The sequence below is a fragment of the Tachysurus vachellii genome, chromosome 4 (assembly GCF_030014155.1).
Source record: "Tachysurus vachellii isolate PV-2020 chromosome 4, HZAU_Pvac_v1, whole genome shotgun sequence".
NCBI lineage: Eukaryota > Metazoa > Chordata > Actinopteri > Siluriformes > Bagridae > Tachysurus > Tachysurus vachellii.
In genome coordinates this window covers 26,798,396-26,942,574 of record NC_083463.1, presented here as the reverse complement: position 1 = coordinate 26,942,574, position 144,179 = coordinate 26,798,396, and the positions used below count along the sequence as shown (strand labels likewise).

At 38.2% G+C, this 144,179-nt stretch overlaps 5 protein-coding genes and 1 long non-coding RNA gene across 8 annotated transcripts in view; 2 read left to right on the top strand and 4 right to left on the bottom strand.

The window, feature by feature from the left end:
* The window catches only part of fmnl2b (formin-like 2b), a 22,778-nt gene extending 12,151 nt beyond the window's left edge, over nt 1-10,627 (bottom strand). For all 3 annotated transcript variants that reach the window (XM_060868636.1, XM_060868637.1, XM_060868638.1), the window contains exons 1-8: nt 10,057-10,627; nt 6,546-6,629; nt 3,703-3,783; nt 2,471-2,547; nt 965-1,048; nt 708-857; nt 514-622; nt 342-418 (exon numbers count right to left, since the gene is read on the bottom strand). In XM_060868636.1, coding sequence (XP_060724619.1) covers nt 342-418; nt 514-622; nt 708-857; nt 965-1,048; nt 2,471-2,547; nt 3,703-3,783; nt 6,546-6,629; nt 10,057-10,173 — 779 coding nt within the window. In that variant the 5' untranslated portion in view covers nt 10,174-10,627. The remainder of the gene's footprint in view (nt 1-341; nt 419-513; nt 623-707; nt 858-964; nt 1,049-2,470; nt 2,548-3,702; nt 3,784-6,545; nt 6,630-10,056) is intronic.
* A 6,546-nt stretch (nt 10,628-17,173) lies between these two features.
* On the bottom strand, nt 17,174-29,622 carry mylkb (myosin light chain kinase b). Its single transcript, XM_060868635.1, has 17 exons — nt 28,667-29,622; nt 27,815-27,931; nt 27,574-27,639; nt 26,250-26,300; nt 25,957-26,084; nt 25,212-25,368; nt 23,857-24,162; nt 23,698-23,739; nt 23,455-23,545; nt 23,158-23,361; nt 22,061-22,278; nt 21,695-21,818; nt 21,297-21,449; nt 20,975-21,098; nt 20,777-20,867; nt 20,533-20,667; nt 17,174-18,593 (listed from the first exon to the last, which is right to left on the bottom strand). Exons 1-17 carry the CDS (start codon nt 29,364-29,366, stop codon nt 18,325-18,327), a joined length of 2,976 nt encoding a protein of 991 aa, XP_060724618.1. The 5' UTR covers nt 29,367-29,622; the 3' UTR covers nt 17,174-18,324.
* Nucleotides 29,623-36,539: 6,917 nt separating this feature from the next.
* Nucleotides 36,540-43,389, top strand: gmppab (GDP-mannose pyrophosphorylase Ab). The gene is made up of 12 exons (XM_060868634.1): nt 36,540-36,798; nt 37,584-37,681; nt 37,830-37,933; nt 38,530-38,722; nt 38,816-38,875; nt 39,579-39,709; nt 40,256-40,390; nt 40,471-40,568; nt 40,678-40,724; nt 40,817-40,909; nt 41,133-41,301; nt 42,592-43,389. The coding sequence occupies exons 1-12, from the start codon at nt 36,756-36,758 to the stop codon at nt 42,690-42,692; spliced, it is 1,272 nt and encodes a 423-aa protein (XP_060724617.1). The 5' UTR covers nt 36,540-36,755; the 3' UTR covers nt 42,693-43,389.
* Nucleotides 43,390-87,868: 44,479 nt separating this feature from the next.
* Nucleotides 87,869-124,374, top strand: asic4b (acid-sensing (proton-gated) ion channel family member 4b). Its single transcript, XM_060868633.1, has 10 exons — nt 87,869-88,863; nt 114,250-114,394; nt 117,352-117,479; nt 118,404-118,557; nt 119,120-119,173; nt 119,399-119,552; nt 120,462-120,553; nt 120,821-120,900; nt 122,213-122,380; nt 123,818-124,374. Exons 1-10 carry the CDS (start codon nt 88,285-88,287, stop codon nt 123,920-123,922), a joined length of 1,659 nt encoding a protein of 552 aa, XP_060724616.1. The 5' UTR covers nt 87,869-88,284; the 3' UTR covers nt 123,923-124,374.
* Nucleotides 117,102-118,802, bottom strand: LOC132844812 (uncharacterized). Its single transcript, XR_009648367.1, has 3 exons — nt 118,655-118,802; nt 118,413-118,534; nt 117,102-117,514 (listed from the first exon to the last, which is right to left on the bottom strand). It is a non-coding gene; the product is annotated as an uncharacterized LOC132844812 (long non-coding RNA).
* A 1,256-nt stretch (nt 124,375-125,630) lies between the features above and the next one.
* chpfb (chondroitin polymerizing factor b) lies at nt 125,631-138,809 on the bottom strand. Its single transcript, XM_060868632.1, has 4 exons — nt 138,338-138,809; nt 136,851-137,418; nt 132,385-132,567; nt 125,631-129,634 (listed from the first exon to the last, which is right to left on the bottom strand). The coding sequence occupies exons 1-4, from the start codon at nt 138,625-138,627 to the stop codon at nt 128,372-128,374; spliced, it is 2,304 nt and encodes a 767-aa protein (XP_060724615.1). The 5' UTR covers nt 138,628-138,809; the 3' UTR covers nt 125,631-128,371.
* Between the last annotated feature and the right edge of the window lie 5,370 nt (nt 138,810-144,179).

Sequence of the window (144,179 nt, the reverse complement as noted above, 5' to 3'; positions counted from 1 at the left end):
ACATACAACATAAAGCACAATAATCATACCTGCTCCAGCATTTATTTTTTTTGTAACAGACTTCAATATTTTATATCTTCTGTACATTATATAATATTGTGAATTGTGTAATTTAAACAACTTTGACTCAGACAAGGATACTGAAGGTGAATAAATGACTGTAAAACCCATTTCACACCAGACCATATTACAACCAATATTTTCCCATATTGGACCCTCTACTTCCACTGAAATGTTTAAAAAGGTCATATGTGTCTTTGAAACTTTCAATACAGAAATAAACATATATGTATATATATATATTAAATGTAATTCAGCCTATTAGGCCTAGTGTGGATTACCTGGGATTTTTGATGTTGAGGCTCAAAGCAATTTCATTTACTGCATGTGGATGTGACATAACCATGTTGAAGCCATACTATAGACAAAGAAAATGTGAGGGAAAGGATTAAATTTGTAATAGAATCTGTCTGTTTTTCACCAAAGTTTCATAGTTCTTTCTAATCCACATACCTGGTAGTTCATAATGGCTCTGAGACACATGATACAGACGTGCACATCATCTTTCTTACAAACCAGACGGGAATTTTTGAGAGTCCTTCGGCTAGGAAGAGTGTTGGACCTGTAAAACAAAGTATGATTAAGTTCCTAATCAAAATGGTAAAAATATTAGGAATTAAAAGAACAATTTAATGTGGCTGGTTTACCTTAAGGAGTGTCGTGTGGAGCGCTGAATACTGCTGCTGCTGACTGGTGAGGACAGACTGGTGTCTCCGTGTAGATCTTCTATAGATCTGCTCCACGGGGTCTCTACAGATGCCTCTCCACTAGCGCTTTCTGCTGCATCTCCATCAAAGCTGGAGAAGGGAAACGATGATGTAAAAAATACAGATTAATCCTAATATCCAAGCTAATAGATGAAGAGCATGATACATGAAAATATGATATGGAGAAAAAGACTCACGTAACAGCATATTGTGCGAAGGATAGGTACTCCACCAACACGTCCAAGCCTTGATTCTCTTCATTCAGAAACTCTCTCACCCACCTGTGAGCACAGGAAGAAAAGAATCTTAGTGAAAGAACTTGTTTAGTTTAAAAAACTGTGTATTAATTTCAAAAGTGAAGTAAGAAAATGGTTGAAAAATAAATCACACAAAATGGGCTAATTTAAGACATTTGTGAGAAGTCTTGTCCCCAAGAGTGTCTTCGGCCATGCTAAAAAAATTCTCATACAGTCAACACTTTATATCTACTTGTCTTCCACTACATATGCAAATCTGTGACCTCTGAATGCATGAAGTGTCCAATATTCCTCCTTTTTTTTTCCTGGTTAAATAAGTGCATCATCCATGTGAACAAGCTCCAAAACTGAACTGAGATAGATCAAAATGCTGTTAAAGCCACAATTTTAATTGGTCAGAAGATTAATTTACAACTTTATAGACCTATAGTGATTTTGTTATAGTGGCAACTAACACAAAAACTTTAATGATATATGCTCCTCATAAACAGATTATTTATATTATGGTGACATTTTCTGCGAGTAGATGTTTATTTTGCATACTTGAAAGGAGCCACCAGTATCAACTCTATTTTAAAGTCAGAGGTAAAGCTATAACTGTATGTTTTTCATTGGATAGATGGGTTTGTGATTTTCAGAACACTTGAAATGGCATTTTTTGTCATATAAATGTCTAGAGATGCTGGCGATGGAATACAGCTGCTATAACAAACACAAGTTGGCTGAATGTTTGCATACACCTGACCATCACCCTCATATAATTTAGATTTAGTTATAATCATTTCGTTATTGGTTTTATTATTATTTATTTTTACTCATTCAGCCACAAGATCAGTAATGTGTTACAGTCTGTGTTCCAGTTCATCCCAAACTTGCTCAGTGGGGTTGAGATCAGGGCTCTGTACAGGCCACTTTATTCCTTCCTGTCCAACTTTGGCAAAGCGTCTTCATGGAAATTGCTATAAACTATATAAACTATAAACAGATGAAAAGTATTAAATGACATTAATTTGGTTATCAAAACTGCTACAGTTTGAGGAATAAAACACTCTGGAATGTCTTGCTATTAGAAAATAATCAGCTTCGGGTTCGTAACAATAAGATACTTAGAATGAACATGATTAGCAAGTGATTTATTCCTTACTTATTCTTGGTCATATTTTGTAAACCACTGTTTAATGGTTCTATGGAATTAAAAATAAAACTGCAGCAGCAGGATCCTGCAGCCCGGGTTCGATTCCTGGGCATGGAGCTAACCTAGCCACTGAAGATTGTTAGTCTAAAAGTGCATCCAGCATATAACCTATGCGGACCACGTGATCCACTGTGGCGACCATGGACAGGGAGCTGCTGAAAGAACAACAACAATCCTCTGCGATCTTTAAACCAATCCTTTGCTTTTTAAAAGAACTCCTAAGTAAGACTGTCTGACAACACGTAACTCACCCAATATGATTAGTTCGGAGTGAGATTTCCAGCTCACGGAGCACCTGGGTGGATTCCTGAACTCTCCTCCTGAATTTCTGCAGGAAAGGTTTATAATTTTAGCAAATTGATGCAAACAATACCAGGCATCACACAAATGCATATTTGCTGAACAAGGAGCTCAAGTGGGAGGCCTCACTTCCATGCGCTAAATAAACTGAATAATGTACGAGCTCTGCACAAAGAAGAGCACAAATATTATCCACGCACATTTACAGCATTTAGCAGACGCCCTTATTGAGAGCGACTTACATTTTATCTCATTTTTATACAACTAAGCAATTGAGGGTTAAGGGCCTTGCTCAGGGGCCCAGCAGTGGCAGCTTGGTGGACATAGGAATCGAACTCACAACCTTCCGATTGGTAGCCCAACGCCTTAACCACTAGGATACCACATACCACTACGCTACACACACACACACACACACACACACACATTGTTATATCACGTGTAATGTACATGCTAACTCTCTTACACGCATGATAAAGTATATCTCAGAATTGAAAGGTCACAACATTCGTCACCATAGAAAATGACAACTTCAGACTCACTATAACAATGATAAATCCATGGTTCTTTGGTTTCCTCAGTTGGAAATGTTAAATGCTGATATCAGCACAGTGTTACAGCACAGCAAGCCACAACAATTCTGCATTGGAGCATACTGTATATTTCTGTGCTTTTCTTGTATTAAAAAAATAAGGCATGTCTCAGGCTTGGGTCCATTTTTCTCGCATGATATCAGCTAAAGCATTGTGAACAATTGTGAAGTCAAGGGTCAGTAAAGGTTGGACCTGAATGTATGTTTTGGGCTGTAAATATAATAAAACTTGTATAAAAAGGTGATATATTATGATGTGAAATATAATAAAATGGAATATGTAAAATGATTGCAAGAACCCTCTGTGTTTACAACCCTCTATTTTAGCACAATGTCCTGTAAACATACATAATGCTTGCACTGTCTATTGACTTGACTTGATATGCTGGATCAAGTGCTTTTTTAAGCTGTGTGTTTACTTGTGTCTGAATATGAAGACCCTTCCTTGTGTATAAATGTTGATGTATTGACTGTAACTTGACTGTGTGTGTGACTGCATAAGTATCACATGTTGTTTAGAGCCGGTATTAAAGGTATCAGCGATGAACATTGCCATATCAAGAGTAATATTATCATTTAGTTAAAACCTACCTTTCTTGTGACAGCAGGATCGAGAAATCCTCTTAGCTTCTGGATATACGTGTGAGGAGGATTCTTCACCTGGAATCGCTCCTGTTGCATACAAACACACAGATTTAAGTTATACTAATCACAAAAACACAAGAATTGGCCTTGCTGTTTAAATATACTTGGAGGGACTTTATACATACATACATACATATAGTATACATATAGTATCTATCTATCTATCTATCTATCTATCTATCTATCTATCTATCTATCTATCTATCTATCTATCTGTCTGTCTGTCTGTCTGTCTGTCTGTCTATCTATCTGTCTGTCTGTATATCTATCTGTCTGTCTGTCTGTCTATCTATCTGTCTGTCTGTCTGTATATCTATCTGTCTGTCTGTCTGTCCATCCGTCCGTCCGTCCGTCCGTCTATCTGTCTGTCTGTCTGTCTGTCTATCTGTCTAAAAATGACCCAAGAAACCACTTTTGACATAAGAGACAATTAAGGTTAAGAGAAAAAAGCTTGTTACTCCAAATATTGGCTTTATGTTGTTTATTACTGTTTACTTTTATTTGTCTTTTAAGTAGAATGATCATTTAAAAAAATCTTTAGGATTTTTGCACAGCACTACATACAGTGGAAATTCATTATTGTATATATGTATTGTTACATTGCATATATATCATAGTATATACTAAAAATGTTTGTTTTTTTCTGATATGAAATGATATTTGTGGCTTGGTGTGGCCTTTTAACTTGCCATGATGTAAATTATTCAGCTGAAGGAAGCTCATCCAGAAAGGGAACCATTTCCCACACACATTTTTCTTCTCTTATTTCATTCACGCTCTCTAGTCTGATTAGAGATGTGACTAAATGGCGTGTTACAAAGCTTGATTACAAAAAACAGAACGTTTAAAGATGAATAAACAAAGAAAGTGTCTTTATATCAGCTCAAATCGGATCTCGTCTGTGTCCGGGGGGTTAATCAGTAGTGATAATAAGAATGATAAAAACACATAAGCCTTATTTTCTATATATTTATATACTATATTTATATTATTTTAAACATACTTAATATTAAAAGGCTTCTGCTAATTGTTTATTTAATTTAAATATTACCATTTCATTTTAATATTTGTTTTTTATTTATCTTTTGTTCTATGTTTATGTTCTGTAAAGCTGCTTTGTGACAATGTCCATTGTAAAAAGCGCTATACAAATAAACTTGAATCGAATTTTAAACGTAGTCATATGCAGTAGGTATCATCTGAGTAAAATCTATATGAATGTCTGATGTTGGTACTGGACTTTTAAACCGTACACTATATTACCCAGGCAGCATCCACCAATTTTATTTTCCTCCTTCCAGCATCATCCTGCATGTCTCATGAGAGAAATATGATCATGCATTATTAATATCTCATTCGTTCAGTCGTCTCAGCAAACACATCCAGGAAGAAGAAAGAAAAAAAAGTCGACCATGCTCTCGCTGGCACACATTAGTGTAACCATGGCAACATCACATGCGTATGCAAATGCAGTAGGTGTGTATTTGTTCCTAGTGTGAGTTCCAATCAGTGTGGGGAAGTGAGGGAATTTGGAGAGAAGTAGAAACACAAAGACTCACTTTTAAAGCAGAATATATAAATAGTATAGTTCCTAAGCATATTATTGCACATTTCTCTATTCTGATGGTTGGAATAACTGAAAAAAAGAAATACATCCAAGTTAGACATCATGCTTCAGGCTTGACTATGTGCTTTGATTGCTGTTAACCATTACACATTTTATAATAACGCTTTTTAAATAAAGAATTTTTATATGTAGTTGGCCAGCAGAATGTAAACTGTGTCAGCAAACACCAGGTTCACTTACCTTTATTGGTTCATCAAATATCTAAGCGATCATATTCTAAAACTATTCGTGATTAAGGGCTTTGACCCTTGTGCTATTTTTAAGTATGTTTTTGTTTGTGTAAAAGCGTTTATTAACTGAGGTCTAATTAAAACTCACTGTACATAACAAGCATACAGTATATTCTAGCTATAGTGCATTAGTTTTTGCAGAAGGACGTTTTTTTATTTGTCAGTTTCTCCGGTAGTTTTGCTGTGATGCTTGTGGCCACAAGTGCTTGATTTTGAAGTGACTTCATTTCAAAATTTGTGATGCAACATTCACATTAAATTATGTTAGATAGACTTACTCATTTTAGATAGAGTCATGCCAGTTTCACATCCTATACCAGTCTATAAAATGTTAATAAAGTAACAAATGGATGCAGCTTAAATGTTTGTTTGGGGCTTTTGCTGAATGTGCGCTGTGACAATGTCATTGACTCGTCTTGGCCCAAACCCGTGGTAAATCTGTGCTAATTTGGAAAAATTCGCAAAATAATCGCACTTCTAGATCAATTTAGAGAGTTAAACTGTTTTTATCCTAATTTCAAAATTGAAGCGGTTTGTCCATACTGTTAACACTTCTGCTGCTCATACTAAAAATGATAATGGTAAGAAGAATGATAGTGATCCAAGTATTTTCAACAAAATATTGTCACATCATAAACCATGCTTGAAAATGAACCAGTGATCATATCTCAAGACCCTCAGCTCACTTTGTACTACATTTATGCTCTGCTTTTATATAGTACAAATGCAATAAAACACATATTAACTCAAGATATCTCTCACGCACAATATTATTTCTGCTCCAGTATCATCTCTGCTTTTTTTTCTCCCCTTTTCCACTGACATTTTTTTCGGTTTTGAATTAATAAACCGTTTCCAGCCAGTCTGATGGACAGGCGTTATGCTCGTGCAGTGATGTTTAGCAGCATTAAGAAATTGATCGTGTCACTCACCTGATCGCAGATGAGCTCCCACTTCTTCTCGTTATCGTACTGCCGTAGAAGCCTCACCTTGTCTGGTGGAAGGTTCATAGAGTTCTGCAAGATACAGAGACCATCATCTGTCACTCACGTGTCTGTTTTAGTCATGCTTTGACTAGACATTGTGAACATGCCAAGACTCACACCCACTTATTGAGTTTGTCCAGATGGATTGACCAGATTTGAAATAATTGAGATTAAGCACCTGCTAATCTCATGATCAACATATGGCAGGGCCACATGTAAGGAATAAATCCAATAGGAAATACTATTACACTATTGAACATGAAGCAGAGTAGCATGGTAGCATGCTGGAATTGATTGATTTTCAATAACTGCATCCCAATGTGTTTTATTATTCTTAAAACACAGCAAAGAATCATTCGAATTTAGCATTTGTTGCCATGAAACAAGTTAGTTCCTATTATTTTATAGCAGCTTTAAGCAATTGTTTTCCCCATTTGCATGTGTTGCTTTCTCTTTCTTGAAGCTAAACAAACACAAATCAGCAATGAAGAATTTCCCATAAGTAAAAATAAAATCTACAGGAACCCCAACAGGTTTACTGCTGACTGTTATAAATCACTGACATATTTAGACTCTTTCCAAAAATATTAAATTATTAAATGTCCAACCCAAGCCAACCCTCACCCACATAAAAACCTTTACTTTCACTATCGTTATAAATCAAATACTATACTAGCATATGTTCTTACTGAGTGCAGTATTGCGAGTATTTATGCAAACTTTGTTTTTCTTTTCTAAACTGCACTTGGGCATGAGGAAGTCATTATACAAATAAAAGCCATGATAATAACCGATCCCTGGATTTAATCAGGTTCAAAACAGATTGTACTGTTGGAGGTTTGTACACATTTGCATAGATTTCTTTGGAAAAACACTGAACTAAAATGACTTAAAGTCAGTGACTATTACACATTATAAAAGAAGTGTTTTGATACGGTTAAAGATTTCTGTGAGGAGATTTTATTTTTGGAAGGTGTCTTCGTGTCAGGGAAGTTTTCAAGACATAGGATGAGGAATAAGGTATAGTTTATTACAGTAACGAGTTTGTTTCTTTACATAACGCATCAACTGAAATGACTAAGAAGCGATAAAACATCAGCACATAAATTAGAAAGTCCGAGGATACATACGCTTCATACTATTTTATCCCAGGACATGGAGAAAGCAATCTAACAAGCATCATAGTGAGCACTAAGCACAGACCGTTCTGAATGTAAGCACTGATGCATTCCTACTCTCTTGGGAACAAGAGGCGGGTGCACAGATGATTAAATGATTAATTGGTTAAAACAGAACAACTGTGCTTCTTATTTAATAGAGTTCAAAGAGCATTCGACTCTATAGTCAGTCTTAGTGGGGTAGAGTTTATGATGCAAAGTTTTGGCATTGAGGTTGGATTTGTATTCCCTCCATTTTATACACCCTCAAAAATAACACTTATAAACAGCATTTATGGATTGCAGGTCTGAGTTCAGTTCCTAGAAGATCTGATTTAATCTTCTCTGCTCTGAACCTGTCCAAGAGAAATTCTTTATGCTAATTACACCAGATTAATCAGTTCATGAGATCTATCAGATCTATCAGGACACCCCAAAAACTTGTCACAAGGGCACTCTGTACTTTGAGTCACAAACAGCCGGAAACAAATTCCTTGTGTGTGTCAACACACTTGGCCAATAAACCTGATTCTGATTCTAATCTGATTCTGATGTCTGTTCATTAATTTGTTATCTAAACTGGATTTCTTATAATCGTTCAGAAGAGCATCACCAACGTGAATAAAAACGGTTCTACCAAGCACAAAGTGATTTAGTTTTGTGGTTAAAAATCAGTTTAGCAGTTTTGAATTACTATTTAATTGTACTGTTCATTATATATTGTCTAACATTGTCTGTATTGTCTTGTATAGTCTGTTTTGTCTTGCCTTGTATAGTCCAAGCTAAATGTATAGTATAGTGTTATTTTTACCCCAAAAACTTGTCACAAGGGCACTCTGTACTTTGAGTCACAAACAGCTGGAACCAAATTCCTTGTGTGTGTCAACACACAATAAACCTGATTCTGATTCTGATTATTTAGGATATATCTATACAATTTTTTTTTATATTATTCCCACCCTATACCAGTCGATAAAATAGCAATACATAAAAAAATTTATAAATTAGTTTTTGATTGTGGTATTTTGGGTGCAGCTTAAAGGAGCATAGGGTCCATTGTAAATTCATTCATTCATTCATTCATTCATCTTCTACCGCTTATCCGAACTACCTCGGGTTACGGGGAGCCTGTGCCTCCATTGTAAATTATTTGTCAAAAATTAACAATAATTATATGAATTTTATCTATTTTTACTTCATGCTGTTTTGACAAAACTACATAGTGATTTACGAACATATTATGAATTACTATATATATATATATATACAATTTGGAACATCAGTACAATATAGGGTTTTGATTCTATGCAATTTGTCTGAAAAGGGAAATGGTTTGTTAGGTTATAGATACGAAGTCTGAACTTACACTTTCCCTTTGTTTGCCTTAGACTATGGTGAGGGAACTTATTAGATTTAATCCTCATTATTTGCTTTAAAAACAGATCTGTCCGCAAACTTTTTTTTCTACATTATCCCAAACCGGCACACCTACTTTTTCCACCCTCAGTATACATACAGATAGACATGATTTAGTACAGTATTGCTTCTTAACTTCTGTATAGTAATAATTGTCTTGCCATATTCTGAAATACAGTAATAGCTGTTTGCATGTATTATTGTGTCACCATATAATTTTGGCATCCAATTTCTACTGTAAATAAATAATGAGTACAATAGTATACAGTTGTGTAATACATCTGTATTATGATTCATTTGCAATTAGGGTATGTTGTCTATTTTTAAATTCGATATACAAATAGAAAAACGAGATTAAATTATTACAAGTGGTTTAGTTACATACTATTTATGCAATATTATGGCATGTACAGTAAGAGTACTTAACAATTCTTCCTTTTTTGACACATTAATAAGTGTTCACAGCGTTTCCTGTTATACTGTACTTTGTAGTGTAAAAGGTGAATATCTAATATTGTGATAAAAAGCAATATGATCAGCAGAACAACTGGTATAGACGGGCACAGGTAGGTGAGGGGTGGCAGGATTGCGCACAGGTTTCTCCGTGTACACAGTTACGCAGACGCTAAAATACCCGTTCTAAGTAGCTATTGTGCAGCCGCAAACATCACATATCCATCCAGCCAAGCTGCACACAATAGACGCGCGCGTGTGTGTGCGTGTGTGTGTGTGTGTGTGCTGCTTTCACAAGCGATCTGGCCAAAAGGAGAGGGGAGGGGAAGGGGGTCTGCCGTCTAGAAATCCCCACTGTGCCACTGTTACTATTAGGTATTTCTATTACTGATTCCTAACCCAAATTACAGGATTGTACAAGCAGACATTACCAAAGCGATGGAGAACCTCTCCTCAAGCTCGGCGGGGTCAGGCATGGGCAGTTTGGGTGGCTTGTTCCTCGCCCTGAAGTCTGTGAGCTGCGCGTCCACGCTCTCTGCGTTGCCCATGGCTGTGTTTCTCTGTTTGACGAAGATGATGGTGATGAGGATGAGACTGAGAATGGCTCATACACCAGAGGATAAACTGGTTGGTGTTTCTTTTCAATCGAAAATGAATTCTGGTGCTGCACAATACAGTATTCAAAGATGCGCAGATCCTGATTTTTCCCCCCTCACAGGTCACTACACGTTTCCATCGATGGACCAGACGCGCTGTAAATCCGCTACATTGTTAATCCGTGCTTTTAGAAATTCTTTATCCACGGTTCGGCCTCGCAGCGCATCTTCTTGCATATTAAAGCAACGATCATAGACACAGACACCGTCTCAGTGGGACATCGTTATCCGCATCAAGCGCCGTTAATGTCTCATTCTCCGTTAGAGGCTCGTCTGCGCGCATGGCTCTGTCTCCATGGAAGTTGCTGTCCCGTTAATCCTGAGGCTCTGACGATAACACACGGAGTCCGAGCAACATTCAGTCCCCGACACAATGAACCCTTTCAACATAAGAAACCCCGCTGAGGCGTGACGAGAGTCGAGGGGGTGGAGGTGGGGGCAGGGGCGGCAATGTTTTGTTCTGTTGCATTCTGGGACGCGTAGTTTGTAGAATGATTTGGATTCGGATTCAGAATCAGAATCAGGTTTATTGGCCGAGTGTGTTGACACACACACAAGGTATTTGGTTCCAGCTGTTTGTGACTCTCAAGAGTACAGACGTAAATAACACTATACTATACAAGACAATGCAGATGTGAGAGACAGAACGAGAATTAAATAGGAATACAGAATATGTATATGACTGATCAGTTATGTACATAAAGTGTGAGAAGTGAATGGTAGTGCAAATAACAGTATTGTGCAATATTATGCTTTTTGTACAATATGCAGCAGCAGTAGTGTGTAACGTATACAGATGATATACAGTGATGACTGACAGTTCTGATAATGCAGTACTTATAGATATGAAGCAGGGAATATAATTATGGTGAGTTGTTGATCAGGGTGATTGCCTGGGGAAAGAAACTGCTCCTGTGTCTGGCAGTTTTAGTAAGCAAAGTTCTGTAGCGCCTGAGAGAAGGGAAGAGCTGAAAGAGGTTGTGTCCAGGGTTCGAAGGGTCAGTAGTGTTTTTTTTCTGCCCGGTTTCTGGTTCTTGTGTCATACAAGTCCTGGGGAGTGGGCAGGGGGGCACCAATTATTTTTTCTGCTGTTTTTACTGTGCGTTGCAGTCTATTCCTCTACATTTTTTTGCTGTTCCAAACCAGATCTTGATGGATGTATGTGCACAGTACAGATTCAATGACTATAGTGTTGAACTGCATCAACAGCTCCTGTGGCAGACCATACTTCTTTAATTGAGGTAGAAAGTACATCCTCTGCTGGGCCTTTTTGATGATGGAGTTTATGTTGCACTCCCTTTTCAGGTCTTGAGAAATGGTAGTGCCCAGAAACTTGAAGGACTCCACAGATGACACAGAGCTGTTGGATATTTTGAGGGGGAGTAGTGTTGAGGGGTCTTTCCTAAAGTCCACTATCATCTCCACAGTTTTGAGGGTGTTTAGCTCTAGACTGTTCTAGACTGTTCACCATAGCCGCTTCACCTTCTGCTGATATGCAGACTCGTCGCCATCTAAAATTTCAGGAGTTTAACAGTTGGGTCACTTGAAGTGCAGTCATTGGTATGGAGCGAGAATAGCAGTGGGGAGAGGACACATCCCTGAGGAACACCAGTGCTAATTGTGTGAATACTGGCGGTAAAACCTCCCAGTCTCACCTGTTTTTTCCTGACTCTCAGGAAGCTTGTGATCCACTGACAGATAGCAGGGGGTATAGAGAGTTTTAGGAGTTTGGAGTGGAGAAATGTAATATCAAGTGCTATTATCATGCTATAAGCGCAACTATCATTCCAATTTAAAAAAATTGCCGATAAAATGAATAATTTTGGAGGGAGAGGGTTTAAGTCTATAATTCACAAGTGTATGTGCATTATGTGCCACAGATCATGTGCGATTTACTGTCTTCACTTCCAATGGTAGTTGCTGCATCAAGTCACTCTATTTTTGCATAATGTTCAACATTGCTCAACTTTGTTGCGTCGCTGGACACGCCCACTTCTGGATGCCGACGGTTGCTGTTGCTCTTGTTGACAGAAGAAAATGAATGATTTCCAGTTGCTTTGTGTCTGTGAGTAGCTGTATGTGTGAACGTAGCCTAAGCCTCACACTCATTTTGAACAACCTTTAATCACACTAAGGACTGAATTAGTTTGTAAAAAAAAAAAATAGTAATGATTAGCACATAACCACACTCCACTGCTTTGGTCCTGCACTGTGGACCACACTAATTTGCATAAGGACACCAAAATTACCATAAGCGGTAAACAAGTTGCTTAAAAGAGACCAGTAGACTGTCTACTGGACTGAGATTCTGTGAGCCCCTAGATGATAATTAGACCAAGGGCCCTCAACACAACACATAATCAACATAATTGCTTAGAACACGACATAATTCTTTCTTTCAGAACGTAAGAGCTTTAAAGAATAGGAACTGCAAAGAAAAGAATTTGCTAATATATTTTTTAAACAATAACATTAAAAATCTGTAGATGTATGTTCTTAAAATGAGGAACATCATTGTTTACCTATAAAATGTCAAACCTAAAATATGGCAAAAAGAAATCATTCATTCGTGCATTTTCTGTACCATTTATCATACACAAGATCATGTGAAACGTGGAACTTTTACCCAGGAATTCATGGTAAAAGGCAGGGGACATTCACATACTCATTCACACATGTCAATTTAGAGATACCAAAACATCCAACAGAACAGCCACCTTTACTATGGAGAATATTGGAGTACCCAAAGGAAACCCCCAAAGAAACTTCCCAAAGTGGAGAAAATGACAGGGATCAAACCCCCACCCCAGAGGTGTGAGGCAAATGTTGTAACATTTCACTGTGCCCCCGATGAAAAACCAAAAGCATTAAATAAATATTATAGTTGACAATGTAAAAAACACAACACTGATTATAATATGAAAAGATAAGGGATGTATGCAAGTATTTCAGTCTTTCAAGACTCTAGATTTGGCTGCGGTTTCTTCAAATATCTTTGATTAGATTGGTTAGATTCACAAAAGTATTTGAAATAAAACATTTGACTTTTTATTGAAACTGAAAACAAAAGATTTATATGTTTAACAGTTTTGCATAGTCATTGTCAAAATCTGTGTTGCTGGATCTGATCTTAAAGTATCTTCTAATTACAGAAAGACTGTCACTTTTATCAGTATACAACTGAGAGGTTAAGGATTCATTTCAGGTATAGTAAGTTATTTTCCTTTTACAGGGCAATTCTACAGGAAGCATAAACAACAACAACAACAACAACAAAAAAAAAAAACAGAAAATTGCATGCAGACAAAAAAGAAAAATCACAAAAACCTTGAGTACTTACTCCTGCAAACTGTTAGCACTATATAAAATCACAATTCTCTTGAAAATGTTCACAGACTAATTGACTAGTTCTCCAGTCCAGTTATCACCCACAAATATCCATAAATGGTCAGTGTAAATTACTTCATACATTTTCCATTGTGGGGTGTCTAATTCAATGTAAACTGATGCAACGACACAAAGAAAAGTAAAAAAATAAGTGGAATTTTGGAGGTTTTTATGTTGGAGATTGCGGTTATGAAAACTATGTTAATTGGTGGTATAAGTAATGGTATCACCAACAAACACAAGTATATTACGTGGTAGAGTGTAGCTGCAGCAGTTAATAATGTTAAGGCCACAAACCTCAAGGTTGTAGAAATAATAAAGGCAAGTGGCTTGACATGAAAATCTATACAAAGGAGTGACTTTCTTCGCAGCGTTTAAGCGTACCCAATGGGGGGAGCTCACACTTTCACCCTAACCATTAGATGTAAGAATGGCTTTGATTACTGGGCAATTCCTCTTGTGTGGCTACACAAAAGGATTGAGACACTGATGTGGCTGATGAGCCATACACCGGAGACTAAGGCAAGTGGCTTAATTATTTAAAGATATGAGAACCACACAAACATTGTAGCCTACAATTGCTAAATGAACTTATCCAGTCACTGTTTTACATTCTTTGGTGTGAGACTTTCTGATTGTGCGTCCAATGGTATATTGGGTCCCACGCGTGCCTCGATTTTTTGGCCATGTGTTAAAATATACTATGTTACAAGACACAATTTTGACTCTTGACAAATGGAATAAATGAAAGATATTGTGTCAGGAATATGCAGTGATGTGAAAAGGACTTTTCTGTGTGATTATTTACATTTACATTTACATTTACAGCATTTGGCAGACGCCCTTATCCAGAGCAACGTACACAAGTGCTTAAATCACTAACATTGAATCATTAATGCTGGCTCACTAGGTTAACTACTTAAGATACCATGAGTTTAAAACATTTGTTCAAAGTTACAATGAAAAAGTGTCAAAGGTGTTTTTTTTTTTTTAAATGCAAAAGATAAGGAAAGAAGTGCTAGTTGAAGTGTTTCCTGAATAAGTAGGTCTTAATAAGTAGGTGATTATGTTGTTGGTTTGAGGAGATGTGCAGAGGTATCCACTCTATATACTGTACATTTTTTAGCATTTTTATAGCAGTTTCCCACCACACACATACAGACAATACCAACAAATTTTAAGGAGGATTGTGATGTGCTCTACACCTGAACACAACAGAAATGTCTCTTGATATGCTTTGTGGGTTAGGCAATGGAGTAAGAGCCATCGCCTGAGGCAATAGCCGTTACCATCTGCAGGACTGCTGCAGAGTTTCAGGTGTATGTGATATGCTAAGCATTGTGATATGTGTTTTGATAATGTATTAGTTAAGTCGTGTGCATAAATTATCCAAATAACTTACAGGTATAATTGTTTATTATAGGTACTGTATACATTCTTCTGAAAGGATTTTTCTATTTTGTTATTTTTCGCCTGAAATTGTTTTTGTTGCTATTTCACAATAGAAATAGGAAAATATGGTGTATGGGTATTTTTTCCACAATAAATTGCTATTTTAACAGGGGAATGTATACGTTTTGTATCCATTGTAATTCTTTCTGGAAAAATAGATTAACAGGAATCTAAGGGTCATAAAGACATTCTGATTTCACAACACTGGTCTTTGTAAACCTGATGGCCGACTTGTGCATATTGTAATTCGAAGATAATGGCTCCTGGAAATCTAAATTAGCCCATTAGCCAGTCATCATAGTTGCCAAAAAATCTTTCTCTAAAACATGTTCTCACTTTGTTTGTCAGATGGTGTGGTATTCTAACAACGCAACATTCTATAGCATATTTATAGTTACGTGAATATATGAAATTTTTCTCAGACCATTTTTTCAGCCTGTAACTACTCACAATTATTAACAGCCTATAATGAATTATTCGTTTGTTTCAGGGTGGAATGAGACAAATTATTTGAAGCAAAACATATTTAAAAATACATAAAAACAGGATAACTGAGTAGTCTACAGAAATAATCTCATGATTATGATCTCCTGATCCTGAAGCCTAGGTGCAGTTATAATGAAGCTCAATTTTAATTTCAAATAATTATAATATACATATAATATAAATATAATTTATATATAATATAAATAATTTCATAAGTGTTGTGCGCCTAGCTGTAATTCCATACTTATCCACAAGATGTCGCAGATGGGTCTAAAATTTTGCATGTAGATTTAAACTTTGTAGAAAACTTACACCAGGAACACAATTAACATCCTGTGATGATTTCTTTTAGATTAGATTAGTTTTTACACGTTTTTACAAGATTTAAATAAGTTAAATAAAGTGGTAATATTGAAGTATTTTACTTTACCTGACTTTTCTGCATTTATTGACGTTTTGGCACTTAGTGAAACAAACCAAGAGCACAAAAGACACACCACTTTGAAGCAAATTCATGAGCCTTTGTAAAAAAAACAAATCCTAAGTATTTCAAAAAGAAATTTTTACAGGGATTCTAACAAGGATTTCTAGCATATATCGTCTATCATATATTTCTATCACATATTCCCAGCAGGAATTGTCTTGTCAGGGCAGGAAATAAATATACTGTAAAACCACATGTACAAAGATTTTTGTACATAATTAGGAGAGATACTCAATAGCATTCTCTGCCCACCTACAAAATACCTGCAGTTAAAAAAAGGTAAAGTAATAAGATTTGCTGGATCAAGTGTTGTTTCAAAAGATGCAAAATATTGAGGATTCGTTCTTCGGTCTTTATTTTGAAGCTCTAAATGTTACTGAAAAAAATTGTCTTGGATGTTTCTACTGCTTAATTTCAACAAAGAAAATCATCCATTTACAGCAAGTGAGTAACACATCTTGAAAGGATATCAATTTTGATTGAATGATTGAATGAAGGCCCTTTGATGCCTGAAGAAACCTCAAACAAAAGGAAGCTATAGAAGAAAAACTATTTCAGATATTTGAAACTATTCCTTTGACCCTGTCTAGAGTAATTCAATTAAAATCCATCAGTTCTTATAATTCTTATATAAATCCTATATAAATATAAATAGAAGTCCAAGAAATCTTTGATACATGGATTGGTTGGACAGCTGTATGGACAAGCTGTATGGACAAGACAAAAAAACATAAAACCAAACATTAGAATATCTACTCTTCCCTACTAAGATATTACTGCAGTAAGCCTTCTGGATTGGTTATAATATAAATAACAATTGTAAAAAATGATTATAAATAAGGAAATAAACTTAAATCTTAGTGACATTTTAATAATGCAAATTTATATTTGCCTTAAGTGTTGTTTGAGAATGCATGGCTTAGGGAAGCTTAGTGAAAAGCCTGCTTTTTAATTATTTTATATGTATTGTCACACTTTAATCTGTGCGTTCATGGCCACTATTTATCTCCCAAATAATATTTCTATGAAAATCGATGTTACTTTTTCAAAATTGCACAGAAACTAAGTGAAAGACACACGCACTACGAGAGGGAAACACTTTTATTTATTTGGCCACTCCAATTTGGATGCAAACCAATGACACTGATCACAGCAACACATTTATAAGTAAATAATTGTTGACCCACCTTATGATTGTATCTTTGCTTCTGAATGTTCTTTTGTGTGATATCAATTTTACTCACTCACTATTTCTGTCAAATTATGTGAAACCCTCCATAGCTAGGTTTAGGTCCTATTATAATAGTTTTAACTAATTTATTCTCTGAGATGACTCAGAAACCCACAGCATGGTGACAATCGTCTGTACAAAGACATAAATAAAGAATGAGGGCTTCAGTGGGACCTTCTAAATCACGTTCACCTCAATAAGCAAAGATGCTTTGTCATGCAAGTTGACTAAAATAATAGCGAGAAGCGTTAGAACCGATAAAGAACAGGCAAACTTCCTAAAGTTTGGCAGAAAGATTTAAAGAGTTTCAGAGCACAGTGATCATTTGTTAAATAGACTAAAAATGCCAAATCAACCCAAGTAAAAAATGTTGCTATTGCTGATGTCTTCAGTTTCAAACATGAGTCAGATTGTCTGATTATAAATAATGTTTATACAGACAGGTCTTTATAATTGTTTCAGTATCAGTTGTCTAGAATACAAATATCTAGAGTGTTTAAACACATTAAATGTCTTTTTTCACCACTTGACTGTGCTAGAGTGTAAGCAGAACCGTGAAACATGCACCAAAAAAAAAAAAATACACTGGGAAAGCCAAAGTAACGTGACCCGTCTTCTAAAATAAGTGCTGCTGCTCTGGAGAATCAACAATAAGAGTGGATTAAAAGTCCAAATGTAGGCACCGAAAAGGTTTGTTCAGCAAGGCATGCAGTTCTGACACTTGTCCATTTTTGGCCAAACAGATCTCTGCGGCTGACGATTCTCCAAAACCAAGCACAGGATTGGAATGTCTTTGATCTACTCATATATTTTCCATTGCTCTTTAAAGACAAGTGCATGAAGGTTTGCATGGGTGTAAGACTTGACATTGTGTGTTCACAACCAAAGCAGCAGAGAAATGAATGTAAGCTTTAAGAGATGCAAAGCTCCCACATTATCCCAAACATCCACCCAGTCTTCAATTCATCTCTTCTTGTCAGCATTCCCTCATCCACCGTGTTCCTCACTCCTCTTCTTCTTCCTCCTCCTCTTCTTCCTCTTCCTCATTATCTCCTTCTTCCTCCTGCATGAACTCCACCATCAGTTCGGCCGTGCAGCTGGCTTCTCCGAGGCTGTTCACCGCTTTGCAGGTGTATTTTGCGTCGTCATCAGGACACACCTCAGATATTACCAGGCTGCAGTGGCCGTCCTCTTCGTAGTCAATCTGGAAATGACGTGTCTCCTTGATAGGCTGGTCGTCTTTGTACCATACTACCTCAGGATCTGGGTAGCCTGAAGGAAATGCACACAGCACTTTCTTTTTAACATTTTCTTTTATCTCATGTTTTTTTATTTGGTCAGGAAATACACACACACACACACACACACACACACACACACACACACACACACACACACACACACACACACACACACACACACACACATATATATATATATATATATATATATATATATATATATATATATATATATATAAAGATAATAAGAATAAAAATAAATAATGACATAAATAAAGATAAATAAATGAATGAATACATTTCAAGTTAAAATAATAAATATGTATTTAATTAAAATAGAATTTAATATTTTTTTTATATTATCTTTATATTTAAACTAGTATATATCTATAACATCTATCCCTAATGAACAAGCCGGAGAAACCTTGAGAGGAACCAGGCGCAGAACGAAACAAGCGACATTTGGGTGACACTGGACAGTAAATAATGTCAATATAAATAATGTCATAGGACAAGATAAAGAAAAAAAAAGCCTTGTTTTTCTCGTTGCTGTGATAACTTTATCTTAGCTTTATCTTAAAGAAGTACTTTGTAGGTAAAACTATTGTAGTCATTTCAGTACAAATAAGACAAACTTTGTCAATACATTGACTGGACTTACAGTATTTAAAACTTCTGTAAGTTGCTCTAGATAAGAGAATGTGTTAATTAATGTCAAAATAAAATGTAAATGTGATAAGCCACAACTAGCTCCCTGAGCAAGACCTTCAACATCTTATTTGTATCCTATCTCAGCTGAAAAATATAAACAGTATAATCAGATACTCATTATCTCAATTAGAATGACTAGAAATAAACTTATTATATTTTTTTATTATACTTTTGTATTTCATATTTCTATAAAATATTCCGGCTTGTTTTTTTCTGTAAAGATTCCCTGAAGATTTCTGTGCTATGAAACATTTTTTTTTTATAGCAGTCGAGCATATGACATTTCTGAATTACTCATTAATTACTTTACCTTTGAGTTCAAAACTAAAACCATCCTATAAACAGAATAGAAGAATAAATAATATCCTACTTATTTTTCTTAGATATCAGCCTCAGAGTGGAACTGTTTGGAGTGAAAAATAAATGACTAGGTCTAAATAAATCATTAAATAAGAGTGATTGAATGAAGTTTGGGGGGGCACAGTGGCTTAGTGGTTAGCACGTTCGCCTCACACCTCCAGGGTCGGGGTTCGATTCCCGCCTCCACCTTGTGTGTGTGGAGTTTGCATGTTCTCCCCGTGCCTCGGGGGTTTCCTCCGGGTACTCTGGTTTCCTCCCCCTGGTCCAAAGACATGCATGGTAGGTTGATTGGCATCTCTGGAAAATTGTCCCTAGTGTGTGATTGTGTGAGTGAATGAGAGAGTGTGTGTGTGTGTGTGTGTGTGTGCCCTGCGATGGGTTGGCGCTCCATCCAGGGTGTATCCTGCCTTGATGCCTGATGACGCCTGAGATAGGCACAGGCTCCCCATGACCCGAGGTAGTTCGGATAAGCGGTAGAAGATGAATGAATGAATGAATGAAGTTTGTTTGCCATTACTATTAAGGTCCCAGTCCACTGAAACTTAATTTTATGTTGAAATCTAACAATTAAATGACTTAAATTAAAGTTTAATCCAAATTTTTTATTTACTAATGCTTAAGAAAAAGACCCTTGATCTGGCAACTCATTCAAGTGCAAACCTTTACAAAGAAACCTTAAATGAAACGAGATATTATTACATGTGAGTGGATTTTTAAATTATAAAATTTCAACTTAAAGTAAATTCTGAAAAGTGTTAAGAGTAAATCAATAGATTTAAGATGATTTTAAGGGCTACATGGCACCTCAACTCTGAAATCAGCCATGTAAGTAATTAAACAGAAACAATTCCTAGTAAACTCAGATCTTTGGAGAATATTATTGGCTGAGTTTTAATTACCCTCGATCTTGCAGTCGAAGCGGGCGGCGCTACCTTCCACCACCTCCACATCCTGGAAGACGAGGGAGAAGCTGGGAGGAACAGGGGTATGGCTTTCTTCTTCTGTAGTCTCTAGCAATGGTGCAGGTGGCGCTTCTGATAGCACACACACACACATATAGTAACATGCTCCCGGTTATTGGCTTGATATTTTCACTCATAGTTCTTAGACAGTTTAAACCCTGGAGGATTTGTTAGCTATTACCTTCAGTTGGTGAGTTTTTCTTTAGCCCGATTCCTCCTAACATTCCCATGGAGCTGAATCTAGAGATGGCTCGCACTGCATTTCCTGTTTTCTGTAGAACAGAGGTACAACTGTGTGTATTACTTGAGCACAAGCCAAACAAAACACACTATCTCTGTGTCAAGACAAAAGCAGCATGAGAGAACTGAGACTCCTAACCTGCCATCGGCGTCTCAGGATATACTTCTTCATGCGTTCTTTGGAGAGCTGTTTGGCTTCCATGTTCTTGGTGTCTTGTTTTAGCCATTGGTGTTCCAGACACTGTGCACAGGTCAATCTGGCCCTGCAGGATAAAAGCTAGTTTGATCAGCCTGCTTTTATATTCTGCACTCTCTTGTAACAAATGCAAAAAGCGATTTTTGTTAAAATACTCAGACAGCATATACTGTAGTATGTCAGCATTATGAAACCAGATGATTAAAAGAATTCTGTGCCAGGATTACAGCATGTTTAAGTCAAGAGCTTAGCTTTTTGACTTTACTTCATATTTTTTTTCAGTAGGTTGCTGATGAAGTCCTTGGCCTGCTCGGAGATCTCATCAAAAGCCTCATCCTCAAAGTCCCACGTCGCTGAGGTAACATTTGCAAGTGTTTCATTATCGTTGTCCCCCATGAACGGAGAGAGCCCACTCAGGCTAAGGATAAAATAAAGAAAGAGAGGGATGAGTCCATGTAGAAGTTTTAGAACTTTCAATATCTTCACCGTACACCTAATACTTAGTGAGCAGAAATATTGGAACAAACAAAAAGCAATCTACTAGATGGCCGAATGTCTAGTAGATTGGAATCGTTGCCACTTAACCCCTTTCAGTACACAGCTTACAGCTTCTTTATAGTATATAAACATAGTTCCAAAGACATAAAAAGGTGTATCACGTACAGGATGTAGCAGATCACCCCGATGCTCCACATATCTGTTGCATAGCCAATTTCTTCATAGTTAATAACCTCAGGGGCTACAAACTCAGGGGTTCCAAAAAGAACCTTCAGGGAACCAGAGTCCACTGTGGAGAGAAAACCATCGTAATCAGTTCATCTCGAATGACAAGTGAGAAAAAAGTTAATTATCATACATTGCAGATGTTTAACAATTTATTCCTATGCTATCCTATGCTAAATATGCTATTCACATATTCTGAGCCTGACTGAAGCATTTAAATAGCAATCCCATTAATCTAATTCCACACTATATCTGTTTATTATCAGAGATGTCACATTTGCACTGAGTTAGAAAGCAGACGAATACCTAGCCTTCGTGCGAGGCCGAAGTCGATGAGTTTTATCTTGCTGCCCGTCTTGTTGACGCACATGATGTTCTCTGGCTTGAGATCCAGGTGCACAATGTCCTGTTTGTGGATGAACTGAACACCATCAATAATCTGGAGCATATACTTAATGACCTCACGTTCGGACAGCTCAAAATCTTCATCGACGATTCGCTCAAACAGCTCGCCACCGGAGATCCTGCAATCGACAGGGACAAGAGAGGTATTATCAACCAGAGAACACCAATAGCATCAGAGAAAGTGGAAGACACTCCACAGGACCTAATCAGCATTAATGCATTTTATTGGCATGTTCCATTAAACAAGCAAGACTTATTTCTGCTTATGGTACGGTAACAAATCCCACACTTAAACCCAGATTCAAATCTGGGCCTTTTTTCCATCATGGATGCCAAGCTAAGGCTGTGGATATTGTGCTTTTACTCCTCCCTCACTCAGTCACGTTAACACTATATAAGGACAAGTGACAAGCACTTCTCCAATCACACACTACTGTCTCTGCTGCTCTCTCCATAAAAAGTGTTGGGGAGAGAGAGAAAAAGCCTATCAAACATGCTAGTGATTTCAGAAGTGCCTGAGATGAGAACACTATGAAAGCCAGGAGTGACTCTTGACCCCAGTTTGTAGTGAGTCAGAACAGCAATAATACCGGCAGAGCAATTTCAAAAATTAAGTCTAAAGTCTATAACACTTAAGAGTAATCATATAAGATGAGGAGCCTTGGGCATAAAGTATCTCAGGGGACTTTTTTAAGGGACTGAATTTTAGGGAATACCATGACAGGGATGCCAACCCTTTGCAGAGTACACACACACACACACACACACACACACACACAAACACACACTGGGCAATTTAGAGATGCCAGTCAGTCTACAACATGTATCTTTAGACTCAGGGGCAAAAATAAGAGTAGCCAGAGTACCCACCCCTTTTCAATATGTCTTACAATAAAAACACACACTCATATATTAAGCTTTGTTATTTATAAATCTTAAACTTTCTACAACCCAACATACTTGAGAACCCATGTTTTACAGTGTACTGGTGTACTTACATTTCCAAAACCATCACAATGTCTGATTTGCCCTCGAAGGCATCCACACACTGCACAAGTTTAGGATGGTGGAGGCTGTTCATGATGCTGATCTCCTGTCGCACGTTCTCCTTCTCTTTCTGCGAGAAGGCTTTGATGAACTTCCCAGCCCAAACCTTTTTGCTCGACTTCTCCACCAGTTTGAAGACCTGACCAAATTTGCCACTGGTAGAGATGAGGAAGAGAGATGATGTTGATAGTGCAGAGATTATATGATTAGAGAAACTTTTTTTTTGGAGGTGTGCAATAATGTCTTACGTGCCCAAGCGATCCTCAACGTCATAGAAATCTTTAACAGTGTTGTCTTTCTTTATGAGCACATCCCTGTACTCAGGCTCTTTATCTGAATCTGAACACACACAAAGAGAGAGAGAGAGAGAGAGAGTTTAATTAATTAATAAATTCAAGTGTTAAGCAAATTCATGGGTAGGAAGTATATATGTAAGGAGAGACACGTTTACTGAAAATAAATTGAAGGGCTGCCAAGACTGGATTACACACCATCATCAGAAGCTGCAGCCTCTGCTTCTTCTTCTTTTTTTTCTATAAAAAAAATTTACTTTAGCACAAATTCAATTTCCCCTTGTTATGAATTTGCCTTTCAACACTAATAATTAATTAAATACTTAATTAAACATATTAGCAGTCTCTCCCTCTCACCTGGCACCTCTGGTTCTCCCACACTGACGAGTTCCGACTCAGCGCTGGGTTCACCAATGCCATACATGTTAACTGCACGCACACGGAATTTGTACTGACGGTCAGGGAGCAGCTGCTGGACATGGTAAGAGGTGCTGTTGCAGGAAGTAAGGTCACTCCATGCGTTGTCCACGGAGTTCCAGATCTCCAAGTTGTACGACTTGACAATACTGCCACCATCATATGTGGGTCCATACCAGGAGAGGGTGAGCGAGGAATGGCGGATGTCTGATGCAGCCGGGACGCCAGCTGGTGGATCAGGCTTGTCTATCACAGAGGTTATAAACATGTTTATGAGGTTGTGAAGGAGATATGACTTTCAACAAGCATTTCATACAAAATTTATAGTGAATTTTGTGTTTCTTGGGAGAACATCCACCATGATATCCATGGTATAGACCATGTGGCTAAAGCAAGTTACCTAAGTTACCTATCTATCTATCTATCTATCTATCTATCTATCTATCTATCTATCTATCTGTCTGTCTGTCTGTCTGTCTGTCTGTCTGTCTGTCTGTCTGTCTGTCTGTCTGTCATATTCATGAAAGTCACTTTAATTCTTGTTTCCTACACATACCCTTACTTATTTGTCTTATCTCAAATACTGTTAGAGGTGTACTATTTCATTATGAATTTGCTTTGCTGACCTCTGCTAATAGTGCCCCAGGCAATGTTAGCAAAAAACATTCTTCCATTTGTGTTACCATGGGAAAAAGAATCATACAAATTATGGATTTTGCGTGGGATGTAATGTTTAGTGCGTAATTGGTGCGTCATCATACTCACAAGTTATTTCTGTTACATAGACCAAATTACAGGAATCTAAAACTGTATCAAGTTTAAAAGGCTGTTTGTCTTACTCTAGATTCAGTGACAAGTAAGAGACAATTCTTAATAATGACCAATTATGTTCTTAACATACAATGTAAGAGCAACACATTTATAACAGGTTTCTAAATGCTGTTCTTTCAACATTATTGACTTGCATTATTCTGATCCGGGTCACAGTGGACCCAAAACAGAGGACCCAAAATCTTGAGAACACCGGGTGTGAAGTCGGAATACAACCTGAATGGGATGCACCATCTCTTCTTATTGGCTTGTTTTTAAGAGGAGATTCTGGAGACCCTGGATGAATACCTACACAATAGCATCAATATCCCTAGCTGATATATGGTAGATTTACTACAAAGTATGATTCAGATTATTTTCCAATTCCGTTTATTTTAGTTTACAGTCTGTAGGACATAGAGAATCTCATTCAGCTCCTCAGCTCTCTGTCCTCCTTCAGCCTCACACACAGCTGAGTGTCATACCTACGACAGTAAGGTTGAGCGAGGCTTGCTTGGTGCCGTATTTGTTCTGCAGCTCCAGCGTGTAGCAGCCACAGTGGTCCTGGTCGCTCGCTGCAATTGTCAACTGACTTCTGTTCTCAGAGGTCTCTATAGTGATGCCTCCACTTCCAGTCTGTATCTAGAGTGATAGAAAGTGGCCAGACTCAAGAGATGAAACAACAGTGTATTAGTATTTTCAAACTGCTATTGTGTGCAACTATTAATCATGCAAAAATCTGTAGGAAGTTACTACAGTGAGCGATGATCCACTGTAACTGGATATACCTAAATACTTGTTAGGAAATGGCAAATTGTTAAATCTTTTTTGTTAGATCAGGACTGCTAGATAAAAAGGGCCAATTCTTGTAATAGTGGAAATGTCTCAGTATCGAACCCACAGCACTCATTTTCATATTTATCTTCGTCTCTCCTTTAAGCAGAAGAAGTCTATAAATGTCACATATACAGTACATTACAACACTGTAAGATTCTTGTTGACTTGTTCATGATGTGGCTCACATAGACAGTCCTGATACAGTACACCTGGAGCAAAGTGGGTTAAGGGCCTTGCTCAAGGGCCCAGCAGTGGAAGTTTGGTGGTGCTGGGGCTCGAACCCCTGACCAGCAGATCAGTTACCCAGAACCGTAACCATTTAACCACCACAACTTAAAATTGGCCCTTTTCATGCTCATTCTTTTCTCCTTAACTTTATCTACTTCTTCTCACCGGCTTTTTGAACTTCAGCCAGTTGCAGGTAATGGGTGTTGTGCCTCCAAAGTTACACAGTAGCTCTACTTTCTCTCCTGCTCTGATCTTGAGATCCCCAGGGAACTGAACAACCTGGGGAGGAGAACCTGCACAGGTGGGGAGGAATGGGGCACTGCATTAAATTCAACCCAACCTTATCTGAGCATGCTTTGTTTATACACGTCCACTTTACGGGTCTGAATCTGGTATATCGTAATGTGCTACTTTATATTTTGCATGTGTCTCATTCCGTGAAATGTGTTGGATTTTACCTTGTTTGGTGGGAGACTTCGGTGCTGGTTTCTTCTTTATCCTAGCTTCATCTGGATAATAGACACAATGTAAAGTCAGGCAGACTAAGTGCTACAAATGATCACTTTGGTTTATTTAAATATGCGAGTATCATCTCGCAACATGCAGCCAGTCAATTGGTTTAAAGGCAAGAGGAAAAAAAAATCATCCATCAAGCAGACATCAACAGAAAATATCACATAGAAACATCCTTTAGAAAGGGGTCCTCTGCTTCTAAACAGGGTGCACTAATGGAAAACTCTTGCCATTCTGGAGGTCATATTGGAGCATGTATACTTGTTCTGTATATGTACTAGTCAGCATTTATTCTTGAGTGCTTGGGAGAGTGTGCGGGAGTTCCGCAGAAGGCTTGCCTCAACCGCTTAGCATCCCACAGAGAAGGCTTGCCTTAAGTATACTGCCTGCTGGAATTCTCCTTTTATGGGAATGCTAAAAATAGGGGCCCCTGGATCCAGGAAATGGGGCTGGCTCTCCCCAATATTTATTCTAGCTTTGATAGCCATCAAGAAACAATGCAACATATAAACCTCACTAATGCTTAGGCGCAGTGTGAAGACATAGACAGAGGAAGCATTTAAAGGGGCCATGAGCACAACAGAAAATTGCTCTAAACCATTTTAGGAATTTTTTTTCTGCTTGCATCGTATGCTTCTTTTTTTGTTTAAAGCATTCCTCACATTCCCCTATTATCATTTTAAATATAATCCATTTACTGTGTTGTGACAGGCACTACTTGCTGTGCTCGTGAAATCCTAGATGCTTCGAAGGCTTGTAAACTATATAACTGATGGGCAAACTTTCCAATCAAATTTGCTTCTTATATTTCTAAAGTGAGATTCCCCTTGTGGTTATTATCACGTTTATATTGATCTAAGACCAGCACTGATTTAACTGTTATTAATCATTATTATTAGATCAGGACTGTGTGGGAAGAAGAAGTTGGATAAATGTAGCCTGACTTTGTTTCTATTAACCTTACATTTACGAACACTCGATACAGACAAATTCCTTCTTCCAATGCCTTCTATGTACGAAGAATCAAATAGAATATGCATTAAAATTCATTTTTTTTATATTTATGTTTCTTCTGCTTCATGAGAATTCCCAAAATGGAGGAGCATCAAGTGTACTATATAGTGTAATTTCTTGATCTGTGACCATAAAGCTTCGTATGGTCATGGTCATATCCCATGTTTGGATTCTGTCATGAAAGCTGTCATAACTGAAAACTCTCACACTGACAAATTAGACACACCAATAAAAACAACAGTGTTTTTGACCTACTCTCTGTTGTAGGTAATGAAGATGAGCTTTTCTTGTTTTTCTTTTCTGCTGATGGATCTGAAGGATCTATAAAAAGACATACAATCAATGAAAGTTAATATATCTGACAGGGATGGTGCAGCAGCTGTAAAATTAATGGCACTAATTTATACACAATCAGACTAAATGCTTGTTAATTGGCTAATTTGATCAAAAATAAAAGCAAATAAGAAAAAAGCAGGAATATTTTTAAGACACTGACCATCCACATGTACCATGCAAGAGCATTCGGCCTTTCCTTCTGCATTTTCCACTTTGCACAAATAGCGTCCCTCATCCTCAGGAAGCGCTTTGTCTATGGTAAGTGAACACTTGCCCCCTAATGTAAAAACAAAATAAATCAAAACATTTTTAATTTAATTTGCTAATCTGCTGAGTAAATTAATCATTATTAAGAACATTTTTCTGGTGAGTTGGATTGAAGAATTCTGCCAAATATGAGTTTTCTGGACTTTATCTTAACTGGCAATAGTAGATGTCTACTGGCATCTTCCTGCAAAGTTGATGCTTTTTCAGACAAAACAGAATACAATAACAGACATAATATTTATACATAGAGTTGAGTAAAAACAAAGGTCTATCCTAGCTACTGGATAAAGCAACAATGCAGGATATCTCTAATCTTTTGGCATCCCCAAACTTGGGGAATCCTGCACTGCTATTTCTGAACTTTCTAATTGTGCCAGAGTGGCTAAGAACATTAGCCGCTTTGTGTTTGTACAGACGGTCAGTCGTTTTTTGAGCCTCCGTATCAGGTGTCTCAATAGGAATGAGCTAAAGGAGCTGAAATAGCAGCACTAACTTGGAGTCACCCATGTGAATCACAATCCCTGAATTATGAGTCCAGTGATCCACAGCCTGTTAGGAGTGTCTGAAAACACAGTTGAAGCTTCACCAGGCTTTTCTAGCTTTATTCACAAACTCATCAGATCAGCACCATAAAGCCAGAAGAACTTGTTTGTCTCCTGACGTGCCCCATAACCAATTCTTTTAAATTACACACATGCTATATAATTAAGTACAATTGAATCAAATATGCAAGGTTGATTCATACCTTCATTGGATAAGATAATAAACTTTGATGGCTTCACAACCTTCCCATCAAGTGTCCAGGTGATGACAGCCTGAGGGTCATAGCTTACTGTGCACTCTAACCTCAGCCTCTCTCCATCGAGTACAGTCAAATCACTCAGAGACTGCATGAACACAGGTGCTTTTTTCATGCCCTTCTTCTTCTCATCCTCTGCATCCACAGAATTGGCCATGCTCTTCTTTTCTAAACTCTCGTTCACATCGTTACTTTTCTTCTGACTGATGCCCTCATTTTTGTTCTTTGGTTCAACTATCGCACCATCGGTTTTCTTTTCTGTGCATGGAATAATCTCCTTTTTTGTGGTTTCTGCATCGTTCTTTTTGTCCGTCTCTGCGTTTTTTACTAAATTGTTCTTTTTGTTTATATCTGTTGCTGCATTCACACCGTTGATGCTTGTTTGTTTGTCCTTTGTGATTTCTGGGGTAGGAGCCGTGTCTTTTTCAATAGGCTTCTCTGATTCTACGTTCTTCTTCTTGTTGAGGACGGACCTGAAGTCTGCAGGTGCATTGCTGTTATCTGGCTCTGGTGGAGGTGGTTTTAGTGAGCCTGCATCTTTCTTCCCCAACACTGACCTAAAGTCTACTTTGGCTGGGGAGTTTGTCTTGATTTCTGACCCAAGCTTAGGCCCCGAACGGGGCTTAAGGGCTGCCCTGAAGTCCATCTGTCCTTCTTAGCCACTATTCTTTGAAGCAAGTATCTTCTGGAACGTCTTTTCCTTCTTTCTAGAGCTAGGAGAGCCAGGAATGTCCACTTAAGTATCCTCTTTTGCAGTGGGATCTGGGGAGATCCTGGTTATTAAAGAACTGTGTGGAGGTCGTAATCCGTCCGTGGCTTCCTGCTGTTCTGTTTGAGCCACTGCTGGCTCAGATGTCCTGGAACAGAGTGAGGGAGGAGAGAGAGGACAAAAAGGGAGAGATGGACATTGAGCAAGGGGGATATTCAGTGGGAGGGGTGCAGGAGTGGGGAAAATAAATTGTTTGAAAGCTTAGTCTCCATTCTATAATAGGTTTATTGGAGATGGGGACATTTTTTTGTCTGCATGGCATCAATGGGGACCTCTGTATCCATATTAGGAAATCACTTCCAGTGTATCAGAACCCACACAGCAAGGCAGCAATGGGAGATAAACACCAAAGAAGAGCATAAGCTACTTACTCAGGATCTGTATCTCCGAGATGATGGGAAGCGATGTGGGTCAGAAATAAAGTTTCATTGTCTGACCAAATATCAGAGATGAACTTGAATATGAGTTTTTAAAGGTGGAGCCTGAGAAACATCTGAGGCACAAGAAGAAAGAGTCGATGATGTTTACGAGAGAGATGAGAATCAACAAAATCTTTCAGTACTGAGATATAAACACTGATATGGACATTGTTGTGCAAGCTTGAGCACTGGGAAAACAGCAAAAATAAAATGTTGAAAAATGGAAACACACAGTTAAAAATGGAGACAGACTTTTGAGACGTAGATTTACTGAAACAACATCCCATTGGCACTGAAGAGAAAGAGAGAGATAAGGAAGATGGAATGATTTGATTCCCTGTTCTCTCTAAACTTGGAAAGGATCCAGAAGAGAAGTGTTCTGGATTTTCCATGGGTATTTGTTTGGATGTGCCTAACCTGCTGACCTCTCCATAAACAGGAGCCTTATTGGACTAGTCTGCGAGGCATTCCACCAATCAGGACTGCGTGACATGTCTCCCACAGTTTATGTTAAAATGTTGCATCGGCGGCCTTAAATGGTCATAAACATCATGTTACACTGCTTGGTGTGTGCGCCTGAGTGTGTGTGCGCCTGAACCTGTGTGTGTGTGTGTGTGTTTGAGTGTGTATGTGTGTGCTCCTGAATGTTTGAGTGTGTACTCAGAGACTGGTTAAGGGAGGATACTAAAAGATATTTTGTGAGAGTTACTGTCTCGGGTCAGCAGTGTTATTACTTTGACAAGCTGTTAGTAAATTTCCACTATTGCAGAAAAGAAAAGGAATGTCTCATTACTCACACTGTAAATGTCAGGGATTTAAAACAATCCAGCTCTAGATTAGAGCTCTCTTTTATAGCTGCAGATCATTTTTATTATATACACTATAATCTCATTTCTTTTGAAGCTGTTAAGAAGAATTAACTAAATTTAGGGATAAGCGATGATTGTAAAAGTTTCACTTTTCGTTTAGTTTCTTATAAATAATACACCGTATTACATTTTGACATTTCATTGCTGTGTTCCTGTACTATACATAACAATAAATACAATAAAGAACCTATCTCTATCTATCTATCTATCTATCTATCTATCTATCTATCTATCTATCTATCTATCTATCTATCTATCTATCTATCTATCTACAGTGTCTAGATTAACCAACCAAAATTAAAGAGGCAGTCATGTAAATTATCATTAAAACATAAGGAGAAGCCAGAACGAGGGTCAGGTCAGCTGTAATGCCATATGCTGAAGAATGACATAAAATTGATGAAACTTGTTATAATATTCAGACTAGAAAACCATGCAATCTAACGATGCAAATAGCTCTTTGCTATGGAGCATAATCAGACCTAGCTGGTATAAATATAAATAAAAATAAGATGAGATTAAACCTCAATTTTAAATAACACATAGAACCATTCATTTTTATACACCCGCCCATCACAGCCGTAGTCAACTGTTGACACAAAGTTGGAAGCACACCGTTGCGATAGTTTTGAGATTTCCTATCTTGGTGGTGTGAAGAGCAAACTGACTAACAGCAAGTGAAGCTTTTCTGTTTACCAAAAACTGTTTGCTATTCCAAAAAGGGTTCCAAACAGTTTCGTAATCCGTCACACAAATTATAAACCAAAAATTAAAAACTGTGTGTGATTGGTTTTGTTTTGTCGTTGCCATTTACGCTGGTCAGGCAGACACAAGTGCAGGTTTCACTTTGCTTTGGACCGTAACAACAAAAAAGGGGAAGTAATTCTCAAAATGATAAACAGACAATTCTCAAAATGATAAACAGGAAAATTCAAGTTCAAGTCAAGGAAACAACACAGGAATAAATTTAACTCACTAGATAAAGCACTGGTTGTATTAAAGCCCAGTCGATTTGAAGTGTGTGTGTGTGTGTGTGTGTGTGTGTGTGTGTGTGTGTGTGTGTGTGTGTGTGTGTGTGTGTGAATTGATTTTGCTTACAATTAACATTAAAGATAGGATAGAACCAAATGCATCACAAGCATATACACACTACTTGAGTTTATTACCCAGTTGGGTGTTGTTAGTTATAGCTAGTTATCAGGTAGGTACCGGATAAAAGCATGGCCTGAATTACCCAGGGCCTGGGAAAGTTTCCATTGTTAGATTTCTCCAAGTGAGTCTCCTTTTAGAAGAGTACATTGGTGCCATAGTGCAGAACATTAACCAGACATAAGGGAGTAAACAGACAGTGTGCGTCTCATTTTTCTCTGTCTTTTCGTCCACTTTTATGAAGAGCCACTCTACCGTTCGCATCCCTTTTGGCTAGTGATCTAAGCACATACAAGTGCACTTTTATTTCCATGCAGTGTTCAATATATAACACTATTTTAAACAGATTCAAATAATAAAATGTCTCAGACAAAAGCGACACTTTGGAAAGGCTGGCATATTAACTTTGACAGGCTGCAGCTCCTTTTTCCCTGACCCATGCTCATCATCTCATGGATCCTCTTCTCCTTGACAACTTCTAAGCTTGGATTTCTTTCAGTCTAAGGAAGCACATGGATCTAAAAGACAAAGTTTTCTATATTAAATTTGTTTTTCTGAAGCGTAATATATTTGAGAAATGCGACCGCATTGCCATTCCAGATATTGCATATCATCCACAGACTGATAGAATTTGCATAATGTTTTCTATTTTCAACAGAACTTTATTAAAGTTCATTAAAGCTGTCTAATAGCTGAGTACATGATGTCGTTCTTAAACAGCTCCCTGGACAAGAACAAGGAGAGAAAATGAAAAACAACTAAAAAAAACCTGCAGTACACAAGGCAGGAATGTTCCAGATGAGAGGACGAGCAGTTAGTAAGCAGTTAATGTGATTAGACGTAGCCTGCAGGAATGATTACTAGCACAGTGTGTGTTTATATATGAGTATGTTTGTTCTGGAAGCTGTTTCTGATTTTATTTTAAGATGTTCCTCGCTGAATAAAAATGAAATTAGCTGAATGATTGTATTCTTTTGCATCACTTGTAAATTTGCATAAAACCATCTGTCAAATAGAGATAAATTGTAAATGTATTACATCTTTGATTCATCTCACCATCAATGATTTGATCCAGCACTGGTATGAAACATTCAAGATCGGCATGAGACCATAGCAGTATAATCTAAAGCTGAATAATCTTCTAACATCCATAATAAATCTCAGGGCCTAAAGTTTAAATGATTTGTCCTGAACTGAGTGCATAAGAGTTAAAGGAAGAAATTGACTTCTTTTAAAATGGAGCATTTGTATACATATCCACTATGTGGTTAACAAAAAGCATAGATCTTGATAAACGTGGATTATGAGCTCTGTAAGCATAATTTAATAAATAATCAGCCACCACCATAGTGTGAACATCACCTAGAAACCTTTTGGGAGTACATATGCATGCCAAGACCTTCAATAAAGTCGCAAGGTTTCCATCTAACATAATATTTGCTGTATTAAGTTACTGTTATACAAGCATAATGTGCTTTATTGGGTGACGCATTAATGGCAAGGAATGTTCAGCAGATTCTCCCTCGCAGACTGCTGTATAATGTCAATCGATAGATTAGGAACAGTTGGCCACCAACACATATAAAATGAAGGAGTAGTTCCCCGTCTTTGTTGAGGCAGTTTGGCGCCCTGCATGAACTCATTTGGCTTCCAGGGAACTTAGACATTGGCAATTGTGATACTACAGCAGGGATCGTTAGTCACCCAGAGACAAAATTTATAGTGGAACACAATTAAACTCTCAATCAAACTCTAAACACACTAGCAGAATGTGGCCAGAGGCCTGATAGTGTTTGGATTGTAGGGTATGTGGAGGATGGTGAATGAAGTGCTAAGAGAGGAAAAAATACAGTCTGGTGGAGAGAAATTGGGGTAGAAGATCAACAAAATATTGAAAGATTAGCAAAAACATTGAGGAAGCAAGTCAAGTCAAGTCAAGTCAAGAAGCTTTTATTGTCATTTCAACCATATATAGCTGTTACAGTACACACAGTGAAATGAGACAACGTTTCTCCAGGATCATAGTGCTACATAAAACAAAGACAGGGCTAAAGACTTGTAAGTAGTCTTAGCCACATAAAGTGCAACTGTGCAACCTGGTGCAAACAGTGCAGGACAAGACAAACAAGACAGACAAGACAGTGCAGGACAAAAGACAGTGCAGGACAAAAGACAGTGCAGGACAAAAGACAGTGCAGACACAAAGTTACAAGACAATACAAAAAGTACAAAGAATGCAATACACAAAAGACAATAAACAGTAAACGATGTAAAGGGATGTGGTAGCTCAGTGGTTAAGGCGTTTGACTACTGATCGGAAGGTCATTGGTTCGAATCCCAGGTCCACCAAGTTGCGACTGCAGGGCCCCTGAGCAAGGCCCTTAACCCTCAATTGCTCAGGTGTATAAACTGAAAAATGTAAGTCACTCTGGATAAGAGAGTCTGCTAAATGCTGTAAATGTAAAATGTAATGTAAACAGAAACAGCGCCGACCGACCAGTGTTAATACTGTATGTGAATACTGAATGTTCAAACAATATTTTGTGCAGTAACATTAGAATGAACACAGTTTCTTAGCAGCAGGTCCTTGGGATAATATATAGAATTGTGCAAAAAGCAAACTATACAATGAGCAGGGGCCAATTTTAGGACTGTGACCACTTGACTACATTAAAATTCTGGAGATGTTATGGTCTACAGAAATGAGACAAAATATTAGGAACACCTTGCTTACTGGAAACATGATGGGAATGGAGGGAAAATAAACTCTAGCCACTGTACATATGTTAGCAGAGTACAGCTAACTTTGCAAGTTCAGTGAGTAGAGTAGGAGTAACACTTTAACATGCTGGAAGGACATGATGGATTTATGGGATAAAAAAGGGATCCAGGTGATATAAACATTCCTGGCATCTAAGAGGTTTGAAATAGAACCTCTTTTCAACTTAATTACCAACACTTTAAACATAATGTGGAATTTAATCTGTAGTAGCAGCATATAGTATAATGTATAGTTGAATACAGTGAAAATAAGATGGATCTTACTGTATTTTTTTTTTTTTTTACAAACTAAAGCATATTATTATAAGAAAATATTAAATTCTTCCAAACCTCAATACCATGTGAAGGAGATGAAGGAACAAAGATAAGGAGGGAATGCCCAAATATGTACTATAACTCATAGTGTATAACTTATGTCAGGAGTGCAGTGAGGAAAATGAACTGCTGGATTCAAGATAGGAGAGTTTCTAGCCTGGAAGTGTGGGGAAACAGTGTTTAGACAACATCATGTGTGGTCCATTCTGCGTTGACACCAGTACCATATATGTCCATAGACAGACCTGTAACTCCTGATCAATCAGGTTTCTACAGCCTACTATATGTAGAATCAGCGCTACCTATTTTTCCATCTGGGAACAGAGATGAAATACAGGGATGAAGGTCCAGCTTATTTTTTAAGACCTCAAAACGCTAGACTAAATCCAAATATCACAAATTTGATTACAAAAAAAAAAAAAAATTAATTAAACAGAAATGGACTTAGATTTAAATGTCATCAGATCTGAACAGACTGACTATGCGCCTATGACGTTGCATGATAAAAATCATAAAGCAATGAATTTTAAAATTAAACTCAGAAAGGATATTGGTGTGTGGATTTGCTTTTGTAACCAATGAGTTGTCGGTTATGTCCTAAATGGTTTTATTTGGAGCTGGATAAGAGAATGAAACAACTAATCATAAACCCACACTAAGTGTGTGATGAAAAGAAAACTCTAAAAGGATTGAGAATGAGAGGTTTTAAGGATGATTGCTTTCTGTGTATCACAGAGACTCCAATCATAATAACTAGGTATGAAGGGTAGTGACGTAGCATTTTTATTAGCCTGTTGACTAGTTTTTGCAGTTATGGTCATAAATATTCAGCAACAGATATTGCAGTCTTGGCTTTGTCTCCTATGTAACTTTATACAGTATTTTAACAAAAACTATGATTAGCTTCTATTCTCGGATTGGCTGCTGCCTTACTTGTTATGAATACATATCCTAAATGTATATTTTTAATATACATTTTTACATCCTGTCAGGTTTGTAAAATATTTAAGAACAGAAATTCAGTACTGACATTACTGTTTATATTTCCAGTACATTCTATTGCCCAAATCCTGCCCAAGATCCTGCTAGTTGGCACTGTGTTAGCATAAACTGTTACGATTTACTTAAAAGTATTCTTAATTACGTGCTCAAAACAAATATACTGTCTCTAAAGTCCTGCACGTGTTATATTGTCATGGACTTGAATTGTTTAATAGATGATTTAGTGTTTGTTGAGCTGTCAAAAATGAACGACAGTGTCTAATATGACCCCTAGGGGGCGACGTCGAGCTGTAAAACCACGTTGGGACGTGATAACAGCAATGTGTAAAGGTGGGCGGAGAAAATGGGCGTGGTTTCCAACACAGCAGTATGTAAGGATGGGCGGAGAAACTGGGCGTGGTTTCTAACACGGCAGTATCCAAAGGTGGGCGGATAAAGTGGGCGTGGTTTCTAACACAGCAGTATGTGAAGGTGGGCGGGGAGAGTGGGCGTGGTTTCTAACACAGCAGTATCCAAACTTCCGCATTTCAGGATTTATTGGATTGAATGAAACTGAGCTGTTTTGACTTCATTTTTTCTTTCGAGAACTGTGTGGTAAAACAAAATAAAACCTTTAATACGTTACATCTAGAGTGCGAAGTGCTGATAAAAAAACTACTCGGTACAAAAGGAATATATTCTAATTGATCGACGCCTCTTCTGAGATTATCTTTGACAGTATCTAAGATTTCATGATGTTAAAGGCAGTTATTCTAATCGGCGGTCCTCAAAAAGGTAACACGTGTTTACTAGATCTGCATTTCATTCTTCAAACTGTCCTGTGAAGAAATGTTACATGGACATGACATATGTTTCTGTTCTGATGACGTGGCGCTCGCTGAGAAACGTGAATGACGACACGATTCAACACCGCAGTAATCATCAGGAATATAGAATAACTTTACTAAAGGCTAATATATCAGTTAAAAGCTATGTATTGAGCAGCACAATACTGTACACAGCACGTATTGAGCATAAATGATGAATATTTAACAGTAACCATGACAACAGTCTTTCATGTGAAGTATGAAGACTAATATACTGTTAAATATATAAAACAAGCTCATATAATTTATCGGAATGATGCATTTATTATATGATGTAAATGATAAAGTATTTATTCATATATTATGATGAACCCATTACGGCATAAAGCTTAGACAGCACTGATGAATTATATAAACATTATGCAAGCCTTACACATTAAAACAAAAATAATTCTTAACAGCATTGTATTTTATCACACCCATATTTACCAGACACTCTTATCCAGAGTGACTTAAAATTTATTTTAATTTAGAAAACTTAAGATTAAGGGCCTTGCTCAGGGGCCCAGCAGTGGCAGCTTGGTGGACCTGCGATTCAAACCCATGACCTTCTTGACAGTAGTCCAACATCTTAACCACTAGGCTACCACATCCCATACCAACCTTTTGTCAGTACAGATTGTAAGACTTAAAAATATTTCTCTTATTAGTAAAATATTTTGTAACTTAAGTGGGATTTTGTGTATTTTCTAGGAACTCGCTTCCGGCCTTTGTCATTTGAGGTGCCCAAACCTCTCTTTCCTGTGGCTGGTGTGCCGATGCTCCAACACCACATTGAAGCCTGTGCCAAGGTAAGAAAACATTCCTGTGTGTAATTGCTTGTAACGACTTCAAAAACGACTTCAAAAACTGAAATTCTCATTGATGCTGAAGAAAGAAAATCCTTAATAAAGCTGGAATAAAATAATTATGTCGAGATTGGTTGCTTTTCCTTGGTAGGTGCCAAATATGAAGGAGATCATCCTGATCGGGTTTTACCAGCCTAATGATGAGCTGAACCGCTTCATAGCTTCTTCCCAGCAAGAGTTTAAATTATCAGTAAGGTAGGAGTATAAAGTAAACCTGTTGCTTTATATGTAATCATATATACGACACAACAGACATTCTGTTATAAAAAAAATCAATCATCCACATGGTGGTATGATGCGATCCATTGCTAAGAAGAGCTTATTTTCTAACAACAACATGTACCAACAGTTACAACTTTCAATTATTTAATGAACATCATGTACTTTTATCTGATTTTAATTACATTTGATGTTTTTGCAGTGTCTGTGAGGTGAGTCAGGGTTTCCCAGCAGAAGTTGCAGGGGGTTCTATGTTTAATGGAAATGACAATTCATTTCAAAATAGGAAAATATGTGATGCTATGATAATAATGATTAAATACTATAAAGAAAGAATTTTAGTACAAAAAAAAATCACTTTACTTTCAATCCTAATTGGTATTTCAGCTAAATTCTTTATGCAGATAAAGACTAAAGAAGATCAAGGTTGGGAACCCCTGACTTACAGTACATTACAGCAGCTATAACCAGTCCTTCCATCAACTAGATTTTATTTAGATAATTTTATAAATGAGGAATCATCCAAGTATCCTTTTCTTCATCTTCTATCTTCCATCTGATAACACATTTAGATACCTTCAGGAGTTTGCAGCTCTGGGCACAGGCGGTGGCATTTACCATTTCCGGGACCAGATCCTGTCTGGAGGACCATCTGCGTTCTTCCTTATGAATGCTGACGTTTGCTCTGCGTTCCCCCTGCAGGACATGCTCAACTTCCACCACCAGCGTGGAAACTCTCACTGTGGAATCATTTTATGCACTACGGTAAATTAGAAGCCACTGAGTAGAAATGGCAAGGCTGAGGATACTGAGGTTGTATGGCTTGAAATGATGACACTTTTGTTGATGTTTCTCCAGGCTAACAGGGAACAGTCTTTGAACTATGGGTGCATTGTAGAGAATCAGGAAACAAATGAGGTATAAAGAATATATCTATATATTACATATCTGCAGAAATATCATTCTATTACCTCTGACCCATCAAGGCATAGATTCCACAAGAGCTCTGAACATTTATGGCGTTTGACAGATGCCCTTTTCCAGAGCAGCTTACATTTTTTATCTTGTTTAATAAAACTGAGCAATTGAGGGTTAAGTACAGGGGCTCAGCAGTTTTGGCTAGGTGGACCTGGAATTCAAACTCACAAACTTCTAATTAGTAGTCCATCACCTTAACCACTAAGCTACAACATCCCAAGGTTAGCTACCACATCACAAGGTTTGCTTTAGTTTCTGGCACCAGGGAATTAGCAGAAGTCATCAAAGCTGTATTGTGTTGCCTCCAGAGGCTCATCTCAGCACCTTGGATTGAGATTCCTGAAAATGTCTGAAAAATTGTTTAGTAATGGTTTGAGGAACATGATATGCTTTGACTCAGTATCAATCCTATCAAGCATCTGTGGGATGTGTTAAACACACACAAGTGTGATCCATGGAGTCTCCATCTCACAGCTTACACGACTTAAAGGATCTGTAGCTAACGTCTTGCGGGCAAATACCACAGCACACCTTCAGAGGTCTTGTGGAGTTTGTGCCTTGATGGGTCAAAGCTGTTTTGGTGGCACAAAATGTACCTACACAGTATTGATCAGGTGGATTTAATGTTGTTCTTTTTGGGCAGGTGCTTCATTTTGTGGAGAAACCCAGTACTTTTGTTAGTGATATTATCAACTGTGGCATCTACTTGTTCACCCCAAAGATTTTTGCCCATATTGGGACAGTGTTTCAGAGGAATCAAGAAGACTGGTCGCTGTAAGTATCATATCATTAGAGATTCTTAAAAATATACAAATAAACATATGCAAATGAAGAGAATTCCACAGACCCGTGCTCTCTATTGAGATTTGTTTTCTGTAAATAAGCTCATTATTTGTGAGTACACCGATATTTTTCGTAGATGTTTCGTATACGTTTGATTTCGGGTTCATGTTTTTATAGACTACTTCTTTTTGAGTTATTGAGAAACTAATTTAAATTGAAGTGAACAGTCAAACAAGATAAAGCTTAATTAAACTCCCAGGGTGAGAATTCTACCACTCTAACGCAATAAAAATTGACTTAATGGACCGTAAATGATTCCATGAAAAGAGACAGTATTATGTTTATATTTATATTCTATTTATGGCATTTGGCAGATGCTCTTATTCAGACCAACTATTTTACACAACTTCCTATTTGAGGGTTCGGGCCCAGCACAAAGGTCGATCTCACAACCTTCTAAACAGTAGTCCAATGTCTTAACCACTGAGCTTGGACTGTGAGAGAATTGTGATGCTGAAATTAACTTTAAATCAACAGAGAGGAGCCTCCATGTGGCAGGCAGCTGCGAGAGCTGATCCGCTTGGAACAGGACATCTTTACGATGTTGGCTGCGCAGAAACAGCTGTACGTCTACAAAACGCAGCATTTCTGGAGCCAGATTAAATCAGCAGGGTACGCACACATTAGTACACACTCCTTCTGTTTATTGTGTTCATCACTTCGTGTCAACAGTATCTAAATTTGATTGACAGATCTGCAATATATGCCAGTCGTTTGTACCTGAACCGATATATTGAGACACATCCTGATAGACTGGCCAGAAACCAAGACGGAGGCCCTAAAATTATAGGTATTTATTATTATTATTATTATTATTATTATTATTATTATTATTGTACACCAGGACAAACCTGTGTAGATTGTTTTTACTGAATATAAGGAATAATTTCCACCTACAGGGAATGTATACATCCATCAGACAGCTAATATTGACACCACAGCTGTTGTAAGTATATTACAAACAGTCTTCAAGCATCAAAAGAAAGAGTGCCAAAGGAGTTTTCTGTTATTGTGTAACTGTTTTTAATACCACTTCAGCTGGGCCCTAACGTCTCAATAGGGAAAGGTGTAATAATCGGCGCAGGAGTTCGAGTGAGAGAATCAATCGTCTTACATGGCGCTACTCTGCAGGTACTGAAGCCTAGTATCCCTTAGCTATGGAGTATACAGTGCGTGCTTCATTTGATTTGTTTGATTCATGCTGTGTTTTCCTGCTGTTCCGTTTCTCGAACACATTTCCACAGCTTTATTACTGCGTTATTACAGTTCCCAAAAGAAATGAGCGAGAAATGTGACAAGCTGCAGGTTGTATCAATTCTGCATAAATGTTCTGTCCTGGTGTTTTGTTTTTCAGGATCACTGCTGTGTGCTTAACAGCATCGTAGGCTGGGACTGTACCGTCGGAAAATGGGCGAGAGTGGAGGGGACGCCGAGCGACCCTAACCCCAACGACCCCTATGCTAAAATTGACAGCGAGACTCTGTTCAGAGATGGAGGTTTGACGCCATCGATTACAATCCTGGGTATGAGACAGTTTTCTTCCTCCTATCAGCTAAAAATACAGATTTTCCTGATTTGGGGCTTGAAATGAGATGGCAAAAGCTGGTTTTAAACTGCAGTAGGTAGCCACCTCATAAAAAGATGGATTACAGAGTGTCAGGATTGCTCAATAGATGTCATTCTATTTTGGGTTACTGTAGAATTCGTCTTTAGGAACAGGAATGTAAAGAACAAATAGAAAGTCAGTTTGAGCACATGTTCAAGTATAAGTCTTCTGCTTATTTTCCTGTAAAAACACACACACACACACACACACACACACACACACACACACGTGTACATGTGTACAGATTTGACATGTGTACAGATTTAGTATGAACGTGTTTGAGTAGTGCACAGTAACTATTTTGCTTAGGATAATTGTATATAGGCCCTGCCTACTCCAAAATTTGGTACATTTCTCACTGCAATTCTATATGCATTATGTAAGGAATAAAAAAACAACAGAACCTACTGTTCTATCTAATCAACAATAAGACTGGTGTCATGTGGCACAACATGAAGTGTAGCTACTGTTACCACCCAGAATATGAGTATTTTCTAATAACAACACGTCCTTTAGTTTTATTCCACTTGTACCACACCATTTTTCAACATTAACATTTTTCCATTTCTTTGTAAGAACATTGTAATTATTTATTTATTTATTTATTTTTATTTGTTGAAGTTAGTTTCCTTATAACTCTCTTCATAAACACCTTGTTGTGATATCTATCACTCTATCCTGAAGACTTTTGTGTGTCAGAAAATGCTAGAGCTCTGACACTGGAGACTCCTTCTCAAAATGCAAAATCAATCCTTTCCTTACATAAAAATATTTAATGTAGAAGCAATTACACACATTTTAAATCTGTTTATATGGAGTGCCTACCATGCCAGTGCTTGTGAATGAGTTAATAAAGAAACGATACCATATTAGAGCGAACGTACTGTCAGAGCTGTTCATTTAATGCGATTAATGTGCAATTAAATGTATTTAACGCATCCATTATTATCATTCGAAAATGTGCATCATGTTAAAACATGAACTAATATAATACAAGACTAAATTATCATGAAGGAAAATTTCCAGTAGATGGCATTGTTGCTTTCAGGCAATCAGCATGCAGCAGGGCGCGATACAGCAGCCGTAACCGTGTGCAGGTCAGAAAGAAAACTGATACAGAAGCAGGCCAGTCAAGCATATCGAGAGCAATCTGCATTTATATGACATTAATTTAAACCTCTGATGTAGTGTTGTCTTTTTTCTTCAGGGTGCAATGTGAATATTCCATCAGAAGTCATCATTCGAAACTCGATCGTACTTCCTCACAAGGATCTCAACAGGAGCTTCAAGAACCAGATCATCCTCTAGAGAACCCTTTTGTGTAGAGACAAAACCTAAACAGTCATAATGAAACAAAAGTGATTGCACAACATATTTTTTATAGTAAATACAGTATTCTGTGTTTATTCTTGGTGTAGGTTTACTGCTCTTTAGGTGCCTTGTAGAATTTGAACATTTTTCTATTTTTTTTTTTAAAGCAACATTTAAAGGTATAAAGCACATATTAAGGTCTATGTGATGAATGATTGTAAGTAATGATATATTTCTTTACTAATAAGAGCCTGTGAGTAATTTACAGTGTGGTTTGTCAGATATCTGTCATTCATCAGATCAACACTGTGAAGACTACTCCATGTACTACACACTTATTTTAAGGTATTGGTGAAGGTGATGTGATGCAGAAGGACCTTGATTCTCGTGCATGTTTGTATGAACTGAAACAGCTTTCATTAAGACTCATGCATGCATGTGTTCCCATTAATCTGATGATTTGCACACTGAAAGTAAGAATGGTTCTGAAGTATTCTCGCTGTATGCATTGGTTTCCTCAATGGTTGTACGAATGCTAATTTCTGCCTAATGTTAACTTTATTATAAGTACTGCATGAAGCATTTTGGAGCGATGTGGAAACCACGGCAGTATGACAAACAGATTGCGGAACCTGATGTTTTTCGTTTTGCTACTATTTTAATGAATGAATAATACATACCGGAGCCGAATGCACCGCTGCTTCTTCTTGTGTTACTGGTTTGTTCAAAGTTTACATTATTTCAAGTTCTGTCACATATTCAAGATGGCAGAGCCATATGGGTGAACAGATTTTAAAGACTTGAATTTTTCAAGCAGCAGTCAACAGTGTTGACGTATTTGGTTAAGAGCTAGTCTGCTGTTATGGCTGAATGAACTTTTTTGTAATGTAAAAAAGAAGTGCATATGTTATTGTTTCCGAATAAGCTAGAAAAGGACTTTTTCACAGACAACTTAGACCTAATCTTAGAACGAGTTGCACGGTTATTGTTAATTGATCCTTCCTTTGGTCTAGCTGAGGGCTGTTACACTAGCCTGAACTCTGCCAACTTCGTTTTCTTTGAGTTTAATACAATCCAATTATCATGGAAAGCCTGAAGCTCACCAACCTGAAACAACGTGTATCTAAATCAGAAAGACAGTGTGTGTGTGTTTGAGAGAGAGAGAGAGAGAGAGAGAGTGCTGCCTAAGACATTAACTTCTCGAATCCATTTGTGTGGGTGGCAGAATGAAGAAGAAACTCCACAAAGTTTAGTGAAGAAGAGGGGATTAAGTGGATTTCTTCCACCTTGATGCGTCAACACGACAGCCGCATCTAGAGCTCTATACACTTTGCACCACAGGCTAAATAACACACAGCACTGCTTCCAAAAGTCACCTCATTAGCAAAAAAAAAAAAAAAACCACCTCTGATGCAACTGACTTTACTTTTTGAACGATCTTTTTACATAACAAAGTAGCTTAAGCACTTATTCCTGATGTACAGAGCGTTCTTGATGGTTATTTTAGAGAGTTTGGGTCGGTGATGGTTCAGCTGATAGCATCGATTTTTTTTTAGCAACCACCGAGTGGACGTTTATTGATCTGTAAATGTAATTAAGATACTGGTTGATCCTTTTTCCAAATACTACGAAAGATTATCTTTCGTAGTATTTGGGAAAAAGATCAACCAGTATCTTAATTACATATGTAGAATAAAACATGGAAATGAATTAATTAACATTTTAGCTTCCACTGAATAAACACAGGCTTAGTGGATAGCATGTTTGCCTCGCACCAGAGGGTTGGGGGTTCAACTCCTGCCTCTGCCCGGTGAGGTGTGGGGTGTTTACATATTCTCCCCAGTGGTTTCCTCTTGGTACTCTGGGTTCTTCCCCTAGTCCAAATACATACGTTGCAGGCTGACAGGCATCTCTAAATTGTCTGTAGTGTGTGAGTCTGTGACTATCCAGGATGTTCCCTGCTTTGTGCCCCAAGTCCTCCGGCTCCAGGTTCTGCATGGCCCTGCGATGGATTAATGGTACAGATAAATGAATGAATAAACACAATGGTGAGACATTGGGTATAAATATAAACCTTAGATGCTTTTCTGCTTATTGTGGATATAAAGAGTGATTATTTGACATACGTTAACCTCTGACATCATCTCATTGATATGAAATTCCCACACACAGAACTATTACTAAGGATTTTTTCTTTTTCTTTATTTCTTTGCACCATTTTTCAGTTTCCATGAATGTGCTGTGTTGTGAAAATCCGTGAAAAATATACGTATCACATCTGGCTCCACTGTCATCACCTCTTCCCCATTTTGATGATTGACCTGAATGTTACCTGAGGCTCTCAACCTGTATCTGTGTGGATGTATGGATTGTGCTGCTGCTAAATAATTAGCTGTTTAGATAATTGCATGAATAAGCAAGTCTTCAGTAAATATAAGACATACATATTCTATAAGCCCTAAATTGCCCAGCTAAATAAAGTCTACTTTAAACAAAGTAGGTGATCCTACAACAAACTCATCTCCTGGCAGACCAGCAAAAAAAAGAAAAAAAAGAAAATGTTTTAAAATATATGATTATTCTTGTTATGTATGATGAAAAGGATAATGAGGAAAGTGCACTTAGACAGAATAAGATTGGAGAGCTTGATGTGGTATTTAACAATACAGAATTGTGAATCTCTAACACAAAGATAGTTAAAGCTGGACGCAGCCTCCTTCTGTTAAGACATAGACAGACAGTCTAAGAGTCGCTCAGAGCAGGAGATTGGATATTACAATTTTCGGTTTCTCTCTTAATCCCGCAGAGTACCTCCTAAACAGGAAATAATGCATTCTTACCAGACAGATAATATGTCATTCTGTGAGATGAAAACCTCCCACTCTCTCTCTCTGTAAACATGGTTGCTATTCACCGTGTAGATTGGAGCCGAACAGGATTTAATGGCCCCTTTGTGTGCGGCCTCTCAGTAAAGTTTGCCTTCCTTAGACACCATTCACAATCCCAGTCAGAAAAAAACTGAAATGATGTAGACGGTGTCTTTTGAATTTGTTAAAACACACACACACACACACAAACACACACACACACATAATCACACACTCACAAACACACACATACACACACACAATTCTATTGGTGGCCATGCTATGTTTGTGTGTGTGTGTGTGCGTGTGTGTCGTGCACTTGGACGCATGCAAAAGACAGAAAGACAGAGAAATAGATAAATACATAACGGCTCAGCCAAGAGCTCATTTGCGAAAAAAGAAATGCGGCAAAAAATGAATTCATCCCACACATTTCAAATGTGATTAATTAAACCCAGGTTGGTTTTGATGTTAACAATTGAGCAGAAGCCTTATGAAGTTGGTTATTATTCTTTTTTCTTTCTGGAACCATCTGAAAAACCAAGTCATCTTTATGAGTTCAGAAGCATGCTTTGCCAGATTAAATCTGAGAAAAAAAATGAAATCTTAAAAAACAGGCAAATGTATGATAAGCAAATGTTTTATTTATTTATTTATTTATTTATTTATTGTTATCTCAGTTATTACGTTTTGAATTCCTTTCCCACATAGACAGGACCTTGTTTGTCATCAGTAACTGCATTTCATCTGTAAATGCACTGGCAGTCACTGATGTCTGTGCCGTGGAACAAAGTGCTTAGTAATTACGTTGCACAGATTCACACTGTCTAGACCCTTGCCAGTGATAGCTTTGAGCATAACATGTAATATATTTTCATGTTTTCTTTTGTTCGATATCCATGCAACAGTGCATCCCATCCCATAAAACTTGTGTCCAGTGTTCTGGAGATCTGTGTCAACAATCCACTTGCAGCATGACCAGGATAAAGTGCTTATAACATTTATTAAATGAATAAATGCATATGAAAGATGAGATAAAAACAGTAAATGTATGATGCAGTCTTGGCTGACTGTTTAAAAAAAATCCTCTGGTTGGTGGAAATGTAATATTGTGTCTAATGTCATATAACCCTCATGGTAAATGACATTATACAGCTAAATGAATAAATGAAACCTTCCAGTTTAGCTAGCATACATCATAACAGTTTGTACAATATGCATGTGTATGATGCAGGCATAAGTGATTTTACTACTATTAAAATAATCATTTAAATGTTAATTATGTGTCTTGTCGAGGAATTGTTCGAACCTTTCTCTATGTGTGATGATTTTAGGCACGACATAAAAATGTCATAGCATATGTGATTATAATATGGTCTAAATAGACATTACTAAAATATACCACAAGATCTCATTTGTAAATTGAGCTCTCTAGGTCTCTAGGTCATGAATCTGTATATCAGTGAACACTGGTAAGGAAGTTACTGTAAAAAGTTGTATGTCATATGTGTACTTAGGTCTAACTAGCTAATAAACCTAGCCATAAGCCCAACAGTATTTGGCTAGCTAGCCGAAGTTACTTTTCTTTATAAACTCTTGATAATCAATTTAATGTTCACTTCAGCATGTCTCTCTTGGTTAACACATTTGTTCAAGATGTTTTCCTCGGCTATAAAATATTTTCAGATTAATTATCTGAAAGGTAGCAATAGCTTTTGGCCTTTGGGTGAAATTCATAAACAAACCATTTGAAAGTATAAAGATAACACTAGATTTAATGCCAAGAGACATGAAAGTGCCACCTGTTTCTTTGGTATTCAGTGGAGCTGATGCATCTGTGTGTTGATGCACTTTAGCATTTTGTCAGCATTAACGTTCTATCAGGAAGTCTGCATTTCCATAGCTCAGTTTTGAGGGATCAGCGCTCCTCATGCCTTCTTTAACCTTCTCTGATCTATGCTGATCTAAAAGAGTTTGAGCCCATTAAGTGAAGTGATCCTCATTTAGATTCTATGTGTTGTTTTGATGACCTAGCGCTTTCCCATGTGCTATCAGTTACAATTTCACATCATGTCCACATCAATCCTATAGTCTTGGGCTTTCTGAATAATGGAAGAGAATCTCTCTTCATAAGGATATTTATAATTGTCTTCTCTTTGATTTCAGATTAGAAGCTGTCAGACCAGATGAACCCCACTCTTTGATGAAAATTTAGCCTAGCACTTAGCCCACCCTCGCTGTGCAAGCACCTGTCAGGCCTCTGGGCTGTAAAGACATTTTATCTCCCACAGCCAAGTTGGAAATTTAATTAAAAGTCTCCTGACTTTGTAGTGTCGTGTTTTGTGTGTGTGTGTGTGTGCGTGTGTGTGTAGATGGAGTTCTAATCATTTGGCCATGTTTTGGTGATAAAACCTGTGTCTAATGTTGCATTAAAATACATCAACAGATGGATGTATTTGATTCACTTAGCTGAAGGTTAGGTAAGTGACCTGCATGGCTTATGCTCAAGTAAATGAGTAATGAAAGAACTGGAATCAGAAATGCATTGGCCTACTAATTAATTCATCACACAACATTCATTATGGCTTAAAACAATTAAGACATCTATCACACATATAGCGATGTAGACTGGCTTTACTGTTTACAATTTTGAGCCAGATTTTGCTCTCAAAGAAGAATTCCTAACTCAGAATGTGACCTGCTCAGCAGCAAGCCAAAGACAGTCAGCAACAAAGTTGTCCTTTCATGGTCAATCTGACAGAACAGAAAAAAAAATTCTAAGGGCTTTTCATACCTTTCATACAATAACCAATAGTCATAATGAACTCCAGATAACCTGAATCCTCTGTTATCTCATTTCACGTCAATTACACAATTCCTGGCTATTTATAAGCTGAAATTTCACACTATACATTCTTAAACCCTGGTTTAACCTTATTAGTTGAATATTCACAGTGTCAACAAACAAAGATAAATATAGTGTGTGACTGCTTTAAATAAGGGCTTGTTTTGTGTTTTCACATTAATGAGAAAATTGTTGCCCATGTTAATCCTTTAAGGTCTTTTTAAGATTTTCACGTAGTTGACCAAACATTCGTAGATATCCAGCTTCCACTAATTATCCAGTTTCCACTAGTTTTCTAGTTCTTGAATACTTGGCTATTTCTGTATAAAAACCATAAGTTTAAAAATAATGTCTCCTCTTTGCTCCAGTTTATGCATTTTCCATCACCATTTTATTTCTTTTATTCATTAATTTTTTTCTTAAAATGCCTGCAACTAATGTTTACACAACATGATGCATGTGCTGGTCAGTTTCTGATATGGTGCCCTTTGCTAAGCATCTACCTGTACCACTTTAACACTGCATTGTTTTACACTGGATGTGTTTGGCACCAGATTGTGGGGTTAACACTGCAAATGTGGTACTAATGCTGTGTCAGAGAAGGGTTGAAATTACAAGTGAGAAACAGTCCTCTACCGCAGTATAAAGTGGGGTTTGGAATGACAATCACATTGGTGTCACTCCTACTATAATGCTTGTCTAAAAGCTTCCAATAGGAGGATGCCATAGGATGAAAGCAACAAATATGCTTGTGGCAGTGGTGAACTATAAAGTAAGCATTATGATCAACAGATAAAAAAATCCCTAATCTCAAGTCAATTGTAGGATTTTTATCATAAAAGCTGACATTGAAAGCATTTTATCACACAATATATTACAGAAGGTGGTCAAGATTGTACTAAGATTATTCTGTACAATGTAACAAGTAATAATCCTAAAAGTCCTAGACTCACTCAACCTTGTGAGTCCAGCAACCAGTAAGTACAGTAATTATGAGCCATTTAATGAATCTCTTGGGCTTTTCCTTGTCCTTGGTTCACTGATTTCTTTCTTTCTTTCTTTCTTTCTTTCTTTCTTTTATTTTACATGATGTTTTATCTAGTTTGTTAGTAAGGATCTGACTTTGTTGACTTGGTCCTCTCAAAGTGGAGATAGCAGGAGAGTGTGAAGGAGATCCTTAAGCACTTTAATGGTATCTTTTATAGTGTATGATATATTGTATATATCATACAGCAGAACAAACAAAAGGCCCTTTTGGTGGTGAAGATAAGGTTCATTTTGATGCTTTCTATGAAGTAGTAACTGGTGTAGAGTTCTCATACAGTACATTCTGAGTGCTCAATTCAGTTCTCTCCTACAGAATAAGGACCTGAGCCTATGACTCTCGGTCGCTTGTATTAGTCAGCCCATATAAGTCTATGCCTGAATCTCTGGGTGCTTGCAAGCCTCATCATTTGGTCCTGACGGCTTATTATGGACTGATTCAGACCTCCCCCCAAGACTTGAACTGTGACTGGCTTTGAAGATTCCTGTTCCATCAGCAGTCTCTGAAATCCCTCTGCCAAACCCTGCTTGGCCTATGCCATCTGAACCCACTGCTCCACCATGGTCCTGTTGACTCAACCATATTCATTACTGTTGCAAGCTTGAACAAGACTTTTTCTACAGTTTCTGTTATAGTTGCTGTGAAAGAAATTTGCTAAGGATATCTGAGGATAGCTAGGGAAGTCAAAATGAGTTTATTACTATCCTTAACCTTATAATGTTGTTAACTCCATACTCTAAAAAATGATTCGATGGCTGAACAACCATTACTTTTAAAAATAAATAAACTAAACACAAATAACAAAGTCATTTTAACTTTCCAACCTCAACTTAGCATATATAGTGTCTGTAACATAAATATATAAGTTAAAAGGTGAACCTAAGTGTATGCATAAATATAATGAAAAAACATAAGTCACATCAACTAGTATTAAAATTGCATCAAAACTAAGTAATTATAACATAATATTTTAAGTTTGACTGTGAGCCACGTGATATGCAAATCTGGAAAAAAAAACTGGAGCCATTTTGTGACGTACATGTGAAGACGGTGGAAAGAGGTAAGCTTAATTTTCTATAAACTAAGCAAAATATTCGAGTTTGAGGTTTTGACATTAATAAACACTTGTTTGTAGTGTTAGATGAAGATATTTTCTGAAATGCAAAGAGACGAAGACGCTGAAAAGAGGTAAGATTTGTCGTTTTAACATACATTCGTTTATTTGTGTTAATGCGTTTGTGGTCAAGAAAGAAACTTTTTTAAATTGAATTTCTGAATTGCTACGAATTTAGCTTCAACAATTAGAAACGTGTTACTTGAATACTTATGAAAGTCCAGTTTGTACAAGTAAGTTATTGTATGAAAGGAGGAACGAGTGTGCACGCGATTGTCCGCCTAAAAGCAGTGTGCCTCCATCGAATGAATGTTCTAGTGGTTAATTTGTTTATTTCAGAGGTATATGACCATGCAGCGCGTTGGCACGTTTGCATTAAGATAAGGGCGAATTCTGACGAATCTGTTCCCACCCTGCTCCGTGTAACGCTTTGCAGTTCTTTGTTCAATTCATTCATTTTCTACCGCTCATCCGAACTACCTCGGGTCACGGGGAGCCTGTGCCTATCTCAGGCGTCATCGGGCATCAAGGCAGGATACACCCTGGACGGAGTGCCAACCCATCGCAGGGCACACACACACTCTCATTCACTCACGCAATCACACACAACGGACAATTTTCCAGAGATGCCAATCAACCTACCATGCATGTCTTTGGACTGGGGGAGGAAACCGGTGTACCCGGAGGAAACCCCCGAGGCACGGGGAGAACATGCAAACTCCACACACACAAGGCGGAGGCGGGAATCGAACCCCTGGAGGTGTGAGGCGAACGTGCTAACCACTAAGCCACCGTGCCCCCTCTTTGTTCAATTCCCACCATCAAAATGAACCAAATGAAAAGTTGGATTGAAACTTAATTTTTTTTCATTTTTTTAGAATAATTCACAAACAGATAATTGCCAATCAGGTTAATTTTCGATTCTGCAAGTTTGGTTTGTTGCGTCTGAATCTTGATTTTTGAAAAAATGAAATTAAAAATGACATTATTCTGATTTTCCATTTATATAATTAGCGCTCACGGGTGGATCATACCACCAGTACTATTTTCTCATAATAACGAAAAATGTTTCTCGTAATAATGACTTTGTTTCTCGTAACATATTTTCTTATAATAATGAGAAACTTCTACGCATGCGTAAATGCGGAGCAGAAGGGCGTGACACGCTAGCGACATCCGCTGGTCTCAGCATAGAACATTATGCAAAAACGTAATATCTTTAAATAACAGTATTGATAAATTACCAGTATGTGAGTATTTTGTCAAAAAAAGATGATGCGTCATTTTAGGTCATTTTAGTATATACAATCTTTTACTGAAAAGGTCTATGCTAGTAAGACACTGCAATGTCTTGCCTATTCATACTAAATATAAAACTGTTTTTTTCTCCTTCTAGCTCAGAGCAAGAAAGTGTTGCAAAGGGGGCAGCATCAAGGAAGTGACCTGTTGGAAGTGAACTTTCATTTGTTAATTTGACACATTTGTTTAGGCTTCACCATTGTATTGCAGCCTGTTTCAAAAAATAAAGTGAAATGCATTGTGTGATTTGCATGTGTAATTTATTTTAGTGAAGTGACATGGTGACCCATACTAGGAATTTGTGCTCTGTGTTTAACCCATTCAAGCAGCAGTGCAGTATGCAGACCAATAGCTGATGATCTAAAATAACTTAAAATTTTACATTGGTTCAACTCAATTAATAATCTTTTTTTAACATAAATGAGCTTAAATTTTAAGTTAACTTAACTTGCAATTACTTAGCAGATTCTACCATGTTACATATATTTTAAGTAAACAATGTTGAGTGTACCCAAAAATTTAAGTACATATAACAACAGTTTTCTTGTTAATTTTAAGTAATTTTTTTCCAAGTTGGGTTTACTTAAAAAGTGTGATGCAAAAATGGTGCATACATATTTTAAGTAAATCCAACACATCATTTTTTAGAGTGCAGGGTACCTGGTTTGACCCTGCGCTCAGGTTACTGTCTGTGTAGAGTCTGTGCATATTGATGTGTGTAAATGTGTGTGTGTGTGTATGTGCATGGTGTCCTGCAGTGGCCTGAAAATCCCATTAATGGTGTATGTTATTTGCATGCCCTGTGTTCTTGGGATAGATACAGGAACCACAACAACCCAGCAGTGATGAATGATGAATGAACTTTGGTGTAGACATTTACTGTACTGTTGCAATTTTGCAGTTGAGAAAAATGTTATTTTTGAATCTTATTTTTATTTGTGTTAATGAAACCTTTATATATTTCTTATATATTCGTAGACTTTATTAAAATTTCTGCACTTTATATTAAATCACTAAAAAAAATTTTTTTTAACCATATACAGTACAGCAGATCCACAAATGATGAGAAAATGAGACCCAAATAATACAGAAGTCCTTCAGTTACTCAGTTTTTGAAAAACAATCATACCTCTTATTCAATGTCAATGATAACAGTGTAAAATCTGTCACATATGCATTGAAAAACATGTGTATTGGACCATTCTGAATCTCAAAAACAGCAGTGCTTTACATACATCCAGATCAGTACAGCTGTTCAGCAGCGTCTGTGTAGACGCGTACAAGAATTTACTAGGTTTTGTTCTGGATGTAGAGATACCAAAGTCCTTGGGTATTCCATCTAAATGAAAAAATTGTATGCATGCTTAAACTGTGTATTTTTAATAAAAATAGTTTTTTGACAATGTTTTTTTTATCTGTTCTAAATGAATCAGCTTTAAATACAGAAGTTTATAAAATAACGCCATAAGGAAAGCATCAAATTAAATATTTACAAAAACTAAAAAAAAAGAATGACCAATGACATATTCCCAAGATATACTTCAGATCAAAGACACAGCAAGTTGAAAAGAAAGGATAAAGGGAAACAAACGGGTTATCCGAGACCAGAAAACCATGACTGCAATTGTAGAGAACACAAAATCCTTACCCAGTTCCACAATCCTTGCTTTAAATTAATTTTAAATGAAACCACCATATATAGGGTAAAATTTATTTTCCCTTTAAAATGAGCGGGTCTTGATCATTTGACCGAACTCATCAGTTTATCAGTCTGCAAACTAGACTCATCAAAAAATAGTACAGGATCAGACTAAGCTTCTTTTTCCGACCTTTTGAAACATGGGGAGACGATCAAAGGAATGCACCATAGGCTTAATGAGGAGTTGTTACTAGAATTTCATTCACATGCAGTGCATGGAGTGACCAGTGAGGTCATTAATGTACTGTACAAGCCATCAGTCCAGGACAAACCAGTTTCCTCAGTAATTTGAAAGCCAGAAGATGAAATGTTTGCTTTGCAGTGCAAAATTCAGTTTGAGACGCCATACAGTGAAATTAGCTCCCTGATTACTGTTCACGTTCATGAAAGTGTCAAAAGCCTTGTCCCAGTGTTCTAGTCATAGTATTTGCACCACTGTTTTGGGTAACAAAAGCTGATGATCACATCATGTATCTCTCTCTCTCTCTCTCTCTCTCTCTCTCTCTCTCTCTCTCTCTATATATATATATATATATATATATATATATATATATATATATATATATATATACATATATATATATATACACACACTACTGTTTCTTATTAGATCGCTGGATAGTGAATGCCACAACAACAGGCAACCAGAGTAGCAGTCAGTACATGTCCCTCAAGACAACACAAACCAGTCGACATGATCAAATTGTAACTTGCTAGTGTGAATGTAGGATTATACTTGTGGCTTCTCCTACACCGTGTTAAAGTTAGTGCAAACAGATTAAAGATTTGGAAGCTGAATCTTCTCTAGCATTGCCCAGGGAGACAGAAACAGGGGACTTTTTGCATTTCACAGCTCACTGGAAAGGCAACTGAATATGTCGGCTGCTCTTGGAAAGTCCTTCCCATGTAAACTTTTACTATATACAGGTTTAAACTCTCCATGAAGATGCTTATCTTGATGAAAATTGTTGTGCAAAGACCTCAATCAATATACCTCAATTTACTTTAAAGTCTGGTTACCTGATCACTCAAAGTCACAAACACTCTTATTGTCTGAAATAAAATGCTAAACATTTATTTCATTTGCATTTATTTTGTAATAATAATAATAAATAAAATCTAAAAATTATGAACACTGTCTTATTTTATACACAGCTAATTTTTGTTCATAGCTTACAGACTAAAAGGCAGATCAGAAATCCTACTCATCCGTCAGTCCTTCCATCTTTAATAATATGCTTTATTTGATCAGAAAAGAGGCAACGGAATATTATGTGATCTGCAATGATTGTAACCAGATTTAACATCATCCTGAGCATATTGCACTATGGCTCATCTCTGGAGTCCTGACAGTTTGGAAAATTCCCTTTGGGGAGTGAGTGAAAGATTGAGGAGTGTTTTCCTATGTGTAGGACACGTGTAGGCCAAGAGCAGCATCTTGAGTAAGACAGGTTATTAAGATGTAAATCAGTAGGGTGGAGAACAGTTAGGTAAAGATGGACAAGGGTCCAACTAGATTTAGATTAGAAAAAAAAGGGTATTTAAAAAGGAGAAGACAAGATAATGTCCTCCAATGTTTAGTGACTGGGTAAGGAGCGTATTTGCCAGTTTATCAGTAGGCCAAAGGGCAAGATACTTTGAAGGAGTAGAGAGTTCCACAAATCAGATAAAATAAGCTGTTCAAAGAATGGCTTTAGCATGGTCACTCCATAAAAAGGTACTGTATAAAAAAGTATTGTTTTAATCTTTATGGTCAATCAAAAAATACTACATTTTCACCAGAAGAAAGATAAGGAAACTGTTGGCCAGAGTTTATTCAAACAGATGATTTACTGTGCACAGAGAAAACCTGTGCAATCTATAGAGACTAGACTATAAACACAAGCTGACAACAGTTGACTTGTATACTGAGGTGTTTGTCCAAAGGACACACTCAAGACCATATAGGCAATGCTCAAAACTAAACTAAACAACAATGACAAAATCATAAGTTAACAATGGACTTAAATGAATACATCATAAACCACAGTAAAGTAATCTTCCATGATTAAATGGTGGAGGATTCTTTTCATATGCAGGGACTGCTTCACTATTAACACTGATCAGGGTTGAGGACAAAAGGGCTTGATCCATAGTCATGACAATCTGAGTAAACATAACTTCTTTCTTTCTGAGACTTGAGACTGAGTTGGAGGTTCAGTTTTTAACAGTACAAGAAGCCGAAAACATAGTGCCAAAGCTACACCACATTAGATAGTGACAGGACTTTTTGCTTGGACATTCTCTGCCGGAACATTAGGGGGTGTTCCGGCGGTATGTTTTGTGTCAATTGTCTTGTCATAATCACCTGGGTGTAATTGGATTAATTATCATGTTTATTTATTTCCTTTGCATTGTGGTTAACTTCACTGAGTCCTCGTCTTTTGTGTTTCTTGTTTCTAGTAATCGTGTATTTATTTTCCCTGTCTGTTTCCTTGTTAATAAATCTCTTTTTATTTTTGTCATCCCTGAGTTTTGGCCTGCTTTTATCCCCATGTTTCTGACAGTTACAATGGACCAGTCAATGCTCAGATCCCAATCCATTTGAGAATCTGGGCCAAAATTTTAAAATGGATTCTCATCTTCCTCTATTTTGATAGAGCTTGAACAATGTTTGCCAAAATCTCAGAAACCAGTTGTTCAAATATGATGGATATCCCATAAGACTTTATTTTGTCAATTTAATTAACATTAGTGAGAATTTTTATTTTTTTAAATTTCATATCTGTAAAATTAAAAAATCCCAATTCCTTGTGGTAACAATACAAAATGTGGAAATGTTCAAAGAGGGTGAATATTTATGCAACCCTAACACTTACTGTTACTCCTGCAATATCATGAGGCAGTTGAATTATACTAGGAGGAGAGATAGAGTGGGAAACAAGCCCATACTTGCCATATAAAGACACAATAAGATACACTTTCCAGTTTTCCTGATTATAGGGCTAGACCTTGAACAATTCTGCATCCTGCAGTTTCTTGGACAAATGTCCTTCGAAGCTGACAGGGTACTGCCTAATTTGAGAGATGTGTAGAAGGATTCACACTGGAGTGAAAGTGACTATCCAACCTACAGTACTATAATGAAAAACCCATAGGTGATGCCTGTGAGATCAAAGGGGTAAGGAGGAGCAGAGAGAGATGAAAATCTGAAAAAGGAAAATGGCTTTGAATGAAAAGGAATTCATTCATCTTGCTAAGAACAATCACAACCTAAGAGATTCATTTTATAGCTTTGTTGTGATAAGGAGATGGCACTCAAAAGATAGGTGAATATTTGACAGAAAACACCAGAAGATTTGCTGCAGGCCATTGCTCCACCATATCTAAAATGCCCAGAACAAGGATGTAATTTCCTTTATTTACCATCAACGATCTTTAAAAAAGATTGTTATAATTACTGAAGATGGCAACACATAGAAACCATAAAGATGGCCTTAGTTCTGCAATTGTTAAGAGCAGTATGCTCTTATCACTGATCAGTTAATAACTTCAGTTTGGTAGAACAGAGCTTCATTTTAAACTATAAAGAATCCTGATGTTTATTCGCCTCATTAGCACATAAGCTCTGATTTACACAATTGCACCTTTTGACTGTAAAGTACAGAATTATTGAAGAGATTTTAATAATTTATGATCTCATTATCTGGTGCCACTCAATTAAGGATGGCTACCATTTTGTATTTTGGTTCCTCTGGTTTCTTCCTCATGTCATCTTAGATGCTAATCATTTAAATCTGAAGCTTATAGAGTTTTTGTAAAGCTGCTTTGTGACAATATTCACTGAAAAAGTGGTACTGAGTTAAATTGAATTAAACATAATGCTCTAACTCAGGGGTGGCCAACCCGCGGCTCCCGAGCTGCATGCGGCTCTTTGCCCGGTTTCATGAGGCTCTTACGTTCCTATCGAAGTTTGTATTTATGCCTTTTTAATACCGTTTAAAGTTCGCTTCGCTTGTGTTCAATATGGTATTTTCATCAAACGCGCATGTGAGTGGGATGAAAATACCTCAAAGTCTCCCAGTAGGAGCAAGATCATTTGAGTAAACAATTTATGTCAAGTTCGTTCTCAAAATGGCCGGGAAAAAAAAGGTGATGTTCAAGTGTGCCCATGTGTATGATGCGGCTCTTTGCAGTAACACAGTAAAAAATGTGGCTCTTGGTCTCTTACTGGTTGGCCACCCCTGGTCTAACTACTACAGGCTTATAAGAGAAACTGCCCAGCGAGCAGCTCTATATTCTAAAGAGTCACTGGGTGAGGAAGCTTTTTACCTTCTATATTTTTGGGTAAAATTGGTGTATAATTTATACTTTACTTTATTAGAATGGGATCTAGATTAAAAATTGCAGAACTACTCTTATAAGGTAGGTAGATAGATAGATAGATAGATAGATAGATAGATAGATAGATAGATAGATAGATAGATAGATACTTTATTCATCCCCATGGGAATTTCACAAATTACAGGAGTATCCACAAATAAGGCATACAATAAATTCAAATAAAATCTAAAAGTAATTAACTTTAATTTAAATCTAAAAAGTTCAAGCAAATCTTAGTGTTTAGGTGCATTGTGTACAATGTGTAGAATATGATCAGAACAGTAAGAAATGTCAGCATTGACTTGTTACCCCCCGAGTGGAATTAAAGAGCTGCATGGCATGGGGAAGGAACGACCTACTTAGTCTGGTTGTGGAGCAGGGCAGTGACAGCAGCCTGTCACTGAAGCTGCTCCTCTGCTTGGAGATGATGATGTGCAGTGGAGGCACAGGATTGTCAATGACTGACAGAAGCCTGTTCAGAAGGCATCACTCTGCCACAGATGTCAGGCTGTCCAGCTCGGTGCCCACAACAGAGCCTGCCTTCTTCACCAGTTTGTCCAGATGTGAGGCATCCTTCTTTAAGATACTGCCTCGCCAGCACAGCGCGGCATAGAAGAAGGCACTTGCCACAACAGTCTGATAGAACAACTGCAGCAACATTTTGCAGATGTTGAAGAACGTCAGCCTTCTAAGGAAGTACGTGTCCTCTCCTACACAGAGCGTTCATGTTGGCAGTCTGGTCTAATTTCTCATCCAACTACAGTCCTAGGTACTTGTATGACTTTGATACCACAGGCTCTGGTTGAGGCCTGGGCTTTATGAAGTCCACCACCATCTCCTTGGTCTTGGTGGTGTTGAGGTGCAGGCGGTTGAGGTCACACCATGCAACAAAGTCACCACATGCTTCCCCTGTCTATATGAAAGAGCGATCGGTATAGCATATAGATAATGGTGTCCTCCACTCCCTCCTTTACCTACTATGCAAAGTGCAAAGGGTCAAGTTCATGTTCAAGTTCATGTTCAAGTTCAAGTTCATATAGACCTGTGGCCTCGTGTGCTGTAGCAGCACTCGGTCCATGGTCTTCATGATGTGTGAGGTCAGGGTGACTGGTCTGAAGTCATTCAGGCCAACATGGTGTGGTTTCTTTGGAACGGGAATGATGCAGGATGTTTTCCACAGCTGAGGGACCTTCTCCCTTCTGTTTGAGGCTCAGGTTAAAGATGCGCTATAGAGGGTCTCTCAGCTCCAGCACGCAGGCCTTCAATAGTCGTAGTGATACTCCATCTGGACCAGATGCTTTGCTGGGACAAAGTCTCCTCAGCTCTCCGCACACATGGGGTGGCGTGATTGTGGGTGGGGGAACATTCTCCTAGGTGTTGGGAAAACCAGGCTTGAGCATATAGTGACAATAATGCATGATAAGACTTTGCAACACAAACAAGTTACACGGCGTAATAAAACAAAAAAACAGAGAATACTTAAAAAAACAGATATTAGCATCTAAAAGAGGCTTAGTAATTTTGGCAGACTAAGCCTTTGCTCTCCGCTCTAACATCTTTGTCTTCAGGATGTGTTTTTTACTGTTTAAAACTTTAATTGTGTGAAATTCAATTAAGTCTTCCATGCTAATGAGGAGTCTTAAGAATATTGTGTGAGATCGGATTTAATATTCTTGCACTGTAGCAAACATTGCATCAAAACAGGCTTATTCAGAATTCACTAATAGCTTTCATACATACAGTATCTCTAAATTTAAATTTAACCTAAATTTTAGAGTAAACTAGGAGTAAATTAAAGAAGTATTTAACTTAAACTTAAACTGGCTTTCCCCATTCTTATATCGTAAAAAATAAATTTGACAAAATTAAAAAAAAAACCAAGAAATTAAAAATAAGAAAACTTTACTTTTACACAAAGGTTTTACTTGAGACCATTACTGTCTGTTTAAAATTGTTACAAGGACCAGAAAAATAAGAAGGACGCCATGGGTTGCTTGAATTACCAATGGAAAAATCATAATGCATAAACGAAGGACTTTGTCACGTTTAGGAAACATTTCCCATGTATCCCTGCTCTGTGTCCATGGCAACACTGATGGCTTTGGTGCAGCTCCGACGCCTGAAGTAATTGGGTCAAAGCAATGCATACCTACACCAAATTAATACAACTGCCGTTTCATATCTCCCAGCTGCCCCCTCTGAGATGCACCGGGACACTATTGATGCAGTTTGCATGTGAGAACAGTTTTCTTAAAGAGTGCAATAGAGCATACTTATGTAAGAAGACTGCTGTATACCCATCTGAGTACGCATGACATTGATCTAATGCTCAGTTTTGATGTTTTGTAATTTTATTGATTTCTCAGAGGAAAACAGACACTGTTGTTTTTCCAATATATAATCAAGATCTGTGTAGTTCTTCTGAATTTTTTTTTTTTGCAACATCCTATTTGCTTCCCTGGCATTCAACTTGATTTGCAGCACATGATGACAGATTTATTTTATTAATCGGGGCCAAGCACAGAAGCTGCGTAGGCACCTTATTGTTATTCTACCTTTTCTTCTTCTTCTTCTTCTTCTTCTTCTTCTTCTTCTTCTTCTTCTTCTTCTTCTTCTTCTTCTTGAAGTTTGTCTATGCCAGCCCACAGAACCATCTGGCAAAAAAAAATCTGTAAAAAATAATTTGGCAAGCTGATTGTGAAAGGTCTATGGAACATTCTAATCAAATTTGTGCCAAGTGCTGACAACACACTAGTGCCATCATTGGGACTATTTTGGAAGTATGTTTTTGGTCATAATTTTTTAACCATATTTCAATACTTCAAAAGTTATGACTAGGCAATTCTGGAGTCCCTGGTTTGAGTTTGGTTCAACATAATCTGACAGAGTATGCCATTTTTTATGGATGTGGTAGTTGGACCACTAATTGGAAGGTTATAAGTTCAAAACCCAGGTCCACCAAGCTGCCACTGCTGGGCCCATGAGCAAGGCCCTTAACCTTTAACACTTTTTCACTGCTCCTACTACAAAATTTGAACACCTAAATTCAGTTTCAGGAATTCAGTTTCTATGAGCCTGTGCCCACTGTAGCTTCATATTCCTGTTCTTGGCTGTCAGTAGTGGAACCTGCTGTTGTAGCCAATCTACCTGGAGGTTGGAAGTATTGTGTGTTATGGCTTTCTGCTCAGCATGGTTGTAAAGAGTTTTTATTTGTGCTACCATAACCTTCTGGTCTTGTCTGATACATCTCACTCACTCACTCACTCACTCACTCACTCATTTTCTACCGCTTATCCGAACTACCTCGGGTCACGGGGAGCCTGTGCCTCTCTCAGGCGTCATCGGGCATCAAGGCAGGATACACCCTGGACGGAGTGCCAACCCATCGCAGGGCACACACACTCTCATTCACTCACGCAATCACACACTACGGACAATTTTCCAGAGATACCAATCAACCTTCCATGCATGTCTTTGGACCGGGGGAGGAAACCGGAGTACCCGGAGGAATCGAGGAGGCGGGAATCGAACCCCCAACCCTGAAAGTGTGAGGCAAACGTGCTAACCACTAAGCCACCGTGTCCCCCATCTGATACATCTCATCAATAAGAATAGAAATTGGCATGAAAATGTACAAACCATTCTGTCCGCTATCACCAAATCCACTGTCAAACTAACAAAGATCAAATTTTCTCCCCATTCTGATGTTTAATGTGAACATTAACTGAAGCTCTTCAACTTTATCTGCAAGATTTTATCCATTGAGCTGCTTTCATATGGTTCCTATTAAAGTTGCTGGTGATTGTACATAATGATTGATAACTGCATTTGAACTCAATGTATGGTTTCAACCAATATGGTGAAATCAATGCTCGTGAACGTTCAGAGTTGAAACTGTATGCTAATATTATACTACATGATTTTCATTGCATTAAATAAGCAGGCATGCACATGATTAATATATTTAAAAACTCCCCCAGGGTTATTACCCCTGTGTAATGTTTATTTTGACCTGTGTTTCACTGAGTTAATGCAGCATCTGAGTAATTTAACACAATTGATCCAATTTTAGCCTGATACCATCTTGAATAATATGAACAATCGTTGCATATAGAAGAGTTGAAGAACATTAGCTTTCTTTTACAAAAGTATTTAGTTGTCCTGATTAATCGGCATGCCAAGTTACTCAGACACTTTGTCTTATCTGAGGGCCCATTTTACATCCACAGGCACATTAGTTAAACCCTTTGTCTGAGACGACCTCGTTGTCAGGGTGTGTTTTACCAGTTCCAGAAATCAGCATAACATGCTGCTATAATTAATGAGAACATCACACCCCTGGTCCTGTCCCCGGGGTGCCGTTTTGATTTGGGTCACAGCCTTGATTTGCTTTGTAAGTTGAATACTTAAATGTGTTAACCTAAAGCTATTTTTGTGCCATCCTGATGAGTCAAGGGGGCTTTAATTAGCTAAAATGAAAGTGTAATTCAATCTAATGAGCCATGCTGTGGCACTTTGGCACCCCATTGCCGTACTCAGCCAGAGTGCTGATAGGTTAGTGGCTGTTTGAGCAGTACCCTGTTACATTTAATAGTGCATCACTTTCAGCCACCATTTCACCTAAACATTACCATTAGTGGAACCCGTTCCAACATTTAAGTACGGAGGTAAATGTTAAGTACAAATGAAACTCCCTAATTAATAACTCTCGAAAAGATTTGTGGTAAAAGGCAGGAACAAAAGACCCCGTGATCAGCGTTGCATAAGCGAATGCACTGAGAGATTTAAAAGGAAGCGTTAAGTGCAGACGTTGCCCACTCACTAGCCCTCGTAATGGCTTGAATGGTCGCATTCGCAGTAGGTCTAAGATTCTGTTGGTCTGTCCTTAGACAGAATAATAATGTGTATTTAACATATTCACAGCACTTCAAAAGGCAGATACGTGGAGAGTTTTGTGCTGTCTGAAAGCCTATGATAAGGTGTCTTCAGAAGTGAGGACACTGTGATAGCGTTAGATTGTTTCACTTTAAGATCCATCTCACCAAATGCCTAAAAACCTTGCCGATTCATCCATTAGTGACATCTTTCAGCACTCACTGAGACCCGGCCTTGTGCTGTATGAAATATTAAACAGTATCTACAAATTTATGCACATAACACATTAAAATTGCATTCATAAGAATGCAATAAATATGCTGTCCTCAATGAGAATCATTCCATGTCCAAGAAAACAGTGCAGGAATGTTTTTTTTTAGTGTCTCTCTCACAACACTCCTTTGTAATTCTTTGTAAAGATCAGCTAGCCAGCCATGAAATTCTTCCATTTTCTGGTTTGATGGAACGTATGTACACAGGCAAAGGAAAGGGTGTGTGTGTGTGTCTGCTAGTTTCTTAACCAAGTAGCCATGAACATTTGAGAGTATAAAATTGCTCACTTCTCTCTCATTGACAGTGAATGTGTGCAGCGGATTGGTTAAAAAGCAAAACAAACCAAAACAAAAAACCTCATATGACTTTGCCATTTTTCACTATATACATATAAGACTGATATCTACAGAATGTCTACAATATCATATGGGGATTGTGCAATAATGCAATGACATAATCTTGATTGTTTCTCAGTTTTTATATGTATATTTTTGCATATCTTTATAACAGATTGAAAATTATCATTTAATAATAATTCATTATTATTGTATATTTATAGATTTTGTGTATTTTCATGTTAAGTCTTTTTATAACATTTTCCCTATAATTTTAAGTCACCATGCCTTGATATGATTTTTTCCTTATCTTTTTTATCTTCTCTTATTTTTCTTTATGTTCCTTATCCCTTTGCTGCTGTAACTATCTTATCTTATCGTGTATTTTATCGTATTCCACCACACCTCTACATTTCTAACTGACAAAATTTTAAATACAGTGGTACCCCGCTTATCGACCTTAATCCGTTCCTTAAAACCGGTCGAAATGCGAAAAGGTCGAAGAGCGAATGTAATTATCCCATAAGAAATAATGGATACCCAATTAATCCTTTCCTGACCTCCACCGATACCCAATAATTAACAATTTTTGCCCCGTTTTTAGCAGTATTAATACTAAATAATACATAAAATAATACAGGTACATAAATAATATTGTACACTTTAAACAAAGTATTGTATATACAATATACACACACTAAATTGTTATATTGACTGCTAAATAACACCAATATTGTTCACAAGCCGAAGTTTAATTTGCGATAGATGCTCTCTCCACGAAGGCTGAGGCGAGACTGGGAAGATCCTTCCCCTCGCGCCACGTGGGTTGAGGTCGATAAGCTGGGATTTGGTCGTTCAGCGGGCGCAAATTTCGGTCGAAAAACTGTTCACTAAGCGAAAAAGTCGATGTCCGAGCCGGTCGATAAGCGGGGTACCATTGTAATTACAAATTTGTGAGCTATCACTTTAAATTGTTAGTGTCATCCATTTGCAGTCTGTGTCTAATCAACTGGGGTATTTGTGGATTTGAAACATTTTGCACAGCTCTCTAAAAACTGCATTCACTTTATACGATACTATATTCATATCATTCATATCACCATATCAGTCCTTGTACTCTATTCACGTCATATTTTTCTATATTCGGCCTATTTATTTTTCCTTGTACAGCTTTTTGTATTGTCCAGCTAGCTCCACATTATTTCCTTTCATTACTGTATTATATTATTCAGTTCCGTTGTATTTTATTTTACTTATACATTCATTATTTTTATGTGACTAGACTTTTCTATCCTAGACATCTGTAATAATCATTTCACTGCATGTCATACTGTGTATGATTGTATTTGTGACAACTAAAATTTGAATTCGAATAAACACAGACATCCTCGTCGCCTCGAACGGCTGTTCACACAAACACCAATAGCTACTAATAACTGCTAATTCATTCTGTCAGTTCTGTTCTATTGACTAAATATGTTGTTGTTGTTGATTTCTTTTTATTGCATCATTTAAACATTTTTAAACCTTGCCCACAGTCACAAACCTGAGAGACATTTTCATAAAGCTGTTGACAGGAAAAACTCAATTTTGTCATTTCTTCATTGGCTGTTTCTAAGAGTGCTGCCATAGCAACAGCTGATGGGTTTCCCCAGGCCGCCACACATCTAACCCTCACCAAATACTTTTATACAGACCTGCGTGTAAATATATTCTTGATAGATGTATATCGATATCGATGTATATCGAGGATATATTCATGAAGAATAAATACAACACTCAAAGATGGCTACTAATTTAACAGTGCTCTTTAATACAGAGCCAGCTGAAAGGAGTTTTTAAAAAAGATTACAAAGAAACATTGTGTGCCAAGACTTGAAGTCTAAGCTTCACGTAGAATAATTTGAGTTTCCTCAAATACTTTCTGTCATGAGACTCTTTATGGCGTCGGATAAAACCCCACAGGAACCAGGAACAAGGCGGTGAATTGTCCCACAATAAGTCTGTTGTGAGTGCTGTGAATTCAGATGGCGTGAAGATAATTTAAGTCTGATTAACAGAAATTCTTTCCATCAGAGGGGAAAGCAGGAAAATAGATGGAACTGAACCCCAGTGCTTAATATTACCTTTCAAACAATTTCAAACAGATGCTCTGTCAATTCAAGGTGAATTCAATAGATTTTCTTCTTTGGAAATCTAAGTAGAAAGACAATAATGAGTTACATATTTCATACTGCAGGTGTAGTCTTCATACTTCACTTGAATTTTTTTGAGCTTAAAGTAAAGCATATGGCATAGTGTTAGACCTCTTTTTTTTTTTTCTTGCAAGCTTTCAGGAGCAGGTTTTTTACCCATCTGGTATAACAGAGTCATATAAATGATCTAAAAATGTGTAAATAGCATACTGCATTTTAAGGGAGGCAAAAACACATCCCAGTGAAGATTTTATTTACAGTACACTTTATATCACTATAGCTCCACTTAATCCTGCCTTCTCCGTAGACTATGCTGGACACTAGACAAAAATAGCTATTATTGCAAATCATTACAAACAGCCACGTCTGTGCATTTAAAACAGAATCATTCAGGCTTTTTAAACACATCCCTCTCTCCAGCAAAGTAGAAACAGAAATTAGGAGGCAGAGACAGGCTCTCTTAAAACACTTCTAATAAACATTTTAAATACTATTCCTGTTTGTACACTTCCAGACCCCCCAAAAAAACTACATAAGTAGCCTGTATCTCATGTATTATACTTCATATATAGTGAAATAGCATCATAAGCCATTTCTATAAATCCCATTTTCTTCCCTTTAGTGTCTTGAGGATGTAGAGAGCAGCATACTGATGTGCAGGATATGAGTAATAAAATAGGAAAGAGGTTATAGGCAGGGAAATGATCACATACAGTAGCCAGTGCCAGCATTCTGACCATTTCAGTTATCCGGTTGTTGTCCTTGCACAAGAGAATATTAAATGCGACATCATGTGAATAATATAAGAAGACATGAAAAAGAGTTAATTATGTGAGAAATTATGCGATAGTAAATGGACTATTATGGGAAAAATTACATTCATTCATTCATTTTCTACCGCTTATCCGAACTACCTCGGGTCATGGGGAGCCTGTGCCTCTCTCAGGCGTCATCGGGCATCAAGGCAGGATACACCTTGGACAGAGTGCCAACCCATCGCAGGGCACACACACTTTCATTCACTCACGCAATCACACACTACGGACAATTTTCCAGAGATGCCAGTCAACCTACCATGCATGTCTTTGGACCGGGGAGGAAACCGGAGTACCCAGAGGAAACCCCCGAGGCACGGGGAGAACATGCAAACTCCACACACACAAGAATCGAACCCCCAGCCCTGGTGGTGTGAGGCGAACGTGCTAACCACTAAGCCACCGTGCCCCCCGGAAAAATTACACATGAAAATAAAAGAATTATGTCAAAAAAAGTGAACCTAAAATTGAACAAAATGTAACATATTAAAATATTCATACAAGTAAAGCACATGCTCATAAATGAATCAAGGTAAAAAAAATGAAAAATTAATCATGTGAGAAAAACCTGTAAATGTGAAAGAATTATGACAAAGATTTTCATGCGAAAATTTAATCATGTGAGAAAAACATGCAAACATAAATGAACTGTGACAAAAATCCATGCGTCCAAAATAAATGAAAAATGAATCATGTGAAAATTTGGAATGTCACAAAAACCAACAATTTTAGTCTTTTTTAGACCTTTGTCTTTCCTGTGATCACTGTTTAATCAACTCCAAAATGTAATCAGTTCATTTGCTGGTGAAATTTACAGAGAAATCCTACAAACGTTCAACCGTTCTTTCTTGAGATATCACGCTAACAGTAATCTTGGATGGGCAGATGCACAGACAAGCTAAAAACATGATGTCTCCATAGTCTAGTAGCGTCTAATAGCATTGTCTAGTAAAATCCTTGTGACGATAAATTGTGAAAAATAGAAAAATTGAATCATGTGGAAAAAACACGTGAAAATTAAAACATCATGAAAAAACTAACATTAACTTTCTATATACATTCTTATTTCAGGAACAAAGCAAGTTTCATCTGAAACATCATATAAATTTCATGAGACTTTTCTCATTTCTCGTGATTACCTGGCCATCCTTTCTGGTTACAGCCCGGCCTGAGGCCTTCGGTGGCGTGAAGAGACAGAGAGTCGTCTACTGATTATGTTTCTCTATAACTTTCTTTCCACTGTCACACTTTCAACATGCTCTGCTTATCCAATCTGCTTCATTCCCCATTATCACACTTGCCTTTCTTCTCCTTTAAACTGGAATTGATGATTATCAGCAAATAAAGCAGGCCGCTGATGAAATCACCAGAAACGTTTTGTGCAAAGAAAAGTAAGAAAAAGGTTTTCTGCTATGTGTGGCATGTGGTCATGACGAAACGTGTTGTTATTTTATACCTACACTTTCTGATTTCACAGCATGTCCAAACCCTTTGTTCCTGACTGAAAACTTCTTTCAAATGATTTTGAACTTTTATTGAACATGCGCCATTGGCAACAGGTGACCTAAAAAAGTGTTGATTTACAATATCAATTCAGTGTTTCATGAAAAATTATTAATTCTACCGTCTGCTCTGTACTAGTCTCAGTCCTCAAGGTCTCTTCGTGTTACACAAAATGAGTCAAATATGAATTTTACGCAGTAACTCATTTTCTAGGTATTTATACAGAAAAAGTACAATAACTTTTAGGTAGCATTAGCAAGACATTGTGCATAGGCTTCTAAGATTGGATTTGGTATTTAAAATGGTACTTCTGTGTTTTCTTCTTCTTACATAGAAAAAGCAGGAAGGCCCGCAGCTTTCTCAGCTTACATCACACTTATTCAGCTGCTACAATTCTCACCTTTAGCATTCTGTTATAACATACTGTACAAGTTCTCAAAGTTCTAGATGTTCCAGACTTATTTTAAACTGAGACATCGGTATTATTCAGTCTTTAACTTTTACGAGGGACACTTTAGCTATTACTCTGTGGCTTAATCTGTGATACTATCATATTATCATCACCAATATCATCATCCGGGGGGGGCACGGTGGCTTAGTGGTTAGCACGTTTGCCTCACACCTCCAGGGTTGGGGTTCGATTCCCGCCTCCGCCTTGTGTGTGTGGAGTTCGCATGTTCTCCCCGTGCCTTGGGGTTTCCTCCGGGTACTCCGGTTTCCTCCCCCGGTCCAAATACATGCATTGTAGGTTGATTGGCATCTCTGGAAAAATTGTCTGTAGTGTGTGATTGCGTGAGTGAATGATGATGCCTGAGATAGTTCGGATAAGCGGTAGAAAATGAATGAATGAATGAATATCATCAACCACATCATTGTCATCACTGTCACCATCATCATCATCAAACTCATCATCAACAATATAAACAACAAAACCATCATCATCATCATCCACATCATCGTCATCACTGTCATCATCATCATCATCACCAATATCATCATCAACAATAAAACCATCATCGTTATCATCATTATCATCATCATCATCCATATCCTTGTCATCACTGTCACCATCATCTTCATCATCATCATCATCATTACCAACATCATCAACAACAGCAAAACTGATCATTATCATCGTCATCATCCTAATCCACATCATCGTCCTCCCAGTCATCATCATCATGATCATAATCACTTTCTCCTTGTAGATTTGTATTTGTATCGCTCTATCTCCATCTAACATTCTTGCCACCATCTTAATCCTCACTCTCACTTTCTCCATGTAGGGTTGCTCATCATCATTCTCATCACTAAATGCCATCTCACCCTCACTACCATCCGCTGGGTGTGCGGTGTCTGCTTTATACATCTTTGAAGCTCAGGAGAACAAAGAGGCATTAATTATATACATAATAAAAATACCAAATATCCATAATAAAATAATGTTCTAGAATTCTTAATGTACTAGATTATAAAAATCATTAATTCATGACTATAATGAATTATAATAAGCGCAAGTTGCACATTGTTGTCATTTTATAACACACACACACACACACACACACATTTTAAATTGGTTGCCAGTGGACTTCATGACATTTTTTTTTAATTTATTTTCTTTCTTTCTTTCTTTCTTTCTTTCTTTCTTTCTTTCTTTCTTTCTTTCTTTCTTTCTTTCTTTCTTTCTTTCCTGGTCTATGAATAGGCCCCAGAATGTAACCCTTTCCAGAGTAACTCAGATGGTCTATGTAACTATACAACCACGAATACATACATAACCTTCTATTTTACTTCCTTTCATTCTAGACAGTGTAGGTGATTTTTTTCTGGAGCTAGTCTTTGAACCTGTCACAGCTTGTCATGAAGGCTGATAAAATGTCCTGATGTACTTGCCAGACAGCTCTTACAATCCAGACTGATACCTTTTTTATATGAGGAATTGTGACTGCTCAATGCATCAGTATTGCTACCTCTTGAGGATGATAGACACTCAGATATGATGCTCATCCTGGCTGATGATAAGAGTCACTCAAGTACTGATACAGCTTTCTACTGCTAATGAGAATCACCCAATCTGGTAATAATGAACATTCCTGAGGATGAAAATCAATCAAAGAACCAATTCTTAGGGTAAGACAGCGAGAATTGTTATAACTTTTGAACTTTGTGTGTCTTGAAACATATGAAGGCTTAATGTGATTTAAAAATCCCAATCAGAAGACATGGCATGGGTCAAGTGATCATGCAAATGAAGTAATGAAAGAGAATCAAAGTAAAAAAAAACCAAGGGCAGAAGGAATCAGGTGCCTTCAATAATCAGGTGAGTGGGAGGTGTAGGTGTTTTGGTGTCTTCAAGACTTGCAGTAGGTTTGGCTTTGACACCATGTCACCTCTTCACAAATGTCTGCCAGTAACGCACCTCTTTGTTACACCACCCAGGAGGTAAACATAGCTTCTGTCAAATGTTATATAATGGAAAAAGGAGCCTCTTATAGCTGCTGCATTTATTGCTGCTACACTACACAATAGCATACAGACAATTGCTGCAATAGTTTTCCAACACAACACCGTTCTTTTGTTCTGTAATTTCAGTGTGCACTGTAGATGCTATATGAAGGAATAACAATAAAACCCACCTGAATTAGAACTATTGGTCTGCATGCAAGTATACCTGAACTATCGTTTTTTTTTTGCCCAGACAGTGGAGCCCTTTTGTGGTTCTCCTCAATGCACACAAACAACTTGGTCCTGATCTCATCTGCAAGTGCAGATAGACTGATAGGTTTGATTCCCAGTCAACCATACAACATTTCTCAGTGACTGCAATTCAGACTTACAGACCTTAAGAGACAACTAGCAAAAATGCTGTCTTAGGTGAAAACCACTTTATATCCATGTCTTGTATTTGGTTTATTGCAGACACTGCCTAGTGCCATGTCCAGATTTCACTCAAAGACAATTCATTTGTATGGGGACATTACCAGAGATTCCTTACCTTTGACTTGAGTTTAAGTTTTGATTTGATTGGTCTAGTGTGCCACTAGAAGGCTCTGTAAAACCTCTGCTATTGTTAGTAACATCATTAAGATGTGGAACCATGGTCACTGTAAACATGATACTGTACAAACTAGTCTGTTGCATGTGCTCAGTTCCATATGCATAACAGTGACAGCAAAGAAAAATCATACACTCATTAGGTTTAGCTTGTCATCTGCAAACATATCCAGTCTCAAAGCCTCTGTCTATGTCCTGTCTTTGAACCACATCAGTAATTTGTCTTTTTTGTAAAAAGTTATTCACTTCCTGCCTGCAATAAGTGTTCAAATGAGCTGAATCACCTTTTTTGTGAATCTCTGGACAGACATTTTCTGAGAGACAGCACATCCGCTCTCTGATTACAACAGCCTGTTAGGTAGGTAGCATTCAGAGACAGGAGGTGTACATCTGCCCATTTCCAATTCCGAGCCAGTGAACTGCACTGCTTATACAGGATAAAAATGGCTCTTCACACGAATTGACTTTTAGTTCCAGAGCTTCCAGATGTGAAATCGGGAGCTTTGTCTGCTTGTTACTTGCTGCCAAAAGTACCTGCATAACAAGAATTTATTAAGACAGAAAAGTACACACATAGCAGGGGCTTTAGGGTGACTAGTAAGTACTTCATGAACACCATGGATAGTACAGTTAATACACAGGGAAGAACTCGGTATTAGGAATGCTTCTCTGCTTATGTGGAAGTGGAGAAAGTGAGCATGTTCCAAAGAATGTGGAAATGTACATCTTTCAGATGGATGGACACAAGCTGATCATTTTTGTACTCTGCCTACACCACATCTGGTACAGTATGTGCATCATATAGTATTTAAACTTTTAACAGATATTTATGTACAGCTAATCTATGGGGCTGATTTGTTCCCATCCTTTATTAACAAGAACAAAAAACACACAGGCACAAGCACAGTTTCTATTGCTTATTTGTCTAGAAGTGGCTTCTTCAGTCAATATGGCCAATTGGCATGGCTCATGCACCTCTACACGCTGGACCTCTGTGTGCCCTCCATTGACTATATATTCACAAACCCAATGACAGAATTCTCCAGCATTTCTGGTGAATCATACTTTGGAAGTTTACTCAGACTCTGTCTTGACCCGAACCCTGTATACCGCTTCTGTGTAAAGTGATGCGTGCTTTATCCTGCAGAACTCCTTTTATCCGCCATTGCAGTTTCTAAAACTACCTTCGTAGGATTCAGCATTCCTGTGGGTAGGCACTCCTACTTGTAGCTTGCTGTACTATGTGTGTTAGCTTGTATTTCAATATTTTAACCATGGAGAGCACTGCATCATTCAGTACCTCCTGAATTTAACTAAGAGGACCATGCAGTGGACCTCTAAGGTGGACCATGCAGTTTTAATATAGAATTTGGCAATGGTGTTGGAATAAGACAAACTTGCTTTACCTATATGTGGGATATGTTTCTATCCAAGTCCTTCTGTACCCACTGCATATCAGATCCTTTATAAACCAATGTAATCAGTCAAACAGGTTGGAAGGAGTGACATGGTATTGGAGTGGGGGGTATATTGCTTAAGAAACCTTAGATAAACCACAAGGTGTTGTTTCTGGTATCACCTGATTTCTAAACATAACACCATGTAGTTTGCTGCATTTGCTTAAAATACTGCTGACACGGCATTATCTAAGACCAGTTGATCGATAGTATTCCCAAACCAGTAATGTTCACATCCAGAAGTGCTTAATGTAACAGATGAATTACGTGATCAGTGTCTTACTTCACAAACTATATAGTAACTTTAAGAAAAAGCTTTTTTTTTTAAAAAAAGGCTTCCACAACCAAAGTCTTCACATACTATTAATATTCTATACATTCTATTAATATTTATAAATAGAACACAAAGAAACTTTTAATGAACTGCATCTGCCACTGATCTGGGCATTGTGTTTATCAGTCATGGAACAGGGGCACCATGTCTCCTTGTTAACTTCTGTTGATCAGCACTTCACGGCTGGATCTTCCATCCTGCCATATAATTAGCTGCTAGTGTTTAGCCTCTATCACCCTGCAATCACAATCACCAATTAAATACCCTTTTTGTTGTGCTATTCACTGCTTACTGTGTAATGATTGTGTTTTTGTGCCAGCGTGAGATAGAGGTTACTGGAAGGTATTTTGTAATTTCACACATGTGAGTAGAAAGTAATGGAAATAAGATAGCCTTCTTAGCTAGTGCTTAGTGCTTAGCATGAACAAACCACATGCATTTCGTAAATTTCTTCAAAAGAAAAAAAATCCAGGACACTGAGCACTTAGTGTTTGCTGCAGGTTATAAATACGAGAGATTAGATTACGAGTGTAAATCCTATTTCCTCCTCCCATCATTACTTATTTTAACGTTCAGTAAGGTGTAGGTGGCAAAACAGGACCAGGCAATAGCCTGCAGGGACAATCTGGAGTTTGGGTTTAAGCGACAGTGTTCAAGCACACAAACCTAATTTCTTGGAGTCTGTGTTAGTCGTTTGGACACCTGGAGGCCATCTGAAACTGCCCTGTAATTCTCTCTAACTCAATCAGGCCTTTATTGTGATGTGAGCTGGAGGTCGAGTCACAAGCAAGAGTGTGACTGTGTTAAAGTGATCATATTTATTTATTTACTTATTTATTTATAGTATATTGAGCTGCTATTCATGATTAATTATTAGGTCTCAATATGGTTAACATTCAGTCCAGTCTTTATTATAGTAACTGCAATAACAACTATAAACCCTATCACAACAATGAGTTTATAAATACACTTTCTAAAATATAAGATAAGTTCTACACACTATAAATATTATTTATCCTTATATAAGTTAACCCTGCGATTGTCTTTGGTACAAAGGCCAATCATCATGTCTTCAGACTGTCTTCTAAAAACAATAGCTAATTTCCGAGATCACTAAATCAATTTGCAGCAGATTGTCATTACCCTGAGGCTATATTTAGGAGGGTGATTATGACTGATTAAAAAAGGCACTTTAATGACCTTTTAATTGACTCGAATCATGTGTCATCGAATTATCATTTTCAGGTAAAGATCAATTAGCCCAGAGGAGAAGTAATACAAGCAGATTAATTAATTGAATCCAGCTTTATTAATATGGATAGGTTTGTCTAGGGATATGTTTGCCTAACATTTCATCGCAAATGCCAGAAATGATTCCGTTGACAGGGCAGGAGTGAAATGTCATATTATCATATGTTGGTCCTTGTAGAGGCTTCAAATAGCTTTTCCTCTGGCCCCAATTCAATAAAAAAGCCTTTTCACTACCGAAGTAGAACACAAGTCATAATAATAATGCAGTATGACCCAAGCAGCAGGTGTGTATGTCAATGTGCATGCAGGTGTGTGAAATCATTGGCCCTGCTGGGCCCCTGAGGGTGTCCATCAGTCACGGCACCGATAACATGGCAACATTTGGGTGTCGCTGTGACAGGAAATCGATACTAGCCCTGTTCGCTGTGTCTGTTTAGCAGTCAGGGCAGGGCTCAGTGCAGAGTGCGGGTCTCTATTAGTCAATGAGGCAACACGCAGACACATCTCCCAATAGGAGCACAGAGCATGAAACTAGTAAGGCAGATAAGACATAATTAGACATCCATAGCAAATATCTGCCTTTTCCTGTCTACTTAGGTCTTGGCAATGTAAAGATTTCTCTTAAATTCTGCCTTTGTCAATGCATACAAGGGTAAAATCTTTTTCTAGGCTGTTTAACCAACTAAAGAGTGCTGTGCTGTTCATATTCACACAAAACCTCTAATGCTCGCAATACTGCTGACAAAATGGTACCATTTTCAAATGTCACACAATGGTGCAAAGCAGGTTGGGAGGACTGTAAAACCTGTGCTGACAATTTAAAGCAAGATAGAACACACAAAAAAAACCCCCAAAAAAACATTGTTGAGCATCTCACATCTTCCTCCTATCCTTCCATTTCTCACTCCCACCTCTACACTCTCCATCATACCATTCTTCTTATGAAAGATAGCAACAACTGAGATAGATCACACCAACTTTCCATTTTGAAAAATGACACGGCGATAGCAGATATCGAGTTTTATAGAGCTATGAATAGAAGCGAGTGTTTTCATAATGTTAGTCTTGCCAGGCAAATCCTGTTGCTATAACCCTAGCATTATTTATTTCATACTGCGTGGTTTAGGATTTAGAATAAACGGTTGTGTGCTTGCCTCTGCAGCCAGAGTCAAGGTATTGAAGTGGACAAGTACTAAGCTGCGCAAACATTGCCTCTAAGGTCCTATTTATGTGTCTGAACCCAGTGTCAAACTCATTACTGTGGAGGATGGCAGGTTCATCTGGAGCCTGAAGCCAAAGAAACACTCTGTGGCGTTGAAAGAATTCACTGATCTGGGTTCAGTCATAAAGAGTGTATGTTCCCTGCAGAGGGATCATAAACTGGGCCAATCATGGGCTGATCAAGAATCTCTGACTCAATGAGTGTTCATTTAACACACTAACAAGAATCTGATTAATCACCGTGAAATCATATTTATGTTACAGCACAGCTTACATGTCCACACAGTTTTACATGGAGGGGAAGGATTTGTGTTTCAAGGACTCACATTGGTGTTACCTACTCTGACCCCTGCATGTGCAATTGAGAATGAATAATGACTGTATTTTCATATGCTGTTTAGGTTCTTATTCATTTTTATCAGCCATATGTAAAAGAATTCTCACATCCATACAAAATGCTACTGCTTTATTTACACTTTCACATTTACCTTTCAAAAGTGGAAGAGGGTGAAAATGGCATACATAACTATTTTATCCATGCTGAATACAAATGTGACGTCTTCCTTATACTAAGTGAGGTCGGGGACATGAAGTCTGAATGGATCATGTTCTGAATGGACCGTGTTTTCACTCCAAGAAACTGGAGCCAAAACTCTTTCAGTACTTGTCATGGCACTAACCTGAGGACAAGCTGGTGAACACCAGTGATGATGAAAGGAATCAAGATGAAGTTGAAGCTGTCCTTCTGAGTAGTGCTTACAATTACATTTCAGGTAAAATGTACTGTAAATCTCAGAGCAGAAATTTTCAGCTAGGAGACAAGGATTTTTTTGCTTTTAATCTCCCATCTGAATGCTGTATTAATTATCGAGACTTGCTTTTACCATTGTATAACATATATTTATTGATTATGGTGTTTTCTGATATTTATTTAATCTGATTTTGTTTTCCTTACACCATCCACATATGTATTAAGATATAAGCATCATATTAGCATAGCTACCACTGAACCTTTACATAGAGCTCTGCTTTAAAACCCAAGGTCCATTGGTCTTGGTGTTGTATAGTATCGAAACCCAGTCTTCGTTTAGGATTTGCCCTAACCATACCCTTCTTTATGGCACCCATGTGAATGTAAGTGGAACAGCCTACAGCATCTCATTTATTTCTGTTGTTCTAAACCATGTCTTTCTCTTCGGGCCTGAGGTGCTTGTTTACTCTGACACTAGCATAATGCGTCTTGAAAGAGAGCCATTGATCACCGTGAACTACGAAGTGTCACCACATACAGTACCTACAATGCAGCAAAACAAGTTATCACCCATGTTCTACAGCTCTCATTAATCCTGTCTTTACTGTGCTTATAATCGTGTGGTGCAGCAGGTCTGTAACATTTTGAAGTACAATAACAGTTTACAAATTACAGTTTAAAAGCCTAATAACGTTGCTTGGCCTAGACCTGATTAAGGGGTTTAGCACATTGAATATGCGCAATAAAATCGTCTTATTCATGACACTGAGCAAAACAAGGGATCTTATACAGGACAGAGTACAATTCTTACATTTGACATGGAGTTTGCTAAGACTTTTTATTAGGTGTGAATGAATTATTATTTACACACAACATTGTTAACATGATTTTCAATATTTATATGCATGTGTGATCCCTGTTAGCAAGAACAGAATGTGAGAACGAGGTAATGAATCAAGTGGGCTCCAAACACATCAGATTTTACAAGAAAATTCTCAGTGCTGCTATCTCTTAAGAAAGCTTCACCAAATATTATAGTGAAAATTTACTGTGATAACATATAAATACACAGCTTACTCATACTGTATGTTTAAGTCTAAACTATGTTATCTTATGTTTTACATTTATCTATGGTCATTTTCATGACAATGTGAAAATATTTATTAAATTCAGACCATTTCTAGAACATTTCAAGAAGCTAGTGCCGGTTTTTCTATTACTGGAGCCAGTTACATTTAATCCTTTTGCTTTCCAAATAATGTGATATTTTGAATAACATTACATTATGTGTTAGCCAGAGAGTGCATTTTTATACATTTTTGCAACCCTTTATTGCTTCTTTGCTGCTACTGCTATCTTGCATGTTTTTGTCTTGCACTTCCTCCCAAATTTGCTAACTGAACCTAACGGCTTCTGATCCACATGGGATGCTTGGTCCACCGAGTCCAAGCATTTTCTAAGGCTCTGCTTTCACAAAATCCTGATCTTGCTGTGCTTGGAACCATTTTAAGAATTATACTATGCAAAATTAGATCATTGGTTCTGGGACCAGACTGTTAAAAAAAAAAAAAATCTTGCGAAAGACCTTGTTTATGTTTCATTTGCATGGTGCGTGGCATCTCTTCTCCTCTAAAGACACAGTGCAGTACTGACAGAATAAGAACAAAATGTGTTTTTCTTTATTTTTTTAATCATAGAAAGGATTAGCAAGTTATTTTGTTGCTTCTAAAGGGGAGGCTTGTACATTTAAAAAAAAGTCTATTCTATGTTTGTACATACTGTCATGTTATAGAGTAATTATGGAAGGAATCAGAGGCTTAAGATTTTGCATAACCGTACAAACTACTAATGTTACAAATGATGAATGTCTTTTTTCCCTAACAAACAGCATTCCAAGGCAACAGTCCAAATCCCAAATCAAAAAACAAATCCAGAGAATAAAACAATTATTAATATAGGAAAATCTTGGTTGAAGTAGACATGGTAGAGCTGATGCGGTGCATATATACAGATACATAGATGCGGTGATGCCTTTCCATGCAGTAAATGTACTTAAAAGCGAGAAAGAATAAGTTATTATGCAATATACACGAATATAGGACAGTGCCTCCTCAGGACTTTTACAAATAGTTGAATACGCAAATATTTTCACAATAACAACATTCTGCAGCTCTCTCCTGGTAGCTGTGCAACTTAGGTCAGCACAGTGTATTTCAAGACAAGTCTCCTGACAGCTATAATGGCAGAACAATTTCATCCTCCGCTCAGTCTATAGTAAAACATCTTTCTGGCTCTACCGCTCACAGCTGAGCTGATGGAAAATAACATGACCACCTAACTAATGTGAAGCAAAAATTCTTCACTATCTAGCTAAGGACCCTAAGGAATATGTCATGATTCTCATCTCTCCACCATTACCCTGCACCCATCCGTTTGATGAATTGAGATGAACAGCACCCAGTGGTGGAAATGTTCTCCCATAGAGTGGAATATGAATCCCACATGGTAGAAAACAAATCTACAAAGACAGAAAGGAGAAAAGAAAACAGAAAGAAAAGTCTCTAAGATTTTACTTTACTCTTGATATCTCAATCAAGTCACATATTGGGCTCAGATTGGCCAAGATAATGCTGAACCAAATTCATATGTTATTACAAGCATTCTAATCAATTCTTTTTTTTGTTATATCACACATCTACTGGACAATGTATAAGCAGTATTCATGCAATGATCAGCCAACAGCTATTTTTATCAAGTTGAAGGAGTGTAGTGCATTAAAACATCCAGATTCAGAGGTCTGAGAAACAGTTGGTGCACAGAGTGGTACAAAAACCAAAAACATCCAGTGAGCAGCAGTTCTGCAGAAAGACACACCTTGTTAAGGAGAAATGCCTGAGAAGAATGCCAGAGGAGACTGGTGAAAACTGACAAGAAGGCAAGAAGGCACTTTATACAACCGTGTTAATCAGGAAAGCACCTTAGAACACAAAGTTTTGATCCTGTCAGCCAAGAACAGGAAGTTGAGGCTACATTGATTAGAGGCTCACTGAAACTAGCCAGTTTACTTACTAGAAGTCCTTAGCTTTTATTTTTTGCATATACATTACAGCACAGTGAAAGGATTTTCTGTACAAATGCCAGCTTGTTAGGAAGCACAGGGTCATTCTTGCAAGGGACAAGGGCCTTGTTCAAGTGCCTAATAGTGGCAGCATGCAGTGCTGGGGCTTAAATCCCAACACAGAGCCTTTGAACCAACATTACACAAACATGCTAAACATGGCCTTCTTGTCAACTTGAACAAGCCTGACCATTTTCCTCTGACTTCTCTCATCATCAAGTCATTTCCTCCTGCAGAGCAGCTGCTCCCCTAAATGTTCTATGTAAACCCCAGAGACTGTAAAGAGACTTGTGAGTAGAAATTCTGAAATATTCAAACCAGCCCATTTTGCACCAACAGCAATGCCTATAATGTCTATTTGTAGTGATTGCATGAATCACCTTACACAGGAAAACAGAGCACCTGGAGTCTCTCCCAGGAGACTCGGGGCACAGAGCCGGGATGGGAACAGGGTGCCAACCCAGCACACAGTGCAATCAATTTAGAGATGCTAATCAGCCTACAACACCGCTTTTGATTGGAGAAAAAACTGGAGTACCTGGAGGAAACCTCCAAAACGAGGAACATACAGTCTCCATGGAGGCAGGAATCAATCAATCTATCAAAATATACAGTATATATTAGGCTTTTATTTCTGAAGCTTGGATTGACTAGTATTGACTCTATTGGGTTCAGTTCTAAGGATAAGTAATGTCACTAATTTTCTTTTTGAGTGTATCTCAGCAAGATGCCCTATTGACACACTGAATACAGTTTGAATATGGGTTATATAGAGTGTCTTGGCAATATGTGTTGTTAAACTGCATGCTGTTTGTAAGCTGAAGAAGATATGGTAGTAAAATAAAACTGATTCTAATGTTTATACCACTTTCTTCATTAAACAAAGACTGAAGGACAAAAGCTTGTTAATTGCAATTCACAGATATTACAAATTGTTGTTAGTGCTACTACAAAGCTACAAAATTCGATTGATTTGGCAGTGAAGAACAGGGATAGCACTAAAAAATGTCTCAATTTAAGCATCAAACACACTATCATACTTCAGACAGAGTTTTCACTCTTTGGCATGAAAGACGAACAGCATGCCTGCAGCTAAATTGGGCCGCATGGTGATTGTTGATTTCTGAGTTAATGTATTCATATATTTTCCCCTACCCCACACCCCTTGCTTTTTATTATTTTTTCCCTCATTGCAAGCATCAACAATGGCATTCACCATCTCATTAAAGACCTGGGTGCCTGAGGCGGGCCGATAAACAGAAACCATTTGCATAAATATGAAACACCTCCATTTCGGAGAGGCGCAGGACTAATAAACCTCATGCACCTAGCTTAGGCATAAAAGCAGATTGACTGGCGTTTGATCCTGCTGGAGACAGATGGACTGCTTCCACCAGGCAGTCTGATGTGTTAAAGCTATTTGTTAAGAAAGAACACTTGTTGATTTGTCATGATTAGCTTTTTTCCCTCTTGCTGTTCGGTTAATTGGGAGGCAATGTATAAGCAAGCATAACTTTATAAATTGGGTTTGTTCACAGCATTTTACTGTCACAAGTCTTACTATGTCCTTAGAAAGCTTCCTACAACAGGGACACCGGTACATTTCTGGCCATAAATAAAGCCTAATACTAATGCTTAATTAAGTTAAAGTCTCTGTTATGAGTTTGTCTTTTGTAGGAAAGGCTTTGTCAAAAAACCTGTCTGTGTAACTCAGGATTCATTAGAGAACAGAGGAATAGAGAAGGATGGAACACAAAATTGCCTCCAAATATATAACTTGAATGCACTAGTTTTTGTTAACAAATTCTTATTATATACTGTTTTATAATACTGTTGTCCTGAGTTGTCCTGAGACTTTTTTTTTTTAATTTATTTTTTTCTTAAATCCAATTATCCAGTTTCCATGTCTCATATCCAATTAGAGCATTTTATTTTCACATTGTCCTCGTGGTATATTTTTGACTGTGCTAATGTAGCACAGTCTCTCTGTTCGATATGCCACCAGCAGCATGGGTCACAGAAGCTAAGCAAAAGCCAAACTGCATACAATCCTTTGCTAATAGCAGTGTTCTTTCAGCTTCATACTGCTTTCACCTTTTATTTAGACCAAAAGAAAAAAAAAAATTCTTTTCTAAACCGAGGCACTTGTGTCTGACTCATTGTGTGTCTGTGTGTGTTTGTGTGTTAGAGAGAGATTCATTCCCACAATGATTGGTGTCTTCAAAGAAGGAGACACGACTATGCTCTCTGTTTTCATCACCTACTGTCCCCTCACTCAGCAGCTCGTCTAACTCTCCATTTCGCCCTCATCTTTGCATGTCAAATGATGAAAGAGTTTTGAGAACAACTCACTGTAGTAAGGGTTATGATCCGAAAGCATCATAAAAATCACCGCAGGCCACAAAAAAAAAAGTCACAACTGTTTTCAAATGCATACTGACTTGATGAACTGAGTTAGATAACAAAACCTTCAGTGTCACAATCCTGCAGTCTGCAAAATAACAACCCATCTGAAAGCAATAGCACTTCCTTGACAGGAGCTACATACTCTGTTTGAAGATCATTCAAACACAAGGAGGCATCCTGATATTGAAAAGTCCTAAGGAATATTTTTCTTTTTAGATTTATGAATGAACAACATGTCATACATTTCATTTACAGTTACACTTAATGTTGTGGAAGGTCTGTATAAAAAAAAAAAAAAAAATCCTAAGTAACCAATCACAAAATTGCCTGTGTCTATTGTTACTAAATGAACAATATTAGAACAAACATGTGATTTCCCTTGCAGGTCGAACCACAATTAAAGCTGCAATTAAAGAAAATCAATCAACACTTACCAACCAATCAGAATGAGCCATTCAACATCATGTACTGTAAATGAACTTTCTGTCTTTTTCTTTTATACTCTGAAGGTGAAAGTGGATTGATGTAGCTGACTGGTATTTGAAAAGAATATCAGGCTAATTAACAGTCACAACTAATACACCCTACAGCATACTTTCACAATATGGTATGCCACTGCACTTTAACTTCGGACTATCCACACATACAGTACACTGCACTTAATACCATAATACATACACACTGCATTATACACACTGGACTATACATACACACTGCATTTACAGTTTTTTGGATTGCTTAAGCACAATTTTTAAAACAGGGCCCATGTTTTCAAAACACTACACACAATTAGCACAACCACACACACAATTAGCACAACACTACAATGTTGTTTAACAATACACTTCTGTTTAAAAAAAACACACTTTGTTACCATATGAAACACACGTTTCACATTACTATACTCTGTTTGCATGAGTTACACTCTGCTGTGATAAACCTAAAAACACTTTTAGCACTTCTACTTCCCTATGATTAGAGTAGGCTACCATCAATAAAGTACAAATATAATGTAAATTCACCAAACACTACACAATACCAATGTTGCAGACTGAAGAAACTCATTTGTCAACACGCCTTGACATGGAGAGTCATGATACTGTAACAAAATATCACTTTACATATTGTACTGTAAGTTTACTGAAGAGAAAAAAAAAAAAAAAAAAAAAAAAAAAGACATTGTCTCTTCGCCTAGCTGGATCTGGCCATAGAATTGCATCAACATCGCAGGCAACGTTGTCATTAGCAAGACACCTTGGAAAGAAACGTCTTGAATGACGAATCCATCCTTGCATTGCTGCTACCTCCATCTGGTCACAGGCCTCCTCCATGGCTTGGATGAGGGGTACATCAGCCTGGAGACGGAGATCATATACCTTCCACCGCCATGCCGAGAAAAACTCTTCTATAGGGTTGAGGAATGGAGAGTATGGTGGAAGATGTAGGAAGGTGAAATGTGGATGTTGCTGAAACCAGTTCTGTACCAGAGAAGAGCGCTGGAAAGACACATTGTCCCAGACAACAATGTATTGCATATGATCGATTTGATTTGCTGCTGTTATGTTGTGCAATTGGTCCAAGAATGTAAGTATGAGTGCTGTGTTGTAAGGGCCCATATGGGCATGGCGGTGGAGGACCCCATTCTGTGTAATGGCTGCACAGAGTGTTATATTACCCCCACATTGCCCTGGGACATTGACTATAGCCCTGTGGCCAATGATGTTTCTTCCCCTCCTTCGTGTTCTTGTCAGGTTGAACCCAGCCTCATCTACGTAAATGAACTCATGCTGGATCTCCTCTCCATCCATTCGTAAAACTCTCTGAAGAACAGTGTCATGCAAAATTGTGTAGTTCAGTGTAGATCTAGTATACATATTACAGTACAGTAAAAGATTATGAGACAGTATGCAAGAACACACTGCTAAAGTGAATACATACCTCTGCATAATCAATTGATTCCTCTTCCTTACCTTCCTTGTCCTCCTCGTTCTCCTCCATGTCTTACTCTTTCTCTGACACTTTCCATTGTGCTTGAAGACCAATGAACTCACTTGCTGCTTTTTATAGTACTTACACACCTGATTGGTGTGTCTACAATTAAGCAATCAAGTGTTTGCACACCTGATGACTGTGTTGAACAGTCATTCATTCATTCATTCATCTTCTACCGCTTATCCGAACTACCTCGGGTCACGGGGAGCCTGTGCCTATCTCAGGTGTCATCGGGCATCAAGGCAGGATACACCCTGGACGGAGTGCCAACCCATCACAGGGCACACACACACACACACACACATTCACTCACGCAATCACACACTAGGGACAATTTTCCAGAGATGCCAATCAACCTACCATGCATGTCTTTGGACCGGGGGAGGAAACCGGAGTACCCGGAGGAAACCCCCGATGCACAGGGAGAACATGCAAACTCCACACACACAAGGTGGAGGCGGGAATCGAACCCCGACCCTGGAGGTGTGACAAACAGTCAGTGCTTTGGTATTGCAAGGAAGTGACTTCATGATAGATTTTTGTGTGTAATGTATGTTAAGTGTGTTTAGTGTTTTGCAAATCACTGTGTGTAGAGTTTTGCAACAAGTGTGAGGTTGACAATGTGCTTATAGTTGTGCAAATATGGGCTGATGTTTTGCCTCTTGAGTGTAAGGTTTTGCTAATAGTGTACTACTTTTAATTTTAGTGTGTAAGCAATCCAAAAAAACTGTAATACCATAATCCATCTGTTACCACTAGATACCATCCGATGCACATCCATGTCACTTCTGTACCTGTACAATCTGTTGCATCTTATAGTATTTTATATATAATATATTTACATGTATTTACACATATACATATATAAGTACATATTGCACATAATGTGTAGTGCTACTATAAGGATGCCCAATAGTACACTGTGTGTACTGACTATATGTATGAGCATATTGCACATGGTCACTTGTTGATTTCATTATCTGTTTGGTAATTGTACATATTGTACACACATATTGTACTGACTATATGTATGAGCATACTATACATTTCACCTGTTGATTTCATTATGTTTTGTTAATTGTACATATTGTACACACATATTGCTCTGACTATATGTGTGAGCAAATTGCACATTTTCACATGTCAACTCATTATCTATATCTTTATCTGTATAAATGTTCTGCAATTTCTGGAGTTTGCTCCTAAGAATTTCACTCACCAAGGCACATGTGCTGTGGTGATGTGACAATAAAAGTGACTTGACTTGATATAATAATGTCTGTCTCTAGAATGCACAAAGTAGTATGCAAGGGCAGGTCGGTCACTTTAATATAAACAATGCAATGTGAGTGAGTGAGTGAGTGTGTGTGTGTGGGAGTGTGGGCATATTTAGAAATGAAAAATTTTAAAATGAAAATATATTCAATCCTATGTAAGCTACTCCTACTCCATATACTGTATGTGCACTGCATAATGTCTTTTATGTACTATGTAGTGCATCCTGTATAGTACTCACAGTATTTAGTGCTTACAAACTATGTAAAGGTCAAAAGCTTCAGTTCAATTTCACATCAAACATCAAAATAGGAAAAAATCTTTAAGAAACATCATGTCTGTGGATGGAAATGACAGTATTGTGATCAGGCTGGTTTGCTCAAACGCTGCTGCCTGATTGGATGATTACAGTAATGAGCAGGTCATCAGGTGTAAAGTGTTTATTGACACATATTGCATAGTGCGACCCCATATAATGTAGCACTACCCCAAGTAGCACTTATGAGATATTCAATAAGGAGCCATTTTGGACTCGTAATTGTTGTTGTATAGCTGCAGCTCAACATGGCGTCTAAGGCCTCAAAACTCTTGGTATAGAGCAGCCCAATTAGCCTGTCAGTCCAGAGCCATGAGGGAAACAGCATTGGGGCGACTCAGTGGAAGAAGAGAAGTCACACAGCACTTAGTTTCATATCAAATCTTTCTCAAGCTTGGGGTGCATGTGTGTGTGTCTGTGTGTGTGTGTGTGTGTGTGTGTATGTATGTCTGGCAGTGTCATTACCTGAGGGGAGTTTAATAATTCATGAGAATGTCAGTGAGACTCAAAGATTCCCTTTGCATGGCAGGCCTTTTGTTGCATGCTAACGCGCCCTACTTCACCATGGTACGCGACGCTACACACCCTGCAGTGAAGTCAGAAGACAGACTGCGCTTTGTGGATGTCTTTATAAATATTAAAAGTGTCTTTGGTCTGTCAGGAGTGTGACTGAGAACACGCTCAAACCTTTTTGAGCAGCCCGATGGCCAAAGAGGTGAAAAAGCGTAAAAGAAAAAAAAATGTGTAGGGAAAGTTGTTTTAAAAAAGGAGAAAATAAAAGATCAAGGTATTGTCAGAAAAGTGGTCAGAAAGTGGTCTTATACTGCTGCATTGTGTTGAAGAACAGATTCACTTATGCCTCAAGTGCTCACTTTGTTTCCCAAAGGGGTTTTGTCTAATGTTAAAACTGAGTCACCTAAAGGCACTTAGAACCTGCTGTGATTTTCTTGTAACTCAACGTGTTATTTTCAGACAGTGACGAAATAGCATGATTTGACAACTCTCTCTCTCTCTCTCTCTCTCTCTCTCTCTCTCTCTCTCTCTCTCTCTCTCACCTGGCAATAAGATTTACTTTTTCTTATTTTGTTCTTTTTGAAACAACAACATATGCATTATATTATTTTCCAGTCAGTTTTCTGTTAATGGTGTTTCACTAGGCTGGATTTTATTCATTCACCTGACCTCCTTTAAAATAATAAATTAATAAAATATAATTGAATTTATTTTAAAATCCTTTAGTCCTTATGCATGTGTTAGCAGGCCTGAATGTGCTTATGATGAGTGTATTCAACTGACAGTAAACAGTTTCAGCTTCTGATTATTGTTATGATAGGCATATACTGTATGTGTGTGTTAGTGTGTTTATGTGTGTGCGTGTTTATACAGACAAAGCTGGAGGGTCACACTCCTCCATAATCACTCGTTCACCTGTCTGTCTGATCAATAGACTGTCAGTCTCCGCCTGAGAGGGAGATTGATCATCAGCAGTCGCCCCTTGCTCGTTACACTTCTCTCAGTCTTCATTACGTACACCATTAGTCTCTCTCTGAGAGTCTCTCATTCTCTCTCTCGCTCTCTCTCTCTCTCTCTCTCTCTCTCTCTCTCTCTCTCTCTCTCTCTCTCTCTCACACACACACACACTCACACACACACACACACACACACATAAGAGTCTTTAAATTGTCATAAATTTTAAACTGTCATAAATTATCTTTGTGTTAATAGTCACAGATAGGCAGGCACACACACATACACACACATACACACACACACACATACACACACATACAGGTGCACACGGGTACACAAATACTGCCATCACTCACAGCAGTTCAGTTGTCTTTGTGTTAATAGTCATGTCAGGCAAACGCACATACACACACACACACACACACACACACACACCCACACAGAGCATCACTCATAATAGTTTAATTGTCTTTGTGTTAATAGTCATAATCAGGCAGGCACACACACACACACGAACAGGTACAAACACACAGCACATTACATTTTCTTTGAGTTGTCTCTCTCTCTCTCTCTCTCTCTCTCTCTCTCTCTCTCTCTCTCTCTCTCACACACACACACACACACACACACACACACACACACACACACACACACTGCAATTACAGTATATGCACAAATGCTTTTAGAGCACAGGCGCATATACACGAGCAGGTTCAAGTGCATGCATGCACTTACACAGTTATTTATGCACACACATGAGAAACATGCATGTTTTACCAACGCTCAGAGAGCACTGGTGCAAAGAAAGAGGGAGAGGGGGATGTGTATGTGTGACAAATGATTGAAAAATCTCTTTAAGTGGATGTAATAACCTGTCACTGCTTGGGAAACACAAACCTCAGTGGATGTGTATGAGGTCTTCTCTACTGAGGGAGAAATAATCACAGACGTCTCATATCATATGATATTAAATGTCTTTTCTTTTTTTCTACTTTCTTGCTTTTGTCTCTGCACCTTTTTCCTGTCCTTCCTCTCCTCTGTATCAGGTCTTTTTGTGAGGAGTTCTTCACTTTGCACTGGTCTGCTAAGCTTAGAGTGAATGGTGTGCGTTGTCACCACATTGTCTATCTCTCTCTCAACTCTGTGTGTTTCTTTCTCTCTCTCTCGCTCTCTCTCAATCTCTCTCAGTGAAAATGTGTGTGAGAGGACTTTGGGCAGCGGCTACGTCAGAGGCAGCGAGGAGTCGAAGAGGGAGAGAGAGAGAGAGAGAGAGAGAGAAAGAGAGAGAGAGATGTGGAGCTGAGTTGACAAGCAAAGCAGCGACTCACTCGCACTCTGGAGCTTACAGCACTGAGCCTCTCGTCTTTCCTTTCTCCTCGCTCTCACTGCCCCGCTTTGCTTCACCACTGAAGGAGTTTTGCACATCTCCTGTCCTGGAGTTGGAAGAACCACAGCTTTACTTAAGACTTGTGAAGGGAAAGCAGAATAAAGACGAAGGATGGAGGAAAAGAAAGCACAGAAAAGGAGAAAGTGTTAAAAGAGACAGGATTTGTGTAAAGAAGCAGGGACAGACAGTTGGAAAAAATAGACAAGAAAAAGTGTGCAAAAACCGAAAAGTAGCAGGAAGTGAAAACAAGTAGCAAGTGGAACACCTGAAGAGTAAGGTTGATAAGAGAGACTAAGGATCACTGGAAGTGTAACAGCCGTGGCGGCCCACATGCCCATCGATTTCGTTTGCAAAATCAAGTTTGCTGAGGGAGATGAGGCCAAAGCGGCCCCACCGAAAGGAGGTGGTGGCAGCCCGATAGACAAAGGAGCAGGCATGGCTGACCTAGCTGCTTTTGCCAGCTCCTCATCGCTGCATGGCCTGGCTCAGGTGTTGGGGTCGTCAGGATCAGGCCGGGCAAGCATGAGGCGGACAGTGTGGGCCCTGGCCCTGCTGGCGTCACTCATGCTCTTCCTGTACCAAGCGTCCCGGAGCACAGGTACCTACCTGGAACACCCACATGTGGCCGCACTGAGTGAGGAGAGCAGGCGTGAGCTCACCTTCCCTGCCATTACGCTGTGCAACGTCAACCGCTTCCGCTTCTCTGCGCTCACCGATGCCGACATCTACCACCTGGCCAACCTGACCGGGCTGCCACCAAAAAGCCGCGGCGGGCACCGTCCAGGTGAGCTGCATTATCCGCCTCCTGACATGCTGGACATCTTCCAGCGCACTGGTCACCAGCTTGATGAAATGTTGAAGAGCTGCAACTTTAGCGGACAGAACTGCTCCGTGCAGGACTTCAGTGTGGTGAGTATTGCGTCCTCCAGTTGGCTGTGGCGAGAGGTTATGGTACTTGCTGATTGGATGTGATGTTCTTGTTGGGTGTTGGAGTTTGGCTGAGATCTTTTGGCTGAGTGGCAGTGTTTTTTTTTGATATGTTTTTTTTGATATGTTGTCAGAAGAAATTTACCCATTTCAAAGATATGGTGTTTTTCTCTCTGATGTCTAAAACAAGCAAAATACCTGTTGACAGAATATCAGGCCTGAATTTTGTCATGTATGATTGGTCAAAAGGGCTATGGGACTGCTTTTGACAGTGTAACCGATGTTTGAACCAAAAATACTAAAATTTGAAGAAAAAAAAACAACTTTGCATATCTTTGCATAGATGTAGTTTAAAATCTGCACAAAATGACATAAGATATTGTTTTTACTGATAAACTGTAAAGTTGATTTGGAATTATTATTTTTTAGGTAAGCTGTGAAGTTTTCAAGAATTTAACATATTTGAAAGACTATGATCCTTTATGACGCTAGGGACACCCCAGGCTTTTAAGGGTATTAAGAGTAATTTTGTTTGTATTAATATATTCCGTGACTATGAAACAATTTGTGCCTAAATCCTATTCTAACCTCTCTGTATTGTAATCTTGCTCTTGTTATGCAGCTCGTTCATAAATATATACAGACTGAGAGAAATTTAGAAGCTTTATTACAATCCCAATGATGCTACGGTTTGCTCTCCTCTACAGAACTCTTCATCGCCCGTCTCTGTCTCTTCATCTTTCTGTTAGGTTACGGTTTGTCTCTCCTGACAGAGAATGTTATTTTGGCCACAGAACAGATGAAATATGCAGGAGATGGACAGGAGACATGATTCTTGCATTAAGCAAATCAGCTTAGATGAAAATGCACCTCAGACTGTTTCTCTGCACAGCCTTTTGGAATTGAAATAATTTCTTTAGCTGTCCTGAGAAAACCCTCCATTAGAAAAGATTAAAAGTATTTTGTTTTAACCATGTATCCCCTACGGCTTGTGGATTAAGTGAGTGGTTTATTAGTGGGTGTTTGTTTCAGTCACAGATTTTTTTTGGTTGGAGGCTGTTGTATTAAAAATTTGACTCCAATTTCATTTAAAAATCTTTATTTTATATGATTCCTTTGTTCATTTTCTTTGTTCAACTGAGAGAATGACCCGGAAATCAGTACACTTCTTATTAAATAAATGAACGTTAATTAAGGGAAGTGACATCACCGTCCACTTAAAATCTTTCAATCCCACAAAAGCCATTTTAATGAAGTGGAACATCAATGAATGTTGCATTAAGATAGTTCTAGCACAACACAAAGTTTGACAAAGCACATAATGATCGTGTGTGTGTGTGTGTGTGTGTGTGTGTGTGTGTGTGTGTGTGCTTCCTTCCTTTCAGAAAAAAAAAACACTACAATTTACTGTATATCTCTTTGGGATCATGTCTCTACTCTATAGTCTATCGGGACTATACGAGCGATATGAGGTTTCGTTATTTATAGCTTGTTTGGGGTGTGATGTTCAATTCAAGCTGCACTCCATGAAATCATGTGTGTGACATATTGTCTCTGCATTGTCTTGTTATTCACAAATCCTCCCGAAGACATCTGTCAGGATTAGATTTGTTTGAACATGATCAGAATGTGAAGACCTTGACAAACATGTCAAATCTTTCCTCTTTAAAATGTGATTTTATTTCTGGCAATTCAAGATATTCTGATATTTCTGTTAGCCTTGTGGTTTTGATTAACCAATCTAATTACAGGAGCAGAGATAATAACTTGCATTGTGGCACTTTGGGAGTAACATGAGCTAAAATGCTTTGCTCAAGGATATAACAGAGTGAGAGTGAGTTTAGGGACACGTTCATCTCATATTAGCCTTTTTTTTTCTCCATGAATTAATGAATATTATATCAAAGCCTGATCCAAGACTGGATCTCAAACCACTTACATCTGTTGCTCGGATGTGTGGATATAAAACAGAGAGATTTGTTGCAGTTTTCTAGTCATCTAATCTCTCTTTATTACTGATCTTTTCCCCCACACACTTGGTGGCCAATCTAGAGTCAGTAAATAGCACGCTGGCTCATTTGCACAACTTAATATCATTTAATAAAGGGTAAAGCCAGAAGTTTTGCATTTGTGTGTATGTGTGTGTGTTTCTAGATAGGAAATTTCATCCATTAATCTGAGAATTCACACAGATATAAGAGTAGCCAAGTGATATGGTATAAGACTTTAAAAACAGCTCAGATTTCTAGAAGTGTTTGTGTTCCCATTTATCAGTGTGTGCATCAATGCATGTATGTGTGTACTGTATGTTTGTGTATTTGCGTGTTTGTGCCAATCTCTTCTGCAAATAATGACTCCACACATCAAGCTGGGAGACAAACAAAAGCAACAAGCTAACCCCCTGAAGGTCACCAGAAGCTCGAAACATGGATCGGCTCTCACACCAGCCGCTGTCTTTTGGCATCGTAACGATTTTGCGTGTTTGATTTTCCACAGCGGAGCTGCATAAATTAGTGAAAGTCATGTAAAACATTAATCAAAGCTCTCCCAAGCTGTGGCTGTAATGGATGGCTCTGTCCTGGTGTGCATCTCATCTAGATTTAACTAATCACCTATCACATGCTCAGACAAGCACACGTCACGTCAGTTTATAGCTCTAACCTGGCTCACGTATTCACCTGAGAGACATGTGCTGTGTTCCTTTCAGAGCAGATTTGTGAACAGGTTCTCTCCAAAAGATCCTTGGGCTATCATATCTTTGATACGCTGAACAACTAATAGTAAATATACTTTATGAAGTAACGGCTTCCTATTTTCAAAACATTATATGGAACTTCATCCAAACTGCAAGGATACATTATTTAATTTCATTGACGAATCAGATGCCTGCGTAGCTAGGACAAGCAGAATACTTATTTAAACATAATAATAATGCACTTCCTTTTTGTCCGTACTGCTTGCAGGACTACACACATCGGCTAACTGGTAGAACAATTTTTACATTGTGGATTAATGACATATAGCATGTAGCTTAAAACCCATCCTCATCTGCTAGAACTCTATAAACAATATGCTACCTCAAAGATTAACACACTGGCTGAAAATCGTCAGTCAAATACAAATAATATTATTATTATATTATTATATTATATATTATATAATATTATAATATCTGTATACACATACATAATTTCCAAGCAAGGAGAAACCTTTAGTTCAAGATTTGTCCCTGGGAATTAATATTCATTCATTTCCATGAGGCATTGAAGACTAGCTAAATAGCCAGCTTTATTCAAGATGATGTTGATGATATTAGATATTAAGATTAAAACAGTATGAAACTATTAGGGTTAAGCAATGCATCATATAAAGAGGTCTCACTGATTGTATAATAAGTATGATGGAGAAATACAAACCTGGCAGTCCTTTTGAGATTATACTTAACTGTTGAGGTAGCATTTGTCCACCCAGGGTTTCATACCTTCGGTGTGATTATCCTCACTGTGACAAACCTGATCCAATTGATTATGTAATACTAAGCTCTAAGCTATGAGTTAGGCCAGGTGTGAAGGGGTAAGGGTACTTTTTCGACTCCTAGTAGAGTCAGACCAGACCCAGGTCCTTGTGCTGGACAGAGTTTATTAGTCCATTAGTCTAGGGGTTGGAATGTGTTTCAGGATAACTGTTTTAAGTATGTTGTGCAATGTTCTTAGTGTTCAGGGAGAGATTTATAGAAGGAGTTGGATCAAGTTCAGCTGAAGGACTACCTTGAGGAAACCTTGTGCAAGTTTTGGAGAAAGTTTTTTGAGCCGAGGTGTCCAATCACCAGGCCAGTGTGGGGGCAAGTTTTTATTCTGACCAATCAAAAGTCTTTTCAAAAACCAAAATCAACCAATTAAGCAGCTCCTACTTGATTGAAATGAAAACCTACACTCACACCATCCCTTTCCTGATACACCCCTTTCCTGTTTCTCGAAATGGCTAGACTATTATTGGCTTAGTGGTTAGAAGATTTGCATTAGAACCTTCCCGGGCTGGGGGTTCGATTCCAGTTTCCACTGCCCTATGTGCACAGAGTATGCATGTTCTCATTGTTCTCAGTGTGCTTAAGTGTTTCCTCCAGGTACTCCACTTCCCTCCTCTAGTCCAAAGACACATCTTTTACGTGGATTAGCATCATTAAATTGTCCGTAGTGTGTGAGTGAGTGTGTGATTGTGCTCTGTGATGGTTGGCACCACATTCAGTTACTGAAATGGATGTATTTTTGACGAAAGGAAAGTTTTTACCTTATAGTAGATTATTGAAATTTTAAAGACTAAAAGTTGCATCTGATTTTCTCCTGTTGGATGATTAAATGTAAGCTGTGTTTTCTGAAAAATAATATGCTTTTGACCTCATATTCCACAACATTCTCAGGAACAGATGCTCTTTGCTGACATTCGGGTTTAATCGGATGCTTGTATTCTGATTAACTGCCATGTTTACCTAGATTACCGTATGCTTGATACCTCTGAATTCTCAATTAGATTATTTGTTACTTCAGAATTACATCCTTTATGGTGCTATTGATAAAATGTACTCTGAGTGGCACTCTGAGTCAGAGGAGATGAGTCACAGGAGATGAAGTGGTTTATGTTCAAATCCCCAATAAATTTACATTTAACACCACTTTCAACTACTGTTTCTGTTATTTAGAAGCGTCCCCATTGCATAGCTTGTATTAAAAACAGCCTGAAGTGGCAAAACCTAAACATCATAAATAGCAGAATAGACACCAAATTATAGGTATTGGTTTCCCACATTACTTCTATTGTTTCATATATAAAAATAATGTCATTTGAATAATGCTTCATTCCCAAGATTGGCTGAAAATGATAGCAGACAGGATCCAACAGTAACAGCTGCAGGCTGTCTTTTGGAAAGTGGTGGTACACGCTGATACACAGCTCGGCTTTTAAATGCAGATCTGCTGATTTTACTGTGTCTTATCTTCAATGCAGATTTTGCCATTAGGCTACACATATTAAGAACTTCAGCTCAGATTTTCCGTGATTTTTTAAGTCTTATAAGTCTTACATGTTCACCAAATTTATGATGTAGTATACATGAAAAAGACTATGAAAATAACCAAGAAGGGGTGTTTTTGTATTTCAGATATGAGCTGAATTGTTGAGCAAAGACATGTCTATATATTTGCTCTAGGTGTTTAAATGTGAAGTGACTCTGTGTTTCCATCCATCCATCCATCCGTCCCTCCATCCATCCATCCATCCATCCATCCATTTTCTATATTGTTTATCCAACACAGTTCACAGGGAGCATGGGGTCTATCCCAGGGACTCAGGACACAAGGCAGGGTTCAACCTATCACAGATCACAATCACACACACTCTCACACACGCAATTTAGAGATGCTTATCTGCCTATAACACGTCTATGGACTGAGAGAGGAAATCAGAGTCAGGGACAAAACCCCATCAAGCACGGAGATAAGACTGTTTCCAACATGTTGTACTTTCATTAAAATTACATATACTGTAACTATATATAGCTGCTTAGTCACAAACTGTTTATAGTTACAGACCTAGTAAAAAATAGCTCCTTTGAACAGCAAAGGAAGACGTTGGTGCAGATGGCAAGATTCACAAAAGAATACACACCACAGCATCAAGGTGCTTTGTGCCTTTGTGCTTCGAGCTACTCATTCATGCAATAATTTGATCAGTTAGACAAATGAAGCTCAGAAAAAAAACTCACCTTTAAAAAAAAGCCTCTAGTATTCACCTGGCCAGTGCTTATTGAAGTGTTGGCTCACAGGAATAATGGTGGTGAATCTGAAGTGGTGCTGTTTATGGCTCAAGGTTTATGGCCCAATATTGAGATGCTTTTCCGTTCAAGATGTTTGTAAAGCGTGGTTATTCGAGCTACAGTTGCCTTCCTGTTAGCTCAAACTAATCTCACCATTCTCCTAATGTTAAGGCTGATACTCACCTTATGCTTGCTTTTCTGTTTTTTCTATCATTCTCTGTGAAAATCCACGGAGACCAGCAATTTCAGTGTTATTTAGAAACCGTTACATGGCTTGTCTTGGCTGTCACGGCTAACGATTTGTCCACTGCTGCTGCCGCTCTGTGTGTGTATATGTGTGTGTATGTGTGGTATGCTGCAGTGACTCTTACTCTTACAAGTGGAATACAGATCTTTTACACAAAACCAAGCATATCAGGAGAAAATTCTCAGGGCTAATGACAAATCTGATGCTTTGTGAGCCACATGACACCTCAGCTACAGGTGGTGTTAGACACAGCCTACGCTGAGGATGGCACAGTGTGCTGGTGATGAATCAGCTGTGAAAATGTTCCAGCATTCAGTACACTGGAAAGTGTGTTCAGTTGGAATGCTGAAGGCTTCCTGCCTCTCACTTGTTCTTAGTCACAACCTTTCTGTCTCATTGTGTTGTCATGAAGAGCCATTACAAATGGGGAAAAAAATGGGCTACTTTTCATCAGTTCTAAAAGCAAGATTTGTGCTTTCCAATCTTTCTCAGGGGAGCACGGTGGCTTAGTGGTTAGCACGTTTGCCTCACACCTCCAGGGTTGGGGGTTTGATTCCCACCTCCGCCTTGTGTGTGTGGAGTTTGCATGTTCTCCCCGTGCCCCGGGGGTTTCCTCCGGGTACTCCGGTTTCCTCCCCCGGTCCAAAGACATGCATGGTAGGTTGATTTGCATCTTTGGAAAAATTGTCCGTAGTGTGTGATTGCGTGAGTGAATGAGAGTGTGTGTGTGCCCTGTGATGGGTTGGCACTCCGTCCAGGGTGTATCCTGCCTTGATGCCCGATGACGCCTGAGATAGGCACAGGCTCCCCGTGACCTGAGGTAGTTCGGATAAGCGGTAGAAAAATGAATGAATGAATGAATGAATCTTTCTCATTATAATGCTCTCTCTCTCTCCCCCTCTCTCCATGTGTGTTTTGTGTCTGTTATGCGCCTGTTTATCATTGTCTGAATGCTAAACGCAGTTTTTGTTTGCTTTTGGATCGAAATGTGTAAATGCCACATGTGTAAATGCCACATTTAAAAATCGGGCCTCATCTATATACAAAATTAGGAATGCATCACTGGAGACTCTGCCTAATGTCTCTTGTTAGACATTTTTGCACCTCCCATTTCTTTTGTCTGTTTTCAAACTGGTGTTAAAAATGTACATTATGTAAAACTTTCATCTGCCCTGATTTTTTTTTTTTTTTGTCAGAAAAACATCACTTTTCTTTTGTTCATACACAAAACTCTTTGAAAGTAAGAAGTTGCCTTTTTTTTTTCTTTAGATAAAATGCTCACAGATTGTACCGGATGCTATAGAGTCATGTGATCTGTTGGTGTTTATGACCCAGAAAAACACTCTGATTGATTTGTCAGGTGCTGGAAAGATTGTAATGATTGGATTAGGCTTATGAGCGCAGTTGAGTTGCACGCATCTGGCCTGGGGTTCTGACCCATTTTTGGCTCACTAGGAGACTTGGGACTGGCAACGCAGCTGTATCCTCCTGTTCTTTACTCGCACACAGAGTGTGGGAATGTTATCATATGCAGCATGGAGCATCTGCCAATAAGCGTTTTTCAATTTTAGACTAATTCTAAAGTTTTTTATTTCGCAAAAAAAAAAAAATGGGTCAGAACCCCAGGCCAGATTAGTACACTTCAGCGAAATACAAAACCTCACTCTGGGTATTTACCTACAGTAATCCAATCACTATGATCATTCTGGTACCTGCTCAACAAATCAGAATGAATGAACAAGACAGTATGGGAGAAGGCTCTCTGCAAATTCTATAGCTCGTGATTACATAAAGTCTGTTCCACTCTAATCAGTGCATTATCTTGGTCTTTTATTAATGGATTAGTTTCCTGAAATCCAACAATAGCAAGCCTGAATATGGCAGGAAAGCTGAAGAATCTGCACTGCACAAGATGATTCTCATGGCAGCAGGAAAGTAAAGAAAAATAATAAAGTGATTCTATTACAATTACAACTCTTACAGCTATTATATGAAACACAATTTTTTTTATGTCTAGAACACTTTCATGTCTAGAATTCCTTAACAAATGAGATCATTATTCAAAACAGTGCGTAGATTGACTGACACAATCAAAACATGTTCATTGTAAATGGAAAATTGAACAAACCCTCCAGAGTTTAGCACTTAACGATAAACATTCCTTTTCACTGTCTAGTTGCATTCTCATTTGTTAGCTAAGTGCGAAATGTCTGTCAAGCCCTGCCAGAAACTGAAGCCTGACTCATTAATCCTTCTCATTAATCTGTCATTTCTAACATGAATCCAAAGCCACACATATATAAAATAATGCAAACTAGTTGGGCCAGATGATACCAGATGATTTAGTTAATGAGTACTCGTAGCATTCAGTTTATAGTAGCCATGTAAACGATATTGACTATCGCATTAATCTAACTCTCTTTAAATCGCAAACAGTGAATGTTCTATTCAAAGAACTTAGCTGGAGAGAACAACCGAGAAAGAATATTGTGCCAACATCATCACCAGCCTGAAAGAGCGAAACCAGAGGCGGTACGATCGGGATCAGAAACCACATAATGCAGCTGGGATGATGTCCAACAAATTAAATTCCAAACTTTAGTGCAAGTTACGTTATGAATCTTAACGCATAATCAGCTCTACACTGAAAGAATATCTCTAATTGAGATAAATAGCAGTACAGCAATGCAGAAGTAGGAGAAAGGCACATATTATAGAAAGACAAGAGTCTCTAAGGGAGATGTGGATCTAAATACCTCGCCAAACACCCACAAGCCTCCCTGAACTAGCTATTCACACAGATCTCTTTAAGCAGTGGGCTACGTTGCAGAAGTGTGATTCAGATGAAATTTGATTTGTGGGGAAATGAAGAAGGAAGGTTGCGTAGAAGACGAGGTCCATCCATAAACAAAATAATAAATAAAAATAAATAATCTTGCTCATGTCACTGTCATGGTGTCACTACTTGTATTGTCTTCTTCTTGATATATATATTTCTATAATTATATCACTTTGCTTGTACTGTATTTTCTCATTTGTAATTTGCTTTGAATAAAAGCATCCGAATAAATGAATAAATGTAAATGTAATTGACGAGCCATACAACTGAGTAAACAAGGCTTTCATACTCCACCTCAGGATAAAGAGGATAAAATGATAATTCATTTAATGAGGCATAAATGGATATTTATAGTAGGATGTTTTTCTGTGTAAATTTGGTAAACTCCCAGTTTTATATGAATATTCATCAGTTTTTAGCAATAGCTTTGTCCTGGTTAGGATCCAGAGCGTATCCTAGGCTACAATTCGACAAATGGACAGGTTTTTTTTTTCCATTTTTTTCCCTTTTTTAAGGATTTACCAATAGACAATGCCTTTAATTTTAAAAAGGTCCATTTAAGACTTTGCTGATTTGTTATTATGTTCCCGTGGTAGAATCAAACAGATTTGCACATTGGTTTAAGGAGGCTTAATAACAAAGCCAATGATGGCTGCTGTATTGCATTGCCTGCAGCTTCAAAGCCAAAGCTGGCCACAGTAACGGGATTTAGAGATTATATTTTTGGACCGGCGGTAAATCCATGAGCCTTTTGAAGTCATCCTGGCACAAATGCAGCACTGAACCTTACTCAGCAACATGTAAATAGCTGGGCACATGAAGGCTGAAGGAGAGCTCCGGAGCCGAAGAACTCCTTGGCCTTGCTCAGCATGGATCATAACGCAAATCTCACAGCATTCTAATGGTTCCCTACTTCAAAGCATATCAACCCAGCTACATTCGATCAGCACTTTCATCTGGTTTCAACCCAGCTACTTTCAATCAAATCTCTTTTAGTTACTGCAAATGTAGCAAAGTGTGTGTGCGCCTGTGTGTGTGTGTGTGTGTGTGTGTGTGTGTGTGTGTGTGTGTGCATTCTTGTGTGTAGACGACTCTTCATTATGTAGTTAAAGACTGAGGAAATGAAAATAGCACTCATTTCACTGAACGGCCCTTGGTGAATGCTGTGGCTAATGAGTTGTGTGTTATCTGGAGCAATGCTGGGTAAATACCCTGAACATGCATACACACTCTGCTTCACTGTAACAGCACGTTTTCCAGTTTGACATCTGATTGATTGTTTGGTGAAGCTCATTCAAACACTTGTCTAAATTCTCATCAATCAATAATGTCATTGCGTTAGAAAATGGAGGCAAACGTGATGCTGTGTGTGTGCTAATGGCTTTGTCAATACAAAAAAACTCATATAGAAAGTGATGTAATGGCTGAGTATTTGTATTATGAATACAAATACAGCTTGGACAAACCTTAGGAAATAGAACTAATTAATTATTTGATTAATTAATTGCCTCCGGGTACTCTGGTTTCCTCCCCTTCTAAATTTTCCGGTGTGTGTGTGTGTATGTGTGTGTGTTAATTGTGCCCTGTGATGAATTGGCATCCCATCCAGGATGTATCTTGCATCCCATGTCCCCTTGGATTGACTCCAGGCTCTCTGTGACCAGTCCCATTTATATAAATATATATACATGGGACAAGTTTATATATTGGGGGCACGGTGGCTTAGTGGTTAGCACGTTTGCCTCACACCTCCAGGGTTGGGGGTTCGATTCCCGCCACTTGTGTGTGTGGAGTTTGCATGCCTCGGGGGTTTCCTCCGGGTACTCCGGTTTCCTCCTCTGGTCCAAAGACATGCATGGTAGGTTGATTGGCATCTCTGGAAAATTGTCCGTAGTGTGTGATTGCGTGAGTGAATGAGAGTGTGTGTGTGCCCTGTGATGGGTTGGGTGTATCCTGCCTTGATGCCCGATGACGCCTGAGATAGGCACAGGCTCCCCGTGACCCGAGATAGTTCGGATAAGCGGTAGGAAATGAAAGAATGAAAGAGATTTATATATATGGGAATGTTATCGTCTTTAACTGGTTTTTATATATATATGGGAATGTTTAATCTCTATGTGTCAATCAATACTTTAACAAGCACACAGATAATAACGTACTTAAGGTGGTCGTTATTCACACATCAGACTCATGTCATAATTTAATTAAGGTTAGCTCTTTATTAGCTGTTGATTAGTTATGCCTTATCTCATCATTAGTCCATATTTAATTAAGTATTAACTCAGGTATCAGTGTATGATTTGTCAAAGTTGTAAAGCGGGGAAAAAAATTCTTCCAACTAAAACGTTCATATGTGTTACATTTCTATATACAAACTCAAAATCACTACAGGAAACTGTAGCATTTTAAAAAAAAATCTTCTACAGACTGGTGTGTATTTGACTGATTTCAGTCTGTCAGACCTGTTACCCCTCTAATCTTTGACCAACTGACTGCTCTTCAACCAATTACTTCTTACCACAAAGAGTTTCTTTATCTTGTTATCTTTATCTCTAGGCTGTATGTCCTATTTTCCGCCTATATCTTCCTCACTTTCAACTATTTCCTCCTCTGACAACTAGACAATAATCTGTTATTCAGTATGTGAGGTTATTCTTTGATCGAGAAACAACACTCACTTCAAGCACCGAGCTGTCACTGTCTTAATCACACAAAAATGGTTCACCATTTACACACACTATGCCAAGCATATGAGATCTCGGCATGTCATGCAGCCTGACATAGCTTGGTTGTTTGGAAGATTTTCAATCTTCAGTCTCTCTCTCTCTCTCTCTCTCTCTCTCTCTCTCTCTCTCTCTCTCTCTCTCTCTGCCACAAACTCCCACACATAAACACCCATGTGTTTTGCCCCAAGCTCTGACAGACTTGTTGACATCTCTCATAACCTCTAACCTCTTATATCTGAGACGTCATGAATGATTGGCTGATCTTGGCAGTGCGTGACATTGTATTGTAATGCTGCAAAGTGTTGCGGTCAGTGTCAAAATGCCACAGATTTATTCCCTGCAGCATAGATATATCTCACTCTCTGGTGTGATTCAGTGCAGAAAAACGCGTCAAAATGTACTGGAGTGAATGGATATTGTTGTGTTAAAAGGTGCAGGGGTCAAAGAATACACATACTCACACACAAACATGCTCGAAAAAAACACAAAAAGTGAAAATACAATAACACTCTGAGGCACAGAGAGGCTGCGGGGAGGCAGGATAAGGGAAATGGGTAGAGAAAGACTAAAAAAGGCTTCTGACGATGCTATACTGTAGCTGAGAATATCCTGATTATTAACAGTCAGGGAAAGCTGCTGTTGATGTAAAAGTAACCAACTTTTATTATTATATATAATAATGCATCAGTGATATAGTAACAATGATGCAGGTAATCTTTTACACATATATTTTCCGCATTTGTGAGAATATTTTTTAAGTGATATAATATTTTATATTTTATATCACTTTATATAAAGTGATATAAAAGTGATTTTATATAATATAATATTTTTTAAGTAATATTTTTTATGTATGTTTCATCTCTCCTTTTGTGTAATATTTCAGGATTAATAAGTTTTCGGGATGTAACCGGACACAAATAAATGCTCCGTATGAACAAAAGAAATGAACAGATTCATATACATGTAGGAAGCGCACAATTAGTTCAGAAAGCTTTCAAGCTTCACTTGACATCCAGGTGAGACTAGAAGTGTGCATCCTACAAGAGGTTTTTACTTTTCATGCAAGAAAGAGGTCAGATATGATGCTGCAGGTCAAAGAAAGATCACATTCATTAACCTCAGCAATGCATTTACAGTGATGCTTTTACAGTGCTCATTCCTGCGTCCTTAGTAATTGCCTGGTCAGGGTCATGGGGGATTAAAAAAAGTCCTGTGCATACCTTTGTTTTGAAAGAAAGAAAGAAAGAAAGAAAGAAAGAAAGAAAGAAAGAAAGAAAGAAAGAAAGAAAGAAAGAAAGAACAAATCCAGTATTCATGTTTAAATTTAAATACAGATCCGTATCTTAATATATTTAAAGCACTAAACAGATACAGATATTAGACCACCAGTCTGTTTAGTATTTCCTCCTAAGGCATCACGATAGATTAAATACAGCACTTTGTTTAAGTTCATTAGACATGTGTCGGTATTTCTATTTATATAGTAGCCTTCTCACTGCTTAAAGATGTGTCAATGAGTTAAATGGAAATCAAAGCAACTGTAACTAAGTAATGTAACTGCAAACAAAGGATTCTATAGACTGGACTAGACAGAAATCAGCCCTAAACTTATTTCTTCATATCTGTGTATCCTTATTTGTACTGACCTCTTCACTATGACCACTGAAACCAGTATTATTGTATAGAAGTTTTTTTTTCCAAAATTGTCTTTTAAAGTTGTACTGTGTTTTGCTGGCGTAAAGGATGAATAGGATTTTTAAGTGGCATAAACAAACAAATTGGGCTAAAGAGGACATTAGAATCATAGTTTTGCTTCTTTCAAATGCTAATTGGAGTTTGTAACAGTTTGTCTCTCTCTTTTTCTAGAAGAGAGAGAGAGAGAGAGAGAGAGAGAGAGAGAGAGAGAGAGAGAGAGAGAGAGAGAGAGAGAGAGAGAGAGAGCAGACGAGGAGCCCTGCAGCTCTACTGTAGCATCTGCTGCTCTGATTCAGCCCAAGGCTACCTGCAACTACACATTCAAAACAACTGCTCAAGGACAGGAAAACACACACACACACACACAGACACACACACACACACACACACACACACACACACACACACACACACACACACACACACATATTATATACATATATATATATATATATATATATATATATATATATATATATATATATATATATATATATATATATTTATTTATTTATATATATATAGATGCACACACACTTGACAGGAGTTTTGAGCAAATGAAAAATATCAAGCATATTTCTTTTATATTGTGCGTTCCTGCATTCTGGGAATTGATGATTGGCCTTAGAGACATAAAAGCACTTGAAATGTGTCTTTGCATGTGTGTGCGTGTGTGTGTCAGCATAAAGCAGCCTAAATCATAAACTTGTAATAGGCCATTCACTCTAAATTAGGTGACAAATATGGACAGATTGATAGCTGAATTATTGCCATCTTGGAGACTGGAAAGACAGCGCTGAGGCTCTGCTGAATAAGAATTTCCGCACAAGAGCTCCTCAGCATCACAATATGCTTGTAACTGAAATGTCTTTGTGCTTGTGACTAAAAGTTTCTCTAACTTTGATATCAGAGAAACAAATCTGGGGAAATTATATTTATAGCCATATATGTGTGGGTTTTTCTGCTTTTAAATGCAACAACTGGCAACAACTGTAGACTGACAGGGTCTTGTCACTTAATGCACAGCTGTACAGCTGTTCATTTATTCAATTATTCATCCATCTATGTTCTGTACCACTTATTCTACACAGGGTGCAGGTGAACCTACAGCCTAAGGCACTAAGGGGCAAAAAGTATGGGATACTATGGGGCAGTGGTGGCTCAAATGTTTAAGACTCTGGGTTATTGATCTGAAGGGTGGGGTTCAAGCCCCAGCACTCTCAAGCTGTATCATAACTGCTTCTGCTTTCTGTCCCCAACCTCCTCAGAGAAAAATAATCCAATGTGCTGTGATGATAAAAAAGACTTCTATGCCCCAATTTCGATTTAATTTTATTCATTCCTACCCTGGGATGGGTATCCCACACATAGTGACACACAACATACAATTCTGAGATGTCAATCAGCCTACAGCACATGTCTTTGCTCCCCTGAAGCACAGGTAGAACATGCAAACTCCACACACGGCAAAGACGGGAATTGAGCAACTAAGTCACCATGCCCCTTAATTCAAGCATTCAATCATCTAATCCTGTATAAAAGCACACAGGACATGAGCATCAGTTAATATTCACATCAAACATCATTACTGGAAAAATGTGATTGGTTGTTGGTGCCAGATGGGCTGGTTTAAATATTTTAAAAACGTTTTATCTAAGATTTTCACAAACAATAGTGGAAATAGATTAGGCAGAATGGTGTGAAATAAAAAAAAATGACTGCTGGAGGATTTGCCTTGCTGATGAGAGAGATCAGAGGAGACACCAGCTGACAGGAAAGCTCTGTCTTTACAACCATGGTGAGCAAAAGTATCTCAAAATACACAAGGTATCGCACCTTTAGATGAAGAGACTAAAATAGCAGGCATTTGAGGCTACAGTAGACACAATCTCACTGAAAGAGGAAAGTTTTCTGGAGGACATGTGTTATGGATAAACTTGGTGGCGACCCTGTAGATGCTGAGGCATTCCTATGCGCCTAAAGTGGCCTGTGAGTGTAGTATGATGTGCCTAAAAAAAAAGTTTGATGAATTTTTGCATTGAATTTTTAGAAAGTATAGCAGTATGCATGGATTTGTAAATCTTCAGCAGTATTTTTTTGTGTGCAAATATGGAAGACACCATATGTTTAGTGTGTGAATGAGTGTAGTGTAATTTCATACACTTATGGAAGTAGTACGCAAGTATGCTACAGAAAAGAGAGGAAGACACAGAACAGTGGGAGATTCTGATGAAAGCAGCATGGTCTGGGTGAGTCAGGATGTGGAGGTCAGGAACTCAGCTGGAGATCAATCAAGCTGATTATTAAGTATGATGTGGTGCATTGATTGTCCTCAGCGTGGGTTTAGGGAGAATAGCAAAGCAAGAGTGTTAGCAGATATCATGCCTTTGTTAGCTTTTCATACACCTGAACAGAAAATGAAACAGGTGACTCTAAGCTCATGGGAATCTAAATACAAACTCACTGCACAATGCGCAAAGTGGATCGAATTTGGATTGGGTTGAATTACCTTCACTGTTTAAGCGTACGTATGAAAGCATAAACTACAAAGAGTTCAATTTAGCCTCTCTGTTTAGGTTTTTTTTTTGCACAAAACATACTCTGAAGAAATAACGATTGACAAAAAAAATGAGATGAAACATTTAATTTATGTGTTTTTGCCTTGTGCATGTTTTGATTGGAACCAGTTCTGGTGCCACCGGCAGTCTCCACAATAGATCCAGTTTACTGTTATATTTAGACATAAAAGAGAACGGAGAGAGAAAGAGAGAGAAAGAGAGAGAGAGAGAGAGAGAGAGAGAGAGAGAGAGAGTGTCTTTCTCCCACAGACTGCTATGCAATTTTTGAACAGAATAGAACAGCTTGAGTAAACATGTACCACTACATGTTACATTTCCTTTACCCTTTTGAGCAGAAGGGGAACAGAATAAGGCTATTTGTGTGTGTGTGTGTGTGTGTGTGTGTGTGTGTGTGTGTGTGTGTGTGTGTGTGTGTGTGTGTGTGTGTGAGTGTGTGTTCATCTCTCTTTCGTATGTATACCATGTTCGGAAATTGCTGTTTGTGTGAAACTGAATAGTAACTGTGAGACATTTTTAGATACAGGATATCCCATTTTTTCCCCTGCAAATGAGACATCCTTACTGAGCAAATAATCCATTTGCACAGCATGAAAACATGCCAGAGATGCTGCACAGCCTGTTTCACAGTCCTGAACTGCTCTGCATGTAGAGTCAGACAGATCTTACAGGACAAAGTGTCCCTTTATACTGTAGTAACTAATGGCACTGATGTTCAGTGAGTGTATATAAAATGTTATAATATCTACAGTGTGTATATAGTATATGTGATTCACTTTAATTCCATTTCCGTTATATGTGTAGATATAGACTTAGAAGGTGTATTCATTTGTTTTATAGGAAGTGTATGCTGTATACAACAAGAAAAATCTCATTTTAATATGAATAGTGTCATGAAAAGCCTGGAGCCTATCCCTGAATAGAATGCCAACCCATCACTGGGCACAATCACACACCTATTAACACACTCTGAACAATTTAGAGATGTCAGTCAGCCTACAATGCATGTGTTTGCACAGATGGAGGAAACCAGTGTATGCCAAGGAAACCCTCCAATTCACAGGGTGAACATGTGTACTCCATACATACTGGGCCAAGGCAGGAATCGGTCCCCCAAATTATTATTTTAACATGAACAGGATGCTTCAGCTTGGGCAAAGGCAGAGTTAGAGGGTGACTTGAGGTAGCAGTGACTACCATTGAAATATCATTACTTACCCTTAACTAATAGGTCACTGTTATTTTTTCATTTTGGGGAAGAAATGCCATTTTGTTATTAATGTATATGCGATTCCAGACAGCTTGACCATCAATTTGCCTGACATTTTATTTTTATTTGTCAGAGAAATTTAAAGGGCTATGATCGCTTTAATGCATAGTAGATTAACCTGATGTCTAAATAGTGCTTGAGTCGGTACAATGTTTACTCCATCTATCAAGGTAATTCATTTACTCTTTCCTTCATTCATCTAGAATATATGCTCTATCCTGGTCAGGATCATAGTGGATCCAAAGCATGATGCATACACATTCACAACAAGTGGCAATGATAGAGATGCCTCAGATTCACTGTCTCAGGTTCAGTCCTAAGCTTGGGTTCTTCAATTTGCTCTAACCTTCTAAAAATATATTGTTGGCGGGTTACATAAAATTGTCTTTTAGGTATGAATGAGTGCACAAATTTGTAAGTTTAGTGCTCTATAATGGGCACGCATCACATTAAGGGTGCTTTTTCACCAGATCTATTGTATCTAGTAGATGACTTAGACATAGTGGTTACTAAAGGTGAAAGAAATAAATAATAAAAAACAGATTGAAACAGATAACTGTAATATTAAAACAAAATAAAAAAAACTCTTAAAACATGATCCTTGGTCTAGTTGCAAATACAGAATATAAGAAGATATCTTAGCTAAATATGCACTGTGTGAAATAAAGTAGGAGGCTGAGAATGATTGCAATTGCAGTAGAGGCTGATTTTAATAAATTACCCAAGAAACAAATCCAAAATGCAAGGCAAGGGCAGGGTCAAAAACATAACCTAGGTCAGGGTAAACAGAATATCCAAGGCTACATAATATGTGCTAGCAAGAATTAAAAAAAAACCAGAACATTGGAAAAAGTAATACAAAAGATGTATTACTAGTGAAGTTTCAGATATAAGCACTAAGCAGTGCTAGTGTGTGTCAGTCCAGTATATAGTGCTGGTGATTATTAATGACAGGAGATGGTGTGTTATGGGAAACTGAATTTGTTGACTGTTATGTCCTGACAATGTACCAAACACACAGAATTTGCACATTTAGATAAAGCACACTATGCTGCAATCTTTCACACCCTTTTTCAACAAGTCATATAATCCTTGAATGTTACTTAATAGACGCATAGATCCATTCTAAACTTTTCTAAAATACAGATTAGATGAGTCTGACTTGCAAGGCATAATTGTGATTGAAAAATAGATTGAAAGCTGGAGCAGTGAGCTATTATGTTAATTAATGTGCAACATTAATTAAAAACAGGAAAACTCATTCATAAACAAAACGCCTGAAGCAGGGCTGGTAGCGCTAATATCTCCTGTGCGTCCCTGACACATATGAACACACACATAATCATCCTGGGTATCATGCTGCCACTCTGGATTACCTATCACAGCTGCTAGCCCAAAGCTCTCAGGATCCTCCTACTCTCATTATGCCACTTCTTCTTCTTCTTCTTCTTCCTCAACGCAAAACTATGAGAACACTGGAAACACTAGAAAAGGAAAGCTTGGGCCATATTCATTTAACATGCATTTTGTGTCTAATTCTACACACATTCTTAACCACATCATTTAAGCACAAGCATTAAAACAATTAATTATTCACTTGGAACATATTGTTTCAGAGGAAATTCCCCAAGCCATTTATAAGCTCTGTTTCTTTAGAGTTTCCTAACTGCTTTACTGGTTAGCACGCTAACTGCACATGTTGCCTATGGGCTAGCATGCTAATGGTTGCTAAAAAAAAAAGTCATAAAATTATGTTGGCTCCACTAAACCCAGTTTGGAAATTAAACTCAATAGATAATTAAATAGTATTATAAAAAAGCAAATATTAATTAGTTGTTGTAGTTTTACTTATGAGATGATTATGTTTATGTTAAAGAATGTGGTTCTAAAGAATCTTCTAAAGAATATTACACTAACCAACAATTTAAAGTCTTGAAAAAATTATATCATTTAATATAATTTATTAAATAAATAAATCATTTTATAAATAATTATAAATAACAATAATTTAATATCTCATTTCTATCCACCGTGTAATGTATGCATGAATACCACAAAAACTTCCCAGCCCGAGGTGAGAAAAAAAGGATTAGCCTAAAAACAGTTATATTGGAAATGTAAAGCTAATTTCAATAATATTATATTATATAAAGTAATTCACTAATCAGTGTGAAAATTCTTTAATTGATTTACATGCTACATACTAAGCTCCATCCTGCTGTAGCGCTAATCGCAATAGCTACATATACCCAACCGGAGGCACAGCAATTGTTGCTACTTCTTTCTGAGCTTTAATCCTCTTTGTAATTTCTATAAATACATTCAACAAGAGGTAACATTTAAAAGAATGAGATTTTAAGATTTTCTTCTATATTTGGAACTGTAAACAGGAACTAATCAAAGTTGCTAGTTGGGAACTAAAGAAACTTTGGGCTAATGTCGCTCCAAATGTTTGGTCCTCGTTCATTAATTTGTGCCTTGATCACTTTTTGTCACTTTACACCTTTTTTTGATCATGGATTTGTCACTTTACCACATCATACCCAGTTTGCATAAAACTCTGAAAATCTGCATCCACTTTGTCATGTTGTTGCTTGCTCTTGTTGCTAAAATTGTAGCTCTTTGTCATGAGCGAACCTAGAAAATGAATGCTTGTTAGACGTATTGTTGTTTGCTCCTGTATACAGAGAATAAGAGAGTCCACACACTCTTCAACCTATTTTACCCACCAGAGGCAGTTAAATAGCCATATGTGTGTCTACGCATGCATGTTGCGATCTTCTAACAAGCTTAACAAGCTTATGTGACCTGTGGTGCAGTATTTACAATAAATCCTGCTGTCATGACACATCTCATGAACACAGGATTACCGATATTACAAGCATTATTTGTAGGACACAACGGAGCATCCATTAACTCTTAGACAGTTTTTATCTACTGCATGTTCTACTGCTTGGCACTGATGTTTGGATATTTGCTTCTAATAAGCTCCGGGGCGTTGAATGCTTTCTCCTGTGTGTGGATATTATTTACCATCTACATTCACTGAGTTGGTACTCTGTCTCTCTTTTAAAGTGTGTTGTGCTTTGTTGATGTTGAATGCTCTGTGGTGAGCTGAGTGGTTTCCTGTTGATTGTGCAGAACAATACTGCTGTCTTTTCTCCTTTAAACTGTTCCACATTCTGGTACATTTTGCTAGTTTAGTGAGCTGAGGCTAATAGAAGTATAATTGGAACCCTCACTTCTAGAGGAGGAATATGTAAAGAGTATATTTATATACTTTTTTTTTATATATATCTGAAAAGTAGCACTGGTGCAGTGTAAGAAGACTTGGAAGTCCATTAATTGTGTTAAATTTAAATGAGCACTAATAGTTAACTCAGGTTTGCAAATTAAGCCAATTTCTTCAGCTTTGTGAAGTCAGTGTAGACTGCACCATGAAATTGTATATGAGGCAGAATATGTTTATCATACACACCTTGAATTAAACTAGAGCTAAGATGAAAACAAACGGACATACATGTAACTTGGTAAGCCATTAGCGAGTAATGTATATAATAATAATAATAATAATAATAATAATAATAATAATAATAATAATAATAATAATGGAATTAGAAACAATCAAATAAATAAATGAATCATTTTGCTGAACATTTCAAGGTGTAGAATAATTGTATTCTATAATTTTATAAAATGAATCCATAATGAATGAGTTGGAAGAGAAAGTGATTTCCATCTAAGTAAGATTAGATGCCTGGCCAAAAGTATTTAAAAATGCTACAAGGTCAGCATTAAAAATTGGGCCATGATGAAGTAAGAGGAAGGACTTCAAAAATCGTTGCATCTGCAGCATGTTTAAAAGAGCTTTTAGTGATGGAACAAAACTAACAGAATGAGACTTATCCAAAACTCATAAATGGCAGGAAAGCACATGGGCATCAAACATCACTACACAACTTAGCTAGTTGAGTGCAATGGATACTTGAAATTGAATCACATTTACGTAGACAAGAACTTCCTAACATCATCCAAATAACGCAGTTCACCAACCTGGAACTGGATTTTCTAGCCTCTCCATCGACTCAGCGTGGGCAGATATTATTATGCTTGCCAGCTCAGCCAGGCTGCCAGCTGTCAGTCACACCATCTCATTCTGCAACTGGATCCCAAATACTGAATCATGTATTTGTTTCAGTTAAGGGAGCAAAGTCATTTGCATGCTGGCATTGCAGGACATACTGTATATAGCAGTTGTCCAGTTGGGGGCGTTTCCACACTGGAGAGAGATACCCACCACAGATGTTTTCCTCAGCTGCCCGGTGCCCTTTTGGGCAAGAGAGATATATCAACCACCTGGAACTGAGTGCAGTCCATCTGGCCCTGAAGCACTTATTGCCAGTTTTCAGCTATTGCCATTTTCTAGTACACTCAGACAATTTTGTGATGGTCAGTTATATTATAAGAGTGTTGGTGGTCTAGTATTGTCTAGACCAGTAGTGTTTTTTTTACTGGGAGAAATTCATATGATAGGCCAAAGTGCCATAATTGTTGCCTCAAGATGTTTGGCAACGACTAGGTTTCACTTCTTTCACTGGTTGTTAAAACACTAGCAGCTTATTCCCTGAGAGAGTGTGCTGTTTAAAAAGCAAGGTGAGATTTGACATCCCAACCAGGTTGTCTGAGTGTGTGGACCTCAGACTGAGTTTATACCCCAACCAAGGCCAAAAAACACTTCAGAATGAAAGAGTCCCTAGCATCGGTGGAAATTGTTCTGTGAATGCTGTTGATTCGATTTCCTGGACCATGGTATATATACCAGCTCCCAGGGTTTTGACCTTACTTCATGGATTGTTGAACAGCTGCAAGTCTTCATGTATCCTGAATGTATATATGGCAGTTATTGCAGTGCGACTCCATCTGCCTCAATCCTCAAGAAGCCCTGTTATTGACATCCCTGGCGTAATCTAGTGATAATCTTGCCTTGCGCTAACTGGAGCAATTTGCATGAGATGATTGTTTGCAAGCATTTATATATAGATCTTGATCTATTAGAATGTAACCTTTACATAGTGTCAAGTTCATCATAAACACATGAAAATGCTTATGAATTTATTATCAAGTGTTCCAGTTTGGTGAAAAGGTTCTAGTGAATCATGGTTGTATAGAGGCAGTATTTTAATTAGAATATCTGAGCATGCATACAAGGGGGTAGTCATTTATCATTTCTTATATTTTCATTTGTGGTTATGTTTTTACAAAATAACAACATAGTCAGAATAGTTCAAGGTAAACTGTTCGAGCTTTGATAGCTAAAGGTTTCTCTCAAAATTGTCTTATCCTAAGACACAGAGTGAAAATGTTGAGGAATTGTCAATACATTTTTGAGAAAAAACACGTTTTCCATTCTATTAGAAAATGCAAGGAAACTTTAAAAAAAATAAAAAAATTCACATACACTATAGATACAGTGAGAAGACTTGAAAATGAAAAATGCAGGCTATTTCTTTAAGATGGTTTCAGTCTTTTCCTATAACAGGTATTGGCAAGGGAGTTGACAAGGCTATATTAAAAAAAGTATTGCAACTCAGCACTGGTTAGAAGCATGCAGAGATATGTGTGTTTTCCATTACATACATTTTATACTGTGTCGCATTCACTGTTAACTGAGAGGGAAATAATTCAGCAAGGGTAATAAGAGTTGCCACATGCTAAAAATAAGAACTTTGTCCTGCAGAGGTAATTAAAGTTAAATACAAACATACTGTATATGCGTTCCTGTTCTTTCTCTTGTAGCATCTTGTTCACCTTTCATGAAAATAAACAAAAACTGCTTTAAGTAGTTTGGTTTTAAAATGATCAGCACCTTACAATGAATAGGTTCAACTCCTAGCCTTCATCATCCTCTTAACAGTGTTGGGAGACAGTTTGCAATTTGCTCATGGTAGATTTCAGACATGTGAAAATTTTTGTTATAGCCCTAATGCTATTCTTAATTGTTCTTAATTTTTTTTTGTTTTGTTTTCTTTTTAATTTAGTAGTTGATCATCATCCAAGTGTTAGAGTAGTTCTAATCAAAATAAGGTAGTTTTAAGGTAGACATTTACATTTGCAATTCCTGCATTTGGCAGATGCCCTCATCCAGAGCGACATACAAAAGTGTTTTTAAGTCTCTATGATAAATACATTAACACTGGTTCACCAGGATACAGACTTAGGATACCATCAACCTAAAACTCTGTTCATAATTTTTTTTTTTACTCATAGGACAAACAGCGGAAAAATGCTAGATCAAGTGTTTCAGGAAGAGGTAGGTCTTCACCTGTCGTTTGAAGAAGTGATTCAGATGTTTGGACATCTAGGGAAAGTACCCTGAGAGATGGTGGGACCATTCGAGCAGTGCTGGTAGATCTGCGGAAGCGAGGTGTAGTGCGAGGAGTGAATAGAGCTTTGAGGTAAAAGGCAGTAGGTCCATTTTTGCTTTGTAGGCAAGCATCAGTGTTTTGGATCTGATGCGTGCAGCTACCAGAAGCCAGTGGAGGGAGCGCAGAGGTGGAGTGGTGAGTGAAAACTTACAAGCCAATGCAGCTAGTCAAGTCCTGCACCTGCATTTTGGATTATTTGCAAAAGAAGAATTGCGTTTATAGGTAGACCTGCTATCAGTTAGTTGCAGTAGTCCAGTCTTGAAATGACAAGTGACACTAATACAGGTAGTAATACTGGTAGTATCCGATAAACAGGTCCTTGATGAGAAACATTTAAAAATGCATTTGCATGTCACATACACAAATTTCTGTATACATTTAGGCATTTCCATGAGATTTGATTTATTGGAATAATATGCTATTATGCCTACATTGTGATCTGCTGACCCTTTTAGTGACATTATAATCATTGTCCAGGTGCAGTCATGATATTATGTGTTGCCTGAATCAGAAAATATGGACAGAAAGACGGAAATGCTGTAAAATGCTATTAAATGCTTGTAGGTAAAGTGATGGACAGAGAGAAAGAGGAAGTAGGGGGAGGGATGTTCTGCATTCTCTATATGCTTTACACAGTATAGAGATTCTCTTGGCCTCCGGGGTAAGGAAGGTGCAGGTTTAATCCCATCTGCTTCGCATTGGCTTATCGTAACATCTGTCGAGGTACAAGGCTGACTCATGTGGAGGAAGGTGTATCAGATTCAGTAGTGAAATTTTGTCTGTCTCGTTCTTCTGGGGTTTTCTATTCAGCCTAAATTCATAGTGGAAAAAGAAAAAACCTTGGAGAAGTTCTGTTGCACAGGATGAGTTTCTGCACCACGGATACAGATTAGTTATTTTAAGAGTTTTCTAGCTATTATATAGACTGATACAAAATCACAAATTCTTGAGCTTTAGATAAATATTATTAGATGTTTCAGAATCTATATTGGATTTGTCTATTTTGTTTATTTATCTTTAGAGTAAAAAAAAAAATTACACAAAGCCCACATACTCATTAATTGCCAATCAGCCAGTGCTGATCTTTGGCTTTTGGCTGAAACAAAGCTTTTGTAATGACCCCTTAAAGACCAAATCAATCACAGCATGCTGACAAAGCCACCAGAAGTTACTTTAAAAGGGAAGGACTGCAGAATGAGTATAATTGTCTGTAATTGTCCTTGTCTGGCCAAGATAAAGAGGAATGTAGTACTGGATGTATGGCAACTGTTAAGTCATAATGGTTCTTAACTATGGGCTATTTGCAATATTTACAACCAAATTGCTTGCTTTGGCAACTGGTATGTGATGCATGTGCTCAAAAACAGGTTTTAATTTATAGCAAGATACAAAAAAGAGAGTGACTACACATCATGTGCTTTTTCTTTTTCCTTCTGCTTGATTTTACAAATTCTTCATCACAAAGGACCAGGGCCATGTGCTGTGTGATTCATTAAAAGGCACAGAGGAATGTTGCATAAGCATTGCTGGCTCTTTTAAACGAAAAAATACATTAACAGAACAGTTGTACATTGTCTCTCCTACTCAGATGACATCCAGTGCCAGACAAAGAGAGTAGCGCTCGATTTTGACTGAACATGAAGTGCACTGCTAATGTACATTCATGGACATTTTGTGATTATTTTCTGAAATTTATGCTGTTTATGAAACGTGTCTCATGAAACACGAAAGCAACAAGAACTATATATTTATGAGTTATGTGTGTTTCTCTAATGCAGGTGTACACACGCTATGGGAAATGCTACACCTTCAACGGGAATAAGACCTCACCAAAGCGGACTCGGCAGGGGGGTATGGGGAATGGCTTAGAGCTGATGCTGGATATACAACAAGACGAATACCTCCCCATTTGGAGAGAAACCAGTGAGTCCTTGCAAAAATACTGTTAGGAATTGAATTGCGATGTTTGTTGAATTTCATTTGTTGTAGGTGTCAGCAGTGTCAATGTACATTAATGTACATACCAATGAAATACAAGATGAAGGATATAATAAAAAATATAATAGCACTTCCATAAACGCTTCCATTTTAAATATTATTTATTTGTATTATACTAGATTATAACTGGAATTTCATACTTACCATAAACCATACTCACATAGGAAACCATAAAACATACTTATTCCTCATTAAAGTACCCATTACTATTAGTTTTTGGACTCAACATATTAACTGTATGCAAAACGTTTAATTAAATCCAGAACAGTTTGTATGAACACCAGAGCCAATTATTCTAATTACTTAGTCACTTACCTTTTATAAATTAATGAAGGTTTGTTAATTAGAAGCTTAAAAAACTTCTTCATGACATGAACTGATTCTCTAGGATTTTCCTTAAATGAAATCATAAGAAAAGATATGAACATGACTAATCTGATCTCTAAACAGGTCTAATCCATGGTGAACCTCTTGGATCTTTTCACTTGACTTGAGTTCTGCAAATAGTTTCTGCTATCTTTGTAATGTCCACACGGGTAAATTTACTCAAGTATATGTAATTGCTTTAAGGTTTTTTTATTATTCTATACGGTGGCTGGGAAGTGCAAAACAAATTAACAAATCCGAAAACACATTAACAAATCCGAAAACAAATTAACAAATCCCAAAACACATTAACAAATCCGAAAACACATTAACAAATCCGAAAACAAATTAACAAATCCCAAAACACATTAACAAATCCGAAAACAAATTAACAAATCCCAAAACAAATTAACAAATCCTAAAACACATTAACAAATCCCAAAACACATTAACAAATCCCAAAACAAATTAACAAATCCTAAAACACATTAACAAATCCCAAAACACATTAACAAATCTGAAAACACATTAACAAATCAGAAAACACATTAACAAATCAGAAAACACAACGACATTTCAGACAACCCGGAAGCGGTTGGTATAGTTTGTGATTGGACAAGACACCTGTCACTCAAGGTATACATGAAGTTCAATAGTCTGCCGCAGGGAAAAGTTGGAATGGATGAATGGAATGGATTACTTCTGTTCATTCATCATTCATCTTCTACTGCTTATCCGAACTACCTCGGGTCACGGGGAGCCTGTGCCTATCTCAGGCGTCATCGGGCATCAAGGCAGGATACACCCTGGACGGAGTGCCAACCCATCACAGGGCACACACACACACTCTCATTCACTCACGCAATCACAGACTATGGACAATTTTCCAGAGATGCCAATCAACCTACCATGCATGTCTTTGGACCGGGGGAGGAAACCGGAGTACCTGGAGGAAACCCCCGAGGCACCGGGAGAACATGCAAACTCCACACACACAAGGTGGAGGCGGGAATCGAACCCCGACCCTGGAGGTGTGAGGCGAACGTGCTAACCACTAAGCCACCGTGCCCCCATTAATTCTGTTATTTTCTTATATTTAAACAGAGAACTTTACACATTACACATAAGATTCCATGCCTGTATATCTTGAGTGACAGGTGTCTTGTCCAATGATCGGTAAGTTTCCATTCAAAAACGGTTGTCTGGTTGTCTGACTTGTGTTTTCGGATTTGTTAATTTGTTTTCGGATTTGTTAATTTGTTTTCGGAATTGTTAATTTGTTTTCGGATTTCTTAATGTGTTTTCGGATTTGTTAATGTGTTTTCGGATTTTGTTAATGTGTTTTTGGATTTGTTCATTTGTTTTCGGATTTGTTAATGTGTTTTGCACTTCTCGGCCACCGTAATTCTAAAATAAAACTATTCAAACTATTTGCGGGAAGCACGGTGGCTTAGTGGCGCCTCACACCTCCAGGGTTGGGGGTTTGATTCCCGCCTCTGCCTTGTGTGTGTGGAGTTTGCATGTTCTCCCAGTCCCTCGGGGGTTTCCTCCGGGTACTCCGGTTTCCTCCCCCGGTCCAAAGACATGCATGGTAGGTTGATTGGCATCTCTGGAAAATTGTCCGTAGTGTGTGATTGCGTGAGTGAATGAGACTGTGTGTGTGCCCTGCGATGGGTTGGCACTCCGTCCAGGGTGTATCCTGCCTTGATGCCCAATGATGCCTGAGATAGGCACAGGCTCCCCGTGACCCGAGGTAGTTCGGATAAGCGGTAGAAGATGAATGAATGAATGAACTATTTGCACTTTCACTCCATTGTATGTTTTCTATGCTAATAGATAGATGGATGGATGGGTGGATTGGTGGGTGGATAGGTGGGTGGAAAGATAGATAGATAGATAGATAGATAGATAGATAGATAGATAGATAGATAGATAGATAGATAGATAGATAGATAGATACTCAGTTACTTGAGTGCTCTGTGTTTACTGCTTCCTCACAAGACCACAGTATAGATCTGTATACTATTTGCAACAGACTCAAGTAACTCAAGTAACCTCATGTACACAATGAAAGTCCTTAGGTTAAAAGAATAGACTGCTTTTGCCAGTGCATTTTTAGTCCAATACATTCTAAGGTTTACAATTGCTTTTAAAAACTTAATAATTTTATATATGCCAACTTGTACAGTTTACAAAGCTCCATTTATACCCACTATCATCTCAAGGTGCTTTACATAAAGCTGTTATTTCAACCAGAAAATAAAAAGTGACTTTTTTTTCAATGATTTTCAATGTTTCAGTTTGAGTGCACATAAAATCTTAAGAAGCCTCTAATGATTTACAGCATGCATGATAATCAGCAGGGGAGAAAAGAAAATGAGAATGCAACGCCTTTACCTGAATACTATTCATTATGTATTCAGTGGAAATGTGGTGAATAGTTGGATATAGAACAGTCAGTACTTTAACATACAAACATGCTGAGGTAATGTGGCTTGCTGTTGCTGTCTCCACAGATGAGACCACTCTTGAGGCTGGGATTCGTGTTCAGATTCATAGTCAGGACGAGCCTCCCTATATCCACGAGCTGGGATTTGGAGTCTCACCAGGATTCCAAACCTTCGTGTCCTGCCAGGAACAGAGGGTATGGTACAGTCCAGAACGTTATAAAATATTCTTCTGATAAACAAGGGAACACAGGCACACGGTTATAGCTCTGATGAGAATGCTAGTAAAGCATTTATTTATTTATTTTTGCTATATTTTATAATATCCAAGGGATTTTTTTAATACTGAGAAAGTTATGACCAGAGTGCAGAAGCCATTGCTCAACACTCCAGGGGCAGTTTACGGTTACAGCCTTTTCTCAAATCCAACACCAAATTACAAGCACAGAACCATTCCTGCTGTGCAGCCCTCTCCTCCTGACTCCAGTAATATATGGATGGACAAGGTAAAAAGTTACTAAACTTTTAAACATGTATCTTGTGTTCAATAAATTAGGCATGTAAGCAGATATGCATAGATTACACAATGCACTTGCTTTTTCCCATGTTGCCTACATCGTCTAGATATGTACAACAAGGGACTAAGCTTGCAATAAAAAAAAAAGTTTTTACTTTCAGATAGGAAGCTTGCAAGAAAAAGAAAAATCACGTTTATTAACATGAGCATGAGGTGCTGGGTGACGCATTTACAAGGTTCATTCATCCATCCATAGTAACTGCCCAGGCAGGATTATTAGGCTGCATTTCTGATTATATGTTGGGAAATAGAACCAACTGTATTCATTAGGAAATAATGCAAACAAAATCCAAACAAACAATATTTGCAGCATTACAGATACCAGATGTAGCTTTTCTGTGTTTAAGGATGCCACATGTGGCTTGAGCTTATTCATTCTTGTGAATTTTAGCCCAATTTTTCACTGACAAATTTTCACTTTTCAGTGATTGGACGAATTCTGCTTCACTTCACTTTTGGATGAAAGGATCTGCACAACGTAAAATCTGTAACATTATGAAGAGATTTCTCCTCTAATGTTCTCTGTGTGTAATCATCCATTTAGCTGTCGTACCTGCCTCAGCCATGGGGAAACTGCCGTGCGTCGACAGAGCCAGTGATCCCTGGATACGACACGTACAGCGTGAGTGCCTGCAGACTGCACTGCGAAAGCGTCCAGGTGCAGAGAGAGTGCAACTGTCGGATGATACACATGCCAGGTGTGTGTGTGTGTGAATGTTAAGAAGCGCCTATGTATATGCACTCAAGAAACTTGATAAGCTGCTATTAATGTGCATGTCTCGTCTGTAAACTCACACTTATTGACTGGCACAGGCTATCAGCAGACCCATCAATCATCTTCACACTTGTCAGTCAATGTCGCTGCAAGAAATGGGATTTGGGGGCCATTTATGTAATGAGCTTTCCACTTAGATGAGCCAGTCGTATGCAAGAATGACATACCTCAATGCCATTCGCAACTCTTCCCTTGCCATTTCTTTTTCTATCATTCTTGTCTGATCATTGTAATTATTTTTTTTTTTGAAAAATGTTACTAGCCTGAGGGTATTAATCAGATTATATCTTATAGAAAGGAGTATAAATCATCCATTCATTTACCGACCGTGTCATATCTATTCATCTTTCCATTTACCATCAAGTCATACATCTACATAAATCATTCCTATTCATGTAACACTTACAGCATTCACATTCATACACATTGGAAGAATTTGCATCTTTAGCTCTATGCTTTTCAACACGACAAACTTCTTTCTGCAGGAAAGGCGGATATCTGTACACCTGCAAAAGTGAAATGTGCCGACAGAGCACTCGGTAAGCTCTGCTACAAAAACACTGATTAATAATCATTTATTTTACCTAACACTCCATACCGATAGATTTCTTTCTATCCTTATCATTTAATACTTTATGCTATGTGTGTACCAGATTAGTCATTGAATCTAGTGTTCTTACACGCAATATAGTTCTATAAAAAGTGTAATATGGTGTTATTATATGCACTTTAGTTACAGATCTGCATTTTTGTTCCTCATAAAGCTTTGCTGGAGATAAGCGCAGGAGACTCGTGTGTGTGTGAGACACCGTGTAACGTTACACGCTACGGAAAAGAGCTCTCGATGGTTAAAATTCCCAGCAAAGGGTCGGCACGCTTCCTCTCTCGCAAGTACCACAAAACAGAGGAGTATATCAGGTGACTTGTACGCACACACACCCATACACACGTTTTCATATTAGTCCTTTGCGAGGACCTACAGTATATAGTATGACTTCATTTGAATCTGGCATGTGGTAGCCTAGTGGTTAAGGTGTTGGGCTAGCAATTGGAAGGTTGTGAGTTCAATCCCAGGTCCACTAAGCTGCCACTGTTGGGTTCCTGAGCAAGTCCCTAAACCCTTTTTTTACAACTGAGCACAGTTGTATAAAAATGAAATAATGTAAGCTGCTCTGGATAAGGGCGTCTGCCAAATGTCAGAAATGTAAATGAATCTCAGACATCATCAATCTAAACCTAAACCAAAGCATGTTTGACATATTTGATTTTTTTAAATAAAATGTGTAATATGATATTCCCTTAGTTATGGGAATTGAACTGGTTTGCAAATCTCATGAAAACATCTGGGCTTCAGAAATCTAGAAAACACACACACACACACACACACACACATGCACACACTAATTTCTAGTTGGTTAATATGACAAAAAGAGCTCCTTCCAAAATAATAATTAACTGTATATTCAAATACAGCAGGAAGAAATAAGCTTGCCAGGGAAAAAATTTTTAAATCTTTTCGCTGTCCGAGCTTCTATGATAATCACTACGTCTCTCTCGATTTCCTTCACTATTGTTTGTAAAACTGCAATATTGAAAATGAAAATGTAATTTGGCTCCTCCATGCATCGGCTAAATGAAGTAGCGCTTTTTAAATAGATTGCTTTAAATTGAGATTATGTTCGTTCCAGTAATTATTTTTTCCCCTGTATTCGCCTTTATTTATAACAACACAATAAGCGACATTTTCCCATTTTTTTTAAGGCAATAGGATATTGAATGTTTCTATTAAGAATGTCATGGTTTTGCTGCTTATCTCCAATACTGCAGGGACAACTTCCTCGTCCTGGATGTTTACTTTGAAGCGCTGAACTACGAAACGATCGAGCAGAAGAAAGCATACGACATAGCTGGACTGTTAGGTGGGGTTTTGTCGTGTACACAAACGCTCCAGGTGTTCTTATGATGCCATTCACACGCCATTTGTTCACAGCATTTAAAGATCACTTTTCTAAACGTTGCACTAAAGTAAGCAGTAAAAATTGGACTCTTTCATTTTTAAAGCTGGAAGACCAAATTGCAAAAGTGAATCATTAGCACATCATTAAAAGTATTGGTTTCCGTCGATATGCTTGCACTTTCATTCTCACTCTCAGACAAAGCTTTCCTTTTGTCTGTGTGACATTCAGGGGACATTGGAGGCCAGATGGGACTTTTCATTGGAGCCAGTGTTCTCACAATATTAGAGATACTCGATTACATCTACGAGGTACAGTTTATCATTGTTGTTACACCCTATTACACCCTCTTTTGAAGGTACGGTGCATAGAATCTTTTGTTAATAATTTTAACATATGACATTTGAGTTGAAGGACAAAAATACTTTATAATATGCTATTTCTGAGGTGCTCTGAATCATGCTGACAATCCTGTAATAGGAATTCACAGTCAGTGCTGTGTTGCTGTGTCTGTGTCTGAAATCTCACCTCATGTATGCAGAAATATTAAATGTCATCATACCTCAACTACAGGAATGAACAAATCTGAAAACGAGAGAGAGAGAGAGAGAGAGAGAGAGAGAGAGAGAGAGAGAGAGAGATTATAAACAAACCAAACATCAGTCAGAGAATGAGAATTGCTATAATATTTTAAAACTGTAATACGTTTAAATCAATTCAATGTTATTTGTATAGCAAGTTTAACAATGGACATTATCACAAAGCAGCTTTACAGAAGTATATGGATTCAGAATATAAATTATACATTTTAAATTGATCCCTAATGAGCAAGCCTGAGGCAATTGTGACATAGAACAAACTCCCTGAGATGATATGAGGAAGAAACTTTAAGAGGAACCAGACTCAAAAGGGAACCCATTCTGATCTGGGTGACACCCAGTGCGATTATAAAATATGTCTATAACGGCATAAAATATAGTGCAAATGTGTACCCATGTCATTCATTCTAGTTTTAATATAAATGATCTTGTTGAAGTCCACTGATGGAGTATTTGAGTACATAACTGTTCATGGAAATTGCTATCCTGAAGGCATCATCATGGTTTCTAAATGGTACCATCCAGAGAAATCCCAGGTATCTCCAGACTCTACATAGGGAACATCCTCAACAGCAGTGTGAGACCTCCATGTGATGAGACTCCAAGAATTAGGGCATAAATCAGGCAGGTCCGGAGAGGAGAACTGGTCAGGATCGGTGGTGTCTCAGGATTAGCTCGACAGAGAGAGAGAGGGAGAGGGGGAGAGAGAGAGAGAGAGAGAGAGAGAGAGAGAGAGAGAGAGAGAGATTCACTATTTAGTAATGTAATTTGTATTCCACAGTATTCCCATACTAAATGTCTTTTTTATTACATTTTATACACATTCTTTTTTTTTCTTGTTTTAATTAGTTTTTTGTGTAAAGCAAGGTGCATTTTAGAAGAGAGTGAAAAGTACTCTATAAATATTCACTGTTATTAAATAACATTAGACTGGGTGGTATTACAGACTTTTCTCTCACGGTATTCTCTCTCTCTTTTCTTAGTTGCTAAACAGTCTTTAATCATATTTCTGTCCCACATTCAGGTAATCAAATACAGGATCAAAAGACTCCTGAGACCACAGAAGCACAAGAACCAGCAGAGCCAGAGGAGCCAGACGCAGAGAACAAAGAACCTCCATGACCTGAATCTTAGAGCCCAGCTAACACCGAGCACCATTGCAACAGTCAGACTAGAGGAATTTAAGCCCAAAGTAAGTCTGGGGAAATGAAGAAAAACCATACATTACAGCCTTACAGTGGAAGAATTCTCTAGCACTAAATATCTTGTTTACAAGTAAAGCAATGAGCAAATATGAGCAGATTTACTGAAAAATGTCACAATGGCTACAGTTCATGAGGTTCTGTTCACAAAAGTAATATTATATAAGTCAGTTTTTAATGTAACTGCAAACATTACAGCAATTGTATTGTATTGTAAGTGTATTATCCTCACAATAAATCAACCAATCATGGGGCAATCATGCAGTTCATGCAGGCTCTTTGACCGTGGTATAGGTGCTGGTGGTAGACAGTCCCAAACCAGCTGATCTCCAGGGATTTGTAAGCACATAATATGTGAATGAGAATTCATAAAATGGTGTTTAAAAAAACTATTAAGTGTCAGTTATGTAGCGGGAAATAGCTTGTTGATGACAGAAAACAGATGAGAATGGCCAGGCTGAACTAGAACACTTTAAATAGGCAGACAGGCATCACATAACACAACACATCGAGCCTTGAGGCAGAAGAGCTACAACAATAGAAGATCACATAGGACTCCATTTATTTAAAACACAAACTAAAGTCGGATGTTAAAGATTAGACCAGAACAGCTGGTCTAGTTAATGTTTTTTTTTTTGCTGCAACATGCAAATAGTAGGATACGAATTTGGCACTAAGCAAGCATGTGAGTCCTAGAATCCAATCTGCCTTGTGTTAACAGTTCAGGCTAGTGGTGTTGGTATACTGTACATATTAAGCATGTTAAGCTCAATCAAGTATTGTTGCTGAATGTGCATCCCTTTATGGCTACTTGATCAAAGTCAGCATGATAATGTTGTCACCAACTCTATAATACTATCTGTATCCAACTATAAGAATGTGGTAGAATTTGAGATTCCAAACAACAGGAATTAGTCTGGTATTCCTAAAAAAGTGGCTTGTGAAAGTATATGTAGTAAAAAGTAATTTTTAGCATCTCCAAAAATGCAGGTCTTACAAGGTTTTCCAGGTATACAGTGGTTCATACCTCCAAAAGTGGGCCAAGAAAGGTCAACCGGTGAACCAAAGATGGGGTGATGGTCATTGATGCATGTGGGGAGTGAAGACTAGGCCATCTGGTCTGATCCTACAGAAGAGATAGTGCAGCACATATTGCTGAAAAAGTTCATGCTGGCTATGTTAGAAAGGTGTCAAAACACACAGTGCATCACAGCTTGTTGTGTATTGGGCTGCGTAACTGTAGACGGTCAGAGCTCCCATGCTGACCCCTGTGCATCACTGAAGGCACCTACAACTACAAAAAGTAGGACTAATATAACGCAGTATTAGGCCGACGGTTTTAATGTTGTGGCTGATCGTTATACATATATTAATAGCACAGTATATGCAGTAGGTTCTAACAATTGACATCTATTTTGTATCAACAGGAGGCTAATGATGGGACGAGAGGTCAACCCCATAGTGTATTTCCAGCTTCAGTGTTACCAAACCATCACACACAAGCCACTGGACAGCAGGACTTTGCTTGCTAAGAGATGATTTCTCTGTAGTTTTCATTACTGTCTACAATAATTTCTCATTAGACTTTTGGCCCTTGGTTGGAACCACACACTGGAATTAAATATTTCTGTTTATCACCTGTAAAAGCTGCAGCCAAAGTCAAACCCACAGGGAGCTCACAGTGAATGCCCCTTTTCAGCCAGTGTAAAGGTATGTGGCTAGGTGGGGGGGTCAAACTGGCTCAAACCTGCTCCGTTACATCAGCACGTGGTTGCATTGGCATCGTCCTGCAGAAGCACCGGTGGAACAAGGCCAATTTGATTCACACATGCTCTTATACTGCATGTAAATTATGTTCTTCAGTAGATTCATAGCATTTTTAAGGAGGTTCTATTTTATTTATTTATTTATTCGCATTTGGATTAATCCTCTTACTCGAGAAAAACAAGCACAATACGTTTTTAATAAGAAGGGTGAAATTCCCAAAAACCTGTATCCTTCATTTTTTATTTTTGCATTTAATATTAAAATATAATAATAACAATAGTAATAATAACAATCATCTATTAATTAAAGATATTAATAAATAATATTTAATACCTGCAATATGAAAATTGCTTTTTATCTTTTACTTTTTCCATTGAATTTTATTTGACTTTTTATATTTTTGCTTTATTTTCCTAAAATATTCAATAAATCAATTTTTTTGCACACCCAGTAAAGCAACTTTAAGCTACATTTACAGTCCTTAAGTATTTTTAGAGAGGTTTTGCATTTTTCCAGAAAGTTAGACCAGTGATCCCTCATGCCACACAAAAACAAAATCTCAGAGCGTATTCACCTCAAGGATACAACACAATTTTATTTTCTTATTTTATTCTGCTGATAGGACGACCAGAAAGGACTCTAACCCTGCTGTAGAATGAAATTTATCATTTCTTAGTGCATTTGATGAGAATTTTTATGATGAGCATCGCTCACATTTTCTTGTCTTGACTGATTCATTCATTCTTGTTCTTACAGAGCTTATAAACACACACAGTCATGTTATAGACCTTTGCTGGGAAATGCCAACCGCAGTTCTTATGAAGAGTGTCATACTGAAAATGCCAGCTTTGCCAACAGGGCTAAAGTGGGTTGGCTGAAGTGTTCAGTTAAATAATTTTGTTACTTTTCCATGTGTCATGTTTCTTAGAATAAAACAATAGCCTATAGTGCCTCTGGGAGCCAGATACTAATAACAGCTCATCCTAGATTCAAAGGAAAATCAATATTTGCTCAAATATTGCCTGTGGATATGGGATATGGATCAGCATGATTTTTTTTAATGCGTAACAAAGATGCTAGCCTCTCTTTTTGCTCATTTTTTAAAAAAGCACATAAAACATTAAATCAATAAAATAATTTTTGTTTGAAGAACAGAAACGAAGGCTGACTAATTGGATAGCTTTAGAAATTCATTTCACATACGTTTAATAAGAACACACTGCCAGTAAAGAAATGGTTTCATTTCAGAATATCAGCAGAGTGAATGGGACTTATTAGACTTTTCATCCTTACTTATAATGATATCATTTTTAATTTAAAAGTAAAAAAATAATAAGGATACCCGATTACAGAGCGAGACGCTCACTGAGACACTGGCTGCATGGAAGAAGAGTTGTTCTAGTGAAGTGATGTATTTGACTTTCATGCCATCTAGTGACTATTATTGAAACTACAAAAAAGGACACAGTTACATGATATGTAGTATTTATATTTTTATCACAAATAAAATAAAATGAACTTCTCTTCTGACTCAAACATGGGAAAACTGTTATCTGAATATAAAACAACCCTGGTGTCTTTTTCCATTGTCAAACCTTTGATTGTGTGCAATAAAACATCATGTAGCTGCTACTGAAGCTTAAGGTAAAGGAGGGGCTGATGCACAGGGCAGGGGGTTGATAGGGGGTCATCCAAAAAAGTCATCCACTCTTTTAAAGCATTGAACTAAACTGGGGGTATTTGGTATTTTGGAATTTGCTCATTAAGCTTCTGCTTTTATTAAAAGTACAATACAACTAAGTCAGGACACAAGTGGACAGCTGAGGGTTAAAACTCTTGCTCAAGGACACAACAATGGCAGCTTGGTGGTGCTGGGATTTGAACGCCAAACCTCCTGTAGCTTAAAGTCTTAACTGCTGAGCCACTGTACCCTTACCTGGATAGACATATTTGTAAAGAAACGTCGCTGAGGTACACAACTGGACCTTATAAATAAAAGAAGAAGCCGACTTTATTATTGCCAAACATATATTACAGCACAGTGACATACTTTTTATTCTTCACATATTCCAGCTTCGAAGATGCAGGAGAAGCTATGATTTAGCACAAAAGGCTTTAAGGGCCTTGCTCAAAGGCCCAGCAGGTGCAGCTTTACAATGCCTTAACCACTAGATACGTTTGTTCGTCTTTGTTCACATTATTGTCTTCTTTCACACACTTCATCGCATGTTGTTGGGAACGCTGCTCAGTTACAATACATTCCTTCTAGGTTTGCTTGTACTGAGTCCTCAAATATCAATAAACGCCAATGTCCCCATTTTTCTACAGAGTACAGTGACTGAGGTTGAGGAGAGTTATTTGATGCGATATGATATTTATGTCTCTGCTAAAAAAATCCGATCTTTGTTACATTACAGAAATAAAAACAATGATTATGTGAACAAATGTTGCATGATAGGAAGTAGGAAGTACAAAGTGGGTAGTGGGAAGTTTAAACCTGCAAATTTTGAGTGGAAAAAGACAGCTAAAAATAGTAACCTTAATTTAACCATGGTGTATTTACTTAAATGTTGGCTGTACAGTTTGTTGTTATGATAAACAGTAAAGCAACTCGTGTTCTTGTACAGTGACCTAAAGTACATACCGCTATAAAATCATTTAGTAAGTAGATGACCAGCAAATGTGAGCAAGAATATAAACGCAGGACACCTTCCCAACTTACTCTAAGTTGTGGGGTATCTTCATTGGTTTCTCCGAGTTAGAGGGTGAAAAGGCGTTCATGACCAAAAGGGAACTCTGATTAATAATCCCTACTCTATGTTCTTTCTGAGTTGTGATTCTGTGATGCCATTTCAACATGCCGGTGCTCACAGTGAAGAGTAAGAGAAAAAAAAGTGTGTAATTTAAGGATTTTTAAGCAGCCTTTTGGTTTTTTGTTTACATTTTATATCACTAAATACTAGATTAAAACTTTGATTTTTTCTTTAATCAAATTGGTCTTTCATTCCATTTCTGACACCATTACACACTTTTCACAAACAGTTTAAAAATAAATGAAGTACCAACTAAACAGCTCTTTAATTCCAGTTTCTGTAGACAGCTTACAGTGTGTTTGCTGATAAACATGGTCTAATGAGAGAAGTAAAAGGTTTGGAGTTGGAAAATTCCCATCTGCAACAACAGCCTGACAGGAATGTGCCATATTTACATGAGATTTAGCTTTATTCTGCCAGTGCAGCATTTTTAAATGTTTGTAAATCCGTGTATTGTACAAACATTTGGTCTCATATTTTGAAATTATTTGTCATTAGTCAAGTCAGCTGGTAACCCCAGAACGTTCAGTGTGCATCAGCAGGTCCACCCTTCCTTAGCAGCTAGAGCAGCTACATGCTATATATTAATATAAAGGTATTCAAATATATACTACACTACATATTATAAATAATAATTATGGTAATAATCTCATTCAACAACTTATTGGTACCACAGAGGGCAATGTCAGGCGCACGCGCACACACACACTCTAACAGGCGGCCGCCTGCACACACACACAGGCGGGCGCACACACACACACAAACAAACACAGAGGCACACACACAGGCACGCACAAAAACACACACACACACACACACTGCATTTGTGTTGCTTATATCCTCAAGTAATAGAACTTGGGCAAATGCAACACCACAGTACAGCACTCACACTTTTTCCAGATTCTTTACAAGTCATGAAATACACTGTACCATAATGAAAGGCAGAGCTGGTCATTGGCCCCGACAAACATAGCAAGCATGAAAATGAATGAGACAAAAATACATTTCAAACAAACACACAGGCATTTTTGGAGATGCTTGGAACTGGATGCTGAACTGGATGGTTTCCACCCATTCTGAGGTCTCTAGTTTCGTTGTAAACAAAAATAGCCCTAACAGTTTCCTCCGCAATACTTATTGCTTCTATCAGGGCCACCACAGAGACGTTCTTCAGTTCAGAACCTCCAGAAGATTTTCACATACTCTGAAAAAGGTTCCTTCAAATGCAGCATTTTATTCTGCCCATTGCTGGGTTTTGGAGTGGTGGCTTATTTAGAGGATGCTTACTGCAGCACCTCGTTGTTTGCATGTTCTTTTGAATGATGTGTCGAAACCTCGCAGGACAGAACATGCTAGCCGGTCGCCAGTCTCTGATTCCTGCAACGAGACTCGTAAAAGAGCTCAGGTGCTGTTGCCTTGTTCTTGTTCAAACATGATCATGGCGAGCTGGGAGCGGGAGCCGATGCTTTCACGTTTGCTCTGGAGGCAACGGTGGAAGGTGTCCTCGCTCAACCGCGCATCGCATGTGTGATTTCGGTACTCCTGACGAAGCGCAGGCTCAACGGCACGGAACACATGCAGGCCTGAATAGCGCACAAACACGTCATAGGTATCCAGGCTCTCCAGCAGCTCCTCATCCTCATGTGTGTCTGCTTCCATGTGTGCCCGGGCCGACATGTAGTCACCATTGTAGAAGCACGCCTCTTCAAAAGAAAAGCGATCAAAGTGGCCTGCTTCACGTACCAAATCTGAAGCCGTGGGCAGGGCCTGATCAGGATACGCCACTGTTGGGTTGAAGTCTTGAAAATGGATGGGGAAGAAAACCTGCCAGCCGCTTATAGCGTTCATACGGCAACGATTCAAGAATTCAGAGTTCAGGGCCGTATCAGCAGTAGCTAGCAAAAGCAAAGTGTCTGCCGGATGCTTTCTCGATACCACATCCAGCACACGCAGAAGACCCGGGCTCTCTGTCTTTACACTGATCCATGGCACTTTGACGTTAGGAAAGCGCCGTTCCATTGTAGCCACTTTAGCCTTGACCTCTGCAAAAACATCATCAGTGCCCACTTTCTGTGCCTCTGCAGGCTCGTAGAGGAAGAGGAAGCTGAGTATTGCATTCTCAGCTGGCTCAAACAGACTTGAAGCGCAGCGATCCAGAAACTGGACCGCTGTGCTGCGGTCTGCACTAGTTAGTGGAAGTAAAATATGAACTCGTGTGGCCTCGGTCACATACGGCATAGGAATGATCTCAACCCGGCTTAGCGGGCGGAGCAAATGGACGCGCCGTGACAGCAGTTGCCCCGAGCCCGAATCGGTCTCAGCCCAGAGCTGAAGGTCAAGTGTGTATTCCATGCCGCGGGTTGGATCAAAGCGACGGTATCCATTGACTAACTGTGGGGCGCTCAGTTGCAGCACAGGGGAGTATTTCTTATTCAGCTCAGCCACAGCAACCTTAATCACGTCATCCACGTCTGTGCGATCAGCACCAGTTAGCTGGCACTTGGGCGAGCCATCAGCACAGGAGAACAGCTGCTCTTCAGTGAAATAATCCCAGCGTAGCACCTCAAACCGACTTTTGGGCTCGAAGGGAGGCGGGACCCCTACAGGCCATGCTGTGCTCCGGTTGCCATCCACAGCCAAGTGGCTGATGTTCTTTATCTCTGCCTGCAGCAAATACAAAATAATGCACTATGATCAACATGAGAGTAACAAAAACATTAATGATGTTTGTGTAGAGTCAGTCAGTCATGTATATTTCTTTTGGAGTGTGTCACATAATCGTGTTGAAACAAGGTCATTGAGAAATGTAGGACTGCCAGTAAAAATATTGTGTTTCAACAGCTGCATAGTGTTTTCTTTGTCTTTTCTGTCAATTGAAACTGCAGCACCCTGTACCAGTACTCTCCACGGTATTTAATCTACCCATTTGGTACATGTAGCTTCCTGGGAAAACTCAGAAGAACATCTCATATAGTAGAACATCTAATATAGTAGATTCCTGCAGAATCCTTTACAAGAATGAAAAGTAAATAAAAACATTTCCAAGTCCATTTGGTGAAAAATATTTCTGCTTTCCTAAAGTTAAAAATTAAACAAAAATGAATGGAACACTTCATCACATTATAAAATGACTGGGAAACATGAAGGCCAGTCATCAACATCTTTGCCTCGTCATCCAGAAACTGACTACACACTGGCCACATGAGACCAAGCATTGTCATGCACCAGGAGGAACCCAGGACCCAATGCATCAGAGGCTTTGAGGATTTCATCCTGGTACCTAACAGCAGGAAGGGTACTGATGGGTACTGCCAAACAGGTCATGCTGGATGATGTTGCAGGCAGCATAATGTCCCCATGACATATTCAGACTCTTTTACTTCTGTCACATGTGCTGTGTGAACCTTCTGTCATCCGGGACAAGAACAGGAAGCCAGGGTGGCCCTGGCATTTCTGGTGTTCAACTGGCAAATGCCAATCAGTTTGCACAGTGTTGGGCTGTGAGCACAGGTCCCACAAGAGGAGGTCAGGTTCTCATGCCACCCTCATGGCATCAGTTTCTGACAGCTTGATCTAAAAAAAAAAAAAAAAAATCCCAGAAGCGTGCTGGAGGTCAATTTGTAGGGGTCTGGCAGTGCTCCTCCTGTTCTTCCTTACAGAGAGAAGGACATACTGGTCCTGCTGCTGGGTTGTTGCCCTTTTACGGCACCGTCCAGCTCTCCCTGTTTAATGGCCCATCTCCTGGTATCTCTTCCATGCTCTTTAAACTGGGCTGGGAAACACACCAAACCACCTTGCGATGGAACATATGGATGTACCAACCTGGAGGAGCTGGTCTACCTGTGCAACCTGATTGGGTTGTAGGTACTGCCTCATGTTACAAGTACAGTAGTGATAAGAACCCTAACAAAGCGTGAGACAAATCCGTAAGGAAAGATAAAGAGAGCTATTGTCTGTGGCCATCACCTGCAAAACAATTCCCTTTTTGGGGGTTGTCTTGCTGTTGCTATTCCAATGCTGTTGTCACTTTCATTTTCACCAATAACTGGACAGACAGATTTCCCTTCAGTTTAATTCACATGGTATAATATTGTGATGATTAACTGTTGCCTTATTTTTTTGAGCAGTGTAGAAATCCCACCAGGATCTATTCAGAAATGATATTAGCTTTCATTTCATAAGATTTACATCTACACATGTTAAACACAATGGCACATTTGGTGGCCTCCATCTTTGGATGTAAAAAAATACTAAAAAAACAGATAATTTTAACCTAAAATACACTTGCATATCCCTTCTCCCTTCTGTCTCCTCTTTAGGAGGTAAAATGCTGCTCATTTGGGTTGAGATCTGGTGATTGATCTGGCCAGTCTAAAACTTTTCACTTTTCCCCCCAAATGAAGTGCCATGTTGTATTGGCAGAGTGTTTTGGGTCATTGTAAATCTTAAGAAATGGGATGTGGTAGCCTAGTGATTAAGGTGTTGGGCTACCAATTGGAAAGTTGTGAGTTCGATTCCTATGTCCGCCAAGCTGCCACTGCTGGGCCCCTGAGTAAGGCCCTTAGCCCTCAATTGCTCAGCTGTATAAAAAAATGAGATAAAATGTAAGTCGCCCTGGATATGGGCGTCTGCCAAATGCTGTAAATGTAAATGTATATATGATTGGATGCATCTCTTCTGAAAATGCTTCTGGAGAATATTGAATTCATTCTGCTCCTCCCATCATTAGTGATCCTGCTCCAGAAAGCATCCATGCATGAACAATGAGCTTTTTGGATCATAAACAGACCTTTTCTTCCTCCACGCTTTGTATTTCTTTGCAAATTCCCATCTGGCCTTTTGACTCTTACTGCTGATGAGGGGATTGCACCTTCTTGTATGGCCTCTATATTTCTGTTCTCAAAGTTTAGATCGTGATACCTTCACCCCTGCCCTGTGGAGGTTCGTGGTGATGTCACTCACAGTTGTTTTTGGGATTTTCCTTCACGGTTCTCACAGTGTTTATCATTAACTGCTGTTTTCCTTGGCCAACTTGTTTGAGGCCTGGTTGTTAGTACATCAGTGGTTTCTTTCTTTTTCAGGACATTCCAAATTCCTATACTGGCATTGCACATTGTTTGTGCTATGGCTCTGATACATTCTCCACTCTTTTCTCAGCTTCGATATGGTTTGTTTTTCTCCCATAGACAGGTCTCTGGTGTTTAAATATGGTTCATAATGACATGAAAAAAAGATCCAGAGCTATATATGGTCTGAATCTTAAATATAGGAGCAAATAAACTATTGACAGCAATTCAATCACATAGCAACTATAATCCAAAGGGAACAAGAAGAAAACGAATGATCTGGTAAAGGATCCAGTCATTACTGAGAGAAAGATTAAAAGAAAAAAAAAAAAAGCTGTAGACTTTCACCTGAAGTTTCTTGATCTCTTCATAGGTTTTCTGTAGCTCTCTTTCTGTGAAGTATCTGTGCAGGTGATACATCTGCTCTGGGCTGCTCACTGGGTGAACCGAAAGAGCATCCTGGAATTCCGGGCTTTCATCTCCACTCAGGTCCATGTTGTTTTTCATCTCAAAGTAATTATAATGAAGACCCTGTGAGACAGAAAAATAAAAAAATGTCCAGATATGGCATGCAGTCCAATACCAAATAGCTCTTATGCATTAAGCTGCATCTTTCATATACTCCAAATTACAGTTCATCATAACTAAATAGAACAAGGCCCTGCCAAGCGTCCGCACAACCCCTGCTGACAGTAGTAATGCCGTTTTAAAGAGCTCATCCTAATTACCCTAATTAACTTAACGACTCTCAGCAAGTCACCATGCAGAGAGAAGGAAGTCCTTTCACTTCTGGCTTGCTCGCATCAAAGACTAGGCATTCGTTTTTGCTAATCCTTCTGCCACTGTGCGAACAAATGCCAGGATCCAAACGTTATTTGCAACGGAAAACAAAAACTATAATAGCTGACTTTGTTTGTGTTGTATGTCTGTCTAGGGATAAATGAAGTTGGAGTGTCTGGAACCTCAAGTAGTTTTGCTTTCTGAGAAGTGGTGATTTTGTATTGGCTCGAGTTTTGCTGCATTGACAGTCATCTCCCTGACAAGTCAGAATGAGTTACAATGTTAAACCACCATGGATAATTCAAACCTCTTGCAAAGCCTGAATGACACTTGCTTTTAAAAATACATATATGGCTATGGGATGTATGAGAGTATCACTTATACACATCCACAGAATTTAACTCAATGTGTGTCTGTGCAGTGCAGGAACAAGCAAAAGTAAAGTTTCTGAAGAAGATATGGCTCTAATTTGTACTCACATTCAGTTTCATGCTTCAAAACTCAATGGACACAAAGAATAATTGGAAACTATCCCAAGACTATAAGGGAAACATGTCAAATATTCTGCAATGGATAGTTAATGATCGATCTGAATCCAACTGAACATGCATCACTTGCTAAAGGTAAAACTATAAGAAGAGAAAAAAGAATCATGGGAATCGTACGATAGTTTCAGTGCAACTCAACTCATACCACCTCCAATATGTATTTTTTTGTCTGGTACCACGGGGCACTTCCTTGTCCACATGACCGCTTTCACATCACTAATTTTTCATGCAACTGTGCTCAGACTAAACTGCCAGTACGAAAGCTGGCTCAGTCATTGTCTGGTACCATGGGGCACTTCCTTGTCCACATGACCGCTTTCACATTACTAATTTTTCATGCAACTGTGCTCAGACTAAACTGCCAGTACGAAAGCCAGCTCAGTCATTAATTGCAAAGGATTCACAAACAAGTATTAATAATGCCAATTACATTTCTGATATAGCTTTTCCTGTAAATACCTTCACATTAATACAAAGTCTGCAGTGTTTATTTACTTTCAACTCCAATATACAGCACTGTTGCGATAGTCAGCAACAAGAACAATAACCTTGTCAATGTCCAATTTTTTATAGACCCGACTACGTATATAAACCTTTCTGATCGGTAATTGTCTAACTGTCCTGTTGTTTAAAAGGTGTTCTAGATGATTTTTAAGACATAATGCAGTCATTATTTTCATAAAAACAAGGCATTTTTTTTAAAATATCTGATCGGATGAAACTTGCTATGGCTGCCCCAGTCTCTTTAAAACAAAAACAAATGACGTTTGTTGTGCAATGTATTTGATAGATCTGGAGCATTTTGGCAAGGAAGAGGGAAATAAATAAAAAAATTTGAAGGCTCGTAAATCAAAAGACAGTGTTGTATTACAAGCAACAGGTGCTTTAATATAGTATTAGTTAAGGCATGTGCACTCTTGCGCAAACAGGTTACTTATTTGTTTTTCCACCTGAATTTCATCAGACATAAAAAAAGATAAACTGAGGTGCCATGTGTGTCCCTATACATCTTTATTCGTAAACGTAAAAAAGTAAAAGGTAAAAGTCATCTAAAGACATTCAATTCAATTTATTTGTATAGCGTTTTTAACTGACCAAAACACAAAGCTGACCAACACAATGGCAATTCATAGTCTCCAAGTGGTGTGATAGGCTACACAGTAATCTCATGGGAGTCACAGGTTGTCCCAATTCACCATGCATTAGGTTTGTGCAATATATAATGTTCCCTGTTCCTGATTCACCATGACCAAGAAAAGCAGGATGAGCAATTAAATTCTCCAGAAAAATGTAAGTGGTCAAAAAAGGTCCAAAGGTCATAGTAGAGTGGGATGGAGGTGTGGGTGGAGTAATACTTCCAGCAGTCAGGAACTGCTTGTAGGCTGTAAAACTTCTAAAACCTAAATGGCAGATTTTTTTTGCTGTTCTCCAGTAAACCAAGAAATCATTTTCAGTATAATCATTTTAACTGGTGTCTAAATTTCAATCAAACATATCATATCACTGATCTTAAAATAACCTCCATTTACCTTGACAGAAAATAAGTACACCCTAGGAGGCCAGACTAATGTATGTGACATGGGGAGAATCCTGATACCTTCCTGACAGTGTCAGTTAAAGGTTCAAAACATGCAAATTGTTCCAAAATTCATTTGGAGATTGTCTTTTATTTTATTATGGAGAAATAGTACACTTTTGTGTTATTTTAGTTATAACGCATATTAGCATGCACCAATGTTAAATTGCAGCACTAAACGTTGGCAGGACTTGTAACATAATAAGAAACTTGTTAAAATGTGTTGTTGCCTGTCATGGAATAATGGGCTAAATGCCCCCCCATCAGTGGAATCACTCGTAAACCCAATGTGGTGCAGTTTACGCTATTTGGCAATCGAAAAATCAGATAAAACAGCATGCAGCATATTTCTCAACGCATCTTGGGACATGTTCTGCGAGACTGTGCTGAGTTTCACAAATTTGACTATGACTGATTCCTTGCAAGTGCATCTGCATCAGAAATAGGGACTTTGGCCCTGAAATACGGTTAGCGTTCAAAATTCTAAGCCAACATTGCACTTCGCTGTACTGCATCTCAATCCTAAACAAGACACCTTCTCATCGGAGGCAAAGACTCCTGGGAATTGTGGTTTCCTGCTGACACACGAGAGTCGAGGTTGAAAAATGAGGGCACTTGTGGCCAGCATAAACCTGGACCTCTCAGAGGAATTAGGCAACATGAACAGTTTGCTTTATCTACACTGGTCTGCATTTGGAGCTGCCCAGGATGATCCATGCCAGGTTAGAATCTGTCAAACTCTCCTGCATATAAATCTCTACGCTAATGCAGATGCTATTTTATACACAACTTTACTGCGCCTCACGAGGAGAATCATCAGTTGCAAGTCCAGCTTCTATTGAAGAGGCCGTATATGAAGTATACTCTCTTGTTTGAAAAGTCATGAAGCAACTTCGAAAGCCACAAAATTAGAAAATAAGTGAGGACGAGAATATAGCTGCATGAAAGGGTAGAAAAAAGGGAGCCAATAAAATTATGAGTCATAATTGTATGTTGGTCTGCAGAAAAAAACCTTCACATGGTCAAAACGTGACATTTTCTAATATAAATCACTCCTTATTCCTCAACTGAAATAAGTAACTTTATAAAGTTATTCTTAACTGAAATATAATAATCAAATACACATATTTCAAACAACAGTCCAAAGGCACAGAAATACACACACCAAAAAAATAAATAAATAAATAATAATAAAAAAAAAATCACACTACTACTACTTCTTCTACATTTGTAACCTAATCCAGTCATGAAGACACCAATACTACCAAACTGGAAAAAAAATCAAAGTTTAAAATGGAAAAGAAGTTCCCTTTCATTATCAGCATCATCTACACGTCTCGTCATCTGAGGTAAAAATCCTGAGACTGATTTATGTTCCTGCTAACATCAGTGTAGAAATAAGCGCTGAGTAATTTAGTTCTGTTCTATAGTCAAAATGTCTTCTTTTATCAGATCATTTAGACATTTTTTACACCGTTTCCACTGTCATCTGTACAGAGTATTCTTTTCTGTGCATGATTAATAATCTGACAACACAGGAGCATTGTTTCTGAACTGAACCGAATAGGCTTGTGTCTATTTCTCTACAGTGCATAGGCTACCTATCCCAAGAGCTTGAACAAATTGTGAGAAGTTGTGCACAATTAACTATCAAGATCGTAGACATAGTTATACAGACTGAGTGCATTTACAGTTTCTGGATCCTTACCAAAAAGGATGTGAGCAGGCAGAGAGCCAGGGCAAGGTTTGAAATTGAGTAATCTAAATAAAATCATTTGCATGTCATTGTGGTAAACGTATATTTATGTATCCTTAAAGTAGGAGTCTCAAATAAAAACTACATTTCTGTCATTTTCATGGTTTTCGCAGACCACCAATTAATTATCTTTTTTACAATAGATCTGTCTTACCTCATGCTCCTTCACACAACCAATGCCAGCATAATCAACAATGCAGCGCCCCAGCCACTCGTCAGGCCGGACACTGACGATGTCAGCCCGGCAATGCTCTAAGAAGGGCTTAAGCTTCAGCAATAAGGCCCTGGACAGGAGGAAACCTGAGCCTCCATGACAGTACCTTCCCTGGGCTTCACCTCCAATGAACTCCCCTGGGTGGCCCATGTACAACTGGAGGTCCATGCTCAAGTGGCCCACCAGCATCTTTAGTCTGTCCGGCTGGATGTAAGTGTCATCTTGAAGTATGTAGAACCAGTCATACTCCGCTACATGGTGCTCCAGGAGATACTGCACTGTCTGTACCATGTTGGGCACAGGATGCTCATGACCGTGGGCCACCACAAACATCCCATGGGGGACTTTGCGGTTGTGAGAGCTGGTGAAAAAGATAAGGCGGCCATCCAGATGGTGATTAAGGGTCCTGTTCACTGCCACAGCTAATGTGTTCAAGTTGGTTTTAGAGGTCATGACTGCTACGAAGAGACGCTCATGAATGCCCAGCTCTGTGCTGACATACTTAGCTCTAAAGGGAAAAAGAAAGAGTTACATACAATAAAATATACATTAAACCATCTTGTTTCTACGTGTTATCTAAATCCGTTTCCTCACACTAAGCCGAAAAAATGTCTAAAAATTTAGGACAAATTGATCTTAAACGGTTTCTCGGATGGATTAAGTTTCTTTCTCAGATCTTCTCTGGGTGCATTTAGAGCTCTTTATTCACAAATAATTAAAATGATAAATATTAGCACCCTAATCATAGCATCATAGGATGTCTGTAGAAATAATAGGGCATATCCTCTGTCTGAAATGTGACCAGCAGGAAGTGAACCAAAAACTTAGTTTACAACAGGATGCTGAGCTCCTTTTAATAACAGGAGCTGGGACAGACATCAAAAGCGTTAGATCAAATGTCTTTAATCACAGCAGTGTGGAAACCCTAGGGATTGTTGATGCTTGTACAAAACAATATGCCATGTCAAGCGCCTCTAAAGACCTCATGAACTGTGTGGAACAAGACAAGCACAGATGTGGCCTTTAGACTGTGGCACACGGGCGTGGACGCTCCAAAAGAGTCATTTGCATTTAGACTCAGCTTAGTGATTCTTCAGAACTATTGAAATTCCCATTAGTTTTAATCCAAAAATATTACGTATATAAAAAGGTGTTGTGTCCTTTAGCAGAGAGCTAAAGCAAAAAATAAAATAAAATAAAAAAAACAAAAATCAAGTCTACTGCTTATTCATAAAGGGCCAAATATATTTATATTTCTATCTATAACTAATACTCCAGTGCAATCACAGTGTAATTGTATTAAACAGTGAATAATAGCGTCGAGGAGAGTCGATTCGCCTGGGTGGTGTTTAAAGAGTCGTTCGTGAAGAATCGATTGACTCGCGAATCGTCCATGAAACAACTCCAGAAACAAGGCTTAAGCTTACCTGAAAACTTTCTTCGGTGGACCTTGTTGGTTGGGCTTGTTGTATGGCACAATCTTTGGCTGAAAGTCATCCTCCTCGGCGTTGCCCGTTGCTATCGAGCTCGGCTTGCGCGCGCCCTTCGCCCCTCCTGGCGGAGCCACCGGCGCCTCCTCAGTCACACCGACGGCCCCGTAACCGCAGCTCTCATCCACCCATGTGACGCTGAGCAGGCTGAGAGTGAAGCCCAGAGAGATGCCTACCACCACCGGGCCGATCGGCCTCGCCAGAGAGATAAGCGTCGCAATCCGCATTGCTGATGAACCGCCGCCTGGCCTGTCTTTCTATAGCACGATACTGACACGGACAGCGAGCTGCTCTCGGAGGAGAGAAAGCGGCTCGATACAAAGCCTCTTTTCTGAACGCTCCGAGGACGAGACGACGTCTCCGGTTGTTTAGTGACGTGTCACCGACCGGAGCTCCGCCTTTTAGCTGACGTCACCCGACACACGCTGCCGGCTGCCGGAGGCGCGGACTGTTTTGGAGCAGCACCATCTGCACCAGGCTGATGTTAACCAGTGTTTAACGCGATTAGTGATTTTAGAGAAGCAATTTGTCAGAAAAAAATGCCTGGAAAGCACCTGGAAACGTGTACGTGCTCTAACCCGGACTGTTTTTTTTTAGTTTGGTTGTCTGTATTTTAAATTCAGTTCAGTTTATATGTATAGTTCTTTTAACAAAGGTCATTTACAGAAATATATAAATTAGACTATATCAAAAAGCAACCTAGAGAGGAACCAGACTCAAAAGGAAATGAGTCTGGTTCCATATCCTTATCTGAGTGACAAAGAATAGTGAGATTATAAATTATTTCCCTTCTATAGTCCAATTGTGTAACTTGTGTGAATATGAACATCAGAGTCATTTCTGAATTCACTGTAGTTTTAACATGAAATCTATTTTTGCTGAATTTAAAAACTGTTCAGTGATGGAAACTTGAGTGCAAAACTGTTCGTAGTAATTGCAGTTTTAAGTCGTCTTTATAGTTTCTAAGTAGCACCATCCACAGTCATGTCATGTACCTTCAGACTGTCCATCTGGGACTTTTTTAATGACTAAAGATAAGATGAGATAAGATGAAGTGAGATAAGATGAAATGAGATAAGATAAGAAAATATGAGATAAGATCATATGAGATAAGATAATATGGGATAAGATGAGATAAGATAAGAAAATATAAGATAAGATGAGAAAAGAAAATATGAGATAAGGTGAGATGATGAGAAAAGATAAGATACGATTAGATGAGATGAAATAAGATAGTACTTTATTAATCTGGAAGGAAATTATTTAGCCAAATTGCTGCAGATAACAAGAGAAATATATATATTGAAATATAGATGAAATATTCTATATATAAAAATCTATACAAAGGTCACACAACACCGTAAGGGTTTTGGAAATGTATCACACAGGAATTTTGTTTTGTTGTTGCCAAGAAAGGTTAGACAATGTGGAAATTCAAAAGCCAATATATCTGAATTTGTATGCAGATATTTCATTTTAAAGTGATGTTTCAGTGAAAATTGTTGTTGTACTTCTGTGGATGATGAGCTTATATTTAGAACCCTACAAAAATATTTGAGTATGCTATAAATATAGAAAAAATCTTTCTCACAAAGTCACCTTTTTATGAGAAATTAAACTTTCCTCTTCGACACTTTCCTCTTCGTTGGCTGGAGCTGTGGCAGAGTTCTGTGTTAGAAGTGATTCAGATGATTTGTGTAAAAAAAGGACAACTAAAATCAGCAGTTTTACAGCAGCCTAGTTGCTCCACCAGTGTTGAAGGCGTGTAAGGTAGGGCTGAGTTAGACATTTCTATTCTCAGCAAAATCCCTATGGCTGAATTGACACCCAGTGTGTTTATATAAGTCCAGCTGGCCCCAAATGAACAGTGTAAAAGGATTGGCATTTTGCCCTGTAGGAGTTTATTTAAGCTGGTCCTTCTTCATAACATACAAGTTTTATTTACTATAGTGCTCTAGCAGAAGTGCTCACTGGATATTTCAAATGAAATTAGACAATATACACTGGGAAGAAAGTGTAAATGTCTAAATATCTAAATACACAATGTGTCCAAATGTCTGTGGTCACCTGACAATAAAAATTTGCCCACAGAGTTGGGGGTCACAAATTTGGAACCACATGATTGTCAAGAAGGTTTTTCTCCGCTGTTTTATGTGTTAATGTGTTAAGTGTTATATGTATTATGACTTTATCTTCATTGGAATTACGGGACATAGCTCAAACTTGTTCCAGCATGACAATGCCCCTGAGCATAATGCAAGCTTCAAGAAGACATGATTTGCCAAGGTTGGTCTGTAAACACTCACGTAGCCTGCACAGAAGGCCTGACTTCAACCTTACTGAACACCGTTAGGATGAACTGAAACACGGCTTTGTACAAAAGCCTCCTTGCTTGACCTCACTAATACTCTTGAGGCTGAATGGGTGCAAATCCCCAGAGTCACTTTCCACAATCCAGTGGAAAGCTTTCCATGAAGACTTGAGGCTATCTTTACAGAACAGTAGGGACCAATTCCATATTCCTGTCTTTGGAATAAGACTTTTAACAAGCATGTATGAGTGTCATGATCAGGTGTCCAGATACTTTTTGTCAATGTAGTGTATATTGTATTGTTTTTTGATTTCTCTTGTGTTCAGTAAACAAAGCATGAAATTAAAGACTAGTTTTATGTAGTCAGGTTAATGTCCTGTTATCCAAAATATGATAGATAAAGAAGATAAAGACATGTTAAATAATGAACACTTTTGAAAAACAAGCAACAGTATATTATTTACTAGTTAACTGTATTAATCAGTAATTTGTATTATGTACAACAAATGTTGCTGTATTGTCATAGGTGGGTTAGAGGTTATTTGCACCACAGTAATATTTCTGCAAGAAACTTCAAGAAACTTCAGGCCATGTGGTTCCCATCTCCTTAAGTTCATCTTCCCTGTAATTTACTTGTTTTCTCTGCTCTAAAACACCCGGTCAACTAATCAGCTAGTTAACAGGCACTTCTTGAGTGTGTGTTAGAGCAGGGGCAGCACTTAAACATGCAGGACATGGATACCCCTGGACCATGCAATGAAAGTTTATAGGCACTGGTCATTAAAAGAGGTTTTACCTTAGTCGCTGGGAAGGCTTTGACCCTGTCCTGTAGTACATAGGAAGTATATTAAAGATAGCTTGCTGGTAGAAAAGATACTGCTACGTATTATCCAATTTAACACACACATACACATTCTCACACACACATACATACAGACACACACACACACACTCTGTCTACATTTAATATTCCCTCTCCATATACAGTCTCATCTTATTCTCAGTAATCAAATGTTTATTCAGTTTTTCAAATAAAACCTGAATTTTGCAGCTCTGACATTTCCACTAAAACCTTGTCTTTACATATCACAGTTTTCAAATGCACATGCAACCTTCCTGCACATTTTCTTTCAGAAATCTTCAGTGTGTGTCACATCTGGTCCCTGTTTCCTCCCCTTGGCAATGGCTATATTTTAGGAACTGCAAGCCCATTTCACAGCTGTGATCCCTCTGCCAGAGTGAACCCTTTTTCTGTGTTCTTGTTATAAGCATTATTAAGATTTATAAAGGGTATTTGTTTCACACATGACAGTGTGAGGTCTTCTGTAGTGTCTCAGGGCTGCACTACTCATACTTGGTGCATTGGAGTTTAAACTTTTTCCTTTCAGAAAAAAAAGACTTAACAGAATGCATACAATGGTTATTAACTAAATAATAAGTGAAATCGGCTGTGGATAACTCTTTTTACCGGCAGCAATAAAATATAATTTGCACCTGTTGGCTCATATGAAAGTAGACACTTAGGACCTTTAGAGTGAATTTGTAGTTTTTCATAAGAATTTCTGTTTTTACGTAGCAGATAATATGGTGTTATATTCATAGAAAATTATATTCATAAAATGTGAAGGCGTTATATTTAACCACTAAAAGATTATCCCAACAGAGGTAAAAACATCTCAGACTGAAAGCTAACAGTGTTCTGATTCATTTTATATCAGACTACTCACTCACTCATCTCTCATTTACTCATTTTCTACCGCTTATCCGAACTACCTCGGGTCACGGGGAGCCTGTGTCTATCTCAGGCGTCATCGGGCATCAAGGCAGGATACACCCTGGACGGAGTGCCAACCCATCGCAGGACACACACACTCTCATTCACTCACGCACTTAAACACTACGGACAATTTTCCAGAGATGCCAATCAACCTACCATGCATGTCTTTGGACCGGGGGAGGAAACCAGAGTACCCGGAGGAAACCCCCGAGGCACGGGGAGAACATGAAAACTCCACACACACAAGGCGGAGGCGGGAATCGAACCCCCAACCCTGGAGGTATGAGGCTAATGTGCTAACCACTAAGCCACCGTGCCCCCCCTTATATCAGACTATTCATTCATTCATTCATTCATACATTCATCTTCTACCGCTTATCCGAACTACCTCGGGTCACGGGGAGCCTGTGTCTATCTCAGGCGTCATCGGGCATCAAGGCAGGATACACCCTGGATGGAGTGCCAACCCATCGCAGGGCACACACACACTCTCATTCACTCACGCAATCACACACTAGGGACAATTTTCCAGAGATGCCAATCAACCAACCATGCATGTCTTTGGACCGGGGGAGCAACCGGAGGACCCGGAGGAAACCCCCGAGGCACGGGGAGAACATGCAAACTCCACACACACAAGGCGGAGGTGGGAATCGAACCCCCAACCCTGGAGGTGTGAGGCTAATGTGCTAACCACTAAGCCACCATGCCCCCCCCTTATATCAGACTAGTGACTATAAAAAGAATTTATTTGTTTATACTGATGATGACTGAAATGATCTTATGTGCTGATTGAATAATTTCCTTTCTTCTGGTGGAATTGAACACCAGTGTACTGGTAAAAAGGGTTCTATTGGGAGATATATAAGAAAAAAATAAATAAGAGTTTCAGTGTTCCAGGCGATGGTTGTATTCTTATAAATATTCCAGCTTGTCCAATCAGATACATTAATGTGACATATTCAGCTGAAGGCAGCTCATCTGACCAGAGAGAGCTAGAGGGGTCAGAAAGGGATAACGAATGGATATGTTTATGCCTTTTGTCTCAAATTTAAAACAGATGTGTCTCAGAATAGAGGGGTGCCTTAGAACAACAAGAGGCCTAAGAGCAAGTCGTCTTTTTTACTTTAATACAGGACGATAGATATGACAAAGCAAGGCCATGTTAATTAACTCGGGAATTCCTAGGTTGCTTTTGCAGGATTTGATGGACATGAATTTATTGCATTCATTCACCTTTTTATTTTAGTTAGAGTCACAGTGATTTAAATGACCAATTTGTTTCTGTACTGATTACCACAGTTGTGCACGCACGCACACACACACACACACACACACACACACACACGCACACACACACGCTATTAGACTATTAGACAATTTAGAGATGACAATTAGCATACAATGCATGTCTTTGGACTGGGAGAACAGGGAGAACATCCGCACACAGTGTAGACACTGGAATTAAACCCAAAATACTTGTTAATCAGAACCCGTTGGGCCTTCAGATTTGTTTAGATTTTATAAAATAGATACAGATACGTTTTTTAGAAACTATCATGTCCAGGTACAATAAATAAAACCTGCACGATTGGTCAAACATTTTGAGGGATCAGGTTTGATCACTCTGCGCTAGTCAAAAATGCTACAATCCAGTAAGAGTTTAGAAGCATTAGAAGTTATCCGTTGCC

Coding starts and splice junctions, on each gene's coding strand:
- mylkb (XM_060868635.1), bottom strand. CDS start 29,366: ATGGACTTCAGGGCAGCCCTTAAGCCCCGTTCGGGGCCTAAGCTTGGG. Junction 26,301..27,573: donor TTCATTACCTACAACAGAGA/GTAGGTCAAAAA, acceptor TCTATTATCCAG/ATGAAGCTAGGATAAAGAAG. Junction 23,546..23,697: donor GGCTGCAGCTTCTGATGATG/GTGTGTAATCCA, acceptor GTGTGTGTTCAG/ATTCAGATAAAGAGCCTGAG.
- gmppab (XM_060868634.1), top strand. CDS start 36,756: ATGATGTTAAAGGCAGTTATTCTAATCGGCGGTCCTCAAAAAG. Junction 38,876..39,578: donor AGAATCAGGAAACAAATGAG/GTATAAAGAATA, acceptor CTTTTTGGGCAG/GTGCTTCATTTTGTGGAGAA. Junction 40,910..41,132: donor TACATGGCGCTACTCTGCAG/GTACTGAAGCCT, acceptor TTTGTTTTTCAG/GATCACTGCTGTGTGCTTAA.
- asic4b (XM_060868633.1), top strand. CDS start 88,285: ATGCCCATCGATTTCGTTTGCAAAATCAAGTTTGCTGAGGGAGATGAG. Junction 117,480..118,403: donor TGTCCTGCCAGGAACAGAGG/GTATGGTACAGT, acceptor TCATCCATTTAG/CTGTCGTACCTGCCTCAGCC. Junction 120,554..120,820: donor CGACATAGCTGGACTGTTAG/GTGGGGTTTTGT, acceptor TGTGACATTCAG/GGGACATTGGAGGCCAGATG.
- chpfb (XM_060868632.1), bottom strand. CDS start 138,627: ATGCGGATTGCGACGCTTATCTCTCTGGCGAGGCCGATCGGCCCGGTG. Junction 137,419..138,337: donor CCACCGAAGAAAGTTTTCAG/GTAAGCTTAAGC, acceptor TTTTCCCTTTAG/AGCTAAGTATGTCAGCACAG. Junction 132,568..136,850: donor GTTGTGTGAAGGAGCATGAG/GTAAGACAGATC, acceptor TCTGTCTCACAG/GGTCTTCATTATAATTACTT.